The following is a 136,086-nucleotide window of genomic DNA, read 5'->3' as shown; positions in this document are numbered from 1 at the left end:
CCTCTGTCCCTCCCGGTGACTCACCCGTTCTGGGACAAACCCTCCCCTAGTGGGAGTTTCCTGCAGGCCATGGGCAGTGAGGGGCATGGAGCCCTCTGTGACTGGGCTGCTGCTCCAGGCAGGACCCGGCGTCGCCCGGTTGCGGCCCCACCCAGTGTCAGGAGCAGCGGGCACCACCGAGGCGCCGCCTGCGTCCTCTGGCCGTGGGGTCCCCCCCCCCAGCTCCAAGGGCCCCAGCCCCTCCCAACTCCCAACTGCAGCGACCTTGGGGCTTGGGGGACCATGGCCTCCCTCCTCCCTGCCCCAGGTGCTAGTGTTGTGGTTTTTGGAGTCTGTGGGTTTGCAGAGCGGGGTCTTTGGGGTCACGCTGGGGAAGGTGTCCCCAGAGCTCCCGTTTCAGCGGCTCGCGGCGAGTTCAAGGCGAGTTTCTCCACGAGACAGAGACGGTCGTTAGAGTTAAAGGGCAGGTTTATTAGGGCAAGGCACAGAAAAGGAAAGTACACTTGCGTAGACAGACGCCAGCGGGCAGGAAGCTGCTGAGAGGCCTGCAGGGTCGCAGGCGGGCGGCCTGAGGAGGGCGGCCTCCGCTGAGGGGGTCCTGGCAGGGACAGAGCACGGGCAGGCAGGAGGCTGCTGCCCTGCAGAGGAGAGTTGGAGAAAAGCACCTGCACAGGCACAGGTGGGCACAGGGAGTGCTGCCCCGGCCAGGGCGGAGACCGCCCCGCTGTAGCTGTCAGTTGGTTGCTAATTTTGTTTTTGTTTTTAAAGATTGATTTATGCATACAAGAGTAGGGTACAGGTCAGAGGTGCGGAGGGCGGGGGCAGTGGTGAGAGGCTCCACCAGAGACAGAGTGGGGAGCAGAACAGGCAGACTGACTGAAACCCACTGCTGAGGGGAGCGGCGGGGAGACAGGAGAGGTGTACCGCGCCATGTGGGTCGCTCCCTGGCCAGCGATCGCGCTGCAGTGGCTGCAGTTGTGTCTCAACCCCTTGCGCCACCAGGGAGGCCCTGCTTGCTCATTTTGGATCACTATGTAGAATCTGAGAGGGACTGGAGAGTCTACGGTGGGCTCAATCTCCGTATCTTTGCCTTTGGATGTGCAGCGCAGCTAGAATACCTGCTTGGGTGTCATGCTTTGTAATCGAGGCGTCTGAGCCCAAGGATACTAGTTTCCGCAACTGTGTGGCCTGCACCTGAGGATCTTGGTTCCCACAGCTGTGTCAATGGCTGCGCTGGTCTCTTCTACCCCCACCTCCTTGTGAGCCAGCCTTCTGGTCTTGTGGCGCCTCCTTTTCAGTTTTGTTTTTTTCTATTCTTGTCCTCCATCAATAGCAGGCCAGGTGCCCGCTGTGCCTCCTTCCTTGTCCACCGCTGTTGCTCTGGGAGGACAGCCAGGGCGCCCACCCAGCGCCCGGGGGGTGGGGTGGGGTGCTCACCTGCACCCAGAGCTGCAGGAACGGGCAGGCCCAGTCCAGCCCCAGGGCACCCTGGATGGGTCTTCTGGGACCACCCCCACCTCCCCATCCTTCGCCCCCACTGCCAGTGTCAAGCCTGGGAGGCAACAGCAGGCCAGGAGACACTTTAAGGGGTGCTGGGGTTGCTGGGTGAGGGCTGCAGTGTGGAGGGAGAGGGTGATGCTAGGAAGGGGCTGGGAATGAGGCCCCCTGCCAGCCCCTCTGTCCCTCAGCCCTTCCTGTGAGTGAACCGGCTTCTCCAGGTCCCCGTCCCTGCCCCAGGAACCCTGTCCAGACAGACATGCCGAGGACCGGGCCTTCCTGGCAGGCCATCTCCGACCCAGTGGTTCCCAGCCCTGAGCTTGGCTTTCCAAGTAGCAGAGAGGCCCGTGCACAGGGGTGAGGGGTGCTCAGCGTCCCCCAGGGCGCCCTCAGGAAGGACGCGGGCTCCCCCTCACCAGCCCCTACTTCCAGGAGAGGAAACAGGCACAGAGTGGGCAGCCCCACCGCCACAGGGCCAGGCCCCGAGCTGGACTCCAGGCCACTGCGGCCCAGCCCGCTCCCCAGAGAAACCCTTCACAGCCACTTCTGAGATCAGCTTTATGTCAGGCTAGAAAGCCCCGGGTCTCGTCCTGGGTACAACAGCAGTGCCATCAAAACCAACAACACCCATGCTCTGCAGAGGCACGAAGGCCTCCGTGCCCCATGCACACGCCGGCTCCTGGCCACAGTACCTGTGCAAGGCCCGGACCCCATCTCGGCCCTTCAGAGGCGCAGAGACTGAGTCGCACCAGGGCCTGGAGGAGCCCCTCGTGCTGAGGGTCTGGGGCCAGCAGAGACTAGGAAGGTAATGGAACCCCTGGAACAGGGCGATGCGCCCCACAGGGCAGAGGGTGGATGGAGGCAAAAGAATGACCCCCCCCATGTCCACGTCCTGGTCCTTGGGCCCCTGGCAAGGGCCGGTTCCGTGGCCAAGGGCAGTTATGCTGCCGGTGGGATGAAGGCCGCTGGTCAGTCCCGTGACAGAGGGGGGGGTACAGGCCTCCGGGTGGACACACGGCCAGAGGGTTGGAGAGCGCAGGGCCCGGTGCAGGAGGCAGGCGCAGCGTGTGCGGCCGCCGGCCAAAGGAGGGCCACCAGGCTCGGGCAGCCGTGGGAGCGGAATGGCCGGCAAGTCTTCCCGGAGCCCAGCGCAGCCTGCCTGGCCTGTGACCTGCAGGACCCGAGGGGTGACGAGCGTGGGTTGGAAATCTTTGTGGAACCCTTGAGGGTGGCCCCGGGACCACTTCCTGGCCGGGCCCCGCCTGGGGCTGAGGGAGGCTGGGGTGTGACGTGGGTCCGGGCCCCTGCCCTTCCAGGCCCTGCCTTCCCAGCAGCTCCGCCTTCCATCTGGCCGGGCAGAGTCCAGCGGTGGGCGGCGAGGCCCGGGGCTGCCCGGCGTGAAGAGGCCGCTCTGGCGCACGCGACGGCTCGGGGCCCCTCCCTCCGTCAGTGCTCTTGGGCAACCGGCGTCTGCAGCTGCTCGGGGCGCCCCGTGGGTGCCCTGTCCCCACAGGCGGATCACCGGGCCAGGGCTGTCCAAGGCCAGCTGCTCGGCCTGGGCCTCAGCAGGGCTGGGCGGCGGCGGCTCTGCCAGGCGGGTGAGGTGGGTCCAGGGCTGGGCGCACACGGCAGGCAGGCGCAGGCAGAGCTAGCCGACCTTTATCAGTGAGAACAGGGGCACGGAGGGCTCCTGCCCTCCGACGCTGACGTCCAGGATGCTCCGGATGCTCCTGGCGTCGCTGCTCGACAGGTTCCCCTTGATGGCCAAGATGGCGCTCAGGTGCCCTTTGCTGGCGAGGGGAGGTCTGGTCAGTCTGACCTGGTGCCCAGGCCCCGCAGCCACCCCTGCCCACATGGGGCCCTCGCTCCCCTGGCCGCCCATCCACCAGAGCCCGCCGAGCCCCTGCCCATGCAGGCCTTCTGCTGGTCCCTCCTCCTGGAACGCGCGAGCCCGCGCTGGTGCCGATCAGCTCCTCTGCCCTGCGGGTCTCGGCTGGGATGTCACCCCCCACGAGCCTTCCCACCCCCAAAGTCAGCAGCTTTCATCACTGCCGAGCTTCCCGGCCTGTCCTCTGGTGACTTGTCCTGCTGCTCGTGCTCAGCCCACCACAGCGGGCAGGGAGGAAGGCTGGGCGGGTCTGCCTGGTGCTTCGAGTGTCCTGTACCCCGGGCAGACCCTGGCACCCTCCAGGGACGAGAGATGGCTGCTGGGATAATGGTGGGCGGCAGGGGAACAGGTGGGGTAGATGGTGGATGTGTATGTGGGTGGGTGGTGGGTGGGAGGTTGGCTGGGTGGGTGAGGGGTACACAGGTGGGTGGTGGGTGAGCAGACGGATGGATAACTCGGTCCCTGGGAAGATGAGCAGGTTGGGGGCTGGAGTGGTGTGGGAGGGTGGGCGGCTGGGTGTGCTGGTAACGAGGTGGGGGGTAGGGGTGGAGGGGGCCGGCGGGCCTGGCCAGGCTGAAGCGGGCAATCTAACTCAAGGCTGCTCGCGCCTCCCTGCCACGTGAGGCTCAGCGCAGAGCAGCCACGTCCCTGGCTCCCCAGATAGAGGCGGCCGGGGCCCCGGAGCCCCAGGCTGAGGCCCCAACTCCACGTGGCCCTGCACAGCCGCGCAGACTCGGGACTCTGGCCCACGCCGGGTAGGGCAGTGCCCTGACACCAGAGCCGGCTGCAGGGCCGACTGCCACCTCCCTCTGAGACGGTGGGCCTGTGTCCCAGGACGTGTGGAGGTGCCCTGCGGGAGGGGCTGCCCGGCTCCACGAGGGCCGGAGTGAGCCGCAGTCGGGGGTGCTGGCGCACTGGGGCCCACGCAGGCATGGCCAGCACCCCACGCCCACGGGGCTCCAGCGGCCAAGCTGCTGCCAGGTCCGGGTCTGCTCTTACCTGAAGTCGGGATACTGCACGGCATAAGCGGCCACCGAGATCTTGATGGCGTTGGGGTCCTGCAGGCGAATGATCTCGGCCAGCGCGGGGAGGGCGTGCTGCAGCCAGCCGGCGTGGGAGCCCTGTGGGCAGAGCGGCTTGAAGGGCGTCGCCCCGATCCCATGCCCGAAGGGCCGGACCCAGAGAGGCGCAGGCAGGCACTGTGGGGTGGGCTCACGTGCTGCGTGCAGAAGTCCCAGATGGCCTCTGCGTTGGCATCGATGTGCCCGGCCAGCTGCTGCTGCTGCTCCGCTGTCCTGAGCACCAGGCGCCGCTTGCTGAGGCGGCCGATGTACTCCCGGACCAGGTGCAGGTGCACAGCCTCCATGAGCTCCTGTGGGGAGCAGCAGGCTGGGCGTGGCCCACGGGCCCTCGCCCCCACCTGTGGGCACCGCGTGCCCGGCAGCCCATGCGCGGCACGTCCCCCTCACCTCGCGGAAGCAGCCACGCAGCGCCGAGAAGCCCGGCAGCGTGGCCTGCACGGCGGCCAGGATCCCCTCCAGGGTCTGCTCCGGGGTTGCCCAGCGCGTCTGCGTCAACTGCCGGAACAGCGGCTGCGAGGGCGGGCGGGCATGTGGTCACCCGCGTGTGGACACGCACGGGCCGGGGCAGGGCGGGGCTCCAGGACCCCAGGGCCAGCACAGTTAGCGGGGCGGCCTCCGCGCCCTCCGGCAAGGTTGCCCGCTGCGGCTCAGCGCAGACCTCAGACCTGCAGGCCCTGCTGCCTTCCCCACCGCCCCCTAGTAAATAAATTCCTGCACAAACAGGGCCTGCAGCCAGGGCGTCCGGGCCGGCCCTCCACAGCGGCAGGGCGCCCCTCTTCTCTCCACGAGGCCCCGCCTCACCCTCTGCTAAAGGAACCAGGGGCTCTGAGGCTTTCCTGGCCCACAGCCCACGTGGCCGCCTCCTCCCCACAGGCTTGGGACAGGGCGGGGAGCCAGAGGAAAGTGAGGACACTCTCGGGGGGCTGGGCGCAGCATGAGTGGGGGAGGGTGCTGGGGCTTCCTCTCCTTCCCCTCAGCCCCCTGCTGCCCCTCTGAGGCCACCCCTGGCTGGGCCCCCCTCCAGGGCCCCTCACCAGGGCAGCTCCAGCCGCACCACAACTGGCCCCCAGCCTCCCCGGCCCGGTCTTGCCTGCCAGTCCTCCCTGCCCCTCCTGTGCTGCCTCAGCCCACACCCCAGGGGAGAGGCCCCCGCTACCTTCAGGGCCCCAAACAGGTCCTGGAGCAGGGCGTCCAGGCCGCGAGCCTTGAGCTCCTTCAGCGGGGCCAGCAGGTAGCTCGGGACGTCCTGGCGCATCTGCCACTTCTCCACAGACGACCTGGAGGCCGGGGCTGCGGTCACTGCCTGCCCAGCCTAGGCCGTGCCCAGGCCAGGCGACCACGGGGCATGCCCAGACAATCTCTTCGCCCCGACCCTCGATGGCTCCCACGGCGGTGGGACACGGGCCTCTCTGCGCGGGGGCTGCCTCCCGAGGCTTGCTCTCCAGGCAGCGGGAGCAGGTGCAAGCAGGGCCGCACCTCCGGGCCGGCCGCCCCCAGCCCTGTCCTCCCAGCGCGCTGCTGCGGCATCTCCCCTCCCGCCGCACCCCTGCCCAGCTACAGCGGCAGCCCCCGCCTGGTAGCCCTCACCAGAACAGCTGGCAGCTGTTGATGTTGGCCATGACGTTGGCCCTGTAGTTTGTCAGATGTTTGCTTCTCTCCAGAAATTCCTCAAAGGAGCGCTGGTAGCTGGTGAGGTGGAAGGGCATGTGGGAGCACACGCAAGATGGGGGTGGGGGGTGAGGGGTGGGGGGTGGGGTGCCAGTGAGCAGCTTCCCACCAGGCCCCAGGCCAGGCCCTGGGAGCACTAGAGTGAGAGCCGGAGGAGGGACCGAGGTTGGCGGACGCGTCCTCAGAGGAAGCAGGGGAGACCGGGGTTGCTAGAGGGGGCAGGCCTCAGCCCCCCACAAGCACCCCCTTTGCCACAGAGGCTGCTCCCAGGCCTGGCTGAATGGGGGGGTCCGCTCCCCTGGGGCTCAGCAGGAAGGTGCAGCAGGAAGGCACCCTGGGGGGCACTGACCTGATGGGATGCCCCGGCCCGCATACGCAGACACCCACCTCCTCAGGAACATGAACAGCTCGGCCTGCAGCACCGGCCTGGTCTGCGCGCCCAGCTCCAGGGTGATGCCCTCGGCCTTGGCCTGGCTCTGGGAGAGGATCTGCGGGGGGGGGGGGGGGCAGCTGAGCAGCAGCCCTAGGGCTGGCTGGGTGCTGGTGCCGGCGCCAGGCAGGGGCCCGAGGGGCAGGCTGCTACCTGGATGACGTCGATGGCCAGCTCGCTGTGGCAGTGGCCGTCCAGGCTCTGGGGGGCCTCATCCTGGGCCCAGCGCTTTGCCTCCAGCTCCAGGGCTCGGCCCATCAGCTCCCGCACGCTGGCCTGGGGCGGGCAGGGGGAGGGCAGCACTGAGCCCACCATCCTGACCACGTGCAGTGCTGGGGCGCCCCCCCCTTCTGCTGCCCCCTCCCCGCCCTCCGCCTGCCTGGGCTGGAGCCGGACTCACCGCCTCATTGGACAGGAACGTGGCCTCCAGCAGCCGGATCTGGCTGGGGGGCAAGAGGCTTCCCAGTTTGGCCCCCTGCAGCTCGGCTGCCAGCTTGGGGCTGTTGATGATGTCGCTGTGGGCAGAGGGTGGCCTGAGGGGAGTGTGCCTGGCACTGCCCCTCAGCAGGGCACTTCCTTCAGTGCCTTGTCTGGCTGCCCCAGAGTCCCGCTGGCTCCTCGCCCTCGCCCTGCCTCCCCATCTCAGGTGAGCCCCCCATCAGCTCAGCTGGGTGGAATCGTTGCGCCCGCTCTTACTCCGTCACCCCCGACTCCTGCTCCAAACAGCCCCCAAACTGACAGCCCGGGTCCTCCTACCCCCACCTGGCCACCAGCGGCTCTGCATGAGGCCTCCCCCCGACTCCTGTGTCCACCCTTGCCCCCAAGGAACCCACGTCACCCACCGCTCAAGTCTAGGCTCCTCCCTTTCAAGACCCCTCACCCCCATCATCGCGAGGGGCTCCGGGGCAGGCGGACATCCTGGGCTGACCCAGGCGGTGGTCAGGACCCCTGCCCTGGGCTCCCACCGTCCCTGGGCTCCTGGCTCATCCCTCCCCGCCATGGTCACTGTCTGCCGCCCGGGAGCACAGGAGCCGCGGTCCAGCTCTCCCGGCCTGTTTCTTCCCCGCAGAATGTGACGGGGCCTGGAAACTAGAGCCGCCCGGGGGGCATCCCCGGGGCCAGGCCTCCTCCCCGCCCCTCGGTCCTGCCGCCTAGGCCGGCGCGGGGCTCACTTGGGGTAGAGGTTCTGCACCCAGAGCAGCAGCATGTAGGTGTCGCGCTCGCACAGCTCGAACTCCGCCATGGCCCCCAGCTGGGCCGCCAGGTGCTGGTGGTAGCTCTCGGCGTAGGCGGCCACGACGCCCAGCTCGGCGGGGCACACGGGCTTCAGCCGCTCCACCACGGCCTCCAGGTCCTCCCTCATGGTGCGGCCCATGTGCAGGAAGGCGCGCTCCAGCTCCGAGCGGCCGGCGGCGGCCTCGCCGGGCGGCCGGGCCAGGCGCTCCTCCGCGGCGCGCGCCACGTCCCGCCGCCACAGGCGCAGCCAGCCCCGCGGGCGCGTGGGCGCCAGCGCCGAGGGCCCGGGCCCGGCCTCCGCCGCGCGCCGGTCCTCGCGCTCCTGCTCGGCCAGCACGGCCAGCGCCTGGCGCAGCCGCTCGGGCGCCGCCTCCAGCGGCCGCCGCAGCAGGCCCAGCACCTGGTCGCGCAGCAGCGCGTACAGCGCCTCCACCTTGCTCTGGCGCCGCACCAGCTCCTCGGCGCTCGCGCCCTCCAAGGCCGCCGCGCCCAGAGCGCGCTCCAGCGCCAGCAGCGGCCCCGCCGCCTCCAGCCGCCCCTGCTCCAGGTCCGCCTTCAGCTCCTCCACTGCGCCCAGAAACCCGCGTCAGCGCGGCGGGGGCCCCGGGGAGAGGCGCGCGCCCCCAGAGGCTGACCCGCCCGCGCGCGCCAGGCGCCCCAGCGCGTCTGCCCTGCCGGCTCTGGGCCCTCGGGGAGGGCAGCCCACCCCGGGAGCCCCACTCCGGCCAGCGTGGGCCCCAGCCCCCCAAGCCCCCAGCCTACCTGTGGGCAGCCGGCCATCCTGCCCTGCGCGCATCTCCGCCTGCGGCGGGCCCGGGGGCTCTGCCGCGCTGGGCTTTCCCTTCTTCTTCCACCGTTTGTTGAAGATGTGGAGCACGTGGGGGAGTCCTTTCGACTTCTTCTTCTTTTTCCCCTTCTCAGGGTCTTCCTCTTCCCTCTCCAGGGGGGCCGCGTCCACGGCGACCTCAGCGTCCAGCGGCAGCACCAGGTCCTCAGAGGCCTCCGACTCTGCCTCCCACGAGGACGGCAGCTTCTCTGGGCTTGCAGGGAAGTCGGGGGACCCTGGCACCGGCTGCCGGCCCGGAAGACCTTGGAAGAACATCTTCACCTTCAGCCTCATTGGCCCAGACCTGCAGGCCGGCGGGGGCCGGGACAGTGGTGGGGTCAGCGGTCACGGTGGACAGTCCCGCACACGCCCTGCAGTCAGGCACCAACAGCGCAGCCTCCCCGGCCCCAGGTTCCCAGCACCCTGAGCAACTCTTCCCCTCCCGGCATTGCCCCAGGCGGGGAGAAGCAGGGTACCAGCCCCTCAGGCAAGAGACCTGCCTCATCTTGGTTCTGGCAAGTCCTTCCTCGACAGCCCACCCTCTGGATGGCCGGAGGGACTGTAGGGCCTGAGCTCACCCTGGGTCCCACGCGGCCGTGCTGCTGCCCCTGGACAGACCCAGAAGTGAGGTCCAGCGAGATGACTGAGCACCAGGCCGGGCAGGCAGGACTCCAGCTCAGCCCCACCTTGCCAGGCGCTTCTGGTCTGGGGTGGGGTTGGGTCACCATGCAGAGACACGGCTGCTGGGCTGGGAGCACGGGGCAACCCCCTGCCTCGGGGCTCCAGTGTGCAGTAACCGTAGTGCCCCCTAAGTGCATGGGTGGGGCAGGACCTGGAGAGGCTTCCATGTGGGGGCAGAGGCCTGCGGGGCCCACGGGCTGCGGGGTCACACCATCACTCAGAACAGGAACCCAGGCTTCCTGGCTCCCACCTCATCCGCCTGTTCCCAAAAAGGGTGACATCACCACCACAAAAGCCTCCACCTGGCTGCCCGCCCCGCCCCCTCCTCGCTGCCATCCACAGTTCTTGTCCTCGTCTTGCAGCACCGACCAGGGGAATGCCGCATGTGCCTCTGGCCAACCCCTGGGCTTGGAAAGCAACTTGTCGGCTCCAGTCCCCCAGCCTCCGCGCCCCCCCCCCCTGCAAACCACATTCACAGAAACATCGCCCCTGCACCCACCGCCCCTCCCATCGTCACAGCAAGGCCGGGATGGTGGGCAGGAGCCTGGCTGCCCCAAGAGGGTGTCCGGCAGTCTGAGGATGGGGCACACTCAGGGCAGGGCCTCCCTGGCCAGTGGAGTGACCTGTCCCACAGTGCCTGCCCCACCACCCAAAGGGATTGTGCCAGTGGCTCGTGCGAGAGGCGGCTTCCCTCGGCCCCGCAGCGCCCTCCAGCCTGACAGGCAGCTGGGGTGATCATCATCCAGGGGGAGATACTGAGGCAGGGGCTGGGCTGGGTGTGGAAGGCACTGGGCAGCTGGTGTGAAGGCTCAGCTCACGCCTGCCAGATGTGCCCAAGGCCCTGCTGCTCCCCCACCAGCCCAGCCCCCCATCCCAACCCCCGGCGCGGTTGAGCCACTTGGAGGCCAGAAAGGTTGGTTCCCCCACACACACTGGATTCACCAAATGCCCTGGCAGGGTCCGTCACTGCTGGGCCTCCATTGCCACCCCGATCCATTTGGGCTCCAGGACCAAGCAGGGGGTGCTCTGGGGCACCTCAAAACCAAGACCCCAGGGACAAGGCCACTGGGCACACGGCCCTGCCTCCTCATGCCCTGACTTCCCCTCACCGGCCCTGCCCTCCGCATGGCACAGCTGCTCAGCCCCACCCTGGTGACCGGCCCCCCTCTTCTGCCCGCTCGCTGGGGTGAGGGAAAGGCCACCCCGATGGCGCAGCTGCCTACCGACCTTGCCTGTCCTCACCACCCACGCCCCCAGCCCCCACAGATGCCAGGGTGTCCCGCCCCAGCCCCTGCGGTTACCGCACGACTTGGCCACCCCCACCCTTCAGGCTGGCAGCACCGGGACCCACCAGGCAGCTCCCCAGAGGTGCCCGGCACAGTGGGAGGTACCGCTGTGGGCTCAGCCTATGGCCAGACACCTCCTTCCATCGCAGGCTCCAGTCACCCCATCTGTGAAAGGGGGTGAGGACCCCCAGTTCCCAGTACTGCCGAGAGGATGTGGCAGAACCCCACAGCCAAGGGCCGGCCCTGGCTGGGGCTCGGGGCGGGTGGGGTCTGCGCCCGGGTCTGTTGGCCCCTCATGGCCGGGGGCCGCGGCCACTTCCTTCAAGCCCAGCTCTAGGCTGGCGCCCCACGGGAAGAGGCTGCCCAGGCACTGTCGGCGCTCACCCCAGCTTCTCCAGAGGCCCACGCCTCCTCACTCTCTTTCCGAGGCCGGGGATCCGGGTGCCACCTCCTGCAGCCTCCAGCCCGGCCCCTCTTCCTGCAGCCACAGGTGGGTGCCCGTCCCTGCTGAGGACACCCGGACACCGCAGGCGGGGGACCTGGCCTTGGTCTGACAGCCACCCCGCCGCGGCCCCGGCCACCCCTGCCGGCCTGCCTTTCTCCCAGGGCTGAGCCCTGCGCCGGACCCCACCTCGGCTGCTGCGCCCGGGCTCAGTTTCCTGCGGGGGGGTCTCTGGGCGGCCGCGGGCGGGACGGGCGGGCCGCCGGGCGAGGTGTCTTCTGTGCCGCGCCGCGCGCTGCTGCCCGGCGAGCCCGGGGCGGCCTCAAATAGTCCCCGCGCCCCGCCCCGCGCGGCCGCCCCGCCCGCCCCGCCCGCCGCAAGCGCGGAAAACCCGCGGGCAGAGGCCCAGGCCCCCGCTGCGGTGCCAAGTCGGGCGCGCCCCCAGGCGCCCGGCCCCGCCGCCCCGCACGGGGCCAGGGGTGCAAGGCCGCCCGGGAGGGGTGGGCGCCCCGTCAGCCTCGCTCGGACCCACGGTCGCCTCTGATTGGCTGCCGGGCAGCCCCTTCAGCCCTGCCTTCCCGCGTCACAGAGCCCGCGCTCCCCAGGGCCCCGGCCCCCATGGGGTGCTAGGGATGCCTCCCCCCCCCCCCCCCGCCTCCCCAGAACCCAGGATCCCCCTCCTGGCAGCGCTTCCCCTCTGGGCATCAACATGGATGTTTAGAGGCAGGGGAGGGGCCTCCCTGGAGGAGGCTGCTGGGGGGCCCAGGGCTGCCGGGGGGCACTGTCCCCTCGGGAGGGGCCGAGCACCCGCCCTGGACTTGATCACCCTCAGCCCTGGGCTGTGCCCTCCCCGGGACCTTGGGCAGGCCATGCCCCTTCCGGGGCCTCAGTTTCTCCTCTGAAGACCCGTTGCTCTGGGTCTGACACGCCAAGAGCCGGTGCTGGTGAAGAGGACCCGCCAACACCCCCCTTCCCTGCCGCATACCCTGGGAGGCCAGAGCCACTCAGGAATTCCCCCTGGGCATGTCCCGGAGCACAGACCCAGGAGGGCCAGACGAGTGGGCAGGGGAAGCTGAGAACTTCCTTTTCCTCCAGGGGAGTGGTGGCCAAGTGCCAGGATGGGGGCACCATCACCTACTCTGTCCTGGGGTGCGGGGGGGCCTCAGGAGGTGGCCTTACCTGGAGCCCATCCGTCTTCCTCTCCCTGAGGCCCCGGGGGGCAGAGCCCCCCACCCCAGGCTGGGAGAGGCGTCGCCCCACCTGCTCCCCAGTGCACAGGTGGGAGACCTAGGGCCGGGCCCCCTGCAGTCAGGCCCTCCAGGCGGAGAAGGGAGGGCAGGTCTTGGCTGGCAGCCTCGCAGCCCCGCTGTGCAAGTCCCCTCACTCCTGCTGGCTCTCTGCTCACCCCAAACCGGCTGGGAATCTGCTGCAGAATCCAAGACAATGGCGGGGGGCTGTCAGCTGTGCAGGACCCACCACCCCTTCAGCAGGGGCCAGACTAACAGCTCACAGGGCAGGTTCTGGGTCCCGATCTGGTCCCCAGCTGCTCCGGGCCCCTCTCCAGAGCCCCAGCCGTCTTGCCCCTGTGGGCTGGCCTCAGCCATTTCCCCTTTCATGGGGTTCAGGGTTACAGGCCTGGAGCCCCCAACACAGGCCAGGCTGGCAGGCAGGAGCTGTTCCCACCCTCTCTGGACAGAGGAGGAAACTGCCCCCAGAGGCAGATGCTTCCCTGGGAAGCCACAGAGCAGCAAACACCCCGCAGTGGAGGCACACCTGAGGCTGGCAGGGTGCTCCTGGCCAGCTCCGGCCCCGCCCCGCCCACGGAGATGCACAGGGAGGAGAGTGGGCTCCTGGGCGGGAGGGCAGCAGCAGGCTGGCAGAAGACCCCTGTCCAGCCAGGGCCCAGCAGCTGGCTGGGAGCCACGGGCAGCTCTTCGCTGGCCCCCAGGCCTTCAGTCACAGGCCGCTCTGGACCCACTTCCCTTCCCTCGGCTGGGCAACCACAGTCGACTGTTCCAAGATGGCTGTGGCGTGCGTGGCCAGCGCACCATGGCGCCGTGCACAGGTCAGGGGCTTCAGCGCACTCACGGTCTCTGCTGCCCCCGCCCAGGACTCCCTCCTGCCCTGTGCACCCAGCCTCTGTCAGCATCACCTCCAGCCCGGCCCCGCCCTGCCGCTCCATGCCTCTAGGCTGGCCCCCCTCAGGCCTCGGGGAAGCTGACCACCGAGAGGGCCTATTTCACGCAATGCAGTGTCCTCAGTGTCCAGGCTGAGTCCGTTCAGAATTCTCTTCCTCTTTAAGACTAACTGGGGCTTGTTTATTCATTCAAATGTTGTGGGCACCACCCTGTGGCTGTGGTCAGCAGAGCTGCTGTGACTGTTCACAGCTGCCAAGGAAACTACCCAGGTGCCCCACGACAGATGGGTGGACAGAGAAGCGACGTGGACTCATGGAACACTACTCAGCCATGAAAAAGAGGAACTCTTGCCATTTGTGATGGCTTGACTGGGACGGGGGATGGAGCTGCATGAGATATGTCAGAGGAGAAAGTTGAATATGGAACGATTCCACTCATGTCAAGAAAAAAGGAAAAGGCAAACAAAACAAAGCTCTGACAACAGGCCTAGGAAATGGGTGCTTCTGCATTGCCCCTCACAGATGAGGACACTGAGGCCTGGGAGGGGCTGCCTGGCAGGGCTGGGTGGTCACTACTCCCGTGGGGACCCGCTCCCAAATCAGCTTGGTGCATGTCAGCCAGACACAGAGGACAGCCGGCCAGGGAGCTTCCATGCAGAGAGCAGAGGTGGAGTCCTCCTGGCCTCACACTGCTCCATCTTTGGGGGGAAAGACTTCTTTGCCTCCTGATGCCCTTGTTCTGGCAGGAGGGGCGGGCCCGGTGCTGGCAGCCTCTCGGCTGGAGCTGGGACCCAGGCTCAGTCCTGCGTGAGGCGAGTAGCGTGAGGCGAGTAGCGGTGGTGACACCCCCCACCCCATGAGAGCCGCAGGGGAGAGGCTGCTGGGAGAGGGGAGAAGGCAGAGGGAGGGCATTCTGTTGTCCCTGGGCCCATGGGTGCAGGTGGCTCATACACTGAGGAAAAGACCAGGCTGGGGAGGCTGCCCCAGGAGGACTAGGGTGGCGGCTCTGCTGGCGGTAGAGAGTCACAGGCAGTGCTCACCATGGGTAGCGCCCCCGGGCCTGGGAAGCCAGGGCATTCCAGGATGCACCCTTCCCCCATGGAGGTCCACTTCCCTCTGCCGGATGACTTGCACTTCCCACTGCTTTCACCCCAGCCCCTGCTGCTCCCTACTTCTCAGGGGACCCCTGACCTAGGACCCTTCCTGGGGCCTCTTGCTCCCTGGAGACACCCCCCACTCACTTGCCGGGCAGCACTGCCTGCCCAGTCCCCAGCGGTGGCCTCAGGCAAGTGGGCACAAAGTTCGGGGCCTGCACTCTGTGCTGTGGTTTCTGTTGTCACCCAGGAGGGGAAGTGACTTGCTCAGGGTCATCTGTGGCTGCACCTGACCTGGGCAGGAGTCTGCTGACCTCCCGGGATGGCCAGGACAGCTGACCTGCCAACCACCCATGGGGGGGGGGCCCAGGAAGGAGCCCCCGGGGTGCTCGCCAGGCCAGGTGTTCACCCACAGGCCCAGAAGCTGTCTGCGTCTTTTCACTAGTTGAGCAGCTCCCCCCTCCCCTCTGGTGGGAGGCCAGGCCACACACACTACTGTGCCAGGATCCACCTCCTGTGCTGGAGACGGTGAAAAGGCCTCAGGGGCAGCAGGCCTTCCCGGGAGAGCAGTGCAGGAGGGCTTCCTGGAGAAGTTGCCTCCGGGCCATCAGGAATTTCCCAGCCAGACCTATGGTCCAGCTCCTCCCCTAGCGGACTTTGCAAGGGAAACAGGCCCTTTGCGACATTCTCCCGTGATGATGAAAGATGGTCAATTTTTGCTCTTGTCCCTTTGGGCCTGCTTTTTGCTCTGCAGCGTGATTTCCAGGAAAACACCCGGGGAGGCCAGCTCCCCTCGGGCTCCACCCAGTGATGGAGGCAGGCCCCCGTGGCAGGGGCTCTGTGTGGGAGGGGCGGGGGGCAGGGAGAGGGGAGGAGCTGGGGGAGGGAAGCCTCGGCCCACATGTGTCTAGGCCTGAGGCTGATTCTGAAGCCCCAGCCAGCAGGAAAAGCTGCACTCAAGGCAGGAGGCCCAGATGACAGGACCCGCCCCCCCCCCCCCCACCAGGCATCCCATTCCGCAGATCTGTTCCCTGCAGCAGGACCCCAACACTGCCCACCCCGCACCCCACCTGCCGGCAAGCCGGCCTTTCAGTGCCTGAAAGGTCACTGCGGGGCCGGGGGTGGGGGTGCGGCAAGCTGTGCGTTCTTCAAACTCCTGTTCTGTGGGGAGCTGCTTGCTTCTGGGCTGGGGTGCAGGGGAGACAGAGCAGCCTTTCGGTACTGCTCTGATTTTGAACAATGTGACCTATCCCCCCACTGAAGTAAAAATATGAAACATCTAGCAAGTAAAAGGCACTGGAGGTTGAGGGTACGTGTGGGGACAGGAGGGCGTGCTGGATGAGGCGGCCCTCGGAAGGACTCATCGGGGCCCCGGGGCCCCAGGAACGGAGAAAGTTCCAGTTTTGCCAAGCAATTCACAAGGTGGGGGCCTAGGCTGAGACCCTGGGGGTTCTCCCCATGGGCCCCCATATGGCGTGGGGGCTGCAGAGCACCTCACAGGGCCTGACTCCCTGGCCTAGGGCTCCGAGGCACTGTAGCCTCCTCCTTCCAGCCTCAAGCCCAGCGCGACGGGGCCCGGCTGGGGAGGTGCAGAGAGGGCCTGGGGATGGACTGCGGGCAGCCAGCCCTGCTGGGGCCCAAGCCGCCGGGTCCCCAAAGAGACTTCTCTGTGGTAGCAAAGGACGGAAGTGAGATTGGGGAGCAAGGGTGGCCCTGGGAGCACTTCCCAGGCAGTGAGGGGCCCAGAGAGAGCCTCTGGAGGTGCTGCTCACACACGCGTGCACACACATACAGACACATGCACGTGCACACACACACAGGCACATGCACACACAGACACGTGCCCCCCACACACCCCGGCCATGTACAGGGTCCCTTCCAGGAAGGAAGGGGCAGGGGTCACCAGCAAGGAAGGAAGAGGGAGAGGCCGGCAGGCACGGCGGTGACACGCCGAGGGCAGCGAGGCTGCTGCCAGCGCCTGGGCGGCTCCACTCCCTGCCTCTCCCCATGCTCCTCCCGCATGCTCGGTGCCGCGCCACAGGGGAGCAGCTGCGGGTCCTCTCAGAGCAAAGGGCAAGTGACTGCCGGGGACGGCCAGAGCCGGCACCTGTCCAGCCTGCACTGCGTGGCCTCTCCTGGCCCCACCTTGTGAGGGGCGTCGGGCCCCACATCAGGGCCCAGCCGGGAGCCGTGCCCCAGAGGGCGCGGGGCAGGGGCGTGTGGGGGTGGACACTCCATCCCCGAGGGACTGTCCTCAGGCCAGCCGGCTGGGGCTCACCTACTACAGCTGCACCTCCAGCCTCCTCACTGCCCCCTGCAGGCCTGGGCGGGAGCCCCAAAAATCTCTCAGAGCTGGCCCTGTCCCGAAGACCCTCAGCTCAGAGCTCAGAGGTGGAGACCAGGGGCCGCTCTCAGCCCCCGAGAGAGCCCGGCGTGCACGCCAGCAGAGCCCAGGGAGGGAAGGAGAGCGGGGCCGGGCAGCGGGAGGAGGGGCCGGGCGGGGGTCACTGCCTGGCCGGCCCCAGGCTGCCCGGCTCCATGAGAGGCGTGTGGACAGCACATGGCCGCCCAGCCCGGGTGGCAGCACACGCCGCACACGCCCGCACAAGCTTCCTCAGCAGACAGGCTGGTTGACAGCTCCGGAAGCTGCTTCCCACCCCACCCCGGATGCCAGGATGGCCAGATATTCCAGACGCTTCGAGAGGCCTCGGGGGCCTGGCATGGCGTGGTGGGACCATCGCGAGTCTGGCAGAACCAGCCTAGGACTCCGGTCTCGGCCACCCTCTGGCCCCGGCCCCTGGACTCCAGGGCTGCCCTGCAGCCTCCTGCTCATCCCGACCTAGACTTGGGTAGCTGAGCCTCACCCCCAAACACGCTGGGCCCACGGGAACTCACGTCGGGGCCGCCTGGCCGATGGGGCTCCGGCCGGGAAAAGCGCGTCCTGTCCCCAGACCTGGAGGACGGCCTAGGAGCCGCCTGTGGGGCTCAGCCTGACTCAGTCCCTGCGCCGCCTCCAGGGCCTTCCCCACCCACCACCACAGGCGTGGCCACCCCTGAGTCCAGGGCCTCGGCTTCTCCTAGCAGCCAGGCCGGGCCAGGCCCCTGGGCACGGGCCAGAGGGGGCAGGGGCTGGCTTTATGGCCGGGAGGTGGGGGATTGCCTGCAGCCCCCCACTGGGGACCCACCCTCCCCCGCCCCCTCACCCCACCCCTCCCACCCCACCCACCCCCACCCCACCCCCACCCCCCCACCCCCGGCAGCCTGGCCCGGAAATCCAGCCCCAGGACCTCAGTGCCCAGGCAGGGCCCAGGGTAGAGGCTTCGGGGGCTCCCAGGGGAAGCCTGGCCAGGACCAGAGGGGATTAGGATCCATCCCTACCCCACCCTATCACCCCTCCCTGCCTGAGGCTCCCAGGCCAGTGTCAGCACCACCCACCCTGCCTCCCCCCAGCTCTGCAGTCTGGGAACCCCAACCTGTTTCCTCATTCCTGCCCCACCCTCCTGCCACCTAGATTCCCATCAGGGCCTCTGGGCACTCTCTTGGCCTCAGCTGCTCCCCCCTCCCCCCGCTCCCCCCCACTGCGGGGTACCCAGAAGGGTGCTCTCCTGGCAGCCGCTCTCCTTTACCGGTCCCCAAATTCACCCCAGCCAGACTCAGGCTGGCCCCGCTTCACACAGCCTCCGCGGAGGGAGTGGGGCAGGGCCGCGGGCAGCGGGCAGGCAGATCAGAGCAGCGCCCCGGTCACCACATGTCGGGAGGTGCCCAGAGGAACGAAAACACGGGCCCTCCACCCCTGGCCCACCAGCACCCTTTCAGGACCCTCGCCCTGACCTGGGGAGACGCCACTTCCTTGGGCTCTTCGAACCTTTGCTCACCTGGAGTCCCCTGGCCCCAGGCCCAGCACATCAAGGTCAGGCCCAGACCAGAGACCGGGCTCCTGGCGCTGCAGGTCGCAGCCTCCCGGCCGATCTCTGGTTCAGCCCCCGGCACAGCCCAGGCTTCGCGGGAACGTTCCCAGCAGTCTCAGCTCTGGCTTTCATGGGGGGAGGGCAGGACAGGGGTGCATAAGGGGGGTCACTGCAGTCCCACTTCCAGGTACTCAGCACCCCCAAACACACACACCATGCCTGAGCCTGCCCTGCAGCCCCACCTTCACTTCTAACCAAATATCTCAGGCTTGACTTGTCTCCCAGGGACCCAGGCCTGCCAGGCTCACCCGCCACTGAGCGTGGTGGACCCAGCACCCCAGCAGGGACGCGTCTCTGCAGCCACCAGCCTGGGCCTTCCCAGCTCTGGACCCCCTCAGTCTCCCCACTGGTGCCATGGGCAAGAAAGGGCTCCCCACTCAACAGAGCCCCTCCAGAAGCCCCCTCCCCCACCCCCAGGGCACAGGCACCGCCTACTCCCAAACAACTTGGCCCTGCCCCTCCCTAGGGAGGCACCATTTTAATTCACATTTATTTAAAAAATAAATACTGTACTTTCAAACTAGTGGTGATGCCGGGCAGCTGGGCAGGGAGGCAGTCCTGATGGGCGGCAGGAGGGGCCCTCTGCTCCGCCCCCCAGATGCCTGTCATGCCTGTCCCAGATGTTCCTTGTGGCCCAGCCAGCAGCCCTGCTGAGCTGGAGACAAAATCCCTGGACCGAGGACTTCGGGCTGGGCAGGGCAGAGAGTGCCTCAGCAGCTGGGGGCTGCGCCTTCCCAGACCCCTAGGAGAAGCCCAGGGCCAGGCGGCTAGATGCAGGTGATCAGCAGGTCCATGGAGTTGGGCACCTCGATCTCCTCGAAAAGCACGTGGCTCTCCAGGGCCTCGGCACCCCTGGACTTGGCGGCGGCCCTTAGCAGGTCCTGGGCGCGCTGCAGGAGCTCGTGGTTCCGCCGGCGGCCCAGGCGGCGCAGGGCCAGGATGGCCAGCACGTGGTCTCGCCTGCAGAGACAGAGGGATGTCACTGCCCACCCAGCCCCCTGGAGACCCCGCCAACCCGGTGAGGGAAGCCCTGGACTCAGGCTTGGGAGTCCAGCCAGCCCGGTGATTCCCAGGCCAGTCTGCAAAAGGCCAGGCCAGGAGACGGTGCACCCCAGGGGTGGCAGGTGGACCCAGGTCTGGGAAGCCATGGGAGGGGCGAGGCAAGCTGGCAGGGTCCAGCCAAAGTGGCCGCAGGCTGGGCAACAATCAGGCCGACTCCTGACACAGTGCAGGGGAGGGCCCGGTGGCGCAACCGGAGCTGAGCGACAGTCCTGCGGGGGCAGGCAACTGTCCGGGTGGGGGTGCCGTGGACCGGGCAGGGACTGGGCCTGGGGCTTTTTCCAGGAATCCCCAATTCAGGCTGGGAATTCCACAGGTTTATGACTCACCATTCCCCCCAACACACCCCCAGGGATCAAAGCCTCCTTTTTCCTGGCCGGGCCTCAAGAATCTCCGGGCTTCCAGGCGGTGGGGGGCCCCACCTCCCTGCAAACTCTGGGGGCCACCGTCACACTGGGAGGAGGCACCCGACCTCCCTCCGACTGCAGGGGTCTCTCCACCCCACCACGGGACTGACAGGACTGACCGAGGTGGCGCGGGTGCCCGGAGGAGGGCCAGTACCCTCGCGCACAGGGGCCCACTTGCTGGCCTGGCTTGAGCACCCCACCCCTCCCTCCCGTGGAGCCGGAGCAGGTAGGGTGCGGACCTGATGTCGGGGTAGTTCCCGATCAGTTTCTCCAGGTGCGTCTGGATGTTGGCTTTGTGAGTCTCGCCTAGTATGTCCGCCACGCGCGGGATGGCCTGGCCCAGCCAGGCGGCCTCAGATCCCTGCGGAGACAGGAAGGCGCTGCTGGGCTGGCAACGCCCCCAGGAGCCCCCAGACCCCAACCTGAAGCCCCTCCACTCGTGCCAGCCCTTCAGCACTCCAACCTCCCACGCCCCCACTCCAGCCACAGCACAGCGGTGCCCACCCCCCACCGCCCCCAACCCCCATCTCCCCACACCCCGACATCCCCCACGTCCCCACCTCCAGCCACAGCACGGCGGTGCCCACCCCCACCTCCCGAATATCCCCCCATCCACAGCACGGGGTGCCTACCCCCACCTCCCCCACGCCCCCGTCAGTCACAGCACCACAGCGCTCACCCCCACCTCCCTCATGCCCCCCCAGTCACAGCAAGGCGGTGCTCACCGCCCCCCATACAGCACACAGGTGTCTCCCCATCTCTGCACAGAACGAGAAACCGAGGCCGAGGGGGAGGTTCTGCCTGGAGCCAGGCAGTGGACACCACAGCCAGATGAGGCGCAGGGAGGGGCCTGGGCGGGCAGGCGGCAGGGGCAAATGGCAGAGAGGCCTCCCGGCAGGTGGGATCCTCACCCCTCCCCTACTGGCCCCACGGGCTGCATGCAGATACACACAGAGCCGCGCCCCACCTGCCTCCCGCCCAGCCCAGGGCTCTTGCAGAGGCTGAGCTGAAATGAGAATGGGGGTGCTGGTGGGTCCCCCTCCCCCAGGTCAGAGTCTGTCTCCGAGGAGGCCACTCCTGGCTCGGCCGCGCCCGCCTACCAAGCCCTGGAAGGTGTTGTGGATGGCCTGGGCCTCCTGGCCCATCTTCTGGGAGCCGGCCACTCGCGCGGGGCCTCGGAAGCGCTCGCGCGGCTTCAGCACCTGCGCCAGGTACTCGCGGACCACGTATCGGTGCGCCTCCTGCAGAATCTCCTGGGGTTCGGGTCAGGGCATGGTCAGGGTAACCACTTGGCCCTGGTGGTGCCGCCCCGGCCTCCACCCCCTCGAGATACCTGTCCCCGCGGTGGGACGACGTGCTCGAGATGGCGGGCAAAGGCCACCACCTTGTCCATGAGGGGCGTTAGTGGGTCCTGCGTCAGCCAGTCCTTGGTGCACACGGCGCTGAAGAGCGGCTGGGCAGAGGGATGGGGGGAATCTTCGGCCCGTCCTCCCCATCCACTGCAGCCCCCCTCCACGGGCCCAGACAGTCTTTAAGGCTAAGGAACATTCTGTCGCCTGGAAGATACTCTGGGGGGCGATGTGACCCCTTCTTTACCAGATGCTCTGGGGGCTTCTCATCTACCCCGAATTTTGTCTCTAGGCCTTTCCCTGGCAGGAGCTCCCTGCAGGATGTGCCTTTGGGCCTCAGGCCAGTTTGCCAAAGGTGTGGTCCCGGGGGAGCTGGGTCAGGGGCCTGGACCCACAGTGGGGGCTTGGGTCTTTCCATTGGGAGGTGGGGACCAAAGTAAGGAGGTAGGTGTTACCTGATCATCCCCGCTCGGTAGAAAACTTGCCCGGGTGGCGCACCCACCACAGCACCCCGCCCCTGAAACTGCCCCTGGGGTGTCTGTGCTGTGCCTGGGAAAGCCAGGCTCCGGGCACCGGCACCTGCTGGGCGTGGTGAGAAGGGCCCTTCCCACTCACCTGCACATCACGCTGCAAGCCCTGGAGCAGGTGCTTCTGGAAGGTGCCGGTGGCAGCCACCAGGGGCTTCTGCAGCCCCTCAAAAGTTCCTGGGAACTTGGCCGGAAGACTGGTCCTGGGGAGGGGCCAGGGCAGGTGGCAGAGTGGACAGGGGAGCAGAGAGGAGGACAAGAGCAGCGTACAGCCCACAAACTAGGCACTACACGGCCTCCACGCACTTAGACTAAAATGTGAGGCCACCCCTGGGGCTGCAATGTTTCTGAGACAAGGAGGACAGAGCACCAAGGCCAAGTGATTGTAGAGGGGCAGCTCAGCAAGTGGGGTAGCCCCACCGCCTGGCAGTTTCCCTGGGGCAAACCTTCACCCCTCTTGGTGAAGGGATGGTGCCTGGCAGGGGGGCCTCCTGGGAAGGTAACAATGTCTCCATGTCACTGTTGACAAAACTCAGGGCGAGGCTCTGTCCCATGCCCAGCTCAGGGACAAGAAGGACAAGCCAGAGTTCATGGCAGGGGCCAGGGGCTGCCTACAAGGGTCAGAAAACACTTCCCGGGGCAGAACCCCAGGGCCCCCACGCCCCGGGGGGGCCTGCACAGATCAGGGACACTGTCCAAGCAGTGGAGCCCCAAGGTGCTCACACCCATGCTCGGGTTCCAGTCCAGGCCCAGCACTGGGCTGTGTGACCTCGGACACGCGTGGGGCCTTCCCGAGCCCCTGCTTTCCCTCGCGTGAGGATGCGGCACTTGGCCGACTGTCCCCAGCGGAGGGGGCGCTCGGCCTGGCACACCACAGGTGCCACAGAGAGCAAATGTGCGCGGAGTCCTCCACGGCAGAGGGCGAGGCAGCAGGCGCCCGGGTCTGCGTGGGGCAGGTAAGGAAGGGCCCCCGGGGGACGGGGGCTGGGATCCCAGGCCAGACAGCCGGGTCTGGCTTGCTGACCGGCCCCTGCCTGCCCCCCCTTCCGCCTTTCCCTGTCCCCTCCCTCCCCTGCTTCTCCCCCTTCCCCACCTGGCCCTCTGGAGTCCCCCCTCGCCACTCCCCTCAGTCTCTGTCTCCGGTGCTGCAGGGGCCCAGGGCCCACCCACAGCCCAGCCCTAAGTCAGGGGGGCTCCCGAGAGGAGGAGGTCTCCCTAGAAGGGAAGAAGCTGGCTGGGAGGACGTGCGGGGAGAGGGACGCGGCCGGAGCGCTAGGGCCCCTGCGGCGCAACAGGCAGGGTCTGGGGCAGCTGGACATTCTCAGCCTCCGCTCAGCCTCCGACGCCCGCACCCCTTCCCGGGGCCAACGGAGGACGCCGCGCAGGCGGGGTGGGGGTGGGGGTGGGGTGGGGGCGCAGTCCCGGGAGGCCGACTGTCCGCCCTGGGGAGGCCCAGCGCCCTCCCCGCCTCCCGGACTCGCGCGCCCCCTGCTGGCCGCGGCGGGCAGCGCCCCCAGGAGCCGCCGGGCGCTCACCTGAGCTCCTCCAGGGCGTTGATGCTGGCGCCCAGGTGCGGTGCGCTCACCTCCCCCGACGCCAGAAAAGCCTTTTCGAAGCTGGGGGCGCGGTACGCAGAGGCCGTCGGGACCCTTCTGGAACGTGCTGTGACCCGGAGTCCGCCCTCCCCTCAGGGCGCCCCCAGGCGTCGGGCCTTAAGATGTGGGTCCCCTCCCCCCTGTCGCGGGATCGCAAACCCCAAGTTCCCAGACCGCCCGTGCCACCCCGTCCGCCTGGCCACGCCTCCCGCCCCACCCCGCGGCCGCCGCACCTGGGCAGGAAGAGGCCCAGTGCGCGGGCACAGATTCCCTGGGTGGTGGCCTCCAGCTCTGGGGAGATGGCCCCGGCAGCCTTCACGTGCTCCGCCACGAGCTGCCGGCAGAGCCGCAAACTGAGCGTGTGTGAGCCCCAGTGCAGGGCCCCAAGCCTCCAGCGCCCCATCTCCAGCCTGGGGCCAACCTCCCCACCCCCACGCAGAGGGCCAAGCTGGGAGATGTGCCCTGGGGGTCCTGCCTCTGCGTGCAGCTGGCTGGGGGTGTGTCCAGTCTGCCCCTGTGGGACCTCAGGTCTGAGGGGTGGGGGGTCAGGCTGGTATCTACAGCTCTGGGTGTCCACGCAGCCCTGCCTGCGGCCAGACACAGCCTGTGTGCCCTGCTCAGCGCACCATGTGAACGTCGAGGGACAGTGGCGTGTGGTAGTGGCCCTGCAGCACCTCGGGGGTCTCGGGGTCCCCCCAGCGGCTCCGCTCCAGCTCTAAGATGTTCTCGAAGCAGCTCCCGATCTTGGTCTGGAAGGGTGGGAGGGGCTGTCGCGAGAGCTCCCCAGGAAGGAGGGCAGGGGTCCCCTGCCTCCTCAGCCCCTGTGCACCCCTGGAGACAAGGGGCCGAGGTCTGCCGGAAGTCACGCCAGGTTTGAGGCACGCTCAGCTGCCCCCGGGCCCTCCGGGGCGCCAACCTACAGGCCACTGGGTGAGGAGTGGCTGAGGCCTGAACCCCGGCCAGCTTGGCCGAGGACACCCCCTGCCCCCGTCCCCACCCGCCTCACCTCAAGGAAGCTGGTGTAGTCGCTCTCCAGCCGGGCCCACACCTCAGGGGCCAGGAGTGGGGGCAGCGGCTCTGCGGGCAAAGCCAGGTCTGGGGCACCCAGGAAATCAGGACTGGAAGGCAGGGCGGGGGGCTGAAGGCCTGAATGGGGGTCTGGTGCCCTCCCCTCACCCCCAGCCAGGCTCGAAGCCAGCGCCTGGCCGCAGGCAGAACCTGGGCTTCTGCTCACACACTTGCCTCCCCCACCGCATCCTCCGTCTTCCCGGCCCACCCTGTCCCTCCCAGCAGCCTCCCCAGGCGCCTGGCTGCCAGCTGTGCCGCCCAGGATGCACAAGGACCTCAGCCTGGCTGCCTCAGTAGTGACCACTACCCTCGAGGTCGGGGCACAACCAAGCCCGGGCCCTAAGCACCCCGGAGCCACACAGCTCACTTCCCAGCCCACATCAGGAAAGCCAGGTTGGGGGTTACCTGCCTGAGGACACCCTGCAAATGCAGTAGCGAGCCCAGGGCTGTAGGCACCGCCTCCAGTCCAGAGAGGGGATCCGCCCCATCACCCAGAACAGTCGGAGGTGGAAGCTCCCGATGGGGAGACAGGTGAACCCCAACCTCACCCACTGCCAGCCCCGGGGTGCTGCCTGGAGGGGTGCTATTTCCCTTCTCTCAAGGTGGCTGGCGGACGGGCCCCTGACTGCGCTCCCTCCCTCCCCTTCACACCTTCCAGCTCTGGGAATGGAGAACGGGGACCCCTTAAAAACACCCCATCAGAGTGCACGGGGCCTGGGACTCAGGAAAGAATGTCGAAGCCTCTGCCCCCCCCCCCAGGATCTTGGGCCCCCAGTCCACAGCCTTCCCCCAGGGAGCAACGGCCCTGCCCTTGGGGGTCGCTCTGAGGTCGGTGGGCAGTGCCAGGTGAGTGGAGCAGCCCCTGGCGGGCGCTGGCCGGCCTCACCTGCTGTACACGTTGGCGGCCCAGTCCAGCAGCAGGTAGAGCTGCTCGCAGCCGCGCGCGCCCGTGGCGAGCTCCTGCAGGCGCTGGGCCACGGCGCCGTGGAAGGCGCGCAGGTAGACCTCCCAGGCGGGAAAGCCCGCGGCCGCGTAGGTCGGCTGCACCTCCAGCTGCACCTTCTGCAGGTCCCGGCGGACCACGGCGCCGAGGTCCGCCAGCAGCCGGGCCAGGTTCGAGGCGCCCTCGGCCGCCCCGGGGCTCTCCGGCGCCCCGGGGCTCTCCGGCGCGCCGGCCTGCAGGACGCGCTCCTGTGCGCTCTGGCGGACGGCTTCCTCCCAGAGCTGGCGCCAGCGGCGCGGCGTGCGCAGGAAGTCGCCGTCGGCGGGGGGCGCGGGGTGGGCCGCCTCCTCGGCGCACACCACGCGGGTCAGCTCGGCCAGCGCGGCCGCGTCCACGCCGTCGGGGCCCAGCGTCTCGCGCACGATGGCGCCAATCTGGGCAGCCAGCGCGTCGTAGTGCAGACACACGTCCATGGCCTGGCGCGCGAAGCCCGTGGGGTCCTGCTGGAAGGTGTGTGAGTTTCTGCGGGTCACCAGCTGCGACTCCACGTCCTGCAGCTGCTGGAAGGCCACCAAGAGCTGCCGCTCCGTGATGAGGTCAGCCACGGATTTGTCTTTTGCAAAGACGGGGGGAAGAAGGGTGTGAGGGGTGTAAGTAAGGTCGGTGGGGGTCTGACCCTGGGGGGGAGGGGGCAGCCTCCAAGCTCCGGCTGAGGCCCGCCCCAGGAACTGCAGCTGCAGACGCTGCCGCCGCGTCACCCCTGTGAGCCAGAAACCAAACCTGGCTGGAGGAGCCACAGGGGTCATTCCCTGCCTTCCCCTTGCCTCATCCCTGCTCCCACCCGCAGCTCTGCTGGCCGGACCTGGGGGCCCCCAGGGCAGTCCTGGCCACTCGTCCAAAGGGTCAGAGCTCAGGTATGTCCGGCTCCTGCCCCAGGGCCCACATTCAGCATGTGCTGCCGGTCCCTGCCTGCTGCCTGCCCCACGCCAGAAATCCCCTGCCTGCACCCCACCCTGGCCCTGCTCTGGGGCATCGTCCCCTGGGCAGGCTCCTCACCCCTCCGGAGAGCTCCCCGTCCCTCTGCAAGCCCAGGCCTGGCCAGCGCTCTGTCCCTCCGGGAGCAGGCTGTGGGGGAGCTCGGGCCCTGGAGCCGTGTGGATCTGGGTTCAAATCCCAGCTCTCTGCTTCCCAGAGGGGGGACCGAGGCCAGTCACCTCACCGCTGAGCCCCCCTCTGCCCCTCTGCCCGGTGGGCACTCCTTACTGGAAAGCTGGAAAAGCTTAACTGCAGGTGTGGGGTGGGGCTTGGGGGGCTTGGGGGCGCTCCGGCCCCTTTCCTTCCACATGGCGCCGCTGCTTCCACGTGGTCCTCACCTGTCTCGGGGCCTGCGTCCTCCGGCCTGGCGCCCAGGGATGACTGCCTGCTCACTCCGCCGCCGACCTTGGCGGGCACCCCGGGGCCCGGGGCCACCCCTGGTGCAGAGGCGACCTGGGTCTGGTCAGCAGTCGGCTTGCTGGTCAGGGGACGCCGGATGGACCGCATCAGGAAGCGGGAGCTGCGCCGCAGCAGGCCCACGCTGTCCTCAGGGCTCTGCGCCAGCACCTGGGGGCTCACTCGGGAGAAGGCCCGCCGCAAGGTGCCGAAGCCGGGCTTGGAGTCCTCCCGGGGGTTGCTGGGCACATCCTTGCTGTTGGACTTCCTGGACTGCCCAGGGTTCTGTGGCCCCTTGGGCTCCTCCGGACTGTGCGGCTCCGGCCCAGAGGACGCTGACCGTGATGATGGCATCTAGGCTGCGGGAGAGCTGCGGGCGACAGATGCTCAGGGGATGGGGGCCGCCTAGCCCCGGACTCCAGGCCCAGAAGCTGGAGAGAGCCCGTGGGGCTGGCAAGGCCCGGCAGCTTTTGATGAGAAGCTTGCCCCAGAAGGCGACCCTGGGCTGGCTAAGAGGAAGTGTCACCAGCAGCCTCCAGTCCGGAGCCAGGCGGCAGCTGGAGCTGAGATGCAGAGAGCAATCCCTTCCCGCGGCCTCCCTGGCTCCACCCCCGCCCCGCCCGCCCAGGACCTGTCCTCACCGGGCTGCCAGGTCAGACCCTCCCAGCAGAATAGGGCACAGGGCACGGCCCCCACAGCTCTAGCCCCAGGGCTGCCCCGACAACACAGCCAGGGCCGCCTGGATCTGAGGCCCTGATGCTGCAAATGTCCGCCAGCACCCGCCCCTGCGTCCCGCTCCCAGAGCCTGGCTCACCCCCATTCAGCTCATCAGGCCTAACTGCTTCTGCTCAGAGGGGCACTTGGGGCCGCCATGGGAGGCCACCTCCTCCCCTGAGCGTCTCAGAACCGCAGGAGGCAGGAAGGGCTGAGGGTACTGACCAAAGGCACTGGCAGGGGCTTATCAGGGCCTGCAGCCTGGGTGGGAGGGGCCAAGGGTCTATATTTAACCAGGGACGGGGGGGGGGGGGGGGGGTGTCCCTCTGCTGCTTCTCACGGTGCCTCTCCTTCCCACCCACCCCAAGGTGTGCTCTGGTCCCTTCCCTGGGGTGGGGAGGGGCCCCTGAGGCCTGGGGGTGTGGCACAGGCCCCCACCCTGGACCCCTGGGGCATAGGCCTTGTGAGTCTGGCCCAGCCAGCTGGGCTCTTTCTTCTCTGTGGGTTAAGCTGAGGGGCGGGGGCATCTTATGGGGGCCACCCTCCCACCGCCGTGCACAGGGGCGGAAAGTGGCCACGAGCTCTCACTTTGACCTTGAGAGTGTGGGCTGGAGAGAGCTGGACCGACAAAGTCAAGTTAGAGCAGAGCCCTCAGCCTTCTCCAGGGCGCCCCCACCCAGGCCAAAGGCCAGGCTGGAGCCGGCGCCTGACCCTGACCCTGGGGTGACATTGGGCAGCAGCGGCCCCTCCCCAAATCTGTTTGCCAGGGGCAGTGACACTAGAGTCCACAGAGGCCAGACCCTCACCCCACACACCCTCCAGCAAGCTGTCCAGAGGTCAGACGTGGGGGCCTCCTCTCTGTGCCGGAGGCCGCGGGCTCAGGAGGGACAGGCCAGGTGATTGATGGGGCCTTATCAGCCCCGCCCGGCCACAGGTCACCGTCCTCCCCGGGTCCAGCACTCGGGAGCCCTGCCCTCACTTGATGGGCCTGTGCTGGCAGGCGCATTGCCGCGGAGCTCCTTGTGCCTCCTGCACTCTCCCCTGGCCGGTGACCCTCAGAGCCCTGCCCTGCCAGTGTGGGAGCCGGGAGAAAGAGAACATTCCAGACTGCCTCAGGCTGTCCCGGGGGGTGCGGGGAAGGCTGAGCCCGGTCCTGTCTTGGTTGGGGCGGGCTCATGCTGAGCTAGCCCTGCTGTGTGCCCAGCCCCATGCCTGGCACACATGGGATCCCAGGACAACGAAGACCCTGGGAGTGGGGCCTGGACCTGCCAGGTCTGTCTGGAATCCTGGTAGGGGCTGGGCTGGTGCCAGGGAGCCCAGCTGGGTGATTCCCCGATGCCAGGAGTGGGCTGGTCTTGGAGGCCCTTTTCCAGGAACCTGGAGGCAGGTTCTGGGGGTGGCACCAACAGTTGGAGATGGGTCTCCAGGGAGGTTGCACAGGCAGAGACTTGGGGCCACCCAGGCGACTCAGCCACCTTTGTCCCAACCCAGGGCTGCACCAAAGGCTCAATGAGTCCCCGTGGACGCCTCGGCCTCCCGACTCTGCTCACAGCGGCTCCCCAGCTGCGCTTGACCGTCCCGAATCTCAGGTCCCACCAGGTACCCCCTCCAACCCCAGACCCATCCACGACTCCCCACAGCCTTCCATTCGCACCCCCGGCCGCCTTGCCCTGGCTTCACCACATCCAGGCCCCTCGCCAGCCTCCCCCAGCCCCACGCCCAGCCTGGCTCCGTGCTGGTGGCTGCCCCTCGAGGCCCGTCTTTGCTCTGCAAACCTAACCTGGACCTGAGGGCACACTGCGGGGCACCGTGAGAGTCCCCGGGCACCACTGACCTCCGCTAGGGCGGGGCCCGCAGGCTGGTGTGACAGGGTGTGGGCAGTGCCCGCTGGGCTGAGCTGCAGGCTCCCTGCTGTCTCTACCTTGACCCCTGTCCCACACCTGCCGCCCCACACCCACGGGCCTCTCCCTGGGGCTGTGTGTGTGTATGTGTGTGTGTGCACAGGCACGCGCACCCGGGCCTTTCTGCCCCTCCGCCGCCTTGAGTGTCCAGAGCAGCCCTGATGAGCTTCAAGGCCCGGAGACCCAGGCTCACCCTGAGTCCCAGGCCACCCTCATCCGGGGGTACCCCTCAGAAGACATAGTCATCAGGCACCCCACCTGGAGCCGCACTCTCTGGTCTGGGCTCAGCTTCTGCCCATCCTCCTAGACCTCATTCCACATCCCCCCAGGCAGCACCCAGTGCCCACCCTACCCCCAGTCTCCCCACCTCCCGGCGCCTGGGTCATCACCCCTACTCTGGTGCCCCCTCACCTCCCATCCACCATCCCCATCACAGGTCCTGACTGTGCCTTTCCCAGACCCCTTGGGTCCCACCTCCTGGGTACACTGGGGGGTCGCCAACCCTCACCCCACTCCAAACCCTTCCTGCCAGCTGGGTGTCCTCCCCGAAAACAAGGGAGGTGACAGGCGAGTGTGTTCTCACCATCCTGTCCCACATTCGCCCGGAAGGGCTAGTGAAGGCAAGAGCCAGGGAGCCCGATCACCAGGCTCGGAAGAGGTGCTGCTTCCCCGCACTGGGGCAAGCCCTTCTGGGCACCAGGCCACCCCTCAGCATTGGGCCCCTCTGGGCACCCAGCCACTCCCTCTCCCCCCCCACCTCCTGCTCACCACTCAGACGCTCTCCCTCCAAGCGCCTGCGCCTTGTTGCAAGCTGTTCTTCTGTCAATGGTGACCCGGCTCTCACCCTCTGCCATCGGCTAGGAAGTTCTGGAGAAGTGGCTCCTCCTCCAAGAAGCCTTCCCTGACCAGCTGAGCTCTGGACCCAGCCAGCACTTCCTGCTCTGGGCCTGGGCACACCTTCTCCAGTGATGGAGGAACAGTTACAGGGTCTGGGGCACTGGCCTCTTGCCCAGTGCACTTGCCCTAAGGTGGGTGTGGGCCCCACCCAGCCCCCGGCCAGGGCACATACACAGCAGGTGCCCGAGGAGAGCAGATGAGCCCGGGGGTGTGCGTGCACACCAGCACGGCGCCCACATTCATGTGCATGGGCTTTGCAAGCCAGCGTGTGGCCTGAGTGTGGCTCTATGCACGTGGGTGCCTCCCAGGGTCTGCAGGCGGCCCTCCCCCGTCCGAGTGTCTGCATGATTGTCTTTACATCTGTGTCTGTCTGTCTGCTTTTGGGCTGTGCGTGTGTGCGCGCATGTGTGTGTGTGTATGTGTATGTGCACGCATGTGTCCACTGTGGTTTCAGCTGGCTCTGGCTCAGGGTCCAAGCAGAGGCCCAGGGCCCAGGGCCACTAGCACAAGGTCTGTTGTCCTCTGTCCTCCAGGGCCCTGCCCACTTCCCTTAGGCGTCCTGCCCTCCCACCCCACCTGCAGGAACATACCTGTTGGCATGGAGATGTTGGGCCTCCGGCAGAGGGGCGCCGGGCGGGCCGGCCAGCAGTGTCCCCACAGCCAGGCCGGAGCCGAGGGAGCAGTCAGCTAGTGGCCAGCAGCTGGGACTTCCCAGCGGTGGTCAGCCTGCCAGGGTCCACCGCCCCGCCCCCAGTCCCACCCTCCTCCCTGACCTGCTTTCACTTTCAGCTCTGGTCCATCCTCCCCTTCAGAAGAGGTCCATCCTCCGCTTCAACCTTTGCCTCCTGGCAGCCTGGCTCAAGCTGGGCCAGGGCCGGGGAGGGAGGAGCAGAGGGTGGCGGTGGGGTGGGCCCTGTCCTGGGGAGACCCCTCTGGCAGCCGGTCCCTCCTGGGGCAACACTGAGGCAGACGACCAGGCGAAGGCTGTGGGGGCAGCACCCGTGCCCTCGCTTAGAGCGGGGGGGGGCTGCTTCCAGGCCTCCTGTCCACCCAGCTCGTCCTGAGGACCAGGGGAGTAGAGAGGGATCTAGAGGGGATGGCCTCAGGCCAGCAAAGGGGACAGCGAGCCCCAGGCCATCCAGAGGGCTCCGGGGGAGAGGGCTCTTAAAGGCAGGCAGGTCCCCTGGTGGCGCGGGCAGGTGAGTGCAGTGCTGTGAAGCTGTCCGCAGCCTCTGCAGCGCTGGTTTGATCCTGGCCCGCCGGCGAGGGTCCCACATGGCATGGTAGACCTCTCCTGTCTTGCCCGCTGCTCCCCTCAGCAGTGTATTTCGTCAGTCTGCCTGTTCTGCTCCCCGCTCTGTCTCTGGTGAATCTGCCTGGTCACCCTCCTGGTCAGCTGGCCTGTACCCCGGTTCTTGCATAAATAAATAAATCTTTAAAAAAAAAAAAAAAGGCAGGCAGGGCCCCACTCAGGCCAGGTGAGGGTGCTCAGAACTGGGGTCATCCTGAGGGCAAGGTGACGTGGGGCCTGGACGCCATGGATGGATTGGGCATTAAACCCCACCCCCATGGGTCAGGCTGGAGGCATTTTGGGGGAGGCTTGCTGAGACTTTGCGGCAGATGCAGCCCCACTCCTGCACAGGGGATTTGCGGCTAGCATCAGGAAGAAGCCCTGTGGGGGCCTGCAGGTGCTACTGGGGTGCTCTGCACAGGGCACGGGGGTGCAGAGAGCAGGGGTGCATGAGCTAAGCCACTGGACACAGCCTGCAGCCGAGGCGCAAACTAGATGCTAATTTTTCATAGTCCCGGGGCCAGGCCTTGCGCCTGGGCCTGCAGGCCCATCCTCCCCCGGGGCACAGGCGCTCTACGCTGCCGGTGCCCCCTCGTCACGGGGAGCCCGGTCAGGTGGGTGAGACCCAGGCGGCTGCTCTTTATGCAGTCACCTTCTTGAAGGCCCTCCCTCCAAACACAGGCTCAGCCCAAAGTGAGGGGTTTTTAAGTACAAGCATAACAGACTGTGAGGCCCCTGAGAGACCTCCACGCTGCTGCCATTTGCCCACCCAGGTGCCAGTGCCACCTCCAGGAAGGCCTCTGGCTTGCCCGCCGAGTCTTCTGTGAAGTGGGGTCACGAGAGCCCCTGACTTCTGGGCAGACGCTTCCCCCTCAGGCTGGACTCCTCGGGCAGACAAACAGGTGGGACAAGCAGACCTGGAGCGAAGGGGCAGGGCCCAAAGTGACTGCCCAGGGCTCCTGCCATGGGGCCCCTGTGAGGGAGACGCCCTCCATTGTGCTCCTTTGACGCAAAGGCACCGCACTGCCTGGCACAGCCTGGCTTTCCCCAGGGCCGGGCTCCCAGTTTGAACACCTGGTCCGCAGCTCCGGGGGCAGGTCAGGATGCTGGGCCTTCAACTGTGGGTCACTCCAGAGACTGGCCTCTGAAAAGCTGGGGTCCTCAGGGCCCGTGCCTTGCTCCTGGACCACTCCCCAACTCCCGCTGCACCCACCCAGGACCACACCCACTTTTCAGCCTGAGGAAGGGACCTTCCTTCTACTCCATTTCCACATTGTTTTCCCCCAACTTTCTCAGTAAAATTCCTGCAGGAAAGCCCCGGTCCCGGCTCCGAGGCAGCACTGGCACAGGCTGGCCTGAGGGGCCTGAGAGGGCCAGGCGGGGGCTGTGGGGGCAGGAGGCCTGCTGGGCCAGCACAGTTCAGCTCCCCACCTGGGGATGCACAGGCTGGGAGGGGCATCTCTGACCTGAGCCTCAGTTTACACCGTCATAAATGGGGGTTTTGTTGTCGGGGTCCCTCAGCTCAGAGTGGACCGTCCACCCAAAGAGCTTGGCTGTCCGGGAACATGAGGTGCGTCCCTGGGCAAGCAGCCCTGGCTCTCCTCCCCCCACCCCTTGTTTCTCAGGGGCCCAGTTCCCAAGGCCCGGCCTTCACATCTGGGGTTACGTAAAGGCCCCATGGGACCCAGCGGCTGGCTCAGAACCGCCCTCTCTGCAGACGCCTGGGCTGTCCTGGGCAGGTCCACTGCATGGCCAGGTCCACTGCGCTGTGAAGCCCCGGCCGGGCGAGCCCATGGCGGGGCCACGTGGCTGAGCCTGAGAGGGGAGACGGTGGGGGCAGCCTGCCCCGGGCCACGGTGCTGCGTCCTCCACCTCCGGGAACTAGGGGCTCCTGGGAAACCAGTGTCCCCCCCCAAAAAAGTGGATGGCCCTGGTATCAAATGCCACCCACACCGCCGCAGGGGGTGGCAGCGAGACCATGTGACCTGCGGGCCGGCGGGGCCGCCAGAGCTGTGCGGGCTGCGCAGGGACAGGCTCTGCTGAGCCTCCGTCTCTGAAGCAAATGTTGCAGTTTAGGGGGGGCGTCTGGGAAGTGCAGGGGGCCTTTCTTGGGGAGTCCAGCTCCCGCTGCTATGGAGTGGGGCTCCTGCTGGCACCACCCTCTCCACCCCACCCTTTGGTTCCTGCTGGGCCTGAGGCCTTGGGGCCCACGGGTCTTAGAGGGGTAGGGCCGCAGGCTCAGGGTCTCTCGGAGGCCAGTGAGCAGCTGGACACAGGGACACGGTGCTGTTGGCCCCACTGGGCCACCTCCCTGGGTCTGCCCACTCCCTGGGCACGTCAGGGTCCTGGGAGCTCTGATTAAGGGTCCAGGTCCTGCTACCCAAGGCCAGTCCTGTCAGATGGTGACCTCAAGCTGGGTCACAGATCCGGCCTGCTGTGGTCTCGGGTGGACCCGAGATTCCACCCCAGAGTAACTACTCGCCAGCTGGGGGACCTCAGGGAGAGCCGGGCATAAGGGGTGTCACCCTCTGTTGGAAAGATCAGGATGAAGTCTCAGTGAATGTCAGCATTGCCTGTCCCACACCGGGAACCCAGAAATCACCCCTGCTTGCTGGGGTCCCCCACCCTGCCAGCAAGTCCTGGCCAGCCTGCTGTGAAGTGCCGGCCCCTATTCCCCATCTCCCCCATCCTGGTCCCCACCTGATCCCAGCCTCTTCCTCCGGGGCCTGGTCCTGTTGCCCCTGCTCCAGAGTGCGCCGTCTGAAATCAGGTCTCAAAGCCCATGGGCTTCTGGTGCCCCCAGCATGAAGTCCAGGCCTCTGTGACCCACAGCCCCCACCCACTCTCTCCCCCGTTCCATGCCCTGTCCTGAGTGGTTCCTCTGCGCCCACAGAGCCCTGGGCTGGGGACACTGAGAAGGCCAGCCCCGGCCTGTCCCCGGGGAGTCTTCTGCCTCCCCGGTGGCCCCCCGGCCAGAGCGCCTGGGGCTGCGTGGGTGGGACGTCTGTCTTCCCAGGGACCCGGTCTGCCTCCTGCGGCCTGCCACTGTGGCTGGCACCTGAAAACACTTGTTCAACCCACTTAGAAATAATGAAAAAATGAACAAAAGCCCGAGACAGTGAATCTGTCAACTCAGAGCAGAGTGGCCCAGGCGGCCTGCGCGGGTGCGTGCCTGGACTTGGGCACTTCTGTCACCGTGGAGGGGCCACCCCCAGCCTGGGCCCTGGGGCCCCAGCGAGCTCCTTTCCGGGCAGGTGCGGGAGAGACGTTCCAGAGTGCCCGCAGCAGGAGAGGAAGGGCTGCCACCGGCGGGTGGATGGGGTGAGGCCCCCTCCAGCCTGCCAGGCCCTGTGGAACCACCAGAGAGGGCTGAGGGAGGGCGCAAGGACAAGAAGAACCTGGAAGGACAGCCACGTCTCCCAGCTGCCGACGGGGTGGGGGCTCAGGGGGACATCCTGGCCTGTGTCGGGGTCTTGGGGCCACGGGGTCAAGTGAAAGCAGCCTCCTGGGCTGCCAGGCCGACTTCCATGCTTCTGCCTCCCACCTCCCTGCCTTTGGGGCTGGGGAGCTATTTCTAAATCGAAGGTGGGTTGGAGAAAGTGCCTTATTCATCCTGGAGGCTAGTGAAGCCTCCAGAAAGAACAGAGGGACCTGTGTCCCCCTGCACCCCCCCATGTCTGCCCACCTGGGCCTGAGGGGGCTGTTCAGTGGCCAGTGCAACTCCCTCTGATGGCTGCGTCAGGCTGGCAGGGGCCAGGGGCCAGGTGGGAGGAGCAGGAGGGGGTGTGGGCTCCCCCCTGCCAGCCCCGACCAGCAACAATGTCGCTGGACCCCACAGGCACAGGACTCCCACGTGCAGGCCGGTGTCCTGGTCACGGGGCCGCTCCCCAGCCCTGCAGGGCCATGGGCACCTCACGCCATACTCGGTCGCGTGCCCCGGAGACTGGGCCTTTTGCCAGGACTGAAGGAGAGCCAGCCTGGAGTGGGCACCCACCCCACTGCTGCTCCTGTGCCTGCTGCACCCAGGCTTGAGGGCACCAGCCAGATGGCCTCCTGCCCTCAGGGTCCAGCCAGGGCTGGAGTCACCGGGGTGGGCAGAGGCCACCTGGAGAAAGTTGGCCAGCCTGGGCAGCCGGGGCAGGGACACCACAGCAGCAAGCACCGCAGGCCCCGACAGCCTCCCCAGCCCCTTCATTCCCAGTGGAGAGCCCACAAGTAGCCACTCACTTGGCACTCTGGCCTGGTCAGCCTGGGATCTGAGCCCAGGCCCTTGCCTAGGAGGTCACTGGCTGAACAAGAGTCGTCCTCAGTCCTTCAGTCCTCACCAAGCGGGCCCAGTGGCAGGAGAGCCTTTATTTGTGCTTCAGACCTCAGGAGAGGAGGGGTTGACCAGACCCCGGCAGTGGGCAGAGAGGGCAGAGGCTGCAGGCCCAGCCAGACCCGCCAGGAGGGAGGCGGTGACTCCATCTGCCCTCTGGGTCCCGGCTCAGCCCTTTCTCGTCATGCTTGACTGGTCACAGCACCTGGGGGGCCTGGTCCTCAGAGCTGCCAGCACCCCCCAGAGCCTTCCCTCGCGCTACTGGCAGACGTAGGGCAGGGGCTGCAGAGACATAAAAGCTCCAAGTCGGGGGCTGCGTTTATGGCCGCTGCTGCACCCCATCTGGGCTGGGGCTGGACCGGGCAGGAGAGGGGCTCTAGGCCAGGAAGAAAGGAGGCCAGACCCCAGGAGCAGGAGAGCCCCCTCCCCTGTGCACGGACCAGCATAAGGGGGTGGCAAGTTGGGGGCAGGTCCAGGGCAGACCTGGGCCCCCCCCCAGAACCAAACCACCAGAGGCTAGCCCAGGGGCTCCCTGGGGCTTTTCTGGACCCTCAGAAGAACCTGGCAGGCTGAGGAGGTTTGGAGCGGGGTACGGCACAAACAGGCCCCTCCTGGGCCCGGGCTGCTGCAGGGGTGGGGTGTATGGCTGACACTGAGGTGGGGAGAGGCAGGGCCCTCAGAGGCCCCAGCTCAGGCAAAATTAATCTCCTGGCATGCCCTCGGGGGACGCGCTGGCTCCTGGGTCCAGATGCTGTCTCCGTGCCCGGGCCCGGCCCCGCTCCTGCCCAAACTCCCCTCCCAGAGGCCCCCCGGACCCCGCCTCAGCAACCCTGCGGACTGTGACCCCAGCACCCACCCCGGGATGGGAGCCTGCCGCCCTCAGCCCGTCTCCCGCCGCGCTGGCCCTGGGCTGCCTAGCACCGGCCCCTCCTCCGCCATGTGGGCAGCGCCACGTCCAGGCACATACCCCAGCCCTGGGAGAGGTGGGCTGGAAGGGGGGGGGAAGGGGGTGGCGCCTGCATCATTCATCCCCAGAGGCCGACGTGCCCCCAGGACCAGCAGTGGGCAGGAGAGGAGGGTCAAGGCCAGGCAGCCCCCCACAGGGGCTGGGGCACAGAGGGTAGGGTACGAGCAGGCAGCAGGGTCAGGACCCACGGGGGTCAGGCCAGCGTCTGACCCAGGCAGCACTGGCTGCCCCTCCTCTGCCTCAGCAGCCCCCAGGCAGCCCCCCCTCACTCACCAGCAGCAGCCTGGCCTTGGGGGCACCCCTCCTCTGGCCACTTTCCGAGGGCCAGCGCAGCTCTCCGCTCTCCACAGCACCCACCTCGCTGGGCTCCACCACGCTCGAGGACAGCGCTGGCCCAGCAGGGACAGGGCAAAGGTCGGGTGAGGCCAGGCACGGGGTCCCTGCTGCCTACCCCTGTCCTGCTCTCTGCTCAAAGCGGGCCTCCCATCTAGTCTCCAGGGCAGGAGGGGGGGCCTGTTCCTCGCCCCAGCCCAGCCCTCCACCAGCAGGGGGCGCAGCCCCAGCCCATTTCACAGACAGAAGCCTGAGGCCAGACAGGCCAAGGTCACAAAGTGAGGGGGGGTGCTGTGTGCCCCTCACTGCCCTTCCTGGGGTCACCCTGCTGGGTCCTTGGCCTCCTCCCGGCTCAGAGGGACTGGCCAAGGTACTGGAGCAGCTTGCTCTCGGCCCATTGTTCAGCACCCACAGTGTGCGGGGGCACCCTACCAACCCCCTGGTGTCCTCAGCATCTTTGGCCACAGCACCCAGCAACCCCCACTTGCCTGCGCTGTCCCGTCCCTGTGCCTTTGCCCCAGGGCCCCTTGTTGGGGCTCCCCCTTGTTGGAGCCCCACCTCCGTCTGACCTACAACACTGCTTGAGGCCTGTGGGGGTGCTTCGAGGGTGCCCGGCTCACAGCTCGGCCAGGTACGCAGGCTGGGCACGCACGCACGCTCCTGGGCTACACAGACTTCCCGGGGGGAGGGGCCGGGAGCAGGTATTGTAGCAAGTGCTGCAGGTTGGCTGCCGAGTCAGAGGAACAGCAGGTCGGGATCTCCCACCACGCTGAACTCAGGACCCTCCTGGGGCCTCCTGCTGGCACTGCCAGCATGGGGCCACCCGCTCTTTTCCTTCTTGCCCTCCTCCTGGAAGCTCTGCCAGAGGCGTGCCGCTCCCCTGCACTCTGTGGGGCGGTGTCTGCAGCCCAGCCTCTGATGTGTAGCTTGGGGGGCCCCTCTGGGGCCCCACTGTCTCCCAACAGTGCTGACAATGTGGATGACCCGACTCTAGAACTTGGGACTCACCCACTAAGTCCACACCCCTTGGCTTGGGGCCTCATGTTTTAGCTGCCTCAGCGCCTCCCCAGGAAGCCGGAGTTGAGGCCGGGACCCTGGCGTGGCCCTTTGCAGCAGGGAGCCGACCATGCCTTGGGGAGCAACCCCCGAGGTCAGGGGGTGCTGAGCAAGCCAGGGCAGCTCTCCCTCCCACTCTGTCCACAACACAGTGGCCTCCCCCAGGAGGGTGCGCCCAGGAGCCCCCGAGAGAGCCGTGCTGGGGATGGCTCCTGTCCTCCAGGGCCCAGCACACAAGCTGCTATCCTTAGCGAGCATCACCCACTCATGTCCCCAGCCACACACTGCCCAGCCATACCATGCGCTCGCCCGCCATTCATTGTCCGCTCACCTCACCCACGCACGGTTATCTAGCGCCTGTCCACCCGCTCTCCAGGGACAAGCCGTCGCGACCATCCACCCACTATTTTCCCACCATCCTTCCCTACTTCCTTGCATCATCCACCCATCAAGCGTCCACTGGCCACCACCTAGTACCTGGAATTCATGCACTAGAGATTCTGTTTTCATCAATCCATCAATTTAGTGTCCACATGCATCCATCGGTCCAGCGCCCTTCAACCTAGATGACCCGCTGCCTTCCGTCTTCCATCCACCCAGCAGCTGTCACGCCATCTAGTGTGCTCCCAGCACCACGCGCATGTTCTGCACACACAGGCCCCCTACTCCGCCTCCTGACCCGTCCGTCATCCCCACCGGCCACCCACTCACTGAGTAAGCCACCCGCGGGTCATCACATGCACCAACATTGCTCTGTGCCCACCCCATCTCCCTGCCACCCACCCCATCATCGACCGCCATTCTCCTGCCCATTCACGCGTAAACTGAACACTGATTTGTTTTTCTTTTAAGATTTATTTATGCAAGCACCGGGTACAGTCAGAAGCGCAGGGGGTGAGAGAATTCACCAGAGCCAGAGCGGGGAGCAGAGCAGGCAGAAGGACCGAGGTACACTGCTGAGGGGAGCAGCGGGCGGCAGGAAAGATCTGCACATCATGTGGGACCCTTCTTGGTGGCCAGGGATCGAACTGGTGCTGCAGAGGCTGCGGGCAGCTTCGCAACCCAGCGCTCAATCGCTGTGCCACTGGGGAGGCCCCCTGATTTGTTTTTTTAAAGATTTATTTGTTCATGCATACAAGAGCTGGGGTGTAGGCCAGAGGTGTCAGGGAGTGTGTGTGTGTATGTGTGTGTGTGTGAGAGAGAGAGGACTCCCCAGAGACAGAGCGGGGAACAGAAAAGGCGGATCCACTAAAACCCACTGCTGAGGGGAGCAGCAGGGAGACAGGAGAGGTCGCTGCGCCATGTGGGCAGCTCCCTGGCCGGGGAATCGAACTTGTGCTGCAGAGGCTGCGGATAGTGTCATAGCACTGAGACTTAACCCCTGTGCCCCCAGGGAGGCAGTGCCACGCAGGGTTCTAGGACCAAGAAAAGCAAGATTGCCCCAGAGTTCCAGTTGGTGAATTCATGGTCCCAGGGAGAACAGGGTCAGATAGAGAGAAGGCGGGTGGGGTCCAAGTCGCATCACCCTCCCCGGCTATGGTGGCTGGGCCTTTGCTGGTTTCCCTGGAGGAGGCATGGGCAGGGCCTCCCCAGGGGCAGCATGGCCGGGGCCCCCAGAGGGCTGACCTGGGCCTGGGGCTGCCCCGTGGAAGATCTGGCAATAAGGGTGCAAAGTGGTGAAAGTGAAAATCAAGAGGTTGGCAGAGATCACACCAGGCCGGGGCTCCCTGGCTGAGGGGACCCCACATGCCCGCCACTCCGGAGCAGCTGAGCTGAGCAGTGCCAGAGGGGTGTCTGCAGCTGGGGTCTAGACACCTTTGTGTCTGTGCCAGCCTGCTCCCCCGCCCCACTAGCCCCCCTCTTTCCACTTGACAGGAAGTGCTCTCCCAACTTGCTAAGGAGGGTGCCAGCTGCCACCTAAGGTGCTGGGTGTCATCCAAGGTGCTAGCTGGCAAGGGCGTCGCAGCTCCTGAGGGTTGTTCCCCATGGGCCCAGGGGGAGCACTGGGGGGTGCTCAGCCATAAAGCTGTGGTGGGGGCAGCAGGCTGGGGACAGGAAGCGTCTTCAAAGACAGGCCTGGAGTCAGTCTTGGGCTCCCTCTCTGCCTCCAGCCTGATCTGGCTTCTCCCTCTCCCTCCCACACCATCGTCCCTCTTCACCCAGCCTTTGGGGGGCGTGTCCCGGAGGCCCTGCCCCTCTCTGGGCTGGAGGCCCTGCCCATGCCGGGGAGCAGTGGAGGAGATGGAGAGGAAGGACCAGGCTTTCTGGAGCTCCCCGGTCCCAGGGAGGCCTGAGCTGTCCCTCCCCGACCTTCCCACCCGCTGGGTGCTCCCAGGTTTGAATGGAGGTGCAGGCCACCGGCCCTGGTGGGGAGCTGGGGTGGAGGGATCGGCCGAGGCCGGACCGTTAGCTCTGGGCGCCCTCCTGCGGCCATGCCACCCCGGTGACTGCGGCTGAGCGGTGGGAAACATTAACTATGTCACGTGCCCACAGCTCTGGCCCCCTCCTCTGCCCTCCTGTGCTGACCCTCCGGGAGAGCGGGTGCAGCACTGAGCCCTCTGCCCTTGTGGGGGGGAGGCCGCGGCAGGGGGCCTGCATTGACCCAGGAGGAGGGAGGTCAGCAGGAGGACACCTCCTCGCCCTTCACCCAGCAGCGCGGGCCGAGGCAAGGGTTTTCAGCTGTCTGGCCCCATCCCTAAGTCCCCAGCCGACTGCGCGTCTAGACTCTTCTCTCCAGATCCACGGCCAGATCGCGGGCCGGGCGAGCAGGGTCCAGGGCCCGAGAGCCAGTGAGCACCTGGACGCCCGCGATGCCCCCACCGCCTCCCCCTGCTGAGCCCGGAGGCTGGAGACAGGTGTGACCCCCCTCCCCCGGCCACTCTGGGGGGGCCCCTCCCCGGGCCTGAAGTAGACCCGAGGGAGGAGACCCAGGCCGGCCCCCAGCCCCGACCCGCCCTCCGCGACCTGCGCTCCGCGGGTGGCTTTGGGGAGCGGGGCAGAGGCGGGGCGCTCGGGCTCCAGGCTGGGGGCTCTGGCGCCCCCCTCGGCCTCGGACACACACGCCCGCTCACCTCTTCCCCGCGGCCGCGGCGCCCCGGGACGGCGCCCTGCGCGGCCAGGAGCCCCGGCAGCCGCCGCGGGGCGCACGGAAGCCTGGGGCGCAGCCCGGAGACTGAGCCCCCAGGGGCGCAACGAGGCCAGCCGCGGGTGTGGGGTCTCCCACCGCCGGCCGTGGGGTCGTGGGCGCAGAATCCCGAGAGCCTCCCGGCCCGCCCCGCCCGCGGCCCCGGCCCCCCAACCCCGGCCCCGGCTCCCCCTTGGGCCTGGGCGGCGCGGAGTCTCCAGGATCAGTTTTTCCGAGGCCCTGCGCCCCTTCTTCCCTCGGGGGCCCGCGGGGCTTCCCAGCTACCCCAGGCAGAAAAGGGGGCGGGTTGACGCCTCGCCCACCGGGCACCCGGGAAACTGAGGCCGGGGGGGCGCCGAGAACGCGAGACGCAGCCGCCTGCGCTCAGGGCGCCCCGCGCCGACCCCCTGCGCACCCCAGGAGGACGCGGCCGCTCGCCACGTCACAGACCGGGACCTCGCGGGCTCCCCGGGGGCGAGAGGGGGATGGGGGCTCGGGCTCCGCAGGACGCGGGTCTGGGGCGCCCTCCCAGCCCTCCGGGCCCCGAAGCCCAGGAGTCTGGGGCGGGCGGGGCTTGGTGTCCGGCTCGCGCGACGGGGCCGGGGACCGGGGGCCGGGGGGCGGGGGCGGGCCGGGGGCCGGGGGCGGGCGCGACGAGGCGGGTACGCGGGCGCGGGGGGCTCCCGGGACGCCGGCCGCCCCACCCGGGCCCCGCCCGCCGGCGCAGCCGCCCGCAGCCCCGCCCCGCCCCGGCCCGCCCCCCGCGGGAGCCCCAGGGGGGAGGGGGCGCCGGGGGGCTGGGGGGCTGCCGTCGCGGCCTCAGCCCAGGCCCTTCCCGGCGCCCGAGAGACCGAGCCCCGCGGGCGGGGTCCGTGGAGCCGGCAGCGCGCACGGGCCGGCGGGGGCGGGGGGCGCCCCGGGACCCCCCCAAGCTGCGCTCCTGCTCACTGAGGGGTGCGGGCCCTGGGCGGGCCCCGCGCGTGGAGATTGTCGCAAACCGCCTTCCGGGGCAGGAGCGCAGCCCCGCGGCCAGGGCTGCCCGCGCTCGTGCTGGGGCGCCGGAGCCGCGCGAGGGCGGCGCTGTGCTCGCGTCCCAGGGCGCCCAGGCGCGCGGAGGCCGGGCGCGCACGGACGGGCGCGGCTGCCCCTGGCCTGGGCCTCGGGGGGCCGGGAGGCGCACCTTTCCCGGTGCCCTCCTCGGACTCGGGGCACCGCGCCGCGGCTGGGGCCAGTCAGCGGGCCGGGTCCTGCAGCCCCGGGGAGCGGCCCTGGCGGGGGCGTGTAACCCAGCTGGGCGCGGGCTCAGCCACCAGGACAACCCGAGGGTTGCACCGAGGGCTCGCCCCACAGAACCGGTTGTCCCGCCCCTCCAGGGCGCCCCAGGCTGGGGGGCAGGGCCGACTGTGCCCGGGACAGTCACAACTGGGAGGTGGGGCCAAGCACCCTGCTCCGGCCTGGACCCCTCACCCCACCTCCGACCTTGGGCTGGTTGGTCAGTGGCCTGGTTCCCATGGTCCCGCTGGACTCCTCTGGGCTGGGGTCCTTGGGCCAGTAGTGAATGGGGGGGGGTCAGGTCTGGTCCAGGCTGCAGACTGCACTCCAGAGAGGCCAGGGGATCCCCACCTTCTGGGTGCCATGCAGCCAGTAGGAGGCTGGCTGATGGAGAACTCTAAGCTCTGGGAGGGGCCAGGCTAGACCCCTGCCAGTACTCTGATGACCATGAGGAGGCAGGTTGTGCCCCCCCCATAGCCTCAGTCCTTCAGCCAGGCAGGTGCAGACCATTGGACCTGTGGCAGGTGAGGGGGAACCTGCTAATGGGCCCAACCCCTTCCCCAGTCCAGGAAAGCAGCAGACCAGCCACAGCTGTGTCCAGAATAGAGGACCCCTGAAGGCACCACACCCTGTGTTCTCACCAGGTGGGGGTATGGGGGGTGCCCATCAGGACCCAGAGGGAGACCCTGCGGGGCAACCTTCTGAAGCCACAGCGTGCTTCCCAGCAGGAGCCAAGGTCCAGCCCCAGGGGTTCCGGGTCAATGTGTCTGGGGTGCAGTTCTAACAAGTTCCCAGGGCTAGGCTCCCAGTGGGGCTCGGGACCGCCTTGAAGACCATGGACGGAAGGGGTGGTCAGAGACAGGAGAGTCCCCAGGGAGGACCTGTCAGCCTTCCAGCCTCTGTGCCCAGGGGTGTGACCGGCCCTGCTCTTCCTGACTGGCCCTGTGTCCCCCGGGGCCTCTGCCCACTCTCAGCGTTAGTTTCCGTTTCTGCAGGGTGGGGAGGGCCAGGTGGGCAGGGTGAAGGCTGCGTGGGAAGCACTAGGCGCCGACCGGCCTCTGGGTCAGCATTGCCCGTGGGCCAGAGGCCTCCTCCCAGCAGCCCCACACTCCCAGGAGGCCGGGCTGGCCTGAGCACGGCCACTGTGCCTGGGGCCGAGGCACGCCCTGCCATGCCCAGCATTACTTCACTTCCCCTCCTCTCAGTCTGCTGTTTTGAAAAAGGGGGTGGTTCCTGCCCCTCCCTTATGGGGGTCTCAGCAGGTCGACCTGCCAAAGGCTGGGCGCAGGACACTCGAGGGCCTGCCGGGAGATTGTGAAGTTGTGGGTGCTCTCAGGGCCCCATTAGGATGCCTCTTCCCTGGCTTCCTGGTCCAGCCTCCACACAGCCCCTTCTGGGCAGCAATTCCCTCAGTAGTCCCTAGAGGCTCTGGGAGGGGAGATCCTAGATCAGGGGCTCAGGAAGACCCCTTTATCCCCTCCTCAGGCAGTGGGGAGCCATGGAAGACCTCAGAGCCAGAGATGTGGTCAGAACCAGCCTTGAAGGATGGGTGTGGCTGCCCAGGTAGGAAGTGCAGCAGGGATGAGGTTGCCCAGGCAGAGTTGATCTTGGGTTCTAGTCTCTCACCTCATCACAACTGTCGTCAGGGGTTGACGCAGGGGAGGCCATGCTGCGTTCAGTAACATGCCCGTGTGACTGCAGGCTGTGTCCTTAGAGAGCTGCGGTCAGAGTTGCCAGACTCCTCCAACCTACTCGCCCTACCCAGCTGCAGGGCAGCTCACGTGCGCACTGGTTTCATGCTTTGAATGCAGGGAACATTCTGGTGGCAATGGGGTATTTCCTGCCAGGACCTGAGTGTGGGGATTAGGAGAGCAGGGCTGGCCAGCTGGCCAGGTCCACCCCAGCGCCAAGGGACCAAGAGGCAGTGTGCAGTGCAGGGCTATGCCACCCCCACCCCTGCCGCCTGCCTCTGGCTCCCACCTCCTTTCTTGGGGCACAAATACCACCGCTGGCCCTTTCTTTGTTTGCTCTTGGCAGGTATTGGCTTGTGCCCCTGACCTTCAAACTCTCTGTGGGAGCGCTGACAAGGAGCGAGAGGAACACCCTCAGGGAGGGCCTTGGCCCTGAGAGTCAGTAGCAGAAAAGCTGGGGAGCCACTGGTGAGGCCCGCAAGGGTGAGGGGGCTATGAGGACCCCGTTGACAAGTTCCAGGGCTCCCTGCCACCCTGCACACGTCCCCTCTACCCAGAGAGCCTCACCTGGCTGCTTCCTTCTTGCGACACCTCAGCTGAAAGTCCTGGCCAGAGGAGTCCCCTGCCCCAGGCACGGCTCCCTCTCTGTCCCACTCCTGTCACTTTTCTTGATGGCCCCACAGCAATGAAATGCTTTTTTAACCCTCTGCCCCCTGCCCTGCGGTCTGCCCTGGACTAGAGTGGCTGGCGGGCATTGTCCTGGATGTTGCTGTACCCTGGGCACTGAGATCAGAGCTGCGGGCAGGTTTTGCGAGGCCGGGTGAGCGGCTGCACAGCCCAGTGTCAGCGGACATGGAACCCCGTATTATCATCTGTCAGCTGACAGATGCCAAGGCTCCCTGATGCCCGCTGCTGGTGACCTGATGACGACGGTCACTCTAGGTGTGACAGATGGCGGGCACTCCCCACCCCCCCCACCCCCCCCCACCCCGGCCAGGCACAGAGCAGAAATTGAGGTTGGTGTAGAAAGGGGCCTGGTTCCGGGGAGTGAGCAGGCTCCAAGGCAGTGGGGCAGGGTTGGGGCAGACCCAGGACCTCGGGGTCTTCCAGGGACAGGAGGGGGGAGAGACCTGGGGACATTGGTTCAAGGACAGGGGCTGTGGCTGCAGCAACCCAGGGAGGGGGTCTGGGGAGGCCCCTATCTCTCGTACTCCAGCTACCCGTCCACAGACACAGCCTATTTGGGGACAAAACAGACAGGAGAGGGTGGACATTGGATCTGGAGGGGCAGAGGCACACCGCCCCTCCCCCGCCAGACTCTGACCCTGCCTGCTGTGTGAGGTGTGGGGGAACAGCCCTTGAGGTGTGGGGGAACAGCCCAAGGGCGCGGCCTGCTTCCCGCTCCCAGGCCACCCTGTCCCCGCCCCTCCACCGGGGCAGCTTCAGCCTAACACATCAGGCTGTGCTTCCTGATGGAAGTTTTCCTTTCTTGGACAGGGACCCAAGGTCACAGGAAGGAAAGAAAAACTTCCTCCAGCGGGCCCCGCCCACCTCCAGTGCTGGCTTCCTGGACTCCTGCCATTGGGCTGTGGGGGCAGGGCAGGGCCGCCCTGAGGAGCCCAGCGCCCCCCTGGAGAACAGCACTTTACCCCTCAGTCTGTGGGTTCCCGGTCAGCACCCTCACTAGTCTTCTGCGGACCCTTTCAACATTCTCTCCAGGCAGCTGCTTCTGAGAAACAGGGCACATGGCAAGTCCAGGGAATACTGTGCCGCCTTCCTTCACCATAGTGGAGCCCTTCAACCCAAGGCAATGTTGATTGAGTTACCATGGTGATGGATAAATAAAGCCTTCTCCCAGTCCGCAAATGGTGTGCTTGGAAAGGCAGGTCCCCACCAGATGACTGACGCAAGGGCACGTCCCTGGTCCCAGCCTTGCCCACTAAGGAAGGTCCGACATTATCAACCAGCCACCTGCCTGGTCCCACCCCCACCGGAGTGGCACCATTTGGGGCACAGTGTGGGTCCCTGCTGTTGCCCAGATGGGTCCTCAGCCCTCATGGGAGCCAAGTCAGCCTCATGAGCAAAGTCTCGGTAGCTGAGGCCCCGTGAAACCCCCACCCCCACCCCCTCCCCGCCATGGCCTCCCCTGCCACTTGACTGGGCTATTGAGCAAGGAGTGAAGAACCTGACGTTCCCATCTGGGCCACCCAACCCACAGAGCCTCCCCATCCCACTACATGCCCACTTGGAGCCAGCCTTCACTTGCCTTTGCCCCAGATTTCCTAGAAAAATGTCATTCTTTCCAAGCCTTTGGCTGGCCGGCCTGGTAGCCACTGCCCATGAATCAGTGTAGAAGCATTGACTCCTGGGGGTATTTCTCTTCACTTCCCATCACTTCCCATGAGGTCACAGCTGGGGGTTAAGAAGCACCGATACCATGGAATCTAAGTCACCTACTCGTAAAGTTGGTTTCTTCCAGGTCTGTTTGGCCCAGATTCATTTTACCAAGGAATTTCATGTATACACCAAGTTGGCTTTTTTTTTTTTAAAGATTTATTTATTCCTTTATACAAACACTAGGTACAGTCAGAAGCACGGGAGGGTGAGAGAATTCACCAGAGCCAGAGCGGGGAGCAGAACAGGCAGACTGACAAAACACACTGCTGAGGGGAGCAGCGAGCGAGGCAGGAGAGGTCTGCGCGCCATGTGGGACCGTCACCGCTGCTGGGGATGGAACCGGGCCTGCAGAGGCTGCGGGCAGCTTCGCAGCCCAGCACTCAACCGCTGCGCCACCAGGGAGGCCCCACACCGAGTTTTATGATTCAGTAGCTAACATAATGTTTAATTTGTGATGGACAGTTTGGGCTGAGGTCTCTTGGTATCCATGTCCAGCCATTAATTCTCTTCTAAGATGCAGGAGCAAGCCGAGAACAGCTTTTGAATAGGGGAAGAGTTGTTGGCAGGAAAAGGAATGCCTTTCTTCAAATGCCAGAGGCACAGTTCCTGACTGAAGACCACACTCACTCATTAGGTAATGGGTGAACTTCCTACTGGGACCTGCTCCTATTGGGACCTCTGTGTCCCACTCACATTAAGAACCACAGAGTCTGCTGGTTCTTAAGGCCCAACTGACAGGGCAGCTTGAGTTCATAGGGCTCTGGGTCCCACTCAAACTTGGCGGTCTTAGAAAGTGAACCAAAAGGGGCCTCCTCAGTGATGCAGTGGTTGAGCGCTGGGCTGCGAAGCTGCCCACAGCCTCTGCAGCGCCGGTTCGATCCCCGGCCACTGGTGAGGGTCCCACATGGCGTGCAGACCTCTCCTGCAGTGCCCGCTGCTCCCCTCAGCAGTGTACTTCGTCAGTCTTCCTGTTCTGTTCCCGGCTCTGGCTCTGGTGAATTCTCTCACCCTCCTGCGCTTCTGACTGTACCCAGTGCTTGTATAAATAAATAAATAAATCTTTAAAAAAAAAAAAGAAAGAAAATGAACCAAAACTCACCCAATTTGTGACTTTCATCTGTGAAATCTAAAGAGGCCAACCAGGCACTGCCTTCACAGTGGGCCTCTGTATGTCTGAAAATGTATTTATTCTCACCTTCATCTTTTGGAAGATATTTTTGATGGGTATAGAACTTGAGGCTGGCAATATTTTCTCTTGTGGTATTTTATTTTATTTTTTAAAGATTTATTTATTTATGCATACAAGAGATGGGATGTAGGCCAGAGGTACAGGGGATGGAGAGAGGATTCACCAGAGACAGAGTGGGGAGCAGAACAGGCAGATCTACAGGGAGACAGGAGAGATCCCTGGCCGGGGATCGAACTCAGGCCGTAGCAGTGATCGCTCTGAGACTTAATCCCTTGGCTACAAGGGAGACCCTCTCATTTACATCATTTTCAATGAGAAAGCTGATATCATCTATATCTTTGTTCCTCTGCATGTGAGATCTTTTTTTCCTCTGGTTACTCCTTTTTTTTTTTTTTTTTTTAAGATTTATTTATTTATACAAGAACCAGGGTACAGGCCAGAGGTGTGGGAGGGTGAGAGAATTCACCAGAGTCAGAGCAAGGAGCACAACAGGCAGAAGGACTGAAAATATTGCTGAGGGGAATAGGGGGCGAGACAGGAGAGGTCTGTTGCGCCATGTGGGTAGCTCCCTGGCCGGCCAGGAATTGAACCCGTACTGCAGAGGCTGTGGACAGCTTCACAGTGCTGCACTCAACCCGCAATGCCACTGGGCAAGCCCGGGTTACTCTGTTGTTTTAAGCACTGGTTTTGGGCAATTTGAATGTGGTATGCCTTAAAGTACCTTTTTTTTTTTTCTATTTCTTATGCTTGAGGTTCATCGAAACTCTGGATTTGTGAATTATGGTTTTCACAGAGGTTGGAAAATTTTCAGCCGTTATTTCTTCAAATACTTTTTTTTGTTCTTTTTCTTGTTGTTCTCCTTCAGGACCCCAGTCATCCACATATGAGTTCAGCTGTGTTCATGTTTTCGGGTTCTTTCTTTCCTCACTGTTTTATTTTGGATACATTCTATTCCTAATCTTTCAAATTAGAAAACCTTTTCTTATGTAATATGTAATCTGCCATTAATATCACTTAATTTTCATAACAAAAATTGTAGGCTTCATCTTGAATAGTTCTATTACTGTTTTGAAAATATCTTTCATCATTCTACTATCTTTTTCAGTGTTTGAAAATGCATTTCATAGATTTACTGACATGTGGCCATGCTTTTTTTTTTTACTTACTTAGGGTCCACGGTTGCTATGTTAGCATTCTTCTCTGCTAATTCTAATATCTGTTCTGGGTTGGTTTTGATAAACTGATCATTCTCTTCATTTTGACTCTGTTGTCTTGCCTGTGTGCATGCCGTCCAGTCTGTGATTGGAGGCCAGGCATGATTTTACCTTTTTGGATGCTGGGTATATTTATATTTCTGTGCATTGTCTTGAGCTTTGTTCTGGGATGCCGTTGAATTACTTGAAAACAGTTCAACACCAGGGCCATGTTTCATGCTTTTTTAGGCTGATCGGGGGCAGTGCTCAGTCTAGGTCTGATTCCCACTACTAAGGCACACACATCTTGAGAATTCTACCCAATGCCCATGATTCATGAGTTCTAGTATGCCTAGTGGGGACAACACTATTTTTAACCTATGTGATACCAGGCACTGTGTCCTCTGACTTTTGAATGGTCCTTTCCCCAGTCTGGAGTCGTTTCCTCTCACAGTATGCTGCCACGTACTTGGGGGCCCTCTGCAGACCTCCAGGGTTCTCTGTTCACATACCTGCTTGTTTAAGGGGCATCAGGAGAGGGGGGGTCAGCTTTACATTTTGCCAGACCAGAGGAGACAGCAGTGCCCCTCAGAAGCTCTGCCTTCCTCCCTGTTTGTAGCAGCCCCAGGTGGATGGGAGTGGGGGGCTAAGCTAACTGACAAGGGACTGGGCCAGGAACGTGGGAGATGCCCAGCACAGCCCTTTCCCAGCGCTCAGTTAGGTCCTGAGGGGCTCCAGTGGGCGATGTCAGGTTAAATCAACCTCAGACATTTCACTTGACAAACCTGGGCATTTTAATTTTGGGGCCAAGTCATCATTGCAGCTTGAAGTTAAGGTGTAGTATAAACCGCCGGTGCTGGGGCTAAGGTGAGGCATGGTACTGCTTGCTGGGCAGCAAAGACCAGAAACGAATGGGGCCAGCCCAAGAGAGGTAATTATAGGGATGCTGTTATGGACTAATGTTTGTGTGCCCCACATCCATACACTGAAATACTAATGCCCAATGTGATGTATTCGGGGGCGTGGGGCCTTTGGGAGGTGATGCATTCACAGGGGTGGAGCCCTCATGAATGGGATTAGTGCCATATAAGAGGCCAGGGAGTTACTTCTTTCTACCATGGGAGGGCACGGTAAAGGCAGGCCTCTGTAAAACAGGATCAGGGCACTCACACAGACCCTGGCCACACAGGCAGCCCATCGATTTCCAGCCTCCAGAGCTGTGATAAATAAATGTCTGTTGTTTGCAGCTACCCAGACTGGTGCTTTGTTATAGCAGCCAGAAGTGGCGAAGACAGATCGAGACCTGTGGGTGCCCGATAACAGCGCGAGTCTCTGGTCTGGAGCACCCAGGACTGCTCCTTCCACCAGCCAGTGCAAGGGGTCTGGTCTTTGAAATAGTACTACTAGTTTCTAGAGCACGGACACTTGTGAGCCAGGTGCTGTTCAAGATGTTCGATGGGTGTTGAAAAGCATTTAATCCTCTGGAAAACTTGCTAAAATACTAGGGTATTTCACTTTTTATACTTGAAGGATTTGAGATACAGAAAGATTTCTTGCTTCCAGACTAGTGTGCAAGAACCCTGGGCACCCACGGAGCCCTGTGCTGGGACGGAAGCTGTGGGTGACCCAGCCTAGGAGTGAGGCAAGGCAGCCCTGGGGGTAAGGTGGGGGCGCATTTGTGACCAGACAAGTGCAGGTGGCTGTAGGGGGGCACCCAGGGTGGGGACTTGGCAAATGCAAAGGCCCCGAAGCAGGAGGGAGCGAGGTCAGCAAGAACGGAGTGCGAGGCCCGAGGGCAGAGGGTAAGGGCAGGGCTGCCAGCTGGGCAGGGCCAGGCTGAACCTGCTGGGTCTGTAATGAGCAACGTGCTGCCCACAGGGGGACGCCGGGGAAGGCCGAGGTCAGGCACTGGGACAGAGACAGAAAAGGGGCGAGGCACGGGCCGATTTCCAGGGCTGGTCCCCCTACCTGAGACACCAAAGCAGAGCGTCGCCCCAGCAGGGGGAAGCCCGGGGTGCAGCCAGGCGCCCCCCAGCCCCTGCTCCCGCGGTCTCGGGCCTCTCGGCCCGGGAGGCCCCACCTCAGCGAGCGCCCTGGCGCGGCGTCTCCCCGGCTCCCCTCGCCCACGCCGGCCACGCTGCCCCAACGGGCCCCCGGCGCGGGCCTCTAAAACGAACGATTTTTTTTCTTTTCGGGAATTCGGGTTGGTCCAGCCCCGCCGGGCGCCCCGCAGACACCCCGGGGCCCGAGCGCGCGGCGGGCGGCTGGACGCGGCCCCCGGCTCAGCCCGGCGCGTCCCGCGCCCCCCGCCCGGGCGCCCCTGCAGCCGGGACGCGGTCGCCCGCTCGGGCCGGGGCTAAGGGCTCGCCCCCCGCTCCCCGACACCCCGACCAACGCGGGCGCCCGGCGGGGGCGCGGGCCCGCTCCCCGCGACAGCGCACCCCGAGGCGTCGGCGTCGGGGCGGGCCGGGGGCGGCGGCGGGCGGTGGCCTCGGCGTCGCCGGAGCTGCGGCGCGCGGCCCTCGACGCCCCGGCAGGCCCGCGAGCGCCGGGCCCGGAGCGGGCGCCCGGCGGGTCGCGGGCGGGGGGCGCCGACCCCGGGGCGCGCCGACCCCCGGGGCGCGCGCACGAGGAGGGCGGGTCCCGCAGCGCGGGCGCGCGCCGCCCGGCCGCCCTGTGCGCACGCGCCGGCGCCGCAATCTCGGCGGCGCTCTGCAGGCCCCGCCCCCGCAGGGCGGGGCTCCAGGAGGCCCCGCCCAGCCCGCCGGCCTCCCTACGGCGCGCGGCGAGGTCCGATCCCGCCGGGCGCCGGGCGCCGGGCGCCGGGAGCCGGCCGCGCAGGGGCGGGGCGGCGCGCTGAGGTCAGCGCGACGGCGGCCGGCCCCGCAGCGGTTGGCTGCGCCCGCGCCGGCCGCGCCCTGGTTGGCTGCGGGCCGCGGGCTGGGCGCGGGGCGGGGCGGGGCGGGGCGCGCGGGGCGGGGCGGGGCGGGCGGGCGCCGGCCGGGCTTGCGCAGCGCTGGGCTCCGCGCCGCTCGGGTCGGCGGCGGCGGGCGGCGGCGAGGGCGCGGCGAGGCCCGGCGGGCGCGGGCGCGGGGCGGCGCGGGGCGGGGAGCGGCCCATGGACCCGCGGGCCCCGGCGCCCCAGACGCAGCGCCGCCGCGAGCGGGCCCCCGGGGGCGGCCTAGGCCGGGGCGCGCCGGCGCGCGCGGGCGGGCGAGCGGGCGCCGCGGCCCCCGGGGGCGCGCCCTGACAGGGGCCGCCGGGCGGGTCCCGCGCGGGAGCGGCGCCGCCATGTCGGCCAAGGTGCGGCTCAAGAAGCTGGAGCAGCTGCTGCTGGACGGGCCGCGCCGCCGCGAGGGCGCCCTGAGCGTGGAGGCGCTGCTCGACGTGCTGCTCTGCCTGTGCACCGAGTGCGGCCACGCGGGCCTGCGCCGCGACAAGTACGTGGCCGACTTCCTCGAGTGGGGTGAGTGCCCGCGCCCCGCGCCCCCCGCGCCCCGCGCCCCGCGCCCCGCCCCGCCGGCCCACCCGAGGCTGGAGCGCGTTTCCTGCCGCCCTCCCGGGATATCCGCCCCCGCCCCCGCCGGCGGCCCGGCCGGCCCTGGGCGCCCCACCCGGCGGCCGGTGACAGCCCGCGCGGCCCCGCTGGGTCCGGCCCGGCCCGGCCCGGGGCTCTGGCGCCGGCGGGGCGGCTTCGAGGCCGAAGGCCTGGTCGCCGGCGGGTCGTGCGCGAGCCCGCGGCCCGGCCGCATTGTGCTCGCCCAGCGCCCGCGCTGTTGGGGGCGGCCGGGGCCGAGAGAAACTTTGCTCGTCTGACCTGCGAGCTCTGCCCCGCCGGCCGGACCGCGGTCGGCCTCTTCTGCTTCCCCGCGAAAGGCCATTAAGTCGCTTAGTGGCATTTCGGGGCTGGAGACCGAGGGCCCCGCGAGGCCCGGCGGCCGTCCGAGCCCTCGGACTCACCCGCGGAGAGGCGGTGCCCCCTCGGGCCGAGCCCGTGGACCTGCCGCGGGCGTTGGCCGCGCAGTCGTTTCTGATCTTGGGCTTGATAAGGCTGATATTTACTCGGAGAAGCAAACCGACGAGCTTGCCGGAATGGGAGCTGCAATGTGGAATTTTGTCTCCAAATTAAACCTTAAGTTGCCATGTTCTTCCCAGGGCTGCTGTGTTGCTCTTGGGTGAGGCCGGGAGAGCACCGCCCGGGTGTCCTGCAGGGTGGGACTCGGTGCGGGGGTGACGCCGCCCTCAGAAGACGCAGGGAGTTGGCTCTCTGGGGTCCTTTATCCCTGGCCGGTTTTCCGACTGAATACCCAGCCCCCTGCACAGTTGCTCACAGAGCGAGGTCTTCCTTGCCTGGGACATGGGAGGCTCCCAGGAGCTGCCTGCCCTTCTTTTCTGAGCTTTAGGTTTTGCAACCACAGACCTGAGCCACAGTCGGGTTCATCTGGGAGCGCGTCTGTGAGAGGGAGGAGGAAGCGGCAGAGGTTGGGTTAGCTGGCAAGGTGTGGCCGGCTGGCCTCTGGCCCGGGGACCGCAGCCCCTGGGTGGGGAGGAGCCTGTAGCTGGGTGCCCTGGGTGAGGGTCCCTGTGCTGCCCGCGGCCCAGCTCCGGCAGCTGGAGGGCTTAGGGGGGAAGATCTTCTTAGCATGCGTGCAGGCCTTGGTCGGTGAGATTTGACTTTCCCAAATCCAAACGGAAGCTGTGTGCTCTAATGTAGAAGTATTTTCAAAATTTTGTGTTGGCTCTTTAGAAATGATTACGAATAAATCAAGCTATCCTAAGAACTCAGTTGGCACAGAAGCATAAACTTTAAATAATGAAAGAGATTGCAGTTTTGAAGGTGGCATTTTAATGAACTCTTAATCCACTTTGGAAGTGGCATTCAGCCCCCTGGCAGTGGCGTGCACGGCGGTGGCATGGTGCCAGCGAGCTAGGGGTGCAGCCATTACTCGGTGTTAGTGGGGTGTTGGGTTATTTCCATTGGAAGGCAAAGAGTGACCTTTCAAATGGGTGATATTTGGAGCATTATCGGTACCCTGACTCCTTGAAGGAATTACTTCTGCTTGGAAAATAAATGTGAGATACAGGTGCCCACCCCGCCCACTGGGTTTGGGGTCACCCTGCAGGACCTGTTGCTGCCATATTTGCTGTGTGGCGCTGCTCACAGAGCCTGCTCAGGGTCTGGTGACAGGTGTGTGGACTCTGACTCTCCATGCAGAGAAGTAGCTGGTGCAGCTCAGTTTTTGAGACTTTCGGGGAATCTGAGAAAATTCGCTAAGTGTAGGTAATTAAGTCTTAGGTTTTGAAAGAGGACCCCTTCCACCTCTTGTTTCCTTATTGCTGTGGTGGGCACATGAACCGGCCGTCTTAGCTCTTCCTGTTGTAGGTTTTGTCTTTAATTTTCCCTTGACTGTGTTCATAGTTTGAGCTTCTGTGTAAGATCCTGTATCTTAATTAAAAGTTGGAAATTCCCTATTTTGTTTGTGTAGTTCCTTAAGCGATTTTAATATAAATTTGATACCTTTCGAGGCAGGGGGACCAAGCACTAAATTTTTCCAAGTAAATAGCAACTAAGATGGACACGAGGCCAGTTTGTGGAGTGGCTGGCGCCCCTGTGGACAGTGCTGAGTTTCGAAGCCCCAGTTTGTTGGCCTTGGGGGGATCACAGTGGCTCTGCTCTGGCCCCCTAGTCGCCTGCCTTCCCGGGAGACAGACCTGAACTGGGCAGGCCTGAACTGGGCTTCTCTCCCTGGGACCAGTATGTCCTCCTTAATGCATGGAGTTCACCTGCCAGCTCTCTGGAGGTGTCCTAGCTCGGGGCCTTTCTCACGACGAGCACTGCTGTGCCGCCTCGAGTTGTCCTTCATCCGTGTGCCCCAAAGTGGTTGCCCCGTAGCCAGGCCCTGGAGCCCAGTGGACCCAGTGCGGGCAGCCTGGTAACTCCACACTGCACAGAGGACGCCAGGGCAGCCGAACGGACGTAGCTTTTGAGTTGAATGACCAAAGAGGCCAAATCAAGGTGTTCACCTGTTTTCTTTTCCTATCGTTGAAACGGGGATAACATAAAACTAAAGAAAAATTTGAATTACCACACAACCCAAATAAAACCCCTGCGTCTCATCCTGAAGCACAGCATCTTGTCTCGAGTCTCAGGCTCTTGCGCAACAGGTGGCGCTTGCTCGGGCGGCAGCGGGACGGGAGGGCACAGGTGCTGGCGATGCGAGCGCCGTGGCGATTTGGGGAAGGCTTTGTCCGTGCTTGAGAGCTGCCAGAGAAACTTCACTTTTTTAAAACCAACACTGTCTGCAGGGTGAGTAAAGGCCACAGTTGACAGCGTGGCTTTAAGTCATTTGTGTTGCTCGGGGCTTTTGGTCGGTCTTATTGACCGGGAGGTAATTGGCGGCAAAATTGGTTTTGGATTCAATATTGCAAAGTGAGTCAATTATATAATAGGAGACTTTGGGTTTTGTATCTGCAGGCAAGAATCACATTCAGAGGGAATTTGGAGTGGAGTCACTTAGTCTCAGCCAGTCTCTGCCCTTGTCTAGCGCTTCCTGCAAACACGGGGAACTTGCTCTTGTCAGGGGGCTGCTGGGGTGGCGGGGCCTCCAGAATCACAGTCCCAGGTCTGACACCGTGGGCCGGGGATCTCACTCAGGCCTCGGCGGTGATAGTGCTGAGATTTACCCTCTAGGCCGCCAGGGAGGCAAGTCTGACGCCATTGGGATGGCGATGGCTCCAGAACTCAGCCTCGGGTACGAAACCTAGAAACGGGAATGATGGTGACCTGCCGTTCGCGCCCTCTCCACGCGCCCGTGTGCTCAGCCGGCCTGAGGGTCCCTCCGGATCACTCCTGGGCCAGCAGCCCCCCAGCCTGGGTTTTCTCTCCTCCCAAGACCAGTCAGGGACCTGTTAACACGGGGCCCCCTCGCTGGCATCGGCCTGGAAGTAGCCGGTTTTAGAGCAGCCTTTCTTTCCACGTCCATTGTCCCCGCCCTGGCCGGAGCCCTCAAGCCGCAGACCTGCGTGGGAGCCTTTCTCACGGGAAGACGTGGCTGCCCTGCCGGACCCGTCTCATGCGTGTCTCATTTCATGCTCCCCCTTCGGAAAAGTCTCCGGTGACTTCGGATTCTGTCGCCTTGAAAGACGCCCTGTGAAATCCACATCCAGGGTCAGAATTGACTCCAGAGACACACCTGATCTTAGTTTTAGGGGTTGCAAGGCGCAGCCCTTCCGACCAGACCTGCGGGGGGTTTCCTTGAGCTGTAGCGCTTCCTTTGTCAAAGTAGCGCGTTGACTTCGTTTCACAAGTCGGGTAGTCGTGGGGGCCGTGGTGGGACGCAGCAGAGTCCCCCTGCCCTGTGTGGCTCTCCCTCTGGGGGGCGGCCCCTCTCAGCCCCTCTGCTTCTGCCAGGAATGGTCTCCCTGGAAACAGCCAGAGCACAGAGGCTTAAAATAAGGCACATTAAGTGGGGTCACAGAGTCCAGGGCTGGTAAGACGGCCTCGGGCCAAGGCGCCCTGGGCGGCCCCTCCTCACCCTCAGCTCGGTGGCCGCTGCACCTCACTGGCGGCGGGTGTCTGTTGCCACGGAAGGCGGGGAAGCCAGGGTGCTGGCGGCTACTCAGCGGTTTCTGCCTCAGATTTCATTTTTTTATGTAGCAGGCTTGTTCTGCTCGTTTCTGGTTTTTCCATTTTAGATGTTTTCTGTGGATTTCCTACTGTGGAGAAGGTTCTAGAACCCTTACATCTCTTTTTCCCAAAACACTTCCCCCTCCCTTTTTCAAATATGACTGTAGAATGGTTTTTGTTTACATGGCTATGTCTGTCGGTCTCTGTTCTTGTTGTCAGGCTGATTCCTTCGCAGCTGAGCCACGTGTGTTTAAGGGACAGCTCGGCCTGCCCGCAGGGCGCGCCCAGCCTCTCCCCCTCAGACTGTGTCCAGGCCTCCCTCCAGGCCTGCGCCTCACAGTCGCCTGGCGTTCCCCAGCGGGAATTCTTTCTGTCTCCTCTGTCGAATCCCCCCTCAGAGACCTGTGTTTTTCTCCTTTTGCTGAAATACGTTTCCCGAGGCTTCCTGACAAAGCTCACCAGTGATACAGCTTGGAGGCCTGGCCTGCCTGTGTCTTCGCTTCCCTCAGCCTTCGGTGAGGTGCGCTCGGGCATCGAAGGCCTGCCACCGCCTGGCTCCTGGACGCCGGGGCGCCGCGGCCCGCCTATGAGGGGCTGGGATTTCCCGGGGCTCGTGTGTCCCTCTTCCAGGAAACTTTCCGGGGTTGCTTCTCCGTTCTCTCTCCCTGAGGAGCCTGCCCGGCCCCTCTCACCTGCTTTCCCCCTTTGCGTGTCCCCCACGTTCCTGGGCAAGGCCTCAGCTTCATCTTCTGGGCGTGTGACCTGCCAGCCTGGCTTTCGTTTCTGCGTCTTGCTCTGGGTATTCCTGCCCCTGGCATCCTGTTCTGTCTCATCCGGGCAGCCCGTCTGCCGGCATCCTCCTCGAGGGGCGCACACGCCTTTCAGTTGGAGACATTTATTGTGTCTTTGTCCTGCCCTCAGGGACCTCGTCCTCTGCCGGCCTTCACCTCAGCTGTCAGGGCCTTTGTCGGGGTGTGGGGTATCAGTGGCTGTCTTCCTTAGCAGGGCGCGCTGGGCGGGGGTGACCTGTGTGCCTGGATGCAGCAGCAACGAGGACAGACGCTTGCCGTTTGAGGGGTGCCGTCAGAAGTGGCCAGAGGGGTCTTTCTTGGCCCTGTGAGTCTCCCCAGAGTGGGGTCTCTCTGCGCCGCATGAGGAGGTGGTGGGTGAGGGTGGTGGGGAGGCGGGGTGTTGCTGCTTCTCCCGCAGGCTCGAGGCCGGCCGCGTCTGTCCATGTGGGCTCATCCTCGCCTGCCCTGCACGTACCTTCTGGTTTTCTGGCTTTGCTGACCATTTGCCTGTTCCCCGGGCAGGGTCACGCCGGCCATTCTCTGCTGTCATCTGCCATTCGTGCGACCTGGGGCTCCAGGCCCCCGCCTTGTCTGCGCTGCCCCGGCCCTGTGGTTAGAGCCCCAGCGTAGAAGGCAGAGGTGGGGCTGGGGGGGTGGTGAGGCCGGCTGTGGCAGCAGAGTGGCGCCCGCGAGGTGTGCTGAGCCACCCGGGTGCCTGTGGAGGTCCTGGAGCTCCGTGTTGTGACTCGGGGACTGTCTTTCTCCGAGTGACAGGGGCGGATTCTCTTCAGTGCCAAAGACTGAGGTTTGTGGGACAAAATTAACCAACTTAGGAGATGGTCTTGCCCCTCGCAGTCTTCTGGGGACAGAAGTCACAGCGGAAGTGGAAGGACGAGGCCCTTGCCCGGCCCAGATACGGCTCAGGCAGTCGCTCTGTGGCCCTGGGCCCTGGGTGCTGGGAGCGCTCACAGTCACTTTGTTCGAAGAGTTTAAGTTGGGGCTGAGCCTTATAGTTTTACCTGCTGAGGTGAGAGGCGGCTCTTGCACCGGCTCTCCACCGGGGCGCTGTGGCCGGCGCAGCTGACGGGCGTGCGGCAGGCCGAGGAGGCAGCTCTGTAGCTCGGTGACAGGTGGGCTTTTTATTTTCTTTTATTTTTTATTTTTTTTTTCTTCTAAGATTTATTCATTTATACAAGCACTGGGTACAGTCAGAAGCGCAGGAGGGTGAGAGAATTCACCAGAGCCAGAGCGGGGAGCAGAACCCGCAGACTGATGAAATACACTGCTGAGGGGAGCAGCGGGCACGGCAGGAGAGGTCTGCGCACCATGTGGGACCCTCGCCTGGAGGCCGGGGATCGAACCGGCGCTGCAGAGGCTGCGGGCAGCTTCGCAGCCCAGGGCTCAACCGCAGCGCCACCAGGGGAGGCCCCAGGTGGGCTTTTTAACCAAAAGTTTTTGAAATCAGATCGATTAGTGTGTTACCAGCTCCCTTTCCCGAAGCCCTGGACTGGGAGGGGTGGGAGGGGGTGGTGGACACTGCCCTGGGGTGCGGGGTGTAGCTGCCGAAAGCACCAGTGCAGGCCACAGCATCCATCCACCTGTGGGGACAGGCGTGCTGTGGCCGCGCGGATATGCCTGGTGTCTCCTGAGGCGTTTAATTTTTTAAAAAAAGAAGATTTGGCTTTATGAAGTTTTGGTAACCCTTAAGAAATAGCAGGAGAGGCCCAGAGGGCCATTGACTGAGAGCACTTGAGAGACTGAAAGTGAACGACCGGCAGGTTGGACGGACTTATTGTGGCAAGACAAAAAGGTTTGTCTGCCATTTTCAATTACCAGGTATTTTCTCTTTTTGGTGACACTTTATTGAGACCCACGCACGGATCCCAGCGTGCACGGCCACCTCGACGCTTGACCCCAGCACGGCTGCCCCAGCCCCTCCCCGCACACCAGCCTCGTCTCCCGCCTGTCTGCCTGCGCCGCCCCTTCCCCGCACCACACACGATGCTCTCGTCGTTGCCACCTCTGCCTGTCTCTTTGCCCCTGGGGTGCTGCCCTTCCCCCTCGGGTGGGCCTTGGGGCTCTTTCGGACTCTGGGCTGAGCCTTCGTCCTCTAGGTGGTGGCCGGGGCGGCTGCTGGGCCGCCTGGTGGCTGTGCGGCTTCTCTAGGCCAGGTGGTCCCCAGCTCCCCTCCGGGCCACAGCACCTGCGGCTTCGCCCCCTGCCCACGATGGCATCCCTTGGCTCAGCCGTGAGCAGGGTAGCTTGGTGACTTGCTTCTGCTGCAGGCCGAAGGTGCCTGGCATCTTCACATCTGTGCATCTTCGTGGGAGAAATGTCCACACAAGCCCATTTCTCAGCCATGCCGTCCTCTGGCCATCGTCTGGGGCGTCCTCAGGGGTGTGTGCCCCACGCAGTCTCGGTGCCTCTCATAGGCGTTATGTTGCTCTCTCCACAGATCCCTGGGAAGCACAAAGGGTTTTTTTTTTAAGATGTAATGTATTTATTTATGCATATAAGAGCTGGGGTGCAGGCCAGAGGTGCGGGGGTGAGAGGACTCCCAAGAGACAGAGTGGGGAGCAGAACAGGTGGAACCACTGAAATCGACTGCTGAGGGGGCAGCGAGGAGACAGGAGAGGTCTGCGGCGCCCTGGGGTCAGCTCCCTGGCCGGGGACTGAACTCAGGCTGCAGGGGCTGCGGACAACTTGACAGGATCCCAGCGCCCCCAGGGAGGCCCTCATTGAATTCTTGATCTCATGTTCACATTGTTCACTGCGCCATGAGCAGTCACAGTTGATCTCTACGTGGCCCTGCAGAATCGCTGAGCTTGCTCATTGATACTAATCATTTTTGAGTGGGTTTCCTGGGGTTTTATATATAAAACCATACCACCTTCCAGTAGGACTCGTGTTGCTCCTTCCTTTCCAGTTTACTTCTCTTTGTTGCCAACTATTGCTGTGTCAGTGCCGCCAGCCCCAGTACCAGGCGGCGGTGGCAAAGTGGGAGTTACCATCTTACAGCTGGCTTTAGGAGAGGGCATCGTCGTGCCCGCTCAGGTTGGGGAATCCCTTTGCTCCCGGCACGCTGAGTGCTGTTGCCAGCGACTTCTGTGTCTACGAGGTGCTCTCGTGGCTTCTGCTCTTGCTAGAGGCGTCGGGTGCTGGGTGCTCAGGGCTGCCTCGCCCGCAGGCAGGCCAACGTGGTTCCGGGCCTCTTTCTGTTGCTTCCTTGGCTCTGCTGGCACTTGGTTGAAGATTCCTGCATGTGTCCATAGTGTTTCTTAGTGATCTTTCATTTCTATAGGGCTAGTAGCGACATCCCCTTTTTCATTTCAGTTCTGGCAAGCTAAGTCCCTTTTTTGGGACCAAACTTAAAAACTGTTAAAATGGCAAATATGGCCCTCCCTGGGGGCACAGCGGTTAAGTTTGAGCACTGTCAAGCTGTCCGCGGCCACTGCGGTCTGATGCAATCCCTGGCCAGGCAGCTGACCCACAGCGCGCGGCAGACCTCTCCTGTCTCCCCTCAGCAGCGGATTCCAGTGGATCCGCCTGTTCTGCTCCCCACTCTGTCTCTGGTGAACCCTCTCACCCCACACCTCTGGCCTGTACCCCAGCTCTTGTATGCATACATAAGTAAATCTTTTAAAAGATGACAAATTTTATATAATACGTGTTTTATCGCAGTAAAAAAGTAATTGCAAGTGAGAGTCATTGAGACATGTGTATTGTGTGTGAGGGAGCTGGTTCTGCCTGGCTCCTGGGGTGTTCACTGTGCTCATGTTCCATCACCCTCAGCCACGCCAGTGACCCCTAGGCTGCCCAGTTTGGGGCTAGACACGAGTGCAGAAATTGCTCTGTTCTAAAAACTCTGCAGAGGCAATAATGATGTCTCTGGATCTAGCACACCCACCACTTCTCAGTTGTTCTTAGATGCTTTCTCTGCAGACACCTCCTAGTCATGCCTAGGCCCTGTCCTCGCTGGGGGAGCGTAGGAACGGGCCCCGCTCCCTGGTGCTTCCTCTTACCAAGTACTGAAAACATTGACGTAAACCCAGGCATTTCAGGTCACATTAGGGCAGCGCGTTGTTATTTTAAATAGTTTTTTTTTTTAATTTTTTTTTTTTTTTTTAATTTATACAAGCACTGGGTACAGTCAGAAGCACAGGAGGGTGATAGAATTCGCCAGAGCCAGAGCAGGGAGCAGAGCAGGCAGAAGGACCGAAGTACACTGCTGAGGGGAGCAGTGGGCAGGGCAGGAGAGGTCTGCGCGCCATGTGGGACCCTTGCCGGTGGCCGGGGATCGAACCGGCGCTGCAGAGGCTGCGGGCAGCTTTGCAGCCCAGTGCTCAACTGCTGCACCACCCGGGAGGCCCTAATTTTAAGTAGTTTTAAAGTTATCAGAGTCCTGTGTACTCATGACTGTAGAACTCCAGGGGCTCCCGGGGCCCCACGTCCTGAACCCAACTGTGCCACCAAGTCTTTTTCATTTTAGAGCTTACTCTGGACTTTACATTAAAATTGAATATTGCTTTAAAAACTTTTTTGATACCAAAAGATATGTTCCTAGTTGTCATCGTTTAAAAGTGTTCATGAGATGGAGTATTATTCAGCATTCAAAAAAGATAAACACATGCAATTTGCAGCAACATGGATGGCGCTGGAAGGGATCATGCTCAGCGAAATAAGCCAGAAAGAAAAAGAAAGGGCCTCCCCGGTGGCGCAGCGGTTGAGCGCTGGGTTGCAAAGCTGCCCGCGGCCTCTGCGGCGCCGGTTCGATCCCCGGCTGCTCCCCGGCCACCAGAGGAGGGTCCCACATGGTGCGCAGACCTCTCCTGCCGCCCGCTGCTCCCCTCAGCAGTGTCCTTCGGTCCTTCTGCCTGCTCTGTTCTCCGCTCTGGCTCTGGTGAATTCTCTCACCCTCCCGCGCTTCTGACTGTACCCAGTGCTTGTATAAACAAAAACAAACAAATAAAGAAAGAAAGAAAGAAAACATGCCTCTATATAAAAATAAATAAATAAATAAATAAATAAAAAATAAATAAATTAAAAAAAAAAAAAAAAAGAAAAATACCGGATGGTCTCACTCATAGCAGGAATCTAGAAAACTTAAATAAGGGACCAGGAAAATGAATAACTATAAGAAAGTGAAAATCAAAATCAACAAACAACTATGAACCAGAGACACTCTACGGGGGGTTGGGGGTGGGGAAAGGAGGGATTGGGGTCAAAATAAGGGGGTTGTAATTGTATGGGGAATATAAAAATAAAATTTAAATTAAAAAAATGTTCATGAGAAGCTAGTGGGGACCTGGCTGTTCCTCGTGTCCGAGCACTGTGACGTCTCTCCGTGGTGGGGGTTGCTTCGGGGCTGACAGGCGTCACTCCGCCCTCGGAGGGGCCCCCAGCTGGGCGCCCCTCTGTCCCCTGCCTGTGCAGTTCGGCCCGCGAGCTCACGTTCTGTTGACTTTTAATGTATATTCCCAATGGAGGGGAAACCTGTGGTTTGTCCTTTTCTGTATGTTTTTGGATTATTTTGATGTTAGACACGGTAGTGTTCTATGGACAATGTCTACAGCCTCGGCCTGTACCGAGCACTGCTCTGCAGAGTGGCGTGTTCATCCTGAGACACCCGAGGGCAGTGCTGTTCCCGGGGCCTGCCGTCCCAGGCGCCCGCGCCGCGGTGGCTGCTGCCTGTCAGTGCTGTTCCCGTGGACGCGCCCTCCGTTTCGTGGGCACTTTCTAATGGATCAACGTAAAATCATTTCATTACATTAACTTTCTTTTTGTTTGTGGCTGGGTCATGTTTATTTCCACTCGCGGTCGTGGAACTGACCAGCGTGGGCGCGTGGAGTGCGTCTGTGCTGTAGCGACGCCGGCCCGCTGGGCACGCGAGCGCGGTGAGGGGACGAGCGGCACTTACGACGACAGCGATTTCGTAACAATTGACTTGTAATATAAATAAAATTTCATTTAATAGGAAAATAAAACTTTGGAAGTCCAAGCCCTTCGTGTGACCCTCTTCGTGTTCCCATGGACATCCTTTTCCTTGCGGTTTGTTTTTTCCTCCTGCTCGTAATTCTCGTGGCTCGTGCTGCCTCAGGCATCGGTGTGAAGCCTGACATGCTGCCGGAGCAGCGCGGCCCGGCCTGGGCGTGCGACGTGGGCGTGCTCTCGTGTGCTGCTGCCGAGACTTCCTTTTTAATTAACCTTATTTAAAAAAAAAAGCAACCACCTTAAAATAACTTACAAATGTTTTTTTAAAATAAAGCTTGCTGTGGAGAAGTGGAGCGGCTGGCGGAGCAGGTGCTCCCTGGCTCGGCAGCCGCGAGGGCGCCGTCGGCACTGGGAGCGGCCCCTGCCGCGGAGGGCGTGCGGGTGCGGGCAGGGGCCCGCGCAGCCTCTGCCTGCTGCGCCGAAGCCCGGCCCTCGCCAGCCTCGCGGAGTTCGTGCAGGATTCTTCCCAGCTCGTGAAACTGTTTCATGATCCAGAAGGAACGCCAGCAACAAAACAACACGCTCCTAGCTAATTAACTGGGCTCGGGCTGCTCCCCAAGCCCGAGGTGCTTCCAGTCAGGAAAACGAGCTGCTGCATGGTTTGCAGGACTTGGCGTCAAGCTTCCTGCTTGGAGTATTTGCTCAGGAAGCTTGTTTACGAGCCCCTTCTAGCTGGTCCTGCGAGCGTCCTCAGCTGCCCCCCGGCTGTGGGGCACGGATGCCCCGGCTGAAAACGCCCTGGCCACCCCAGGGCTGGCGTCTTCAGGTCCCGGTTTTCTTTATCTTCCTCATCAGTGGTAATTAAGTCATAGCAACTGATCACATTGGCTACACGAAATTCAGTTTTCTGTCACGGGCGGGACAGTCAAACCAGATGGCAGCTCGAGCAGCCTGAGGACCGCCGGTCGCTGGCCGCGGTGGTTGTCAGACAAGGGCCGCCTCCCTCGCCCCGCTCCCCGCAGAGCGCTATTTTGAGGCCATCCCAGACACCTGCCACCTCATTTGTAGAGGTTTCCAGATGCACCTCAGAGGGGTAGGGTCGGCTTTCTCTTTTTTTTTTTTTATTTCATATATTTATTTGTTTGTTTGTTTTGTTTATACAAGCACTGGGTACAGTCAGAAGCGCGGGAGGGTGAGAGAATTCACCAGAGCCAGAGCGGGGAGCAGAGCAGGCAGAAGGACCGAAGGACACTGCTGAGGGGAGCAGCGGGCGGCAGGAGAGGTCTGCGCGCCATGTGGGACCCTCCTCCGGTGGCCGGGGAGCAGCCGGGGATCGAACCGGCGCTGCAGAGGCCGCGGGCAGCTTCGCAACCCAGCGCTCAACCGCTGCGCCACCGGGGAGGCCCAGGGTCGGCTTTCTCTTGAGAAGCCCCATCAGGCAGTGTTGTGGCCCCGGCCCTCAGGCGGCGCCGACTCCTCCTTGTCTCCAGGGTGGTTTCCCAGACGCTGGCCGAGGCCCCAACTCCCCTTGGGCCTCTGGACCCTCCCTCCTCCTGTGTGCCCAGGGGCCCTGCCCTGCCCTGCCACCGCCTCTGTTGGCACTACTAGTGTTTTCCTTGATGGACACATTTGACTTTGGACGTATCATTCCTGTGTATTTGCCCAGTGTGTTCTGTGGGGGCTAATTGATGTGAAAGCCTGGGAGTTTCTCCCTTTGCTTGAAGTGTCGCGGAGGCGTGTTCTCCAGTGGCCCGGGCTGCTTGAGCTGGGTGTGGCAGGCTGCGGGCCCTCTGTCCCCGGTGCCCGGGCTGGGCCCCCACCCCGTGTGAACACCCTGGTCTGCCCGCCCCATCTCCGCAGCATCCTGCACGGCTTCCCCTCCCTCCTTCCAGGACTCCGTTCTGGGTCTGGCCCAGCCTCACTGTGCTCGTGATGGTTTTTATTAGCTGGCGTTTCATCAGCCGCGGCTGGTGTGGTGTTCTCTGTTTACTACTGTAAGTCGAAGCCCAGGGCACCAGGCCTGAGCTCTCCAGTGTGCCCCCCTTTCTGTGCTGGAGGCCCCCACCCCATATTGCATGGTGGCAGTGAGTCTCAGTGGAGATGAAAGGGCCGCCTGGTCTCAGAGTTGGGTGGAGCTTGCTGGCTGGAGGGGTGGGCAGAGGCCTGGCTGAGTAACCAGACAGCCCCCGTGCTGGAGGGGTGGGGGCACCCTCGGGCCTGGGGAAGTCTTCCAGGCTGGCGCCGTCTTCAGAGGGGAGCCCGGAGCTCGCTTGGGAGTTGCCCCCAGGTCTTTCCTTAGTGTTCGTGGGCATGGGAGCAGGAGGTGCCCTGCAGGTCGGTACAAGCTGCCTTCCTGTCCTGTCTCCTCAAAGACGCGCTGCCCCTGTGTGCACCCTCCTGCTGTGTGCCCAGCGCCTGCTCCCACCTCTCAGCCTGGCCTGACCCTGCCCCTCCGGCGAGCCCCTTCCTTACAAAGGCCCTTCCATGGTGGCATGGGCCCTTGTCCCCGTGGCTTCCCCTGCACACAGCCCCGCAGCTCCAGAGGCTCCTGGGTGTGGTAGGGTGGGTGACTGGACCGGGCTGGGTACAGGTGGAGCAGGGATGTGCTGGCAGAGGAGGGGGCAGACCTGCCTACAGGCCCAGGGCTTGGGGTTCAGGCTGGGAGATTTGCACCCAACTGCACAGCTGGGAGCTTCTGGCTGCCCCACCCGGGAACTCCGGTGGCTGTCCCTGCTAGAGCTCGCGCCCCTCGTCCCCTGGCCCGTCTGCGGTCCTGTGCCCGACCTGGGCTTTGCTGCATGGCCCCGTCCTTGCAGCGGGTCTCAGGGATTCAGTTTGCCTTTTGAAGGGGGTTTGCCTGAGGCCTCGAGGCCAGGTTGGGGTGAGTGTGGTCAGCCCTGCAGGAAGCCTGGCCCTGGGTTAGGTGGGGGCCTGAGAGATTGGCGGGCCCAGCAGAAGTGAAAGAGGGGTGTGGCCCGTCCAGCGCTGGGCTGCAGATAGCCTCATGGCCAGCCCCTTCCTGGCCCTGCCACCACACGTGTCCACGCGCCGCCGGCCTGGGCTGTAGGAAGTGGCTTGGAGGAGACTTTGCTGACACCGTCCCCTTCCCGGCCGTCGTGCACGCGCCGTGGAGCTGTTCACTGGCTCTTGGGAGCTGCTGCGGAGCAGCCCGGCAGAGGCCGCCTCCTCCCGGAGCACTCAGGAGGGGGCAGGGGTGCGCATCCCCCCTCCCCGTGAAGACCAGGACGTGGACCTTTATGAGGCGCCGCCTGCACTTTCTCTGGCGTTTCCCTCTGGCCTATTGCCGGTGACAGGTGGCGAGAGGCCACCGCGCCCACCCATGTGATGTCTCAGCGGTGCTTCCAGACGGCAGCAGCTCTCAGTAGTTATGTTTTGGGGGAGTCAAAAGTTATTCATGGCTTTTCCATTGGGGGCTGCCCCTACTCCCCGCCTTGTGCCTACTCACGAGTCAGCGGTGAGGAGGGGCCGAGGGCATGGTTGTGGCCTGACCTAAAACGCCGCACCCCCGCCTGCCTCGCAGTAGCGTGGCGCGTTCTGGACGGCCTTTGCCGCCTGCCTGCCTCAGCCCTCATGGGAAGGGGGACACTGAGCAGGTGTCGCGGAAGCGCTGCAGAGCAACCCCAATGTAAAACGGGGGGCCTGGCTGTGGGTCCTCACCCGCGCGCTTCAAGGGGACTTGCGAATGCTGAGCTGCAGGCGCACGCGAAAGGTTGAGAGAGGGTTTCTTTCCAAGGGAGGGAAAATGAGTAACTCGGGGAGAAAAGAGGGAGATAAGTTCGTAAATGCGTCCTGTCCGTTCCACGGACCTGGACTCCCAGTGACCCGCCGAGCTGGCGAAAAGCGTCCCCGGCCACACGGCCAGTTAAATACCCAAACCGAGGGCCTCGTTGCTTAACTCCGCCCTCAGGGCCTCGCCACCTCCCTTTGGTGGTCGTGGCACTCGCGGCTCCCGGTGTCTTGATGGAGCGGGGGTGCGGGCCACAGAGCCTGCGCGGGGTTTGCTCAGGACGTCCTCCCCCCTAACAGAAGCAGCAGCTTCCTGCCTCCCTGCTCACCCGGCGCACCGTTGCGCTCGGCAGGGTAAAGACAGAGGGCGCGGCCTCCGCCGGGTCTGCTTTCTTTCCCTCTGGCGTCTCCCTGATGCCGGTGTGTTCACGTTGCTGCACACGCAAGTGCTGAGGGGCCTGCATGGAGGAGGAGGCTCAGAAGCATGTGAGTTTAGCAGGGTGCTCAGGCGTGAGGGCCGGTCCTGCCTGGCAGCCCCAGGGCCTGCGGGTGAGAGGGCTGCCGGGAGGGACGGGCGCGCTGGGAGGGAAGGCCTGTGTCCCGGGAGCGCCGCTGAGGCCTGGCCTGACCTGACCCTGCTGGGCAGCCAACGGCCGCCCCAGGTGGGTGTGTCCCTGTGAGGCCGTCGGTGGGCGCATGGGGTCCTGACTGGGACAGGACAGTTTGTATTTTAGCAGGGAAACGCCTCAGCGTGGTCGGTGGTGTCCCCTAGGCTGCCCCTTCTCTCTAGGCCCCCCTGGGGTCTCCACAGGCGAAAGCCGGTAGTTGACCCCAGTCCTCACCCCCCTGCAGGACAGAAGCCTGGCTTCTGCTCCCCGTGCTGTCCTCCGGGGCCCAGGCACGCGCGCCCCTCTTCTCCCCACGTGCCCCAGCTCAGGCCTGGACCCCTCCTTGCTCTCTGCTCACTCCCCGTGGGGCCGCCCCGCTTGAGCCTCCTCATACTTCACCGAGTCCCCCCTGGCCCCCCGCTCACTTGCTGGCCGCTGCGCTGTCCTGCTTGCCCAGGCCTGGCCAGCCTAGCTCGGCAGGAAGTCCTGCTCCACCTTCAAAAGAGAGGGAGAACCTCGCCGCCCCCGTGCCTCTGTCCAGACCCTTGTCTGCGCACGCTGCACTCGCCCCCCAGCTGTCCTCTGCTCGCTGTCCTCTGCTGCTCCTCGCTGGGCAGTGGCTGGAGGTCCGGGCGGGAGGTGGGAGCCGGTCCGGAAGGCACCGATGGGAGGGGGCGACTCGCCTCTTGCTCCACGCAGACTCTGCCCTGGGCCTGTGTGGTTCTCGCCAGCCAAACGAGGCGGAAAGAGAACTAAACCTACCTTCAAAAGTTACTGCAGAAAGTATGTGCTTTTGCGCAAGGGGCCTCCTGTTGTCCCCGGCAGCCGCACTGCTCTGGCCGTGGCTCCGCCCTGGCGCCTGGGCCCGCAGCCTGGCGGGCAGTGCGGTCTCTGCCCCAGGCGGACTCCTCAGCACCCGGTTTAGAGGAAATTCCAGAACTGGCCTTTGCGGAGGAAAGCGGCCTCCTGGGGCTGCCTCTGCCCCTCACCCCTGTGTCCCTCTCCCCCACCGCCCCCTCTGTCTGGTGCAGGACTGGGGGGGGTGTTGTGCGGGAGTGGACGTGGCGAGTACAATGTCCTTGCTTCCCCCGGCCGGCCCGCGTCCAGTACTCTGGGCAGCCCGTCTCTTTATGCTCTAATTTCCCTTTTTCTTACATCGGGAGCGTCTGTGTGCCCTCTTGCGTGCCCCACCTTCCTGGTCGCCCTTCTGGGAGGGAGCCCTTCACCCCTGTCCTTCGCACAGCAGGTGTCATGTTGCTGGCGGCTGCCCTGAGGGGCAGCAGGGAGTTGTGAAGAGGCCGGTCCCGGGCCCAGGGAGTGGGGACACAGGAGCACGGCCTCCGAGGGTGCTTGGCTCTTTCCGGCGAGGGCTTGGGTCATTGATGGGAAGATCCTGGATGCGGGTCCTGGTCCAGACAGCAGCCTGGGGTGGACACTGGCCTTCCCCACGGGCCTCTCGGGAAAGGGCCTTGCAAGGGTCGCGTGGGAGCCTGGCGGGCTGAGTGCAGCTGAGAGGCTTGGGGTGACTTGCAGTGAGCAGGGAGGAGACTGGCTGGGAGCGGGGGGTGGGGGGAGCTGTGCTTTGACGGGATCTGCGGTGAGGGGCTGACGAGGCAGTGGACCTGCAGGTAAGCGGTGGGGGCTGGACTCCGGCGCAGGGGTTCCTGTCTGTCCTGCGGGGTGGTCCTTGAATATTTGCTGACAGCAGCTTTTGGTATGTGTTGCTGGAATGTGAAAGGTAATTTCACTTTTTCTAAACGCTGGAATAGAAAAAGGGGTGAGGGAGCCCTTCACCCCTGTCCTTCGCACAGCGGGTGTCATGTTGCTGGCGACTGCCCTGAGGGGCAGCAGGGAGTTGTGTGGTGTCCTCAGTGTCCACGTGCTCACTGTGGCCAGGACCCGGCCTCTCCCCAGGGCTGGTGGCTGGGTGTTCCCAGAGTTATTGACTGTCTCCTGAGGGAAGGGGCGCTGAGACGCTGCCTGGCCTGGCCAGCTCTGGCTTCACTCGTGCCCTGAATGTCTGAGTGGGCGCCCGGCTCGGGACCAGCTCCTCTCCCACCTTGCCCCCCAACCCCGGCCGTGGGCAGCGCCCTTGCCCCCCTACTCCGGGGCCCTTTCTGGCGAGGGTGAGGAGGGCCAGCCTGCCTTGGGCTCTCCCCCGTGGCCCGGCCAGGTAGCTGTGGTGGCCAGTGTCTGGACGCCATGTCTCACGTTGTCAGGTGCATGGAGCCTCAGTGCAGCCCGGGTGCCGGCTTCCTGTGCCGCCTGGCGCTTCGCACTGCCGGCCGTGTGGCGCCCGGCACTCTGGGCCAGCTCCGAGCCCATGGCAGAGCTGGCTCTGGTGCTGGAGGGCAGCGTCCCACAGACAGCGCCAGGGCTCTGTGGGCACCACAGGCACCTGTGTCGCCCCTCTGCTCGCGCATGGGAGCTCTGCCTTCACCCCGGCCTCTGCACCCCTCTGGTACTGCAGTGTGCTTTTCTTTTCTTTCCTTTTCTTTTTTAAGATTTTTTATTTATGCATACAAGAGCTGGGCTACAGGCCAGATGTGTGGGAGGGTGAGAGGACTCACCAGAGACAGAGCGGGGAGCAGAACAGACGGACTGACTGAAACCCACTGCTGAGGGGAGCAGCGGGCGAGACAGGAGAGGTCTGCTGCGCCATGTGGGTTGCTCCCTGGCCGGCCGGGGATCGAACTTGTGCTGCAGAGGCTGAGGATTGCTTCATAGTGCGGTGATTAACAACCCTTGCACCACCAGGGATGCCCCACGACCGTGTGGTTTTCTTTCCTGTTACCCTCTCCTCTGCCTACTCACGGGAGCTGTCCTGTGTGTACCAACACTCCCCGCTGCCTCCTACCTGCTTGGGGGTCCTCACCCCAGCACCACGCCATTCGGGCCCTGGCCTTGCTCCCTGATGGACTCTGCCTAATGGGGCGCTCGGGGAGACAGCGGGACCTGAGGCGGGAGTGGAGCCAGCTGCCTGCCTGCCCCTCGTCCTGGGGTGGCGCCCCGGCAGCCCTTCCTCCTCCTTCCAGCCGGGCACAGCAGGTCCAGCCTGGCCGCGTCCCACACGTGCAGGGACCCTGGCTGGCGGGCTCCCCCAGCCTGCCATCAGCGTCTGCGTTCAGCTCTGCAGAGCCCAGGCTTCCAGAATCCCTTCCAGTGCCTCCTTTGGGCGCTGGTCCTCAGGCTCCCGAAGCTGCTGTCTCCATCGTAATGGTGTCCCCCTTTGCTTACTTTTGCTACCTAGTTAATAGTTCCTGCTGCTCGCATTTCTGTGTGCAGAGAGCTGGACCACAGCTGTGGGTCTATCTCTGAGCTCTGCTGCAGGTTCTGCGGGGACACGGAGTGACACTACCTGCCATGTCACTGCGCTCCACCAGGCGAGCTGTCGGCTCTCAGCCTCTCCTACCGTCCCGGCCTCCCCGGCCTGCTTGCCAGGCCCCTCCTCGGGAGGTCACGCTCTGGTGGTGCTTGTGCTGTGTCCCCAGAGGGCCGAGACATCGGGGCCTGGAAACAAAGTCTTTCCCTTCCGGGTCCTCTGGCGCCCTCTGCTTTTGGACGTCCGCCTTCACGCGCATAGTGGGATCCCCGCTGCCCGCGCGCTCACTGTTGTCTTCCCAGCCGCTCCCGTGGGTCTGTTTCCATAGTTCCCCGTTGATCAGACTGACCCTGACGAACCCGTGTCCGTCCACTTCCAGGGAGCGTGGACAGAACTACGTAAAATGCACAAGGAACAAAATGTTTTATCTGGACGAGTAGGAGGAAACAGGACGGAGCAGCTTCCGGATAATCGCCGTGGAATGAGAGATGGGGGTGGGGGGGTGGCGCACGGCCTGGCTGCTGCTGACGCCCGGGAGGAGCCCTTTAGCCTATTTCCTAGGGAAGAAGTTCAGCCACGGGGGGTGGAGGGCTGTCTCGGCGGGCACGACTGAGCACAGAGCCCCGGGCCTCCCGTCCCGAGCGTGGTCTCTTCTTGCCCAGTGGTGAGGAGACAGGTTAGCGGAGAGAAGGTCCCCTGTCAGCTCTTAGGGTTGATAGAAGTGGAAAGTGAGTTCGGGTTTCCTGAGCAGGGACGCTCTTGTGAGGAGGGTTATTTCCTATAACATAAAAACAGCAGCAGGGAGGGGTTTACGGCCGTTAGGTCCCACAAGCCAGAGTAAAACGCCTCTGCAGTGGCGAGTGGATGTCCCGACTGGGTGACCACAGGCCAGGCCTCAGGGACTGTCCCTCTCAAAGGAGCGGAGCTCGCCGTGGAGCAGGGAGAGGGGGGCACAGGGAGGCCGGGACCGCATGGGTGTGACCCCGGAGATGCGGTTTTGAGGACAATTTTAGGGTGTCCGTGGGAGATCCCTAGAACTTCATCCTAAAATTAATTTAAAATAGTACAAAGGCTGGGGCCTCCCCTGGTGGTGCAGGGAGTTGAGCACCGTGCTGCAGTGTGAAAGCTGTCCGCAGTCTCTGCAGCGCCGGTTCTATCCCAGCCGGCTGGGGGGGTCCCACATGGCAAGGCAGACCTCTCCCATGGCGCCCGCTGCTCCCCTCAGCAGTGTATTTCGTCAGTCTGCCTGTTCTGATCCCCGCTCTGACTCTGGTGAGTCCTCTCACCCTCCCTCCCTCGCATCTTGCCTGTACCCCAGTTCTTGTATAAATGAATAAATAAATCTTTAAAAAAAATAAATAAAATAGTACAAAGGCTGCGTGAGTGAAAATGGTCACTGCAGACTGTTCACTGTAGGAAAGTCAGGTTTAAAGTTAACCTTTTAAGCTTGGCATTCAGTAGACGCGTGCTTTGGGATGGCTGGCGTGCGTGGCGTGGCGTGGCGTGGGGCGGAGCGTGGGGGGGGAGACGTGGCGGCACCGGAGGGAAAGCAGAGCCCCCGTGGCCGGGAACCGGGAGGGTGGCCCCAGAGGGCTGTGTGGGGGCCTCCCTCCGTCGTGTGCATGCCCATTGGGCTTGCACGCCTGAGACGGTGGCCAGCAAGGTGGCGTGTCCGGGCGTTGTCAAGGGGACACTGTGAGCGGTCGGCCCAGGTCCATGTGGTTGCGGCCACGGTCAGGTCCGTCCCGACTCCTGGTGAAATGGGACAGCGCGGCTTGTTGGGACAATTTTTCTCTGTAGTAAAACAAAAAGTTCCCCCAAAAGATATCGAGAGAGCTTGGTCTTCAGTGGCTGTTTAAAGTACACATTGCCATTAGGAATTTGGGGAATGTTTATTTTTGGTGATATTTGAAACAGAGATGAACCACAGATTTCCTTTAAGCTAGCTCCAGGGTTTTCTTGAGCCTGACCTTTGTAAAAAGTACTTATTTTTGGAGCGCCTGGGCCCCGTGTGGCTGCCCACGTCTGTGCTGGTGGGTGCTTGTCGAGCGGAGGCTGCCAGTCCTCGGCTCGGGGGTCCAGCACCGGTGTCCGGAGGGAAAGTCCAGAGTGGGAGCGTCGTGCAGAGCATGGTTAGAAGCCCAGGAGAGGTCAGACTGCAGGAGTTTTTTGGAGAAAAGTGTGGAGTCCACGTCATTCACGATGTACACAGGGAGGCCCTTGTACACCTCACCCGGTTTCCTCAAAGGGGACATTTTCGCCAAACTGATGGTGGGAGGTTTGGACAAGAGCAGAGTAGAACAAATGCGGGCAAATACGAGCATATGGGTTAGGGCTGACGGTAAAACTAGAAACGGGGTACAGGGCACTGCAAGGGTGCTGGGCTCGGGCAGGTGGGCAGTGTCAGGAGAGCTGGTCGTGGCGAGCCTGGTCCTGGCCCTGCGACTGCTGCTGCGGGCCTGGAAAGGCACCAGCCCCCGCCTGCAGCAGCTTTCAGGGCTGTGCCAGCACGGTGCCAACACACTGCCCCAATGGGCCCTGGTCCAGATGGGCGCTGGGACCAGGTGCCCCCGTGGGCAGGACCATGCTTCCTCCGCCATGGCCTGCCTGGGCCCATGGCTGGACCTTGCCAGGCCAAGCCTTTGTCTCCGCAGGACATGCTCCCTGCTACGTGCTGCATCCCGGTCCTGTTGGGGTGAGCGCCTGCCCCTGTCTTGCTTGTGACCACATCTGACCTTGCTTACGTCTGCAAGGACCCCATCTCCGAGTAATGTCAGTTTCCGGGTGGACATGAATTTGGGGAACAGTGGTCAGCCAGGTACATGCTCCAGTGAGGTCACCTTTGTGAAGTATGTCTAGAAACAGGGCTGCTCTCCAGCGGGCGTGCGGAGGCTGAGCGGGATGGTGACGGGCTCAGAAACCCTGGTGGTCCGGGAGACCCCCCCCACCCCCAGCGGCCCCAGGCCCGGGCCGTGCCGGCAGCGGGCTCTGAGCCGCGTTGTGTGGCCCAGAGTCATGGGGGCAGCTGCTGCCCCATAGCTGCTCACTCAGTGGGCCAGGCTCGCACTCAAGGCGCTGCCTGGAACTTCGCGCGGGGGCGCCAAGGGCAAGCACTGAGGACCGGGCTGCGGTGCTTGGGGCGAGGGCCCACTTCTCCCCAGTGGACATTTTAAAATGAACTCGCTGAAAGAGAAAAACATTTTCCCTGACGGTAAACTCTGGAATGCCCCGGTCAGTTAAGGTTTTACACGGTGTCAATTTATCAGAGCAGAGTGTTGATTTTGCCTTTTTGTATTTGCAGCCAAGCCCTTCACGCAGCTGGTGAAGGAGATGCAGCTTCACAGAGAAGACTTCGAGATCATCAAGGTCATCGGGAGAGGCGCCTTTGGGGAGGTGAGCGCCCTCCCGCCGGTGTGCCGGGTGGGGTCAGGGCAGCCCCCGGCCTTACCCGGCTCCCTGCACCGACAGCGGGCGAGGCGGGTCTGTGCCGGGTCCTAGCCGCGCGTGGGGGTTCTTGGGCGCAGTCTGACAGGTGGAGTGGGCGGAGGAGAAGCAAAAGTTCGCTTGACGGGTGAATTAGCCTGAATTTTGCCTGGGCCAGAAGAGTTTCTCAGAGACAAAGAGGTTTCAACAGGAAATGTGTGAGTCGTTTTCTAAAACACGCAAGGAGGCGTGTAGGGTCTTTGCCCAGTCGCGGGCTGGGGTGAGCCGGCGGCCGCCTTCCTGGACTCCGCAGCGGTTTCCCACTGGTCCCTCATGAGGGCCTCCAGCCTGGGGCCCGGGGTCCTTCCTGCCCGGCAGCTCTTCAGGGAGCCGTGGCCTCTGCAGACGGCAGGCCCTCCAGAGCCCCCCAGCCGGGGCCCAGCCAGGCTCGGGTCCGCGGGAGGGCTCTGCCTCCCAGGTTTCCAGACCCACTGACTTCTGCCCTTTGGTTTTCCCTCCGACTCCTCTCAGGCTGGGGATCTGTGCGCGGCGGTTACTGTGGGGAGCCAGTGTGTAGTCCCCAGTGTGTAGAAGTGACCTGCTGGGCGGCCAGCAGCGTGCAGAGTGCGAGCCGGCTTGGTGTGCAGTGTCCAGCATCAGTGACCACAGCCGTGGTTGAGCCCGTAGCTTTGCTCTCACGTGGCTCATCTGGCCACCGAGCAGAATCATGGCCTGTCATTGTCTTAGCATACATCTGTTTCTTGGTGTTTCTTCTGCTGCCTAAGGACACCCTGTCTGTCTGTCGGGCTTTAGTAAAATGCACTAGAAGAAAACGCCCCCCTGTGGGACTGCAGAGAGAGGAGGGAGGGGGGCCCTGTGCTGCCCAGTCGAGAGTCGGGGTGCCTGCGTCCTCCTCCTTCCTGGGAGACGGCCCTGGCCTCACCAACCCCAGCCGAGTCTATGGTGGACCTGCACCTTGGTCCTCAGACCTGTCCTCTGCTCCTGCCCCGTCCTGGCATCCCCTCCTCCAGCCCTGAGAGTGACTCGCAGCACGGGGTGGGGTGTTGGTGGCAGCCTTGTCATCAGGGATGATAGCACCTCCCAGGTCACTGGGTTTGCCTCCAAACAACCCTGCACCCAGGACTCTTGAGCCAAATTCAACTTATGGTGGGCTGGGAAGGGCCAGGCCGCTCTGAGGATAACCACACACAGAGCATGGCAGCGGTGCAGCTGGGGTGACAGGTGTGTGTGTTCCTGTGTGGCCAGCACCGTGTCAGCATGGACCATTTCTGCCCCCAAGAAAGTTCCTTCCTCACGTCCAGGTGGTGGGGCTCCTGATGGCCCTCCGCCAGGAACGCTGGCTACTGTTGGCTACTGGAGATTTGCACAGAAAGAGCAGCCCTCGGGGTGGTAGCAGGACAGGATGGAGGCGCCATCTTGGCCCCGAATGAGCAGGAGGAGAGCTTCTCAGGGCCAGTCCGACTCCATTCGCATGTACTTGTGCAGGTTGCCAGCCTCCAGAACCTGGCCGGGCCTCGGGGTGACCCACCTGGCCAGCCGCAGAGCCCTGTGCCTCACATGGTGGGGGTGGGTAGCAGGAGGGAGCAAGATGGAAGAAGGTAGCCCAGGCCCCTCCCAGCTTCCTCCCAAACTGAGAGTAGCTCCTTCCAGCCCGCTGCAGCCCAGCCCCCGCCCTCTTGCCCAGGGCTCCCCCGCTTCCCCAGCTGTGCTGTGCCGTGTACTCTGCGCGTGGTGTGGCTGTGTCCCGGGTGCTCAGACCGCGGGGTTGCTACCCCTGGGCAGGTGGGTGCAGTCTGGGACTCGCTGGGCAGCAGAGCTGGACACTGTCGACAGTGAGCACTCGAACTGGCCTCCATTGCAGACTTGCCCCTGCGCAGACACAATTCTAGATGGTGACTGTGACAAAGGTCGCCCTTTATCTGGAGCACACCTGCTTTGAGGACACCATCTTCCCTGCACCGGGCCCGGCCGGTCTGCCAAGTTCCTGCCTAGATGGCCCCTCCTAGCAACTCCTGCAGCAGTGCATGTGTGGCCTGCTGTGTGTGGCAGTGGCCGGGCTCCCTGCTGGATAGCAGTGGGGTGTGCCTGGTCCCTGACCCACCTGCTGACCATCCTGCCCTGCTGGCTGTCGCTCTGGTTTCTAGAATTGCTTAAAACAAGAAACAACTTGGGCGCACTTTCAAACAAACAATGGCTGTGTGCGTGGAAGGGTTCAAAGAACACCAGCCCGACCCGCTGCCCAGCTCTGCCCAGCTGGCCTCTGACAGACAGCACGCGCTCTTCCTGCCCCCTGCCTGTGCTCTCCTGGGGGCCGCTCTGCCCTGCGTTTCCTCTGAACCAGGCCCTGCCGGGGCCTTCCCCACAGCAATGTCATGGGAGCCCTGCCTGGGCCCTTCGTCCCTTGCCCACTGCCTGAGGCCTGCCCCGTCTGTTTCCCGGCTGCTCCTCTCGCGCCACCCTCCTCCCTTCCCTGTGCTCGGTGGCCTGTCCCAGAGTTGCTTTTGACGCTTGGTGAAGTCACTGGTGTTTGTATTTCTTCACCACGAGGCCTGATTTGGGAGGTAATTGTCCCACCATAGTCTCTGAACTGAGGCTGAGTTTTTAACCAGGAGAAGGTTCTTGTAAACCAGACACGCTTTCCCGCCACCTATTTGTTTCCTGGGCTGTGCAGTGGCGAGAGTTTCTTGGCTACGCAGGGCTTGCTGGCTGTGCGTGTTACATTGAGGTTTATGCCTGCGTTTTCTTCTACGTGTTCTTGATCCATCGAGTATTTTCTTTGTATTATTTCTAGATACGTTTTTTCTTCAGACACGTTACTTGCTTTCTGGCCTTGGTCTGTACTCCAAGGGGCCGCTTCCAGAAAATCAGGCCTTAGGTCAGAGTGGGTGCAGCCAGGCCTGGTCGTGCCCGAAGAGTGTGCAGTGTTGCTTCCCCCCAGGCGTCAAGTCTGTCTTCCTCTCTGAGTTAGACCGTTTCAGTGGTAACAGCTTGGAGCCCTCCTCAGGCCCAGGGAGGACTCTGCCTGGACCATCATCATCTTGCAGTTCTTAAAAGCAGGCACCTCAAGCCCGCCGCTTCTAGGCCCGTGGCCTGACCTCTGAGCCCACACTCGCACCTCCCAGCATCGTGAGACACGGACGCCGGACCCGACGTGCAGTCTTGGCGAGGGTGGGCCAGCCTGACGCTGTTGTGTGTTGTTGGAAGGAAGGGAAATAAGAATTCATTGAGGAACTTTTGTTTCGTGTCTGCCTTTGGCAGCAAAAAGGTAGAGAAGTTAGTGTCACTGCTGACACGTAGGTTCTGGTTGTATAACGGGTGCGTGGGCCAATTAGTGATTCTATAGGGTGGATGGGGCCATGCGATGGTGCGAGCCGCACAACTGCCGCGGGAAGAGCCCGCTGGGGACCGGTAGAGAGGGCTTCCTGGAAGAGGGGTCCTTTGCATTGTACCTGAGTGCTGCCCAGGAGCCCAGCGTGGCCCAGGATCGCTTGTGTGTCGCCTTGCTCTGCCCTTCACCAGCCTCAGACGGTCCTGCTGTGAGCCCTGTGGAAACTGAGGCACAAAGGAGTGAGGTGCTCGCATCACACTGCAGAGCCCAGTCTCCGCCCCTGTGATAGGAAGAGCTGCAGGCACGGGCCGGCTGTGGCGGGGAGCACGGGCACCCGACCTGGTGTTAAGTTTGTGATGAAGCCTCTGGAGAACACCCAATGTTGAGGCAGTGAGCCCCCAGCATCCCCTTCACTTGGTAGTGAAGACTTTTGAACTGAGCAGATGAGTGTTGGCTTAATACTAAGTGTTGATACTTAAAAGGGCGAAGCTTTACCAAGCTTTACCAGGCAAGTTTTACCAGCTTGCCCTCCCCACAGGTCGTCCCCAGGCCTTCTATGATCAGGCGGCCAGCGCCAGCCTCTGCTGCCTGTGCGAGGCTTCGGCTCACCTCTCTGTGTTCTAGGTCGCCGTTGTCAGGATGAAGAACACGGAGCGGATCTATGCCATGAAAATCCTCAACAAGTGGGAGATGCTCAAACGGGCAGAGGTGAGCTGGCGCTGCTGTGTGCCCCCATGGGCAGGCTCCCCTCCGGGCAGCAGGGGGCCCTCCTGTCCACGGCCGTACTCCTCAACATCCACTGCGCCTGCTCTCTGGCGGGGCAAATCCACACCTCCCGAGCCTGCAGGCCTGTCCGCCACTGTGAGCGCCTCTTGGAGGAGAGGCCGCGGATCTGCCCTCCCAGCACTGCCAGCGAGCCCGCAGTGGTCCAGGGCAGCACTGCCCTGTGCTTTGTCTCAGGAGCAGGCGCCCTCGGCCCCCGGCCCCACTCAGCTGTCCATCCTGTGCTGGGCCGCTGGTGGTGTTTGCCCGAGAGCAGTGTCTGCGCCGCGTCCTTGTCGCGTCTGCTGGTCGTGTTGTTCACGCAGAACTGCGTGCCCTGGGTGTGTGCGTGTGAGTGATGTGAAAGTGCCTGTGTTGGCGTGTGTTCTGCGGGACAGTGACTCCTGCTTCTGTTTGAGGAGTTTGTTTAAAGTGCCTGAGCACACGGAGAGCACCAGGTGACGAGGTCGTCCGTGCTCGCTGCTCCCTGGGCCCGTCTGCACCCGTCAGACGTGCGGTCCTGCTCGAGCATGGCGTGGCGGGCATGGGCGGAGAAGGGCTGTCTGTGCCTGGTCGCAGTGGGCCAGGCTGGGCTGTTCGTTCCCACTTCTCTGCTCTTCAGAGCGCGTGCGCATGCGCTTCATGCCTAGGGGGACGGTCGCGGTCCCGGCGGCTCCTTCCTGGGGCCTATGGGCCGGGGTCAGGACACTGTGGGCTTCTCCGCAGTAGGTCAGGACACGCCCACCTCAGCCACGCAGACGTTTAGCAGGGAGTGGGGGCGCCGAGGAGGGGCCCGGTGGCCATGGGCAAAGGGCAGTGGGACTTGCATGGTGGTGGGTGTGGAGACAGACTTCTGAGGAGATGTGAACCTGCGCCCCTAAGTTGTACACATTGTGACCAATGTGAGCCCAATAAAAACACTAGAAGAGAAAGCTGGGGAGCAAACAAGTCCCAAGGTCACCGTAGGCGGAGCCAGGCCCCCAGGCCTGCCAGGCGGGTGCTGCTGTTTTTGTGGCTTGTTAGTGTCAGGCGCGAGGAGTGACAGCCTCACACCATGGGGTGAGGAGGGGTTGCACTGTGATCACGCCAGCCCACTGCAGGGTCTCTTAGCAGAGGTACCCTGGGTGCTAACACGCTTTTTTAAAAAAGGAAACAAATCTGCGCCTCCTGAAGGGAAGCCTCTCACCCTCCGTGGCTGACCACAACCCCCTGTGAGGGAGGCGGCCACTGCATGCAGGAGCACTGGTCCTGAGTGACTGCCGCCCTGCCCTCCCATGGCCCCCACAGAGAGGGAAGGCACCCCCGGGAGGGCGGCTGTGCTGGGTGGAGGGCCCTGCTTGCAAGCTGTTGCCGAAACCCAGGGCGAGCTGGGGCCACCCTGAGGAGTGGTTGCTGAGCTGGTGTGTACATTGTGTGGGGACGTGTGAGCTGAGTGTGACGTGCAGGGTGTGTTTGGGGGGTGGGGAGGGGGATGAGGCCTGCCAGAGGGAGTCCCCACAGCGTGGGGCAGCAGCGAGGCCTCTGCCTTTTGGTCGGCGCCAGCTGGGGCTGAGCTGATGCTGCGTCTGGCTGCACGTGAGGGGACGCTATGGTGGCGGGGGAGGCAAGGGTGCTACCCCAGCAGGGCCAGCTTACCCTCATCGGCCCACTGTCCTGCCCTTGCAGACAGCGTGCTTCCGGGAGGAGCGGGACGTGCTGGTGAACGGGGACAGCCAGTGGATCACCACGCTGCACTACGCCTTCCAGGACGAGAACTACCTGGTGAGTGGGGTGCGCGGGCGCTCCCGGGCTTCTGTGGGGCTGCACAGAAACGTCGTGTGTGGAGGTGACCAGGCTGGCTTTCAGGAGGCTCCACAGCAGGGCCTTCCAGGCAGATGCGTGGAATGGGCTGTTTTCCTCCCATCTTCACAGCGGCGTCAGCAGTCCCAGGTCCCCCGTGGCTCAGTCACCAGGCTCTGTCATGCTGAAACAGGGCAGGCTCCAGCACCTGCTGTCTCGAGTCGCGTGTCCGGGTGGAGGTGCTGGGGGGAGGCTTGAAGACTGCTTCTACCTGTCCCTCTGGTGGCGGCCACGACCCTGGGTGCCGCATCACCCGTGGCCAGGCTGGCCCCATGGCTGGGGTGGTTTCTGGGCGCTTTAGGCGCCCCTGGTCTTGCCACATTTTTCTCCAGACTGGAGCGGGCTTGCCCCACACGTGCAGGTGATCAGGACAGCCAGGTGGGTGTGACAGGGCCACCCCCTAATTGAGGCAGTTTCCAGTGTGGTCCCCGCTCTCCCTCTATCCAAACTGCACACCCTGGGGCCCGGGTGGACAGGGCCCGGCAGGCCCCAGAGGAGCTGTCTGCTGTGGCCACAGGGTCCAGGCCGTGGCCGAGATGTGCTTTGTGGCCACCACAGCCTCAGCAGGCAGCTGCGTCCCCTTCTCGGCCACAGCTCAGAAGCCCCGTCTCAGTACGCGGCTCCGCCTCTTCACTGCGCTTGGCGTGACTAGGACTCCCTTCCTCACCCCGAGAGTACCTCGTTCAGTGGGGAGATCCCATAACTTGCACGTCTCAGCTTAGGGGAGGTACTGCGCGTGCTATTTAGAATTTAAAAAATAGGTGTTTGGGGCCTCCCTGATGGCGCAAGGGATTGAGCACTGCACTCTGAAGCTGTCGCAGCCTCCGCAGCACGACTTCCGTCCCCAGCCAGGGAGCTGCCCACAGGGTGCCCCAGACCTCTTCTGTCTCCCTGCTGCCCCCTCAGCAGTGGGTTTCAGTAGATCTGCCTGCTCTGCTCCCTGCTTTGTCTCTGGTGAATCCTCTCACCCCCTCATCTCTGGCCTGCACCCCAACTCTTACATGCATTAAAAAAAAATAAAAATAGGTATTTGGACAGACGGGATGCTGGCGTGTGTGAGCTCGGGCCTTGGGGCCACTCTCTGCCCTCCCAGCAACCAGCAAGGTGACCTTCATGAGACCCACACTTGGTGCAGGCCTTTCAGGGGGGCCCTGCCAGGCCCGCGGCTGGCGGCAGTGTGGGGCTGGCCCAGTGGACAGCCTGCGGGCTTCCCTGTTTGGTGAGAGCTGAACAAGGCTGTCAGGCGGAGCAGGCCCGTGGGTCTGCGCGTGAGGAAAGCTGTCGTCTCCAGCATTGTTCTCAGTGTGGGTGTGACCTGTCGTCATCGTGAGCATCCTGGGGAAGCCTCTTCTTGTGGCCAGTCAAGCAGACCGGGGACGTCCACAAGAGACAGGCAGGCCCAGCTTGCGCCATGTGTCGAGTCTCAGCTGGGCTGCTTGGCACCCCAGGGGTGGGCACCCTGTCTGCCCGCCATGAATGGTGCGTTCAGGCAAGTCCCTCATTCCTCAGGAGAGTGACCGCAGCTGCCATGCCTGGGAAGGAGGAAGGTCACCGGCCCAGTGCGAGGGTGGCCGCGTGGTTGCCCTGCAGAGTCTCAGGGCCTGTGTCCTGTTGATGTGCTCTGACCACGGCACCTGTCCCTGCCCAGAGATGGTCAGTGCCATGCCCCTGGCTCACCACCCTCGGGTGCGCCTCCCGGGCTCCTCAGCCTGCCCAGGGCACCCTGCAGATCACTGTGCATTCCCGGTGGACGTGGGAATGTGCTGGGTCGGAGGACACAGAGCTTGACTCATTTTTGCTGATTCTTTAGGGCCCATGAGCTTGACGACTCGGTGGGCCCCTCCCCCCGCCCCTCTGATATCTGCCCACCGTCTGCCACACTCTTGTCCCCTGGCCACTGCATCTGGACCCACATGCTGCTCCCAGCACACCTCCCTGGCTCCGCGGGGCTGGGGGCATCTGAACCCCCTCCAGGCCATTTCCCATTTCCCCAGCTGGTCACCTGAGCCTCTCTGCTTGTGTCCCTTTGTCCGGGATGCCACCCCTGACCCGGGCCCAGTGTCTCTGCCGTCAGTACCTCGGAGGTTGCTATGGTCACTCTCCCCCCACCCAGGATCAGCTGCACCAAGGAGGGACAGTCGGGGTCCAGAGAAGTCGTCTTCTCTGGTGCAGCGTCCTCTGGTGGCGTGAGGGCCAGAGGGTTCGCCCCTCTGTGGCTGCCCATCGTGCTCCCCCACGCACCCTCTCTGATGTCAGGCCATCCTCTGTCTCTTCCGCCGGTGACAGGTTCTATTTATTGCTGGGGGCATAGGGCACCGTCTGTGGGTGTCAAGGGCTGTCCAGGTGCCTGCTCTGAGGGCGACAGCCCGGAGCCTCACGGCTGCAGTCGAAGCGCCTCGAGGAGGTGGGCTGCTGAGCGGTGTTGTCCCCCTCCATCTGTAGTACCTGGTCATGGATTACTATGTGGGAGGCGACTTACTGACGCTGCTCAGCAAATTTGAAGACAAGCTCCCAGAGGACATGGCGAGATTCTACATTGGCGAGATGGTGCTGGCCATCGACTCCATCCATCAGCTTCACTACGTGCACAGGTAACCGCTGCCCCCTGCCACACGGAAGCCACATGTCCCTTGTTGGAGGGTCCTTTGGGGTCCCCTGGGGTCTGCCCAGACGCTGCTGCTGAAGAGGCCCTGCGCCTGGGTGGGTGCCCTGCCCCACATCCTGCCTCCACACCCACCCTGTCCTCCTGCTGGCTGAGGCTACCTGGTCTCTGATGCTGGCTCACCCTCCCCTGCCCACACCCCCCAGAAGCCTGCCTGCCCCCACCCCCTTGTCTCTGCTCCACGCAACACCATCAGGCCACGGCCTCAATTGTCCCACAAAACACCACAGAAGGAAGGGTGCGTTGAGAAGAGGGGCTCAGTTTTAGCAACACCAGGGCCTGGAACTGGTGAGCATGGCCATGTGAGGGGCAGGAGACCAGCCTGCCTGCCTGCCTAGCCCTGGCGCTTGCCCTCGAGGTGTGAGGCGGCCCTGTGGGGCTGTGGCTTCGAGGAGTTTGTCTACTGACGTGAGTCCATGGTCCTAGCTTCACATCTTCAGTTGGCGCTCGCCGTCTGGCCCTGGCCCTAGGGGCCGCGTGTCTGTCTGTGCCTTCCTCTTTCATCGTGGTCGTGTTCCTGGGTGACGGGCCTCTGCGGGGGAGAGGGGTCTACATCGTGCCCCTCAGCGTGGAGACCTTGGGCCCCGCCCCCTGCCCTGTGCGGGCCCCCTCCCCTCCCCAGCCGCGGCGGTGACACCTGTGGCCGTGTCGCTGTTTGTGTGCATGGGGGCGACCATGTGTGTCCCTTGCGCCTGGCCTCCGGCAGCAGGGGCTTCCCGTGTAGACGTCTTTCTCCCGGAGTTAATCGTCGCCTTGGTTTCTATTAGCAAACTCTTCTAAATAGTCGCCACGGAGGGCCCCAGATACAGCACTGGATCGGAAGGTCTGGACGCCCAGGGTTAGGGCAGCGTCCGTCCGCTGTCCTCACCGCCGCCCCCCACCTCCCGTTGCTTCTGCCACGGTGGTTCCGGGGCTCTCTGCGCTGCCCTCCTGCCGGGGCCTCCTTGCAGGTGGAGGGGGCCTTCCCTCCCCGGGACTGGGCCCTTTATTATCTGAGTCACGTGTCTTCCTCTATTTTTTCGGCGTGTTCTTTTGATTCGGTAGCGGTAACCGCCACGGTTCCAGAAAGGGAGGCGCGTGAGGGAATTCTCTTGGATCAGAGCCCGCACCACCCACCTGCTTAGTGAAGGTTGTCCGGACCGGAGCAAAGGTTGTCTGGCCTGGACGTGGAGCGTAGGCTGGAAGCCGCCCTCTCAGGCATGGGGGCGTCACCACCCTGCACTCCTGCTTTGGCACAGGCCGGCGGCCTGAGCGCCGTGCAGACCCTGTGTGGGGAGCGAGCCCTGCTCCTCCAGCGCTTTTCCAGCCGGGCCCGAGCTGCCTCGCTGCTCAGGGAGGACACGGAGGCCCCGGGGCAGAGCTTGCCCTGCTTTGCCCAGGGCCCCAGGCACACCAGGGAGCTGCCCAAAGGGACACTGTCCACCTTTGTAACAATTACTGTAGTTTGTGGCATTTCTCTTCCATACTGTCTTCCTGACCCATTCACAGTGGAGCCGCCCACCTCCTCTGTTGCAGGTCTTTCGGGACCTTGGTGTGATCACCCTTGGAGCAGTTTATGCTTTCCCTGCTTCTCCTGGTCAGAAAGCTCTCCCTCGTGCTCTGAATTGGCCGTGTGGAGATACCTGTCGTTCGGCCTCTAAGCACAGCAGGAAGTACCAAAGTACATAGTTCTCAGCCTTTTCTCCCCAGGTGACATCATTGTGCGGGTGAGGTGCTTGAATGTCCCCGTCCAAAACAGAGAGCTTTGAGGTTTTTGAGGCAGCTCAGTCGGGTTTTCTAGCAGGCCAGACCCAGCTCAGGTGGGTGCGGCCTGGTGAACTGAAGGGACACCAGGCACCAGGCTGATGCCACATAGATGCCACGTCCCTGTTGCATTGGCCAGCGTGGCCCGGGCCATCAGTGGGCCCCACCCAGCGCCCGGGTGGGACTTTACCTGCTGGAGCCTCAGGAGCTCCTGAGCACCGGGCCAGGGGAGATGCCAGGGCCAGGGCGCCTCCTCCTGAGCATCAGCCCAGGCCGCTCGCAGCAAGGCAGGTGCAGGCTGCGGTGGGGACTGCCCGGCCCAGGAGCAAGAACCCACAGGGCCTACCTACCTTTAGGGGAAGGACTAAAGAGAACAAAAGAGTTACAGAAAAGAAAAACTCAAAAACCAGAAAATGGAGTAGAAGATAAAGTGGAGGGAACGTGACCATAGAAGACCCGGTGAAAGCAGGCAGTTGGGGCACTAGGGCAGGTCCTCAGGCTGTGTGCAGACGCACACGCACTCGAGCACGTCCTGGGCGCCGGCTGCCTCAGCTGAGAGGGGCTGGCTGTGGTCCTGCAGCAGGAGGCCCAGGAGGACAGGCTGCTGGTGAGCACCGACATGTCTCTGCCGGGACCAGGCCACAGGCCTCCCTGCTCCAGAAGAGCAGGAGGGGCTGGCAGCTCGCCTGTGGTTGTAAACTCGTCCCCCGAATCTGCTCCACAGCCAGTCACTGCAGCTGAGACTGGGGGTGACTGAAACTGCCACTCAGCGCATGCCTGGCTCCCTAAAGCATGGTCCCCATGGGGGCGTGCCAAGACACGTGATGATGGGCGCCCTGGCCACAGGGCCTTCCTCTGCCACCTCGCTGCGCGGGTCATGCTGTTGGTGCACACGGCTGGCTTTACCCGCTGCCACAAATGAGGAATAGGGCACAGTGGCAGCACTTGAGTGCCTGGCACTGGCTGGCCTGGAGGACACGAACCACCTTCCTCAGGAGCCCCCACCGTCTTTTCAGTACCCCAGTGTTTCCCCCTTCCCTCCAATCCAATCCCGGGAACCCCACCTCATGCCCTTCCTGATGTGTGCGCGCACCCGCCTCCCAGACCCTGCGGGAGGGTGTGAGAAAGCGCGCTGTTGTTTCGCGTGTTTCTGCATCTGATCACCTTTCCATGTCCCTTCATTGTCCTGCCTTCGTGCCAAGCAGAGTCCAAGCCTGAAGCAGAGACTGGGCGGGAGAAAGGCCTGTGGGCTCTCGCCTAGCGCTGCCACCTTATACTCCTGCTCTGCCCGCTGCTTCCTGCAGTCAGGTGTGGAGCTTGCTTGGGCACGGCCAGCTTCCCTGCTGCGGACACTGGGCCTGGGGGCCCGAGTGTGCACTTCGGTTTTCCTCAACCACTGTGGAGAATCAGCGAGGTGGCTCTTGTTGCTCTGGTGCCGGTAGCCTCGGGCGGGGCCTCACCTCCAGTGTGTGAGTGGTGTGAGCACTGCCGCCCGTGGTGTTGTTCAGAGGCCCCACGTCTCAGGGCCTGGCCACACTCGGCCTGTGTGAGGACATCCATCAGGGCTGCTGGGCCGCGGCGCTCGCAGTGAGGCTGGCCAGTGCCTGACCGTCGTGAGCACGGGCCTCCTATGTGTTTGTTTCGTTTTTAAATCTTTTAAATAACTTTAAACTTAAAGAAGCTGCAAGAACAGTTCAAAGCACATCACATCCCTTTATCCAGATTCACCTGTTGCTGAGATTGTTCCTGTTTTGCCCGGTCTCTGCTCCTCCACACATGCACACATGCGCGCACACATGTGCACACACATGCATGCACACATGTCCTCCCTGAGCATGAACACACGGGCCCTGCGCCTTGCTCCCGCCTCCTGAGGTGTAGACACTCTCTCCTGTGGCCGCAGCTGGCCGCAGGACATCAGGCTGCCTCCTCCTGCCCAGCCGCCTGTCAGTGGCCTGTGGCCTCTCCTGAGGGTCTTCCCCATGGGGGACTCGTCTCCCATCCTGTCTCCCCTCTCTCCATCTGGAACGCATGATGGGGGTCATGCTCAGCCTTTCTTCTCTTTCATGGAGCTGGTATTGGAAGATACCCCCGCCCCACCCTCCCGCTGCCCCCTGGCCGCCACTGCTCACGGGACAGCAAGGGGTCAGACCTGGCCTTGTGGGGCCGGCTTACCACCGGCTGCTGTGCCCCGGACGGATTCCTAGGGACTCCTGAGGCTCGGTGTCTGTAAAGTAGTCTGGGGGCACCTGGTCGGGAGTCCTGCAGCGGCCTTGGCCTGAGTCTTCCCCCGCCCTGCCACCAGCTCTCTGCTCAAGGCTGGGGGCCGCCTGCTGGCTGCTGGCTTCCACACTGCCCCTCGCCCCTTTCCTGTCTGTGTGCAGCTGTGCTACACGTGTGCTTGGGCCACGCCCTCACCTCCCCTCCTCGCAGGCCTGGGGCTCTGAGGCGGGGCAGCGGCGGGGTCAGGAGCTGTGCCTGGCGCCGTGGATGTGCTTCCAGCTCAAGCTGGCACAGCTGGGCCCCCTGGTAATCTGGGGTCGACTGTGCTCGTTGGGAAGCCCTGCCACTGCATCCCCACGTCCTCCCGGGAGGCGGCTGGGTTAACAGCTGAGAGGACGTCGCGTCTCTATTCCTGCTCCCCGGCTGGCTCAGGGCTTTGGCCGCTGCGTGTGATGCTGGGAATGGTCAATCCGTGTCTTTATTTCACCAACAGAGACATCAAACCCGACAACGTGCTCTTGGACGTGAACGGCCACATCCGCCTGGCTGACTTTGGGTCGTGCTTGAAGATGAATGATGACGGAACTGTAGGTATTTCCCTTGGAGATGTTCCGTTTGGATTTGGGTGCTGCTTACAACTAGAAGGGGTGTACGTCTTCAATTTAAGATACAGTTAAACTAAGTTTATTATTTGAATTAAGAAAATGGACCTATTTAGGAAACAGTTGAAATAGCCTATTTAAGTTAAAAACTTCTCGTGTGTGTGTGTGTGTGTGCGCACGCGTGGGCTTACAGAAGTAGTAATCCGCATGTCTTCTACAACGGGAGGGGGTATCTGGTCTCCTCATTCCCAGCCACCTAGGAGCCAACACTGCCGTGGACGAGGTGGCCCTTGGGTCTGTGTGCCTGGCCCAGGCTGGCCAGGTGATGGACCTTAGCCCAGTTACCTGTCCCACCTGCACGGCACTCCAGGCATGAGACACGCCAGCCTTCCCGCTGCCTGCAGTCCCACTGGACTGCAAGCGGGTGCTGCCTTGCACCTTGTGCTTCCTTCTCAGAGGTGACCCAAAGGGACAGGCCATCTTGATGTTGCCATGTCCTGCCTGCCCCCCGGGCCCCCAGTCTTGTAGCCACAGACACCTCAGGCGACCCGAGCTCGCCGTGTGCCTGAGACCTGTCTGTGACGGGGTGAGTGTGTCCCGACTGGTCACAGCTTTCCGTCGAGGTGTCCCTGTGTTCAGGCCCAAGCCGGGGGACTGCTCCTTCCCTTCCAGGGTGTTAACGTCCCTGTCTAGACCCCACTCGTGCCTGGGCCTCCTCCCAGTTCCTCTCGTTGGAGAGATCGGAGCGTGAGCAGCCGCAGCTGCTGGGCCACCCTCCAGGGCCAGGTGGCGTCCGTGTGTGAAAGTCTGGGAGGGGCCTGGATACGCAGCAGTTACCGTGGGGATAGGCCCCCGTAGGGACCTCTGTCCTGTGGGGCTGGGGTGGACATGTGGGCATTGAGACCCCTGCGCCTGGGCCTCCCATTCTGGGCTCTGCTCCGTGTGTACTGCGGCGAAGGGCACCGTTCGCGTCCGTTTTCAGGCCTCAGTGTTTAGCTCACGTGCGCGGGCCAGCTTCACTTCGCATGCACGTTGTTCCTCTTCTAGAGAAAATAGAAACGTCCGGTTTGAGGCGTCTTGGGGCTCCCACCCACCGCGCCCTCTCCCCCAGGTCCAGTCCTCCGTGGCCGTGGGCACCCCCGACTACATCTCCCCGGAGATCCTGCAGGCCATGGAGGACGGCAGGGGCAGGTACGGCCCCGAGTGCGACTGGTGGTCGCTGGGCGTGTGCATGTACGAGATGCTGTACGGGGAGACGCCCTTCTACGCCGAGTCCCTCGTGGAGACCTACGGGAAGATCATGAACCACGAGGTGAGGCGTAGGGTGGGGCAGCCTGGGCTGCGGGGCCAGGAGGGATGCGGCTGGGCCGGCCGGTGTCCATGGGGGCCAGTGGCGGTCATGGCCTCCCATCCCGGGAGAGATGAGGATCTGGGGCCTGTGGGCGGACCCATGTGCTCTCTGACCGTGAGCCGGCAGCTCTGTTGTCCGAGTGCTGTCCCGCAGAGGCCACGCTTCGCACTGGACGGCCCCACACCTCTCGCTGTGTCTCCGACCCCTCCCCCATCCCTGGCGCCCATGCGCCACGCTCGCTGCCTTCCCTTCGTTTTCTCCTCCTCGTTTCCTTTTCCAGCTGACGTTTTGGCCGTCTGCTTCCCCTTTATCCTCCTCAGTCAGTAAGTCTCCTGGGCCAGGCCTGCTCTCTGCCCGGGGGCCAGCACTGCCCGGCGGCCAGCACTGCCCGGCCCTCCGCGGGTACTGGCTCCAGCTGCTGCTCAGGCCGGGAGCGAGTGACCTCCTGCTTAATGCCAAACCAGAGCAGGCTGAATTTTTGGCAAGCACTTTTCCCAAAGTAGAAATAGATTTTCCACCTATAAATTAAAATACACTCGCCACAGAAACTGACAGGGCTGGAGTGCTTGCCGGGGGTGTGGAGACCACCCACCCCCTTCTCCGTGCCGAGTGCTGTCGCGGCCTTGGGGGCGCCTTGGCGAGGGCCTGGCTGACAGGGGCCGAGGTCAGCTCTGTGAAGTCGCTGCTGACGGGAGGCTGGGCGGTGTGGTGGTCAGTGCTCAGCCTGCTCCCAGCGCCATGTGGGCTTGCTGGCCGAGGCGTGGGGGCTGAGGGGAGCAGGCACACGCATGGCGTCACAGCAGCTCGTCAGCATATTCCTGGCATCTCTTTCCAGTGCCAGAGGCGGCCCCTTCTCTGTGTGTGCCGCCTTTCTCAGACGAGCCCCTTTTGGTTGGAATGCAGTTACTGCGGTCTTCCGGGTCAGAATGCCTGACGCCCTGTGGAGCTCTGGAGTGGAGCTCTGTGGGCTGCGGCAGCATGCTCCCGAGAGGGCTGTGCCTGCCCATCCCACCCGCCAGCATCTGCGTCCCTCGCCGCTTTGCTGGAGAAGCCGTGCCGTAGGCGGACAGCCGGGAGCGGGACCCGCGGGGCTCGGCTTTCCTTCCTCGCCTCCGGGGCCCGGGCTCACGGCCTTGGCTGGCATCTGTCACCAGAAAGATGAAGGGGCTGGGCTGCTGCTGCCAGTGACTTCCGGCGATGCCTGTGACCTTTGCCTTTTTTTCATCTCCACCCCTGCCCTAGGAGCGGTTTCAGTTCCCTGCCCACATCACTGATGTGTCTGAGGAAGCGAAGGACCTCATCCAGCGGCTCATCTGCAGCCGGGAGCACCGGCTGGGCCAGAATGGGATCGAAGACTTCAAAAAGCACGCCTTCTTCCAAGGTCTGAACTGGGAGGACATCCGCAACCTCGAGGCGCCTTACATCCCCGACGTGAGCAGCCCTTCCGACACGTCCAACTTCGACGTGGATGACGACGTTCTGAGAAACGCCGTGAGTGCCCCGCCCCCAGCGAGAGCCCCAAGCCACCCCCCCCCCCGCCCCTCCCCAAGCGAGCGTGGGCTTAGTCAGGTGACCAGAGTGAGGACTCTTGGAGAGACTGGGCTGCTGTCTGAGGAAGACACCACCAGCCTTTAGCTCAGCCCTTCAGGTCCTTCTCAGCATGGTGGACAGGTTAGCAGATTGAGGAAAATCAAGTCAAGTGGCCCTTTTGTTTGGGGACTCCTCAGAAATGCTTTTGCTGTCACTTTTGTGCATTTATGCCTTTCCACAGTGGGGTGCCTCGGTCGTCAGGTGGTGCTTAGCCTGACACCGCTGGGGCTGCGGGTTGGGAGGAGCCTGCGTGCAGCCAGGCGGCCTGTGGGCCTGGTCTCCTGCCCTGCTGGCTGTGTCCCTGGTGGGGCCATGTGTCCTTCAGCTGGGGCCCTCTGTGTCAGTCTTGGTCATGGGGCCCCAGTGAGCGCCTCTGACCCCAAAGCTGGCTCCATGTTAGATTGTTCTGGTCTCATCAGACCCAGCTTCTTACCCACACACACGATGTGTTCGGGAATAAAAAAACTGAGGTTTGAACAAGTGGGAAATGACCTTGTGCTAAATGCTCCTAAATGACCTAAATGCTCCTTAGTGTAGAGAAGGACTGTGCTTTAGGGGGAGAAACGATAGGAAACTATCACCATGGAGAGGACTTCTCCCGGTTTCCCCACACCGAGGTCCCAGGTTGTCGAGCTCTGCTTTTTTTTTTTTTTTTTTTTTTAAGATTTATTTATTTATACAAGAACCGGGGTATAGGTCAGAGGCGCGGGAGGGTGAAAGGATTCACCCAAGACAGAGCCGGAAGCAGAACAGGCGGAGTGACTCAAATACACTGCCAAGGGGAGCAGCGGGGAGACAGAAGAGGTCTACCGCGCCATGTGGGACTCTCCCTGGCCAGCCGGGAATCGAACCCGTGCTGCAGAGGCTGCAGACAGCTTCACAGCGCGGCGCTCAACCCGCTACGCCACCCGGGAGGCCTTCTGCTTTTGTTTTGAATAAGGATGACAGGCTGAGCGGAGGTTATAACAAACGGACCTAAAGGAGTTTTTCTTTGGGCTCAACCCTCCTTCCTGCCCAAGCACCTGCGCGCTGTGGTTCTGCCCATGCCCCCGCTGGGTGCCGTGGCCATGGTGGACAGTTCGTGCAGGGGCGGGGCTCGGTGCCCTCCTAGGGAGGGGGTGGTCTGTCCTCCGTGCTTGCCTGACCGTGGCTTTGTGCCTGCACAGGAGATGCTGCCCCCTGGCTCTCACGCAGGCTTTTCCGGGTTGCATCTGCCCTTCGTCGGCTTTACGTTCACCACAGAGAGGTACGTCTGTGGCCTTGCCCTGCAGTGCTCCTTGCCTGCTGGGTGCAGGAGGGTCTCTGTGCGCCGGGCCTGGGGTGGGGGCTGGCTGTGGGATGCCCCATGGGCAGGCTCCCCCGAAGGGCCGACAGCATGGTCTCTGTCTTGCCTTCTTTTTTTTAAACAAAGCTTTAGATAACGTAAAATCCATTCTTGGTTCGTGGATGGTACAGAGTCCGACTTTGGGGACTTGGCCACGGCCATGCACAGCCCTGGCCTCTCCTGGGAACCGCCTGCTGCCCCGAGGGTGCCGTCAAGGGCTGGTGTGAGCAGGCGTCTGGGGGCCAGCATCAGGCCCACACATGCTCTCAGCCTCACCACTACCTGTTGTGCGTGCGTGTCCGGCCCTGTCCTCGTGGACCTCAGTGAGGTGGCGTTGTCCGCAGCTCTCCACCTTGCTTTCCAGGGGACACAGGTCAGGGAGAGGGCTAGGAGGAAAGGCGGGTGAATGACACAAGTGCAGCTCCTTGGGGCCTGCAGGAAGGTCCCGCTACAGCTGTGTGTCTCCCAGAGTGGCTTCCCACGTTGATGGACCCTGGCCTGTGCCAGCAGTGGTGGGTGTCCCAACATCTGGATGCCTGGTGTGCTGCTGCCCACTGGGCACTGGTCACACTTGCAGGCCCCTGGTCTCCTGGAACAGACCCCACAGTGCTGGGTGGCAGGGCCGGGCTCTGCACACGCGTATGTGGAGGGCTCATCATTTCCCCCAACATCACTGCCCTGTGAAAAGCAGGAGGGACAAAGTAACTCGTGAAATGGTCCAAGAAAAAGCTCTGAATGAGCTTGGCCATGACCCATGGGTGGCAGGGCCTGGTCGAGAGGTGCATGTGGAATGGCCAAAGTGGCGGCTGTGAGTGTGCTGCTTGGCTGTGCCAAGATGTGGGGCCTGGAGGGGAACCTCGTGGTTGTTCAGTTTCAGGGAAAGTGAACCCCAATGTCTGAAGGCTCTGCCCCCACCACTGCCCCAAAGGTTCAGCCAGTGGGTGTGGAGCTGTGGACGGGCCAGTTGTCCTGGCCATGCTGCAGCTGTCCGAGCCCTTGGGTGGGGCCTCTGCCAGCAGCCCAGTGGGGCCTGAGCTCCCAGCTTCTCGTGTGAGATGCCTCCCGTTGTCGCAGCCCCTGCCCGGGTAAGCGGCTCTGTAGAAATGGCGTTCACCCACCTCTGCAGAGCCGGTTTCTGTGACCACCTCTGAGCCGGTCCTTGGCCGCTGTTGTTCAGCCGGTCATTTGCAGTAAGAAGACTCTTGTGTAATTTTGGCTCCATAAACAGTAGTTTCTGCACAGGTATTTTAGTTTGCCAGTTTACAAAGACTTCTCTGTTGCCTTAAGAGGTTTTAAGCGCTAGTGAAGCCACTGCAGCTTCAGCAGACCAGAAAGCCCTGTCGCCTTGCTTGCAGCTGCTTTTCCGATCGTGGCTCTCTGAAGAGTGTCACACAGGCCAGCACCCTGGCCAAGGACGAGGGCGTGCAGCGGGACCTGGAAAACAGCCTACAGGCTGAAGCGTATGAGCGGAGGATCCGGAGGCTGGAACAGGAGAAACTGGAGCTGAGCAGGAAGCTGCAAGGTGCGTGCGGCAACCTCTGTGGCCTCGCTCCGCTGCCCAGCGCAGCCTGCAGGTCGCACTCATGCTGTCCCCGTCCCCAGAGTCCACCCAGACTGTGCAGTCCCTTCATGGCGCCTCTCGGGCCCAGGGCAGCGCCGCCCGGGATGGAGAGATCAGAAGGCTGAATGAGGAGATTGAGCACTTGAAGAACAGGATAGCAGGTAAGAGCTGTGAAGTATGGCTGCACAGTCCATTCTTGGGCAGTAATCATTTCAAAGGAAACTTTCAGAGCCCTTTTCATGAGGCTAAAAGCATCACCAAGCTCTGTAGAGCACAGGTTTGGGGTGCCAACCCCTCGCACAGTCTGCGCATGACTTTCAGCTCTTCAGAACCCTGATTATTAAAAACCTGCTGCTGACGGCACTTCTCACCCACAACATATACGGTCAATTAAGAAGTTTTCTGTGTTGTGTGCATTCTATGCGGTAGTCTTACACACAGCAAGCTAGGGCAGAAACCACAAGGAGGAGGTGCTTCGCGGGGCTAGGCCGTGGCTAGCAGTACTGTAAGTTTGTGTCTTTCTGCCACAAGAGTGTGTCCATGGACCCCTTGTGGCGTGAGCCTGTGCTGTTCAGGAGCAGCTGTGTAATGTATAGTCACAGCCAGGATGGGTTCCTGACACTCTCCACGCTCCATGCTGCAGGTGCATGGAGAATCCCAGTTCTTTGGGGCAGGGCGCCAGCCGCAGGTCTCTGCAGAGCCTTCCCGGGAAGGCCTTGCCACAGCCTCTCAGGTGCTTGATCTGCACTCACCATGTGGCCCCTGTGGCGCTGGGTCAGCAGCTCTTGCACAGATGCAGCCCCTGGTGTCCTGGCCTGGCGTCCGGCACTGGGGCTGCAATTGGCTCTCGCCTCCACATCAGCCCTCGGGTCAGTCACCTGCTCCAGCCATCTGGGGCCCTGGAGAAAGGCTTCCATGGAGTCCATGTTCGCAGAGACCTTGTGCCCAGGGGGACACGCCTGAGCTCGGGCAGGTCAGTGAGGCTGGGCTGGACCAGTAGCGCCCCCCAGTCGCCCCAAGAGCATTGACACCGCTAAGGCGCGGGAGTCCGTGGGGACACGTGGCTGAGCATGTGTGAGAAGGCCTAGCTCCTCGTGGCACAGAGCGAGGGTCTTCAAGGCAGCACCTCCAGCAGGTCGGCGAGGCTTCACCCGCGAAGAGACCGTGTTTTCTGCTAGATTCAAACAGGCCCGAGCGACAGCATGAGGACGTGGCGACGCTGCGCCAGGAGCGGGAGGATGCCGTGCTCCGCCTGAGGGGCCTGGAGAAGCAGTGCCGTGTGGCACGGCAGGAGCGGGAGGACTTCCACAAGGTGTGGCCAGCGCCTCGCGTCTCAGGTGTGGGTGGGGGTGCGGCCACCACAGCCTCCCAGGGCGTCCTGGCCTTGTCTGTGTGCCCGGGGGCAGCGCTCAGGATCTGCTAGGCCATTGGGCACCTTGCGCCTTGCAGGCGTCAGCATTCGTCTCCATTACAGGCCTGCTGAGCTGCCATCTCTCCTGGGCGATGGGGTGTCAGGGGCTCCTCAGCTCCACGTCTATGGAACTGAGCACATGCGTTCCCCAGGCTTCAGGCTGCCTCTGAGTGGCCTTGGCCCCTCTGCACGTCAGAAGGCAGAGCCTAGGTCCCCACAGGTGCTCCCCGCCAGCCCATCCAAGTTCTTTCAGGACTGATTGACAGTGAGCCGTGCCCGGCTGAGCTGGACGCTCGGTTGCACGGGCTGCAGTCTGGCTTGTGCTTCCCCAGTGCGCCATCTGCACCTACCTGGTGGTGTGGGTGCTTGCACCCTGTCCTCCAGAAATGGCAGGATTTTCAGTCTCAGTGGTCAGGCCATGGTGTCAGGCCATATGCACAGCAAGGATCCTGGAGGCCCCTGCATCATGGGGCTCCCCCTGGGTGGGCTGAGGGCCTGGCCAAGGCACCCTGTTGTGGGGAGCGGGACTGCCCATGTGGTCAGTGCAGCTCTGTACCCACTGACAGCCTTGAGCATCTCCTGTCAGGGTGGGGTATGGGTTCCTGGAGGGGCCAGTCTCGGGCTTTGTCCCCATTCGTGGCTGGGGGGGGGGGTCGCTGGGCCAGACCTGCTGGTGTGCTGACTCCTGGCCTGGCGGCAGGGCCTTTCCTCACAGGCCACATGGGCGCTGGGCAGGGCCAGGGCTTTCCAGGAAGGGGTTTCCTGGATCTGCGGCCATAAGGGAGCAAGCTGACTGTCACGGGCCTGCAGTGCTGGGACACAGCGGCACATCTGCCTGCAGGCCTTTGATAAGCCAACTTCAAACAGCCAGAATTCTCATTATGCAGCAACTGGTTGAGGCTTCAGAGAGACTGAAATCCCAGGCCAGAGAGCTCAAAGATGCCCACCAGCAGCGAAAGCTGGCCCTGCAGGAGCTCTCGGAACTTGGCGAGCGCATGGCGGAGCTCCGCTCCCAGAAGCAGAAGGTGTCCCGGCAGCTCCGGGACCGCGAGGAGGAGGTGGAGGTGGCCGTGCAGAAAGTCGACTCGATGCGCCAGGAAATGCGGAAGGCCGAGAAGTTCAGGAAAGAGGTGACCTTTTAGGTGTCTTGGGGATTGACCGGTTAGACTTCTTATGATCTTAATTAAACGCCTTTGATACTGTGGGCTACTTTGAGTAAGTGAAATCGGAGGTTATTTATGTGAAGCCAAGGAAGTTGATCTGCAGGCATTTATGTTGTGGTCTCAGCCTCCATATCTATTGTGAAATTTTTACAAGAGACTCTGGTAGGACTGAATTTTTATTTTTTAATTTTTTTTAGAGATCTATTTATTTGTGCATACAAGAACTGGGGTATAAGCCAGAGGTGGCTAGGGTGAGAGGATTCACCAGAGACAGTGCGGAACAGAACAGGTGGAATGACTGAAATACACTGCTGAGGGGAGCAGCGGGCAAGACTGGAGGAGGGGTCTGCTGGTGCCCTGTGGGCAGCTCCCTGGCTGGGGATCGAACTTGTGCTGCAGATGCTGGGGACAGCCTCACAGGCCTGTGCTTAACCCCTTGCGCCACCAGGGAGGCCCAGAACTAATTTTTTAAAATTCCCTTTTAAAGCAAAAGGCATTCAGGCCCAACAGGTAGTATAAATGCCACAGTGTGGCAGGGCTGCCTCGGGATGTGGGTGCCTGACCCCTCAGTAAGGGCAGGTGGCACTGCCCAGCGCTCAGGCTCTCCCCACTCCTGTGCCTCCCCCACCTCCCTTCCCCCTCTGCCACCCATGCCTCCCCTTCAACCCTCTGTGCCTCTATGGCTCTCTGGTCTACACCTCCTTTGTCAAAACTGAAAGACTTTTCAATGTGGAAGTGAGTCCATTACATGTTAACGGAACATTTTCCATGAAAAGTAACTTCTTCAAAACAAGAAAGTGACTTTTTACACTTTGTACTTTTCTTTAATAACTTGATTAATAGAGAATACTTGAGATTCTTATATCTAGCTCTGCATTCAATCTATGGTGGTAATAATGCTGTTTTGAGTAAGGAGTATAAGAAACCCAGCTCCCGCAGGTAGGTGACCAAAGCAGGGAGGGCCTCGGGCCCATGCGGGGACTCCACCCTAGATATGCCAAGTGTGCTGCGGCTGCCCAGAAGCACGTTTCTCCAGCACCCGTGGGACGCTGTTAACAGCAACCAGGTGTTTGCCTGTCGGGGCCTGGAAGGGGGTGCTCGTGACCCTCCACAATCACACTCTGTCCTCGGACCTCAGAATGGCCATTTTTCTTAGTTTGCTCACAGTCCAGCTGCACGTGTGATTGGGGCCGAGTGTGACTCGAGAGAGCAGGGCCCTTGCTGAGCCCTGTGGGTCCAGCACCACACGCCTCTTGCGCCTGCCTGGCATCAGCAGGGCGTTGCCCAGACCCTCCCGTGTCCTCACGCCTCTGCCTTCTGTGTGTTTTGAGATTGTCCATTTAAAAAACCTGAATCCGGGCCTCCCTGGTGGTGCGAGGGGTTAAGACGCAACCTACGAAGCTAACCGCAGCCTCTGCAGCACGAGTTTGATCCCCAGCCAGCCAGGGAGCTGCCCACATGGTGCAGCAGACCTCTCCTGACTCGCCCGCTGCTCTCCCAAAGGTGTACTTCTGTCAATCTGCCTGTTCTGTGCCCCGCTCTGTCTCTGGTGAATCCTCTCACCCCCCACACCACTGGCCTGTACCCCAGCTCTTGTATGTATAAATAAATAAATCTTTTAAAAAACAAACAAAAAACCTGAATCCGTGTTCTAAAGCCAGAGATGCCTAAATCAGTCTTTTTCTTGACGTTTAATCTGACGTCATCAATTTAAATCTGCATTTCAACATGCTTCATTACGAATTAGGCCTGGAGTATATTTCTCAGCCTTTAGCTTGTGATAAAATCTGGCGACGAGGGGAGGGTGACGAACATTTTTCAAGACTGTGCTGGCCTGGGGTTCCTTTAGAGTAAAGAGTGAAGGGTGCGACTGGGCCTTCTTTGGGTAACGATGGATGTACCCTTGTAGCTGGAAGCCCAGCTTGAGGATGCCGTGGCCGAGGCCTCCAGGGAGCGCAAGCTTCGTGAGCACAGCGAGAACTTCTCCAAGCAAATGGAAAGTGAGCTTGAGGCCCTCAAGGTAGTGCATGGTCAGGGTCTGTGTTCTTACCAAGGGTGCCCGTTCGTGCTTGGCAAGGATCTCGTGCAGCCATGTGAGCCTGGGCCTGTGGCGGGCGCCCCCAGAAGAGACACTCAGGGCCCCGGGGGTGTGGCTCCACCCTGTCTCGTGGTGCTCTTCACCTTTGACACCTTCTTTCCTCACACAGAGGTGTTGGGCCTTTCTAGAAGGCCCCATAAACTGACACCTAAGGCTCCCATAAACCTGGTTTCTAGAGTGAGTGGAGTCCAGTTCTGGGAAAGCTCATTAGAGCTTGTGCCCTGCTGCCGCCAGGCGAGGCAAGCTGGTTGTTGTGGCGAGGCGGCGTGAGAACTCCCCTTGGTGGCTGGGTTTCCTGCCCGCGGTGGAGACAGCTGGAGTGCTGCTCCCTGCGTTGGCGCAGGCTTCCTGTCCTGTGCTGGTGGCCACCTCGCGTGGCCCTTTGCTTCACCCTTCTCAAACACAGCAAGCTTGTTAAACCACAGTCTACCCTACCATGCCCTTAGTCAGGGCCTCCCTGCTCCCTCCTGGCCCCTGCTTCTGCCCTTAACAGCCTCCCGGCTCAGGGGTCTCCCCTGCCCCCCACCTCACCCTGCTGCCCAGCCCCTGCTGGCGTCTCACTGGGAACTGCCCAGTGATGCCATCCTCATTTCTTTGGTGGGGGTCCTGCCCTGCCTGCCTGGTGATGGCCCCGCTGCTCATTTGCCAGCCTCGCCCCTGTCCCATGCAAGCAGAGAACAGAAGAGCTCCTGGCAGCGGGCAGCCCTCAGAAGAACACTGCTCCGCATGAGGGCAGGGCTGGTGGCCTGGAGGACTGCTCGTGTCTAGCTGTCTAGCGTGAGATGGAGCCTCTGGGCGCCGAGCACGTCCTCTCAGTGAGGCAGACGCTGTTGCCCCACCTTACCCCACTGTACCATGGGCCTGCGCCTGCACGAGGTGTTGGGTGCCGGACAGCCTGGGCCTGCAGGGCGGTCGCAGAGGCGGTTAATTCCCTCACCCTTTCTCTTCAGGTGAAGCAAGGAGGCCGGGGACCAGGCGCCACCTTAGAACATCAGCAGGAGATTTCCAAAATAAAGTCTGAACTGGAGAAGAAAGTCTTATTTTATGAAGAAGAACTGGTCCGGCGTGAGGCCTCCCACGCACTGGAGGTGAAAAATGTGAAAAAGGAGGCACAGGACTCTGAGAGCCAGCAGCTGGGCCTGCAGAGGGAGGTCCTGATGTTGACGGACAAGCTGGAGAAGTGCAGGCGGGAGCGGTGAGTCCGGTGCGCCTCGTGGGCTGCTGCCAGGTGGGGACGGTGGTGAAGCCGCGGTCCTCAGACCCCTGTCCCCTCCCCAGGCACAGTGAGGTGGAGGAGGCTGTGGGCACAGTGAGAGAGAAGTACGAGCGGGAACGTACGATGCTGTTTGAGGAGAACAGGAAGCTGACGGCTGAGAACGAAAGGGTGATTGGAGATCCCGCTGCGGGGGGCTGAGTTGTTCTCATGATCAAGTCTTGAAAGTTTTGTATTTTAACTTTGAAAGTGAAGTAAGGTGTTTGAGCTTCACTTTTAAATTTTAAATGGGATGCTTGTCGTTCAGAGAAAATTCCAGTCAAAATGTCCACATCAGAAACCAGTGTGAACAAATCTCACAGTGTTGGATTAAAACCTTTAACATCTTTGCAAGAGCGCATGCTCCTGGTAGCACTAACGTCTTGCCAGGGCTCATGGGGGGCTCTGTTGTTTGATCGCAGCTTTGTTCCTTTGTGGATAAACTCACGGCCCAGAACAGACAGCTGGAGGACGAGCTGCAGGACCTGGCTGCCAAGAAGGAGTCGGTTGCCCACTGGGAGGCCCAGATCGCTGAAATCATCCAGTGGTGCGTGCTGTCCTGTGCCCTGGGGGCACAGGGCGCCCCTCCTGCTTCTGTTTCCTCCACCTGGAGCCAGTTTTCTGAGGCCCGGTCTCCAGGACCAACCTGCTGGACCGTAGGTGTCTCTGGAGGGGCGTCAGACTGCAGCCCCCCATCCTTGGGGACAGAGGCAGATCCCGCCAATTGCTGCTGGGGACAGATGCCCCACAAGTGGGTGGGGACCAGCCTCTGCTAATAACAGGTGGGAGAACCAGGCCGGCGGTGTGTGGGTGTCTCAGAAGGCACCTCCCTCCCACTCCTCTGCTTCTCCCCAGGGTGAGTGACGAGAAGGACGCCCGGGGCTACCTTCAGGCTCTTGCTTCCAAGATGACAGAAGAGCTGGAGACGCTGCGGAGCTCCAGCCTGGGCGCCAGGACGCTGGTGGGTGGGCTTTCGGGCTGGGGCGGCCTGGGCAGGTGGGGCGCGGGCTGGGACTCAGGCCTTGGGAGGGTTTGGTGAACGTGGTGGCCGTTCAGCCGGGTGTCTGCTCAGCTTTGTCCGGAGTGTGATGAGCCCAGGCTGGGGCTGCCCGCGGCATGTTCCGGGCGGCGGCCACAGCCTCCCTCCATTCCTCTGGGTCCAGTGGACCCTTTTAAAAATGCCCATGTAAGTTCTTTCGTGACAACACGAGGAAGTGAGAGAGAAGACCCCCTGCAGCAACCGGACTCGGGTTTTACTCAGAACTTAAACTCCGCAAACCCGAATTCTTGGTCTACGTTTTCCTGATGTGAGGGAACAGCACCTTCGAATGTGGTTGACTGCTCCTCCCGGTCCCCCAAGGCCGGATGCACCCGCCCTGCCCTGCCGACTCTGGTCCCATTCGTACCACAGAACAGACACCGCAGGTGTCAGTGGCCTGTAGTTTCACGGAACGAAAGAGCACAGCCGTGGCCTTAGCTGCGTGATTGGAAAACATTTTCAGTTTTAGATTTTAGGTTTATAAATACCAGTTAGAAAGACCGATGACCTTTTTCAATTCAGCATTGTCTCTTCTCACCATCACCGTTTTGCATGTTGCACTGGCACTTAGGAGCTGCGGGAAGTAAGTTTCGTCCAAACCTCCTAAGAGATCACGCCATGTTTTAATGGTTCCTTTCAGCCAGCCAAGCAGGCCGGGGTCTCGTGGCCAGCCTCGTGGCAAAGGGCCGAGTGCCGGGATGCACCTCCATCCTGTGCCCGGGGTGTGGGCATGTGAACCCACCTGGATTTCCTCTTGGGGTCATTTCATGCATTCATTGGCATCTAGTGAGAGCGTGCTCTGCCCTCTGTGCCCACTTCTGATTAGCCGCTGACTGTCAGGCACCCCTAAGGCCCACTCTTATTTACTGTTAAGCGAGGACAATGGGAAAATCTTGGCTGTGTTCAAGGAATTAACCTTTTAAAAAGCATCTGTGAAGACAGCACCTCCAGATTCCTTTCATGCCTCACAGAAGTGGACGGTTCCCGGGCACACCACAGGAAGAAGGGTGACAATGTTGTCACCTGTTTTCTCAGCCCCCCGCTTTGCCCTCCCCGCCCTACATCCCTCTCTCCTTACCACGCCAGTCCTTGGGCCCAGGCAGGAGTTGCATGATGACACGACTCCGAGGGCGGTGACCTGGCCAAACACTCCTCAACCTGTGTTGACCGGGGCCCCCAGGGTTTGTGAGTCTAGCAACCCACGTGCAGTTATGCTTAGCATCAGCTTTGCAGTTGGAAAAGTAAGCTTGATTCTTGGGAAGACCTCCGGGGACGCTAAAATCAGCTCAGTGGGCTTGAATAGCATCTGAGGACTGATACTCAAACATAAAAGCTTAAGATTGGAAAGAGCTGAATTTCTTATTTCTTAGCATGGATTTCATTAAATACCTTTAAAATTTTGTTTTAACACCTGAACCTCTGTCAACAGGATCCCCTTTGGAAAGTTCGCCGTAGCCAGAAGCTGGACATGTCTGCCCGGCTGGAGCTGCAGTCTGCTCTCGAGGCCGAGATCCGGGCCAAGCAGGTGGTTCAGGAGGAGCTGAGGAAAGTCAAAGATGTCAACCTCTCCTTCGAAAGGTACAGGCGCTGTGCAGTGAGGGCGCCAAGAGGGTGACGTGTCTGCAGCTTGTAGGTGCCCGGTGAGCCTGGCTGGCGACCAGCCTTGCTGTGGTGATGAGAACGGGGTCTCTGGCCTGTAGCCCCCTTTGTGTGCTTGTCACCCACTCTGCACACCTCCTGCTAAAGTGCGGGTGTCAGCTGAGGGCTTTTTCTTCTCTGGAGAGAGGCTGAAGTTGGCGCACCTATTTGAAAACAAGGATGCCATTTTCGCCAGGGGTAAATTAACCACCTTTCAAGATGTGGCTGCTGTCTGTGGATGGGTTCTCACACACTCAGGCCCAGCGACGACGCAGCCCCATAGAAACGGGGCCTGCCCGCCTGCACAGGCAGCTGGGGAGTGGAAGCCAAGGGCAAGTCCTGGCACCTGCCTGGAAGGAGGTGGGCCCCCAGCTGGGCTGCTGTGTCCCAGTCCTGTTGGTCTGAACTAAGGGCGTGATGACAACGGTGTCTGCGTTTAGACAGACACCTTCTGTGTCAGGAGCTGCTGTGCATGTGTTCTTCAAACGGTGTGACCCTCAGCAGCTCCGTGAGGTGGGCGCCCCCACTGTTCCCGTCCCACAGACATGGCCTGCCTGCTCGCCCCAGCTCCGGTGCAGCCTGGCTGGACTCTGGCCCTGCATGAGTGCGCGGGACGCTGCTTTGGGTGGCTGTGGCTCTGCTTCACCATGTGGGTCGTGGGAGAGACGCTTGCAGGCCTGACAGCTGAGTGACCAGGCTGTGTCCTTGAGGACAGATGATTAGCTCAGAGGGGGTTAAGAATGTCATCAGCGCCACTGGGGCGTCGTGCAGACACCTCCAGAAAGCACAACTGCAAATTGTGTTTGTTTCCAACTGCAAAGTGCCTTCACGGGGGCTCAAGTAGAGGCCAGGCTGCGTGGTCCAATAGCGTGTGGGGTGTCTGCCTGGCGCTAGGTGCCGCCAGCACTGAGCTCTGCCGCCCTCGGGCCTCACACACCTGAGCCAGCGCATGCAGGGCTGGTCTTAGTGCATTTACTTCTCTTTTCAGTAAACTAAAGGATTCTGAAGCCAGAAATAGAGAATTATTAGAAGAAATGGAAATTTTGAAGAAAAAGATGGAGGAAAAATTTCGAGCAGATACAGGTAAATTAAAATCATAAACTTCTGGACTATGGAAATGTTTCTTAAGAAAATGGTTAATTTTCTACTAGATTTAATAGTTTTTATATATAAAAGTACTTACATAATGCAAAGCTAAAATCCCCAAATTGGCATGTTCGATGATCTCTCCGGTAAGCAGCTTTTAGTTAATTCTTCCTTTGATGCATCTTGAAAACACAAGGAAGGCAGGCCCCCTGCGGCGCCCAGGTGGGCACAGCCCTGCTCTGCGGGATGCTCCTGCACCGCCAGGGAACATCTCTTGGCGCGGCTCCTGGCCCTGTCCTGGTGCGCTGCACGGGCGTCTCTCCGGGTGTCTAAGTGCTATGATTTCTCACTCTGTGATTTCTATATTTGTGCTTTTTGACATTTTTAAAAAACCCTAGTTGAGCCGTCGTCTTTTCTTTTAGAAACTGCGTGTCAGCTCCTTTGGTTTAGTGTAGCTGAAAGGGCTTTTCCTGACTTGTTTTCTTCCTATTTGGCTTGTGATTTTTGGTTTGCTTTGTTTTCTTGGCAAGCATAATGCTTTTTGAAAGGTTTTGTGTGTCATATTTATTAGTCTTTTCTCCTGTTTTTAAGCCATAGAGGAACAGCCTGGCGCCGTGACCGCCCCGGCAGTCCTCATGCATTTCTCTGGGGCCTGTGCAGCCCGTTCCTTAGACTCAGGCACCCTGGGGCCCTGCGTACGCCTGGTGGGTGGGGTGGGGTCTGGGTCTGTTCCTGCAGTGGGTGCTGGTGTCAGAGCTCCTCTCCCTGCTGGTTTCCTGTCACTCCTTCCTGCGTGACACGCCACAGGCTCGTGCTCTGTGTCTGGGATTTCTGCCCAGCCCTGTGCCCATGGTTGAGCCCACACGGCTCTGTCATGGGGGCAGTAGCGGGTGTGTGGGTGCCCGGCCCGACCTCTCATGCAGAGATTTCGTAGAGTCCTGTTACTCTCTGGAGTGAGCTTCCTCTTCACCTTGCTGTACTGGGGTCCCCTCAGCCCGACCAATTCATGAAGGCGGCAGTGACACCTGGGGAGTGCCGCCCGCCTGTGCCCAGCAGTGTCCAGACCCACCCTAACGGCCTCTGTTCTCTCCCAGGGCTCAAGCTCCCCGGCTTCCAGGACTCTATTTTTGAATATTTCAACTCTGCGCCTCTTGCACATGACCTGCCTTTCAGGGTAAGTGACGTCTTCCTCACCGTAAGCCCCCAACGCCAGCCAGTGAGTTGCGTGTCCCTCAGCCTTTCTCAGTCACACTGGCCCAGGACTGACCAGAGGTTAGATGCAGAGGCGGAAGGAATGTGCACTGTCTTCAAGAAGCGGCTTAAGTTCAGGGAAGTTCATGCAGAAAGGGCCTGGGTCCTTGGGCAGGGGCTTCCGGCACGTCCTCACAGGTGAACAGGCCGGTCATGCTGCCACTCGGGGACGTCTGTGACCCCAGTGGGCTCCGGCGATTGTCCGGGGGCAGCACCATGGTGGCCCTGGTGCTGGAGTTCAGGCGGCAGCCTGGGCTAGCGCTGACCCTAGCCCCCACCCAAAAGAGCCCCACCGTCGGGGAAGCCCCATCCACAGCCTGGACCAGGCTCCTTGCCCTCCCGCGCCACTTAGGCAGCAGAAAGGCCTATGCTCAAGGGTGGGGCGTCTGAGGGGCTGGTCCGTGTTTTTCTTGGTTCCAACTTGTTCCTCAGAAGGTCTTAAGCCTGCCAGGCAGCTGAGGGGTGGTGCTGAGGCCTGGCGCGTCACGCAGATGCCTTTGCCCTGAGCTATTCGAAAGAAGTCGCAGGTGGCGGTGGCCCCTGAGTACTAGAGCGTTGGTTCTCTCCTGGGCTCCAGTAGCCACCGTGTCGCTGTCACACAAGTGTGCACGGGCTGAGGCACCTGGCCAGCCCCCGCGGACCTCCAGGCCAGAGCAGGGCCCCTCCTTGCCCCCTTATTCCAACAGCATTGGTGCTTTCGTAGCTAGGGCCGTTGTCCTGTGGAACATCTATCGTTGCTCTCGATGGGACACGCGCATCCCCCCACAGGGGCCCATTTGCCGCCTGCTCGCGCCAGGTTCACCGTGAGGTTGAGCAGGCATCTGCCAGACCCCATCCTTGAAAGGGCCTTCCTGCCCAGTAGCCAGCACCCAGACAGGGGCCGTTGGCTGTCTGTCCACCAGCAACCGTCCATCCGTGGGCTGTCGGCCCTTGGTGGCCGCGCTGGGTGAGCCACCACAAGCCCCAGTGGCCCCGGTGTTGGGGGCACACCTGAGTCTGACCCCTGTTGGCGTCCTCCAGGGAAGAGCTCGTCCTCCCTGGAGCCCTGCTTTGAGAAGCAGGTGTCAGAACTGTCGCCCACAGGCCGGTTCCTCCTCGAGTCTGAAGCTGCACAAGAGCCGCCTGTGGTTGTAGCCGTGCTGGAGGCTTGGGCGCTGGAACCAGACGGGAGGGAGCCAGGAGAGCAAGGCTTTGTTCTGCTGTGGATAGAGCATCCACCCAGCAGCAGGCTCCCAGTGGGGCCTCTGCTCGCTCTGAGGCAGGGGGTGTCTGCGGGCCCCTGCCTTCTTAGTGTTTCGCTCTCGCCCCTGCCCCCACCCAGTGCCTCTGGGCACTGGGAAGGACGTCTGCTGGTGGACAGAAAAGAATCCGCGGTCAGAACCTGTGTCTGTTAGCCTTTCCAGACGTACTCTGCATCTTCTAGAAGCTTCGCTACCTTGTCCCATGTTAAACGCGGCGGCTGAAGCAGTGTTTTCATGCTCGCTGTTACTGGGCAGGAAGTGACGGTTTCTGTCCTCTGTCTGTCACACCAAGGACTCTGTCTCCTCCACCTCCTCTCTGCTAACCTCTGGGGAAGAAGTAAGTCCTGTGGTGCCCGCTGCCCGCCTCCCACTCTGCCGGAGCCCTAACCCTGGCCGTCCCTGCCTTAATCGCATCCTTTTATTAATTAACCAACTAAACAAAACTAGAGGGGCTGTTCCGTGGCTAAATTTAAGTGACTTAGTAACCTCTTGCACCTCACTCACCTATCACCTAAAGGCGGGTTCTAACTCATGGGCCCATCTCCACGAGGGTGGGCTTAGGCCGCGGCCTGAGTCCCGGTCCTGCCGCCCCCTGTAGGCCGCTCCCTGCACCGCGGCCCGATGGCCTGAGCTGCCACTTCTTTTCTTTTATTTTTTTAAAGATTTATTTATTTATATAAGAACCGGGGTACAGGCCAGAAGTTGCGGGAGGGTGAGAGAATTCAGCAGAGCCAGAGCAGGGAACAGAACAGGCAGACTGATGAAATACGCTGCTGAGGGGAGCAGCGGGCGGGGCAGGAGAGGTCTGTCGCGCCATGTGGGACCCTCGCCAGACGGCCGGGATCGAACCTGCGCTGCAGAGGCTGAGGGCAGCTTCACAGTGCGGTGCTCAACCACCTGCGCCACCAGGGAGGCCCTGAACTGTCAGCTTCTGCTTTGTCGGGTCAGTGGGGTTTTGATGTGGACACAAGCTCCGCTACAAGCTCCGTGCGGGAGGCGCGGCCTTGACTGGCTGGACCCTCATGAAGACCCGGCCCTTTTCAGGTGGTTTTGGGAGCGGCTTGAGCCACAAACTAGCCTGAGAGCTTTAGCCTGTTTCAGATGGTGAGGTTGACTTGGGAACCACAAGCGGTTAGAACATTGCTTCCCTGTGCGGTGAAACTTTCAGGGAAGTGCGCCTTTGTGGTCACAGGCCACAGACCTTTCGATGTCAGACTTTCTTCTTGGTCTCTGAAATGGGGCTAAGCAGCATTTGGCCACCCCAGGTGTAGATGAAATGGCTTCTGACACATTTGATTCCTGCCCCATTGTCAGGCTGCGGGTGGGAGAGCGTGTATCAGGCTACCCCTAAGAGGCGGGGTGGCCCCTCTGCTGCTTACCGGGATGCCAGTGCCCGGGGAAGTCACTCTCAGCCTCAGGGAAGCAGGACAGCTGCGTGTGAAGTGGGTCCGTGACAGGATATCTCGGGGGAGGGGGTTCCCGGTGGCCTGGCTGTGTGGACCCAGTGCACGCCTTGCAGCGCCCAGGTCTCGTGGACCACGCTCATCTGTTTCTCTGCCCTTGTTTTCACAGACCAGCTCAGCCAGTGAGCAGGACACACAAGCCTCAAAACCGGAAGTGTCCCCTGCTGTGGCTGCAAGCACAGGACAGCAAGAGGTAAGGCCTGTCACCCTGTTGACACCCTGGGCCTGCAGGGACGTCCCGTCTGCTGTCCTGGGTGTGCAGAGCTAGCCGCTGCCTGCCCCAGCCTGCTCCCGGCCAGCTGGGAGGCCTCTTTCCAGGCTCAGACCTGGCTGGTATTCTAGAGTTGCTGTCGGTGCATGGGCTCGCTGGGTGAGCACCGCTTCGACAGGTGTCTCAACAATGCAGGCATTTAAGAGTGCAGAACCGCCCACTATCAGCCAGTCCTGGAGGGAAGCGAATGGTGAGCAGGGCCTGACACCGGAGCAGTGCTGGGCCAGGGCCGTGCTCACATGTCCCTGCTTACCTCCCAGGACGGGACTCAGCACCCCCAGAGGCCGCCTGCCGGGTCGCATCCCACCACCCAGGCCCTCACTCTGGCCGGACCAAAGGTGAGAACTCCAGCGCTGCCCGCTCAGAAGGTGGCTGGTATTAGGGCTGCACTGCTGGCCTGCATCATGGGAGCCGGGCGCGTTGGGCCCTGCTGTGCGTAAGCACTGCTCCCTGGGGCAGGGGCTCAAGTCCCGCCCCAGTCCTGCCCTCGCCTCCTGTGGTGGCCTGTGACAGCCCCTCCGCAGTCTCCTCTGTGTCCTGTCTGCCAGGCGGGTGGAGGCGGCACCTCCCAGCGTGATGGGGCTGGTTGACATGCAGCTGCGCGGCCTGTGTCCCAGACGGTGTCTGGCGAGCTGCGGTTCAGCCCAGGCGGCCCGGCCCTGTGTGTGCCAGCTCATGACTCTCAGGCAGCGCCTGTCGGTTTGTTTTCTGGCTCAGGCTCTGATGGTGCTTGGTGCTACAGGGAGGGTGCGTGCCTCCCAGAGAGGCGGCGGGCACACAGGCCGCCCATCCCTTACAGCCTGTGGCCTCCTGTGTCCCACCTGCAGCCCAAGGCCCACCAGCTGAGCGTCAAGTCCTTCTCCAGCCCCACGCAATGCAGCCACTGCACCTCCCTGATGGTGGGGCTCATCCGGCAGGGCTACGCCTGCGAGGGTGAGTGTGGGCCCGGCCCGCACAGGGCCTGAGGGGCAGGTTCTCTGTGCTCAGGCAGGCCTGGGAGTGGACCCCGTGACCCCTACTGTGTTGGGAGAGTCCCGGCTGTGGGCTGAGCTGGTTGAATTTTGAGAGTCAGTCCCCCAGGACTTGGCCACTCAAGGGGCCGCGTCAGCCAGTGCCCACTGGCTGCTCACCCTAGGCTGCACGCACGGCAGTCTCAGGTTCCCAGTGGCTGCTCTGGCCTGTCCTCATGCCCCCTGAGGCAGAAGCCGCTCCCTTTCGCTGGTTAGCCAGGACCTCCCATCAGGAGAAGGCGTGGGGTGCCTGTGGTGGGCAAAGCGGCTTCAGGAGCGCAGGAAGCATGGTACTGCGGCCACTCGCTCCACCCGCGGGGCCCCCACAGTGCCCCAGCAGTGTCAGCCACCTTCCTGCACTGCCCGGGAGCCGTATCTGGAGACCTTGTGGGCTGCCAGCGAGTACCCGGCAGCTTCTGCTCTGCTGACCTGCCCTTGCTTTCCAGTGTGCTCCTTCGCCTGCCACTCCTCCTGCCGGGACAGCGCCCCCCAGGTGTGCCCCATCCCCGCCGAGCAGGCCAAGCGGCCCCTGGGCGTGGACGTGCAGCGGGGCATAGGCACCGCCTATAAGGGCTACGTCAAGGTAGGTGTCTTATAGGTCCTGCTGCATGCGGGGGCCTCCCACCCCAGGAGACGGGGCGCCGGGAAGCAGGCTCCCAGAAACAGAACCGTCCTGCCCCCATCCTGGCCCAAGCGTGGAGCATGGGACTCCACACCCAGCGTGGTGACACCCCCCTCACCTGCTGGGCCACTGAGGGCCTGACCACCACCCACTGAGGCCCCGGCTCCTCGTCCCTGGCACAAGCTCTGTCATGTGCCAGACCCACCCCCACAGGTGCCCTGGCCCAGCTCTGGTCCTGCCTGGCCAGGGTTGTGATAGGCTGTGCCTGCCGAGGGGGCCGTGGGCACAGGTCTCTGAGAGGCCTCTGAGAGGCCTCCCAGAACCCGCAGCCACTAGGTCCTGCTGGCCGGTGGGACACAGCTGCTGTCGCCTACAGGTTCCGAAGCCCACCGGGGTGAAGAAAGGGTGGCAGCGGGCGTACGCGGTGGTCTGCGACTGCAAGCTCTTCCTGTACGACCTGCCGGAGGGGAAGTCCACACAGCCCGGCGTGGTAGCCAGCCAGGTCCTGGACCTCAGGTCTGCGTCTTCCTTTCCTCTCGTGCCCTGAGGTGTCCCATTACATGTGCCTGCAGGCCCATGAGCCCCGCTGTGCTCGGACTCCGCAGCCTGTGGGCGCTGGTCATCGCCAGCATGAGGCGGTCTTGAGCGCCGGCACCTGAGTGTGGTGACAACATTCACAGGGTCGGGTGTGGTGAGGGTGCGGGACAGGCAGGATGCTCCGCCTCACAGCCCCTCCTTGGCGCCTGGGGCCCGGCCCCCACCATAGCACCATGCGCTGCGCCTGCCCCACGGGGCTGGCCCGGGGCCCCACATCCCCAGCCAGCACTGGCGCGGGCAGGGCCGGGGCTGCAGCGGGTGCCCTTGCCGTTGGCCTCATCTCCACCTGGTCCCCTGGCGTCCCCAGCCCCTGGCCCCACATCAACTGAGCCGGCCCCTGGCCGCCTCAGCACAGTGGTCCCTGACTTAAAGTGACACCAGGGGACAGCCTGGGGGCAGCCAAGTTGGTGCGCTGGTGCCTGTAGGGCAGGGTGTGCGCCAGGTGTGGGGGCTTCCTCCCGCCCTCTGGGGTACGCAGTGGGTCTCCAGCTGCCCGCGGGCTTGTTGGTGCCGCGTGTTCTCGTCACGTGGAGGCAAGGGGCCTGCAAGACGTCCTAGACGGCAGACTCAAGCAAGTGCTGTCCTTGTGAGACCGCGTGGAAAAGGGTGCACATGTCGCCCCGATGTTCTGACTCTTGCGTGTCTCCCCAGAGACAACGCGTTCTCGGTGAGCTCCGTCCTGTCTTCAGACGTCATACACGCCACACGCCGAGACATCCCGTGCATATTCAAGGTCTGCTTTTAGGGACGTTTACTCAGTCACTTAAAATCCCACGGTTAAGATAAAACGGTTCCTGTGCCATGTGCACCTGCTCCCTGCCCCAGTGTGGGCCACACGTCGTGTGCCCTGCAAGCTCCTGTCAGCGCTGGGCTGCGGTACTGGCCCGGCCTGGTGCTGCCCCTCGGGTGCCCGACTGTCTCCTGCACCAGACAGGAGGAAACAAGGGCTTGCTCAGCAGTAGCAGCAGCATGTGGGGCAACTGGGTGGAGGGCCCGAGCCCAGCACAGGGTTAGGAAGCTTCTGGAAAGTCAGGCCACCCACTCCATCCCACTGGGAATTGTGTACAGCAGGGGCGACACAAAGTGAGCCTGGGCCCTCCCGCAAATTCTCTCTCCATGTGACAGGGCGAGTGGCCCGTGGCGGGTTGGTGCCCTGGGCTCCTGGGGCGGGGCTCGGTCACCCCGTGCTGTTGAGCCTGTTATCCCGGGACATGGGCTGAGAATCTTTTAGTGAGGGCGTTGGAGCAAGTGGCTTTAGCGTGGGCTAAAGTATGGGCAAGGTCAGGGCTGGCCGAGCTCCAGCAGCAAGGGGCTGTGGCTCCGGGAGCCGGGACCCAGACCTGATGGCCGCCACTGCCCACCTGCCTGCACTGCGCGGCAGGCGGCCTCTCGGGGCGCGGTGCTGCCCGCCGGGGCCTGCATCTAATGGCTCTTGTTTCTGTCTGTCCTGTTCTGTCCTGAAGGTGACAGCCTCTCTCTTAGGTAGCCCTTCTAAGACCAGCTCACTGCTCATTCTGACGGAGAATGAGAACGAGAAGAGGAAGTGGGTGGGCATCCTAGAGGGGCTGCAGTCCATCCTACACAAGAACCAGCTGCGTGGCCAGGTGGTGCATGTGCCGCAGGAGGCCTACGACAGCTCGTTGCCCCTCATCAAGGCTGTGGTGGCAGCCGCCGTCCTGGGTACGCAGCCAGGGGCGGGACTTCCAGGCATTGGGGGCCGCCTGCTGGAGCCATCAGCTGCCCACTGCCCTGACACGCTCACACCCATTCTGCCCTGTAGATGGGGACAGGATCGCGCTGGGCTTGGAAGAAGGGCTGTACGTCATCGAGCTGACCCACGACGGTAAGCGGGAGTAGCAGCGGGAGCCCAGCGGGGTGCAGTTCAGCGCCCGCCCCAGGACGTAGGCGAGGGTAGCACACACTGAGAGCGCAGCAAGGCACACGAGGCACGCCCTCGGATGCTCTGAGTCTGGCCACTTCGGCAATCAGTGGCCGGGAGGCCTGCACTCCATGCTGCCCTCCAGGAGGGGTCTGGAAGGCCGGGAAGGGGGTGGCCCGGGCAGAGCTGTGCATCTCTACTCCTGCATCTGCTGAGGCTACGCTTCCAGCCAGTGTAGGCGACCGACCTCCATGTGGCCTCCCATCCTGGCTGCCTCTGAAAATGGAAAGGACTCTCGGCGTGGCCCTAGGCCCTGCGCCTCCCTGGCTGACGGGCCCGTGTGTCAGAGCCCCATGGAGGCGGGGGGGGGGGGCGCCAGTGAGGGTGGACATTGTCCTTTTCCCCAAATGCAACCCAAGGGTGGTTGGGGTAAAGGATGAGCCACGAGGGGTCCACACCCACCCCACAGAGCCTCACCGGCCTGGGCAGTGCCGGGGGTAGTTGCTGAGCAAGGCCCTGCCTGTGCGTCCCAGGCTGGGAGGCTGGTGGTCGGGGCCTGCTCAGAGGAGGCTGGGGAGGGAGCCGCGGGCTGGCCAGCTAGCTGCTGGGCGAGGCTGACGCACCCCTCTCTGTCCTGCAGTAATCATCCGCGCTGCTGACTACAAGAAAGTGTCCCAGATCGAGCTCGCACCCAAAGAGAAAGTCGCCATCCTCCGCTGCGGTCGCAACCACCACGTCCACCTCTGCCCATGGTCTTGCTTTGACGGGATAGAGAGCAACGTTGATGTCAAGCTTCCAGAGACCAAGGGCTGCCAGCTCATCACCACTGCCACCCTGAAGCAGAGCCCGTCCACCTGCCTGTTCGTGGCCGTGAAGCGGCTGATCCTGTGCTATGAGCTGCAGAGAACTAGGCCTTTCCACCGCAAGTTCAACGAGCTCATGGCCCCCGGCAATGTGCAGTGGATGGCTGCGGTGCAGGACAAGCTCTGTGTCGGCTACCCCTCTGGGTTCTCACTCTTGAGCCCCCAGGGCGATGGGCAGGCCCTGAGCCTGGTGAATGCCACCGACCCCTCGCTCAGCTTCCTCGCACAGCAGCCCTTTGATGCCCTCTGTGCCGTGCCTCTCCACAGTGACGAGTTCCTGCTGTGCTTCAGCCACATGGGGCTGTATGTGGACCCACAGGGCCGCAGGGCGCGCGTGCAGGAGCTCATGTGGCCCGCGGTGCCCGTCGCCTGCAGTATGTATCGTTGCGCTGCCGCCCCACGTCCACTGCGACCTGCTGCACTGGGGTGGCCTCCGTCCCTGCCACGTCCTCAGGGCGGGCTCCCTGGCTTTCTGTGGGAGGTGTGGGGTCAGCCCGCCGGTGGCCGGGCCATGGTGGCGGTGGCCACGGGCAGGCCCAGGTACCCAGGTACCCCAGCCTCCCTGGGCAGAGGGCACAGCCGGAGAGACCCCCGCCTCATCTGTACATTCCCACTTATAGAAACCCATCTCGAGGTTTCAGTGGCCGGAAAAACCGGGCTCTGAAGTCCAGGTCAGTCCTTAGAGCTCAGTGAGCAAGGCCCAGGCGGCGGCTCCCGGTGGCTCGCAGTAGACCCCGGTCCTCAAAGCCCACCCGCTGGCAGGCGGATGGGCCGCACAGGGCGGGGGCACAGGTGGGCCGAGGGCGGTCTGTGAGGGGCACACAGGTGAGGTGGCAGGGGCACAGGGTGCCCACCCTGCACTCCTCCATGTGTCCTGCCGGCACGGGGCAGCTTCGGAGCCACAGCATCCCCGTGTGCCGGGCATCGCCCCCGTGACGAGGATACAGGTCGTGAGTGCGAGGTGTTGCTGGCCGTGGCCAGGTTGGTGGCCGCTGTCCGTGCACTGAGCCCAGCTCCTGCCCTTACCCCAAGCATCACGAGCCGTTCAAGCTGCTGGGAGGCAGCTGCTGCCCAGTGAAGTTGGAGCCGCAGAGCCCCTGGAGCCTGCGTGTGGGCGGTGGGTCCGCAGCCCTCCTGGGCCCTCCAGGGCACCAGGCGGTTGCGGGCAGAGCTGCACCCGGGCTCCCACCACCCCGCAGTGGACACCCGCCTGCCCTGCCAGCCGGTTTCCCAGCTTTGCCCACATGCCCAAGGGAGCCCCAGCTGAGGCACCCTGCGTTCACACAAGCCTGCTGGGCAGGGGCGGCATTCCCACAGGGCGCCTCCCGCACGTCACTTTCAGGCGTCTGGTGACTGGGTCGGCACTTGCTGTCTACTTCCTGGACCCTGTTTTGTTTTTTATTCAAAAGCAAGGGCTGGCCGTGCGGTCAGCAGTCTGAACCTCCCTGGGAACGAGGGTGCACCTTGGGCCCGGGAGGGTGGGGCCACCCAGAGCCAGGCTGAGCCGCTCGCATCTGCGCCCTGTGATGCAGCCCCGCCCGCTCAGGAGGATCAGCCTAGGCCAGGGGCACGCAGGGTCTTCCCACTGAGGCCTGGAGCTTCCAGCTCCCGCGGCCACGGCCTGGCCTGAGGTCTTGAAGGTGGGCCGGCTGCTACGCCCCAATGGCTGTTCCAACCAGAGGCGCAGACCCAGCCTCCCTGCACGTGTGGTCACCGAGGGCTGAGGGCACCAGCGAGGGCCAGCTCGAGCAGGCGCGGGTGTCTGCCTGCTGCGGGGTGGGCGGAGCCGCGCCCAGTTTGTGTTGGGGTTTTAAGTGTTTGCGGAGACCAGATGCTGTCCCCGAGTTTGCCTGGGCAGCAGCGCCTGTGATCATGCGCTCCCGCGTCTGGTCTCGAAAACCTGCCCCACCCGTCCAGCTGCTCCCCAGAACGGCCTTCAGCAGCCGCGCGGCGACCCCACCCCGCGCCTGGGCCGCTGACACTCCGCCCGCCGCCAGGTTGCAGCCCCTCACACGTCACGGTGTACAGCGAGTATGGCGTGGACGTCTTCGACGCCTGCACCGCCGAGTGGGTGCAGACCATCGGCCTGCGTAGGGTAAGGCCGGGCCGGGTGGCGCCCACCCCCCCGCCAGTGCCGCGGGTGCTCAGCGACGTGCGCCCCGGCTCCCCACAGATCCGCCCGCTGAACGCGGAAGGCACCCTCAACCTGCTGGGCTGTGAGCCCCCGCGCCTCATCTACTTTCGGAGCACGTTCTCCGGTGAGCCGGGGGGCTGGGTCCGCGGCGGGGCCTGCGCTGCCACCCCGGGCTGCGTCACTGGCTGCCCGTCCCCGCAGGAGTGGCGCTCAACGTGCCCGACACCTCGGACAACAGCAAGAAGCAGATGCTGCGGACCCGGAGCAAGCGGCGCTTCGTCTTCAAGGTGCCGGAGGAGGAGAGGCTGCAGCAGCGGCGGTGAGCGGGGCGGGGCGGGGGCGGGCTGCGTGGGGCAGGGCCTGGGCCATGCCGGGTGACCTCGGTGTCTTCTCTCCCCAGGGAGATGCTTAGAGACCCGGAACTGAGGTCCAAGATGATCTCCAACCCCACCAACTTCAACCACGTGGCCCACATGGGCCCGGGCGACGGGATGCAGGTGCTCATGGACCTGCCGCTGGTGAGCGCGCTGTCCCCGCTGCCGCCACCCTGCGGGCCAGCTGCCCCTGGGCCTGCGCCTCCCGGGCTGCTCCGCCCGCGCCACTTCTCCTGGGCTCCTCACATCCGCTGTCGGCAGCCATGTCCCACTAGCTCGTTCCTAAGAGCAGGCGACAGTTTCTTCCTGTTCGCCCAGAGAGCGCTTGCCGTGGGATTCCAGTAGGGCTGAAATTGCTCGTGCTGACTCTTAGCTCAAAACTGGCCGGGGACTGCTGCCCAGACGGGGGCCCGGGGTGCAGACTGGGGTCTGCCTGCCCTCCTAGCCGGGTGCCCGAGCTGCTCACTTGTGGGTCTCCCCCAGAGCGCCGCGCCCCCCGCCCAGGAGGAGAGGCCCGGCCCCGCCCCCACCAGCCTGTCCCGCCAGCCCCCATCCCGGAGCAAGCCCTACATCTCCTGGCCCTCTGCAGGTATGTGGGCGCCAGGGTGGGGCCTGGGGTGCTGGGCCCCCCTTTCATTCAGCTCCCTGAGACGACGGCCGTCTGCTTCCCTAGGTGGGCCGGAGCCCGGTGTGGCCATGCCTCTGAGAAGCATGTCGGACCCCGACCAGGACCTGGACAAAGAGGTATGACCTGCTGCCGGGCACCCGCCTGGCCACCGGTGGCCCCGCGCCACACGCCTGGGGGTCCTCTGCCCTGTAGCGCCCCCAGGACCCTGTGGGGTATGCAGAGGGGGACGATGCGATGGGCTCTCGGACCCCGACCCCGCAGGAGGAAGGTGAGGGGCCCCACCCTGGGGCCTCCTTGCAGCTCCCCCTCCCCGCCAGGTGCTGCTGAGGGGCGTGGACTGGGCAGGGAAGGCCTTCCTGTGACATGCAGCCCACTTCTAGACCTTGCCCCTCGCTGTACGAACACGTAGCTGTGGTCTTTGTCTGGCACAGCCGGCCTCGGCTGTCATGGGGAGCCGCTGGCCCCACTGGCCCCCCTCCCTGTCCTCTGCCCACCATTTGGGTTCAGAGACGTGGGCGGCTGCCCCCTGCTCGGGCTGTTCTTAGCCTGTTCCAGGCCCTGCTCCAGTTCACCACGTCCTTATGCACTTGGGGGTGTGCCCCTCTGTGCCTCGGTTTCCCCTCTGAGGTGGGGTGAGCCTGCTTCGTTCTCGGTGGGGGCAGGCACCCTCTGCCCACCCGGACTGCAGCCTGCAGCCAGGTCAATGCCCTGGGCCATCTCTCCAGGCCGGCGGCCGCCCCTGCCCAAGTCACCGGTCTGCGGGCCACCCCTGCCTTCTTGCTGCTTGCGGGAATCCCCGAGCTGCTCTTGCAGGTACCTTCCCGGTGTCCGCCTCGCCGTCTCGTCCTCCACCTGGAAGGGCGTCTGCCACACTGAGCTGGCTCCGCAGGCGCTCGCTCGGCCGTGCAGGGCGAGGGCCACCCATGCTTGCGGGTGGAGCAGGGTCCCCCTTCGGCAGTTTCTTTGCAGTGTTTCCTTTTCTTCTTCTAATCAGTCCCGCAGCCAGCTTGGGCAGCGTGACGGAGGAGTAGACGCAGGGCTTGTATTTCACCAAGGTTACGTGAGCTCGGAGGTGATGTCAGGGTGTCCGCCACCGTGACCTTTCCTGGGAGGACATTGGGCCTCTCCCTGCTTGACGGGCCCCTCCTGGGTCACGTGGGGCTCATGCGCTGCCGTGTGTCTGGGACGCGCTTCTTTTACATTTCCGGCGGCTGCGGCTGGTGCCCCCGTAGCTGGTGTTGGAATGTTCTGGGTCCAGCCCCCCCGCGCTCCGCTTGGTTCTGGTGTTCAGTGGCTGGCTTTGTGCTTGTTTGATCCTGGTGTATGGGTGGCATGTCTGGGGCGTCACCCCCGCACGTGGTGGGGCTCCCTTTGTGACGTCACAGCCCTGCCACCGGCCGGGATCGTGAGACGGACGTGGTCCTTTCTGCGGGCACCTCTCACCTGGCTGAAGAGGCGCTTCTCTACCCGGCCCCTCTCACGCCCACGGGTGGATCCCACGGACGGCGCCGCCTCCGTGTCTGGGGCTGGCCTGTGCCCTCACGCCTCACCCCAGCCCGCGAGTTGGTTGGCGGCTGCCTGGTGCAGGGCTTCCTTTTCTGGAAGGTCCCGAGACCCGTCCTGTGACCGCTGAGGTCATGCTTTTGAAGGTCTTTGTTCTCCCTCTTTGCTTTCTTCTCCTCACCGGTCTGTTCTGAAATTTTTCAAGCCCCAGCAGTCGCACGAGTGGTGGCGTGGAAGCGCCCCACTTCCTCTGACACCTGTGGGCACAGCTAGGGGACAGCGAGCCACGGTCCACGGCCCCCGGTGCCCTGCGGTTCCCCAAGCCGCGTGCCCAGGGCGCGTCCTCAGTCAGCGCAGCTTTCAACCCCCGGCGCTGGTGATGCCGCGGGGGGCGCCCCGGGTCGGGAAGCCGTGACGGGCGCCGAGTCCGCCCGCCCCCGGGAGCAGGTTGCGCTCGTCTCCATGTGGCGCCGTCTGAGCTGGCTGCCCTGTCCTCGCCTGCGGCTCGCGTGGGGTGCCCGTCCGTGTGCGCTGGCATGGGGGGGGCCGGCACCTCGGGCCGCTCTTTAGGGGAAGCCCCACGGGCCTTTCCCAGGTGCTCTGCGGCCCGGGGTCCCCCCCCCCGTTTCTGCTTTACCACGACGTCACCTCGGTGGCGACTGCCGGGCGCTGCCGCCGTCGGCCCCCAGGAGGGGGCGGGGCTCTCCCCAGCCGGCGCGGGCGCAGACGTGTGCAGACGTGTGCAGACTCGTGCAGAGCGTGACCGGTCTCGTGCCGAGAAAGGCGCGAGCGGCGCCCCCTGCCCCGCGCCGACACGGTGGCCGGCCCGGGGCAGCGGTGCTCACGCGGCCTTCTTGTGTTGACAGCCTGACTCCGACTCCACCAAACACTCGACCCCCTCCAACAGCTCCAACCCCAGCGGCCCGCCCAGCCCCAACTCCCCCCACCGGAGCCAGCTCCCCCTCGAAGGCCTGGAGCCACCAGCGTACGACGCCTGAAGCCTGGCCGCCCGCCGTGGGCCGGGAGCAGCACGGTCGGTCCCACGTCAGTGCCAAGACCGAGCTCTCTTCCAGCGTGGTCCGAGGAAATGTAGAATCGATTTGTAGATATGAAGACAAAGAAAAATCTTTTATTATTATAATGATGGGTCTTATGCCGCAGACAGTCACTCATTTGCACATGAAGGGCCCCCACTCGCTCAGGGAGTGACACCCGGCATGGCCTCAGCACATGGGCCCCAGCGCCAGGGCCTTGGGAGGGTGGTGGGGAGTCGTGGGTCATTCCCAGGGTCGCTGGAGTCTTGTAGACAAGAAAGTGGGGGTTAGTTTGTGGTCTTCCTGTCCATGCAGCCACCCCCGTCAGCTGCAGGCAGCCTGCCAGTCCTCGTGTGTCGTCCCAGCCACAGCCGGGGCGCCGCTGCCGCTACCTTGAAGTCAGCAGCGCCCACTCGCACCCAGGGTCCTCTGTAGCCTTCCGAGGCCCGCCGGTTGACGAGGCTGGAGCCCCAGGACGCTGCACCCGCCTCACTCTGCGTGGAGCCTGGCTGGGCCCCGTACCCCACATCCAGCCCATCACGCCAAAAGCTTGTATGACTGGCCGGGGGACGGAGCATGCCCTTGGCCCAGGGCAGCTGCGCCGCCTCCCTGCCAGCGCCCTGGCTGCACTGCTGAGGCCAGGCCTTCCGCGGGGCCCTGGGTTTCACTTTCTACTGTCAGTCTGAGTCTGTAATTACTGAGGCGTGAGGACATGTGAGCCACTTCCCTGTCAGTAAAGCGGAGAGAGCAGCCTGAGGGTCTCGGTGGCTTGTCTGAACGTGGTGCCCATCCTGGGAACCCCCGTGGGCGCAGACGGCCGTCTGCATGCAGGCTGCTCCCACTGTGACGTCCATACCGCGTCGGGGGCCGAGCAGAAGGGCCCGTGTCCACGAGGCCGGAGCCAGTCTGCACAGCAGAGACCTCACTGCCCAGGCGGCCCGGCACCGTGGGGTGGGGGGTCAGTGTGGGCAGGGGGTCTGTGCCCCATCCGCCCCCCAGGAGCAGTGGGGCTCAGCCTCGGTTGGGAGCAGGGTGCCTGCCTGGGTGCCCAGCGCTGGGTGGGAGAGGGTGGAAGAGGCGGGGGCGGCCGGTTGGACACCCACATTCTCCGTCCTGTGACTGTCCTGAGGGCCGCGCTCGAGAAGCCAGGAGGCCGCCCGCAGACAGGAGCTGCTGTCTGGGTGCTGCTTCGGGGCCGCCTGCCCGGGCGTACCCCCTCCTCCCTCTCAGCGAGACGTCTGGAAGGGCGGCCAACAGGCCCCACCACCCATCGCCACAACACGGCCTCAGCCCTCGAGGCCGCGTCCGCCCAATGAGACGCGTGCCGTCCCGGCCGCAGGACAGCAGTGCGGGGGCGCGTCTGTAGAGACCGTGCCGTGCGGGGAGCCGCATCGAGGCCGCTGAGCCGCAGGGGAGTTTTCACTGGGCCATCAGGAGTCATTAGGGTTGTGGCCGCGTGGGCGCTTGTCCGGCTGACGTGCCGAGGAGGCCCAAAGACGAAGGTGGGTCTCAGCCAGGCTGTGGAAAGCGACACCTAAGCCAAGTACCGCCAGCCTGCCTGACCACATACTAGCTGCGACCCCAAAACGCCGCTGGCTTGGCCCGCACCCCAAAGGGCCGGCACAGCCTCACTCCCCCAGCGCTCCGCGGGCTGACGCTAGAGGGCCTGGTGGCGTGGTTCCCCTAGAGGAACCTGTTCCCTGCCGCCCCCAGGGGCCCTGCACCCAGAACACGGCCCAGGCGTGGCTGTGGGGCACACGGTGACTCTGCCCGTCGTAGGAGCACTTGGCACCCCCTGAAGGTCTATAAAGCGAAGAAGGGAAGCTCAGCCGGGGTGTGGGGAAGAGCCGGTGCACCCGGTGGTGCACCCACAGCCAGCCCCGCAGGGACCGCCACCCCAGGGCAGCCCTCCCACGAGTTGACCCCCACGGCTGAGAGTGGGCGGGACCCCTGGCACTGCCCACTGTCGCCTCACAGGTAGGAAGCTTGACCCCCATCAGGCACCTGACCCTTGGGAGCTGCACCCTAGAGACCAAGAACCCCAAACGCCCTGAGTCAGCGGGGCTTGTGGCCAGGAGGCTCCCGAGGCGGCGCATCTGCTGGGGCTGTGCGGGCCAAGCCTCTTTCCTGCCAGAGCGCGGCCCCCAGCCCCGGCAGCACCCCTGCCCATCTCCCCAGAGGGCACCGCAGCTGTTCCGGGCACACATCAGCACTCAAGGCTGCACCCTCAGCACCATGCTGCTGGTTTAAAAGCCACTACCTGATCCCTGCGCCCCAGCAGCCTGAAGTGAGGTGCTGACAGGGACCATCCCCCGCAGGGCCAGCCGCACACCCCCCATGCGGCCCAGGGACACAGGCTGCCAGGGGCCAGTGAGGCTCCATGGGGGCAGACATGCCCTCAAACCCCCATGGAAGCAGGCCCGGCCCACACCTGGCGCCACACCAGAGTGGGAAGGCAGGGCTGCACCCTGACCGGGGATGCCCGTGGGTACTGTCCGGGGGTGGAGACGGTCGCCACCATGGGACCACTTTGCAGGGCTGAAGGGCTCACGCATTCGGGGACTTCTAGCTGCCAGCCTGTGTGGGGTTGGGGCAGAGCCAGACATGGGAAATGGACTCGAATGGGACGGACAGTGAAGCCCCACAGGGTGACTGTCCACTGAGGCCAAGGCCCAGATGGGCTGAGCAAGGAACTGGATGGTGGGGGCCCTGTGTCTCCACACTAGGGAGCTTTCTCCACTGGCTGTGGTGTCGGGACAGCCCCTGTCGGCCCCGCCCAGGGCACTGCCGGGACAACCTCCACCCGCGCCTGCTGCCTCTGGTCAGAGCGTCAGGGGCCTGAGCCCTGGGAACAAGCTTGCGCTGCGCGGGAGGCTTGAGGTGTGGAAGCCCCCGCGCACAGGCCCGTCCAAGCGCTATCCCAGCCGAGGCCCCTTCCCAGGGCCACCGCCCCGAGGGCGGGCAGCAGGGAGGCCGAGTGCCAAGAAACAGCTGCCCCTCCTCCGCTGTGATTGCCGTCAGGCCGAGGCCTCTCTGTGCGAGCCCGCGGCTCCGGGTCACTTTTCTCCGGCCCCACCCTGAAAACCAGGGTGAGCCCCTGCTGTGGGGCCGTCCGAGGCCTGGGGGAAGCTCAGCCTGAGGAGCCGTTCTGGGCGCAGACCCCCTCCGCTAAAGCCCCGCAGCTCGATAAGGGCCCCGCAGCCGTCCCACCCCGGCCCCAGCCGCTGCCCCAGCACTGGCGCCCCCCAGTCAGCACAGCGCGCAGACACCAGGGCCCCGGCAGGCCAGACGCCGTCTCGGCGCAAAACCAGGCACCAAGAGGAGGAAAGAGCCTTCGCGTCTAGCCACGAACCTCGAAAACGAAGGGGGAGGGAGGCCACAGGGGGTGGGATGAAAAACCTTGGAAAAGATCAGGATGCAGCGCGACGATGCCCTTTACCGGAGGGAGCCCGCGACGGCAGCCACGGCTGTGCCTCTGGAGATACGGAAAGCGACTGACCCGCAAGGTGGCGCCGAGCACGGACCGCGGCGCACAGGAGCCCTGCCGCCTGGCTGACACGCAGGGCCGGCCGCGAGGGCTGAGACGCGCGCAGGCCACGCGTGAGAAAACAAAAATGGCTCTTCTGGGACGACGGGGAGAGCTGTCCGCGCCCCAGAGGTCCCTGAAGGGGATGGAAAGAGAAAGGGGTAAAAAAAATGATGGAAATAAATAATAGCCAAGAATTTCTCTCACCTTTGGGAAAAGGACACAGATACTTGATTCCAGAGGCCCGAGAGCCCTGAGCAAACAAATCCAGATGCGCAGCCCAAGACCTCACTGCGCTGCCGACACCTGCTGACACAGGAAAGGCTCCAAAGCAGAGTGGGCGCCCGGGAGGCTGCGGGGCCTCTCGTGGGGCCGCAGGGAGAGCGACGCCCCCCGGGGAGGGTTTCCTGCCGAAACACTCGCTCAGGCCTGAGGCGGAAACGCCTCGCGGGAAAACCAAGACTCACCGCCGCCGAGTGGGAAGAGACACTGGCGGGCCCGGTGTAAGAGCGAGAAGTCCCACTGGACGTGGCGGACGCCACATCACGACCAGGCGGCCGAGGGCCTCGAGCAGTTGACCCGGAAAGCAAGCCAGGCCCGCCGCCCCACCGCAGCCTGGGTGACCCCAACACACCCACAGAACAGCAGCACCTGACAGCAGGAAGGCCCCGGAAAGCCAGTCATCAACCCAAGTGGGGGCACGTCATAAAAGCGCCGCAAACCAAGTGGCAACACACACCCCGTCTTGCCTCTTGGATGTTTCCCCTAAAGACAGTGTCCCCCTCGACCTCCAGGGCTGAAACCAGGCGAGCCAGGGCCTGTGGACAGGGGGGTGACCGGGAGCCAGTCTAGGACCAGCCTGGGCACCGTGGGCGTGGGGACGCCGCCATGGCCCAGAGCAGCAGCTAAGACGGTTCCGGCTGGAACGAGCCGGAACCCCAGAGTGGGTCAGTCCGCTCCCTCCGGAAGCGTGTGCGTAACAGGTAACAAGAGCTTCTTGAGTAAGCGCAGGGCGGGGCGAACAGCCACTGCCAGTCTTGGAACACGTTTGGCCTAGTAATTAGCATCGACTGCTAACAGGAGGCGCCCGGGCAGGCCCAGGAGCGCCCGCTAGACAGACTCTGAGGACCCTGGCCCATGCTCCAGCTGTGTGCCCCTCAGGGCCGGCGAAGGGGCAGGGGGGAGGGGGTGTCCCCGACCACCAGCCAGTGCAGGAAACGCCTTTATTTATTGGGTTCCACGGCTCCCCTCCCTGACAGGGAGGAGCAGGGGCGGGTGGGTTGGTCACACTGCTAGGCCTCTGCCTCTGTGCCCTCGAATAACGGGTTAACGAAGCAGCTCTGGCTGGTGCTCCTGGTGTCCACCGGCTCCGGGGGCTGTGGGATGCAGAGTCCCGGGGTCACGCACCTGCCCTGCCCCGGAAAGGCCCCAGCACCCCCACTCCTGCTGCCCACTCACCAGTCCCCGGGAGCTGGCCACCTCGAACACGGGGTTGTGGAACCCCAGGGGTGGGTCTGGGCTGGCCTCATCCCGCCTCCACCTGGGGGCAGCCAGGTGCGTGAAGGCCATGGGGCTTGCTCGGCGCCCAGGCGTCTGGGCGCCTGCACACCACGACCCCCTCCCATTCGCGTCACCGAGCCCCGCACACCGAGTCCCAGCGCGCACCTGCAATGCCCCTACATGCCCCCAGCGCACGGCATCCCCGAGCCCCCTCGTACCTGAGCCCCCCCGCGCGGCGCAGCAGCAGCAGCAGCAGCAGCGCCCCGGCCGGCAGCGCTAGTAGCAGCGCCGCCGCCAGGCCGCCCACGAGCGCGGCGCTCGGCCCCCGCCCGTCCAGTCCCGCCGCGGAGCCGCCCCCGACGGGCGCGCCCGACTCCCGGGCGGCGGCCGACAGCAGCCCGAGGGCCCGGCCTGCAACGAGGGCGCGGGGTCAGCGGGGGCTGCGCGGGGCGCGGGGCGCGGGGGCGGCGCGGGGGCGGGCGGCGGTACCCTGCTCCGCGACGTCCGCCAGCAGCGCCCGGGCCAGGCGCCCCGCGCCGCCCGCCGCGGGCCGGGTCTCCAGCAGCACCACCTGGATCTCCGTGGCGGGCTCCGGGCCGGCGGGCTCGCGGGCCCCCGGCGAGCGCGGCACCTTGGACACGGCCACCTGCAGCCCCTGGTACTGGGGCTGGGGGGAGGCAGGTGAGCGGCGGCCGCGGGGGCCGGGGGCGGGCGGCGGGCGGGGCGGGGGGGCGGCGGCACCTGGGCCAGGAAGTCGCGCCGCAGCCGCGCCCGGTACCGCTCCAGGTCGAAGGTGGCGTCGTGCGTCAGCGACACGATGGCCCCTGCGGAGAGCCGGTCAGCGCGCGCCGGCCCCGGGCCCCGGCCGGCCGGGCGGGCGCTCACCGCAGAGGTCGCAGCACTGGCCCGCGGGCCGCAGGGCGTCGCGGCAGGCGGCGGCGGGGCAGCGGCCGCCGCGGGGCCGGAGCAGGGCCGCGCAGATCCAGGGCAGCGCCTGCGGGGGCAGCGGGTCACGCGGGCCGCGGCGCCCCCCCCCCCGCGGCGCGCCCCCGCCCCGCCCGGCTCACCTGGGCGTTGCCGCAGACGCAGCCCGACGGGTCCGCGCAGGCCTCGGGGACCACGCGCAGCGCGCCCGGGCCGTGGAAGCGCAGGCGGCCGGCGCGGGACGCCAGGAAAGCCGCCAGGTCGTCCTCGCGCTCGAAGGTCTGTGGCGGCAGCGCCCGGGACAGCCCGAGCAGCAGGTGAGCAGGTGAGCAGGTGAGCAGGTGAGCGCGTGCCGGAGCCCCAGGGCCCGCCCGCCCAACCAGGGCCCGCCCCGCCCGCCCCTCCCGCCCCGCCCACCCCACCGCCCAGCCAGGGCCCGCCCCGCCCACCCCGCCGCCCAACCAGGGCCCGCCCCGCCCTTCCAACCAGGGCCCGCCCCGCCCACCCCACCGCCCAGCCAGGGCCCGCCCCGCCTAACCCGCCGCCCAACCAGGGCCCGCCCCGCCCTTCCAACCAGGGCCCGCCCCGCCCACCCCGCCCGCCCAACCAGGGCCCGTCCCCACAACCAGGGCCCGCCCCGCCCACCCCGCCGCCCAACCAGGGCCCGCCCCGCCCTTCCAACCAGGGCCCGTCCCGCCCACCCCGCCGCCCAACCAGGGCCCGCCCCGCCCTTCCAACCAGGGCCCGCCCCGCCCACCCCACCGCCCAACCAGGGCCCGCCCCGCCCTTCCAACCAGGGCCCGCCCTGCCCTCCCCGCCGCCCAACCAGGGCCCGCCCCGCGGCTCACCTGGCCCAGCGCCGTGACGCTGCGCACGCGCACTGCGCTCGCGCCCGGGCCCAGCCCCACCCGGAAGGAGGCGTCGGGCGGGAAGACCACGTGGTCGTGGCGGCAGGGCACGCGCTCGGCGTCCACGGAGAAGAGCCCGGGCGCCGCGGCCCCGGCGCGCCACAGGCGCGGGTCGTGCCACGAGAAGCGGTCGGGGTCGAGGAAGAGCGCGGGCGCACCTAGGCGGGCGGGGCTTGGTGTCCGGCCCCGCCCGCCCGCCCGCCGGCCCGCCCGCCCGGGCCCCCCTCACCTGCGCGGCAGTCGGGGTGCGAGCCGGCGTCCGCGGCGCTGAACCCCGCGCCCGGGGCCAGCACGAGCTCCGCGTCCAGGGGCAGGCGCTGCGGGAAGGCGGGCGGGACGTGAGGCCGCACCCCGGGAGCGGCGAGGACGCGGCCCGGCCCCGCGCGCAGCCCTGGCCGGGGGGCGCCTCGGGAGCGGGGGGGGGGGCACAGCCCTGGCCGGGGGGCGCCTCAGGAGCGGGGGGGGTCACAGCCCTGGCCGGGGGGCGCCTCAAGAACCGGGGGGCACAGCCCTGGCAGGAGGGCGCCTCGTGAGCCGGGAGGGGGGGGTCACAGCCCTGGCCGGGGGGCGCCTCGTGAGCCAGGGGGAGTCACAGCCCTGGCCGGGGGGCGCCTCAGGAGCGGGGGGGGGCACAGCCCTGGCGGGGGGCGCCTCAGGAGCCGGGGGGGGCACAGCCCTGGCGGGGGGCGCCTCAGGAGCCGGGGGGCACAGCCCGGGAGCCGGGGGGCGCCTCAGGAGCCGGGGGGCACAGCCCGGGAGCCGGGGGGCGCCTCAGGAGCCGGGGGGCACAGCCCGGGAGCCGGGGGGCGCCTCAGGAGCCGGGGGGCACAGCCCGGGAGCCGGGGGGCGCCTCAGGAGCCGGGGGGCACAGCCCGGGAGCCGGGGGGCGCCTCAGGAACCGGGGGGCACAGCCCTGGCCGGGGGGCGCCTCAGGAGGGGGGGGCACAGCCCTGGCGGGGGCACAGCCCGGCAGGCCGCGGTCCCGGGACGGAGCCGAAGGGAAGAGCACGGGCGGCGGCGGCGGGCGGGCGTGTCCAGGGGAACGTTCTGGCCGGGAAGTTACGCCCCAGGCGCCGCCCCCAGACGCCCAGGGCGGTGACGGAAATGCCCCCCTCAAGCCGGAGAGCCCGGGAGGATCTGCACCCCAGGCCTGCGCCGCGCCTCGCGGGGGGGCGGTGGGGTCGGGGATCCCGAGCGGCGCGGGCTGAGGGCGTCGGTGTCCTCCTGGCGCAGAGACTCGGGGACAGCCCGGCCGTGGCGCACCCCGAGGCCCGCGGCCCGAGCGAGGACGCGGGGAGCAGGACCCGGCGCCCATCGCGAAGCCGGAAACCCTGGTGCACTCCTGGTTCCCTGGAAAGTTTAAAATGTCGAAATGGACACAAGCAGCAGCAGAAAGTTTGAATAGACCGACAGGCAACAAGTCATTGCAAAGGCCAGCGTCCTGTTTCCCAGTCCCCGGGCCAAGGGCTGTACCGGGGAGGCCGCGGCGCTCCCGGACACTGTTCCCGCGGTCACTGGGCTGGAAAACAGAACACGGCGCAAGTCCGGGCCCTCCCGCTTGGCCAGCCCGAACCTCAGGCGCTGCCAGGCTGTCGCAGCCCCTGCGGCCAGGGGCCATCCCCGCCCGGAGCTGCCCACAGGGCGCGGCAGACCTTCCCGGCCCCCGCGGCTCCCCTCAGCAGTGGGTTTCGGTGGACCCGCCTGTTCTGCTCCCCGCTCTTTCTGGTGAAGCGTCACCCCTGCACCTCATCTCTGGCCTGCACCCCAGCTCTTGTGTGCATCAATAAATCCTTTTGTAAAAAGTGAGACTCCAGCCCATTTTACGAGGCCAGTAAAATCTTGAATCCCAGAATCAGATGAAGCACGAGATGAAAAGTTCAGGTTTCTCTTACTCATAAGCGCGGAAGCAAATATCCTAAACAAAACACGAGCCGACCGGAGCCAATGGTGTCTCGGAACAATTCACGGCGAGCTCGTGAATGCAGGCGGGAAGGAGGGGCCGGCCACCCGCAGGCCGGGAGGGGTGTGTGCCGGCTTCCAGGAGAAGGCAGTGGAGGGTCTGGTGCCCAGAACCAGAATGTGGTGACGGGGAGCCCCGCGCCCTGCTATAGTGGGGTGATGGGGAGCCCCGCACCCTGCCATTGTGGGGTCCCACCTCTCCTGCAGGGGGCGGGGGCCGGGCCTGCAGGTTTGGCTCAGACTCAGAAAACCTCATGGTCTGTCCAGGCGGGAGGGGAGGAACTGCGTCGTGCCACGCAGGAGGAAACAGCACCTGCTCCTGATTTCCCGGAGCGCTGCGGCCAGTGGGCCACAGGCCAGGCCAGGAGCAGAGGACGAGCTTCCCCCAGCGGGGAGCGGCGCTGCCTGTTTAACAGACGTGCCCGGAGGCAAGAGAAAGAAAGAAAACCTGCCAGGACTGACAGGAGGGGAACCGCTCTTGGCCGAACACCCGCTGACGTCGCCCCCACCGGGGCACACCCACAGGGCCAGGGCCGGCTGCACCCACTTGCCGCCTGGCGACTCTGGGGCGCTCGGCAGTGCCGGGAGGGGAGGCCGCGCTCCCGACGCGCCAGCCCAGAATGGCCGCTCCCGGTGGAAGCCCCGGTCTTGGTGCTGCCCCCTGGCAGACCGCCCTCCGCACTGTGGGCAGCCGGCCAGAGCCTGTGTCCTTGTCAGCGGAGAGCGAGGGGCCCGGAACGCCCCGGCAGCCAGTGACAGAGCAGAGGGACAGGGGTGCTTGAGACTCCCCCATGCACCCCATCCACCGCGCTGGCAGCACCCACAAACTGGGAGGCACGGCTGGGGGTTCCAAGGAGGATGTGGGCGACGGGGGTGCTGGCTGGGCCGGGCCAAGGGGGAGGGCGGGACACGCCGGGTCGTGAGCAGGAGGCAGGTGGCAGGGCCTGCGGCCAGGGCGCTCAGCCGCGTTCCCGCCAGGACAACCGTGGCCTCTCAGGACAAGGCCAGGCTGATGGAGGGAACCCCCAAACAGGGAAACCAGGCAGAGGCCGACAGAGCAGGGAGGGGAGCTGGGAGAGCAGCATCCCGAGGAGACCCTGCACCCCTGGGAGACGCTGACTCAAACAAGCTGCCACTGCCCCCCACCGGGGCCCCCACCAGGCCCGCTCTGTCCCGGCTGCAGGTCCATGCTCCGCTGGGGCTGGTGGAGGAAAGGACCCCGTGTAGCTGTGGTTAGGGGGGCAAAACCGGGGGGGGGGCCAGGACCCCAGACCCCTTCCAGTCCCTGGGCACCCAACAGCTCCCACTTGGGCTCTCAGGGGTTGCAGAGCAGAGGACGGTGAGGTGTGGAGGACGGCCCTGAGTCAAGCCCCCTTGGCGGCGGGCCCGGGGTGCGGGGAGAGTGGGCAAGGACTGCTGTCCATTGCAAGAGCTAGAGCTTGTGCCAAAGAGAAGATCACCAGGGTAGGGAAGTTGGGGGGGAGCGGCCCTGCCCGACCCCCTCCCTGTGCCACCTCTGCCCGCCAGACCTGCCAGCAATCAGGCTCCCTGCGGGCTCCTGCCAAGGCCTGGTTGCCAAGGTTAGGCCTAAGCTGTGGGGGCAGGGCGCCTCCTCCCTGTCCCCCAATCCGCCCCCCATCTTCGTCTTTGGGCTGTACAGATGCTGGGAGGGCATCCCAGCCTCTGCCCGATGCCCCCGGCCCCAAGATGGGGAGTCCCGGGTCACAGGTGAGGACCGGGACCCCCTGGATGCCCAGCCCTGCCAGCCTGGGGGCTCCCAGAATTAACTGCTTTGAAGCCATCGATTACCCAGCTGCCTCCAGGTGGAAGTAAGACCCCGGGTCCCACACCCCATGTCTGGGCGAGAGGCTGGGCAGGGGGCACCCCCTGGGCACCCCCACGAATCCCAGGGGTGAGTCCCCTGACCCCGGAACCAGTGCTGGCCTGGAACCCACAGGGGCCACACCGAGACCCGCGCCCGCCCTCCCGCGCCGCAGCCGGGCCTACCGCGTCCGAAAGGCTGTGACCTCCTCGCACCAGGACGGACACCGCCTGCAGGAAGAGCAGCGTAGCAGGCAGCGGCCCCGGCCCCGGCCCCGGCCCCGGCCCCACCGGCCGCCCCAGCCCTGCCCCAGGGCCCGCACCTTGTCAGCAGGGAAGGCCACGGCGGCTCCTGGGCACGGGGTCCGATTCTGGCTCCAGTTGGCCGCGGTGTCGAAGTCGGTGTTGGGGACCCAGAGCTTATAATCGGCCCCGGCCAGCGCTGGGAGGGGGCAACGCAGGCCTATGGGGCCTCGGCCCCCGCGCCCGGCGCAGGGGGCGCGCAGCGTCCAGGCCCCGCTCCGGGCTGTGGGATGGCCCGCGGGCCTGCGGAGCTGCTCACGTGCCTCCCGGGGCCGGGCCGGGCACAGACCGTGGCGCAGGGCCGCGGTGAAGGGGGCGGCGAGGCCCTGCCGGGTGAGGGGGCAGCAGGCACGGCCAGGTGGTGCTGCAGGGAGGGTCGTGCGGGAGCTGAGGGGCTCTGGAGAGGGGGCGCCTGCAGTTCCGAGCGCCGGCCACGGTGGGCGGCCTCTGAGGACACGCACCGGCCACGGCGTGATGGGGAGGTCAGCAGTGCCCTGGGGGAGGCCCGGGCAGGCTGGGCGCGGACCTGGGGCGTAGGGGGCCCTGGCTGCTCCGCTGGGCGCCCGAGGGGCTGGAGCCGGGCCTGGGCTCGCAGCCACCCCAGCTCTCACGGGCCTCCGGGACCGGACCCCTGGGCCGCGGTGGGGCCCCACCCCGCCTCACTTACCGCACAGCTGCAGCCACAGCAGGCCCCGGCCCAGCGCCCCCATCCTGCCTGCGCCCCGGTCTCTTGCAGACTTTGCCCGGCCCCGGCGCAGGCCAGAGGGGCGCGGGCCTGGAGGTTACACATTAGCCCAGACCCGGGGCGGCCCCGCCCGCAGCGCCGGCCCTTGTGCCCGGGGAGGGGCGCGCACCAGCCTGCCCCATACATGGGAGTGTTGGGGGGCCAGCGACCTCTGGGTGGGGTGCCCCAGGCTGGCGCAGCCCGTGGGAGGGCGGCCGTGTGCGTGGGAGGGTCTCTGTGGGGGTCGCCGGGCGGCGAGCGGGCAGGGAAGGAGGCACGGGGCGGGCGGGCCCCAGCAGGTATGTGGACAGCGGAGGGCAGGGGCGGGGCAGGAGGCGGAGGAGGCCGTGGAGCAGGCGGAGCTGGGCGAGGGCGGGAGGGAAGGGACGAGGGGCTGCCCGGCGGGCATGGGAAGCCTGTGGGCACGGGCGCTGGGCGCCCCTCGGGCTGTGGTGTCCTTGGGGACCGGTCGGGCGGGGCAGAGGGCGGGCCTGGGGTGTGGCTTGGTTGAATCAGAGAGGGGTGCTTGGCGCAGGCGGGGACGATGGTGGGGAGCAGGGGGGTGGGCCGGTGGTCAATGAGGTGCCTGAAGGGGCTCGGGCGGGCGGTGGGCGCGTCTTCCGCCAGTGCAGACACAGCAGGGCGTGCGGGTGGTGAGTGTCTGCGTGGTGAGTGTCTGCGGGGTCTGGCTGGAGGGGAGCGTGGTGAAAAGGGAGTTAGGGGGACCGGGATTGGAGGGGTGCATGGGGGGCTGTGGCAGGGACCCCACCTTGGGGGCTCCCTGGGCTCCTCTCTGCCTCTGGCCTCCGCGCCGCGCCCTGCGCCTGCCGCATCTCCGCCCCTGCACTTGCAGCTCTTGACCAGGTCTCCTTGGAGCTCCCCAGGGGTCTGCTCTGCTCCCCGCCACCACCCACCGCCCGCTCTGTCAATGCAGACAGCTGGGGGCGCAGCCAGCTTCACCGGGGGCGCTGACCGTCAGTGCCACCCGGGCAGTCAGAGGCTCCTGGGAAGAGGCCGGTGAGAGCTGGAGCCGGTGGGTGGGGTCACCGCCGCGGCAGGCCAGGCTGCACTGCAGCGGCAGGAGGGGAGCTGGCCGGTGGCTGTGGGGTGTTGGCATCCATCCGCCCCCCTGAAAGGGGCATCCTTGAGCAGAGCCTGCAGGGCTCGAGCGGAGCACGCCCAGCGGGTGGTGGGCGCCCGCCCGGGTCCAGAGCAGCCGGCGTGTCCCCTGAATGGCCCAAGGCAAAGGCGTGAGGCAGCGAATGGCCAGGCCGGTGTTCCTGCGGGCACAGGTGCCTGGGACGCCAGGGGCACACACCTCTGTAACCAGCAGGACCTCAGTGGGCGGTGGGAGAGGCGTCTCCTCGGGCAGAGGAAATGGCCGGAGCTGCTGCATCAGGCGCGGCGGCCTCCGTCTCCCTCTGTGAGCGGACGTGTGTGCAGGCCCCAAGCAGCCCGGGCCCTGGGAACGAGGCCCAGGCTCGCACAGCGGCCGTGCTGCCCAGGCCTCTGGCCCTCTGCTGCTGGGGCTGGGGCCAGCTCTCGGGATTTGGGCCACACAGCTGTCCGGGTCCAGAGACCGGATCCCTGCCGCCCACGCTTCCCAGCAAGAGCACAGCCTGGCCGGGCCCGTAGCAGCTGGGCGCTGCTGGACCTGGAGCCCAGTTCAGTGCCGTGGGCTGCAGGCCCGGCCCAGGCCCCGTGAACTCGGCCTTCTGGAGGCACCGCCGCAGCCACCCGGGGCAAGTCTCTGCCCGGCTGGTGGGGACCTGAGCAAGTGCCTGCGCCTTGCTCCACAGTGGGCCCAGCACCTGGCCCCAGCAGCGGGCCCGAGGCACCTGGCTGGGCTTGGAGGCACCTCCCTGTGGCTGCCCGCCCCGGGCCCAGCCGGCAGACCCTGTGCTCCCGCCCCCTGGCAGAGCCGCGCCCGAGGGCCTGGGGTGCTGTGGGGTGCCGGCCCATCTCACTTGCTGCCGGGGGACGGCCATGCGGCTGGGGCAGGTCTGGCTGCTCTGGGGGTGCCCGTCGGCCGGGCAGGTCAGCATGCTCTCCTGTGCCCCCGGGCCACTTCCTGTCCCACACAACTCCGGAAAAGACTCCAAAACGCAGAAGGGACCAGCTCTTGGGACTGGCTGCGCGGCCCTGGGTGGTGGGGGCTCCCCATGTGCACACGGTGCCAGCGAACAGGCCGGAGAACTGTGCCAGGACTCAGGGACCCTGCAGGGGCCAGCATGGGTGGAGCTTGTTCTGGGCCTGTCCCTTCCTGCTGCCCTGCAGCCACCTACGGTGGGTGGCCATGAGGCCGCAGTGACCTGGGGCAAGTCTCTGCCCGGCCGGTGGGGGCCTGAGCAAGCGCCTGTGCCATGGCCACCCACCCATGGCCCCTCCTCTCAGGCCTGGTCAGAGCTGTGATTGAAGGGGCACAGGTGGGCAGCGGGACAGGGGCAGGTGCGGTGGGGCTGAGCAGAGCCCTGGGGGCCTCCCACTCCCGGCCTAACGTCCCGGAAACCTGAGACCAGACCCAGGCCCCGCCAGCACCACCTGCCCAAGCCCAGGCCAGCGCCGCCCGGTGAGGAAAGGCAGGCGGGCCATTCCCCCATCTGAGCCGTGAGCCAAGGGGCCCCACCACTGACCCAGGAGGGCTGGTGGGGCCTGCTGGGGGCCACCTGTCTTGCTCCCCGGAGCCGCCATGGCCGGTCTCGGCAGGAGGAGGTGGCCACGTGGTGGGGCCAGCACAGCACAGGGCCCAGGGGACAGCAAGCAGGCAGGTGCCACTTGACAAAAACTCAGGCTTCCATGGCAGCGACAGAGGCCGAGCCAGGCCTGGTCTTTGGGGTGTGGCCCACCTGGGGCACTCAGCAGGGAGGGCCCCCCGGGGCACAGGCCACTGCCAGGCCATCCCCAGCCCCTGAGACAGCGCGATAAAGAAACCAAGACTCCTTAATCAGATTTATTCCCTCTGCTAGGACAGGTGAGCGTTTCAAAGCTTGCATTCTACACTCTTACAAACTCAGTTATTAGCATCAGAACACAAAACATCGCAAGACCTCAAAACACAAATAAATACCAAATAAAACCACACAATGCACAGTAAACAAAATATGAAACAGGGCGAGGCTGTCAGGAAACTACGCGTGTTGTTGGCGCCTATGAACAACGTGATTATTGCTGAGCAATAACTTACACTGTCTTTGCTGTTTTTCTTAGAAGAGCAGAGAAACACAGGACACATCACTGGTGACGGCCACCTGCACAGTCGGGATGGGTCCTCACGGCCAGCGGCCACCACAGACGGCGAGTTTGAAAACAGGCGATTAAAAATACAGTCAAATGAGAGATTGGCCTTCTTTGGTCTTTGTTTTTTGGGTAATAGAACTGAACAGAGAAGGGACGGGATTCTAGAAAGGTCACGAATTGTCTACGTGGGCTCACGCTTCCGTCATCACAGACACCGCTCTAGGATGCGTGCGGGCCCTGGCCGGGCTCCGGTGAGGGCGACCTGCTGTCTGTGGGGCGGGGTGGAGCGTCTGCCCGTGGGGCAGCTACGGCGGGTGAGACGTGAGCCTGCTCTTGCCCCGGCCCCTGCCGCCCCACGGCGCCTTGGCCGCCACATCCACGCCGCGGCGCTTCCCGGCCTCCCTCCTGCCCCACCCACGGGTGACAACCAGCAGCGGCTGGACAGATGGGCCGAGGCCTAAGTTCCCGGCTGCCCTGGCGCCTGTCTGCTCTGGAGGACGCGGAACCCCCAGGCCTGCAAACTGAAGACAGGGCCGCGTCCTCGGTCTGGGACCAAGCAGCAGATTCAGGCGGCAGACCCCTCCCTCACCTCAGGGCCTCATGCACGCAAAGGCCCCAGGCCCCCTCCCCTGCGGCCCAAGTGAAGATCAGGCCCGGGGCTGCCAGACCAGAGGGGGTGACTTGGAGGCGAGCCCCGCGGGAGCCTGGCTCCCGGCCCGGCTGTGGGGGTCTCGGCAGTGCTGGGGGCTGGAAGCACCTGTGAGGGGCCACAGGGCAGCAGCGCCGCCCCTGCTTGTGCGGGGGGCAGGGCGGGGGTCGGCCGCGCAGGGCTGCTGCTCTGGGAGCTGGGTCCTGCCTCTCGGGCTGCCAAGGACCCGCCTTGGGACCCCACGGCCGTTCCAGGGGCCTTCCGGGGCCCCTCACCTCTGCCTCTGCTGCAGGGTGCCGGCCCGCCTGGTGACCACCCATCGTCGGGGTGAAGGGTGCTGATGACCGCAAAGGCCCCTGGGTCGCCTGGCCCCAGACCTGGGGCAGAGGGCCCTGAGGACAGGGGCCGTGTGGGAGGCTGTCCCGTCTTCCAGGGGTCACAGTGATCTCGGGCAGCCTCAGGGAGACGCCAGTCAGCTCCGGGCGCAGGGCTGAGGGGCCTGGGGAGGCCCAGGGGGCCTGGGACATGGGCCTTCGCATGGCCGTCCTCATGCCCCCGCCTGTCCACGCACCCGACGTGCGGGGCCCGACCCTCATCTGACACGTGACGACGACACGTGGGCTGAGAGGACCCTGGTCTGACCCCGGCCGCCTGCGGACCAGGCTGGTTCCAGGCCCCAGGCCCCCACTGGCCCCCGCCCTGTGGGAAGGCCCTGACTCATGCTCCCGGCCGTTGGGACGTCTGGGTGGGAGGGGCGGGGGGGGGGCGGGCTCCCCAGCGGAGCCCAGGCCCAGCCCGCCCGCCGCCCCCACAGCAACTGGGCCCTGGGCAGGATGCAGGCGACGTCGGGAGCCGTTTCCAGCATGAGGCGGACGAGGAAGAGGCCGGCCTCATCCTGCAAGAGGCTGGGTCCCGTTTCTTTAAAGTTCTGGACAGCTCTGTCCTGTGGGGAGTCGCGTCTCTTTTCTACCAGCAGGAAAGGGCCCCGCACACGCAGCTGCCCCTCCACGGCCACCGGGGCCCCGCGGAGGGACCAGCCTAGCACCAAGCAAGGCGGCGTTGCGCCCGCCTCCCCGAGGCCAGGCCAGGGCAGTGTAGCTGCAGCGGCCGTCGGCAGGCGCCCCCCCACCCCCGCCCACCGGACTCGCAGAACTGCCCTGCAAGGGACGGGTGCATCCTCGGGGCCACCACTGTGACCCCGCCCCAGGTGGGGACGAGCCCCACTTCCCTGGACCAAGCAGTTGCTCATCCTGGACAAACCGTCAGTTCCTTTGCTGAAGGGGCAGGAGGCCGCAGGGACGTCCCTGGAGGTGACGGGTTTCAGGGAGCTGCCGGGTCAGAAGCCCCTTCTCCGAGCGGGGACACTCACCTGTCCTGGGCCCTCAGAGCACCGCCGGGGAGCAAAGGGAGGGAGCGAGATGAAGACAATGGAGCCTCAGAACTGGGCGCCTGGCACGTGGTCACAATGGAAGCTGGGGATGGGGTGCGGGGAGGGCACTGCCAGGAGGCACTGGGGCGAAGGCACACCCAGGGCAGATGGAGCACCAGACACACGTGGACCACCGGCGCCGCCCAGTGCAGCCAAAGGCAGCAGTCGGCGGTCGCGGCCCGCTGGCCGGTCGTGGGCGGTCTTTTGGGGGGTGGCACAGATGCGGTGGTTCACACGCATTGGTTGAGCCAAGGAAGCACCCGTCACGTGTAGCACCCATCGGTGGAAAGAGCACCCAGGGAGCGCGGTGCATAGCAGGGCACGGGAGGCAGCTCCGAATCACAGCTGGGCCACGGCGAAGGTAAACAGTGAGTTGAGAACTACGCTGGGCCCCAGCCGAGCGCCCTTCCAGGGAGGGGCGGGCCTGGAGGCCAGCGGCTGGGGCCCGAGCGTGTCTCTGGAATGCTCGGAGGGTTCTGCTTGGGGGCAGGCCTGCGCCCGGGTGGGGGTGGGTGGCTGGAGCTCCTGTCCACACCTACCTTGGGGCGGGCGCAGGACCCAGCCCGGCCTCTGGGGCCCCCGGGCCGTGAGGGCCGTGACGTGGTGACAACCGGGGCCCAGCAGCTGGCAATGGGCCCTGCCCTCAGCGGGCCCAGAGCTGGCTGAGGCCCTCGGTGAGACAAAGGTCTGGGGGTCGGGAGCAGAGTCTGGTCAAGCTACCTGGAAGCACAGTGAACACAAAGCAAGGCTGAGAAGCAGCGTCCCGAGGGCCCGGAAGGCCGCGGCCTGCAGCGCCGCTCACGCTCGCGGCCAGACAGGTCCCCGCCGCCTGGGCCCGAGGCCAGAGGCCGGGTTGTCACTGTCTGGACACGGGGCAGAATCCTAGGGACCTACAGGGTTTTGTTTAGAACTCCAAAGTTCAACTAATGCCCTATTTTAGGGTGAAAACAATTATAATCTGAGCTGATGCACAGCATCGAAGAGCGTCCCTCCCAGCGGCCGTGGGGCAGTGTCGTCGACGGCGGCGGGTGCCGAAGGTTACATTTCTAACGAGAAATAACAACAGATTGAATATTTTCTTTCCTATCACAAGTGATAACCAGTGTTTGATATTTTACATTTTCTTCCAAGAAATAT

At 64.1% G+C, this 136,086-nt stretch overlaps 4 protein-coding genes across 5 annotated transcripts; 1 reads left to right on the top strand and 3 right to left on the bottom strand.

Moving 5' to 3' along the window:
* Nucleotides 1-3,145: 3,145 nt before the first annotated feature.
* TNFAIP2 (TNF alpha induced protein 2) lies at nucleotides 3,146-8,921 on the bottom strand (the record flags this gene model as incomplete). The annotated part of the gene is made up of 11 exons (XM_084240340.1): nucleotides 3,146-3,287; nucleotides 4,385-4,506; nucleotides 4,602-4,757; nucleotides 4,855-4,977; nucleotides 5,624-5,744; nucleotides 6,055-6,153; nucleotides 6,523-6,623; nucleotides 6,719-6,841; nucleotides 6,966-7,080; nucleotides 7,738-8,368; nucleotides 8,564-8,921. 11 exons carry the CDS (start codon nucleotides 8,919-8,921, stop codon nucleotides 3,146-3,148), a joined length of 2,091 nt encoding a protein of 696 aa, XP_084096466.1.
* A 10,081-nt stretch (nucleotides 8,922-19,002) lies between these two features.
* On the bottom strand, nucleotides 19,003-30,083 carry EXOC3L4 (exocyst complex component 3 like 4; the record flags this gene model as incomplete). The annotated part of the gene is given in 13 exon segments (XM_084240339.1): nucleotides 19,003-19,195; nucleotides 19,941-20,062; nucleotides 20,802-20,954; nucleotides 21,035-21,154; nucleotides 21,666-21,780; nucleotides 23,113-23,193; nucleotides 23,406-23,506; nucleotides 23,799-23,921; nucleotides 24,179-24,290; nucleotides 25,127-25,860; nucleotides 26,447-26,968; nucleotides 26,972-26,984; nucleotides 29,998-30,083. Coding segments are annotated over 13 exon segments (2,475 nt in total).
* A 22,165-nt stretch (nucleotides 30,084-52,248) lies between these two features.
* Nucleotides 52,249-117,987, top strand: CDC42BPB (CDC42 binding protein kinase beta; the record flags this gene model as incomplete). Of its 2 annotated transcripts, XM_084241219.1 has the most annotated exons (37): nucleotides 52,249-52,423; nucleotides 74,285-74,376; nucleotides 78,380-78,463; nucleotides 80,183-80,278; nucleotides 82,799-82,947; nucleotides 87,478-87,571; nucleotides 88,698-88,898; nucleotides 90,180-90,428; nucleotides 91,694-91,773; nucleotides 93,207-93,373; nucleotides 93,454-93,573; nucleotides 94,591-94,724; nucleotides 95,711-95,953; nucleotides 97,896-98,006; nucleotides 99,035-99,279; nucleotides 99,363-99,468; nucleotides 99,759-99,883; nucleotides 100,192-100,297; nucleotides 101,805-101,953; nucleotides 103,002-103,096; nucleotides 104,194-104,273; nucleotides 107,164-107,247; nucleotides 107,586-107,663; nucleotides 108,153-108,258; nucleotides 108,782-108,918; nucleotides 109,334-109,473; nucleotides 110,206-110,287; nucleotides 111,018-111,234; nucleotides 111,335-111,397; nucleotides 112,074-112,670; nucleotides 114,294-114,391; nucleotides 114,470-114,554; nucleotides 114,632-114,749; nucleotides 114,831-114,948; nucleotides 115,288-115,393; nucleotides 115,478-115,548; nucleotides 117,802-117,987. In XM_084241219.1, 37 exons carry the CDS (start codon nucleotides 52,249-52,251, stop codon nucleotides 117,931-117,933), a joined length of 5,133 nt encoding a protein of 1,710 aa, XP_084097345.1. In that variant the 3' UTR covers nucleotides 117,934-117,987. The 2 variants fall into 2 exon arrangements, with proteins under 2 accessions (XP_084097345.1, XP_084097346.1); XM_084241220.1 differs by lacking the exon at nucleotides 107,586-107,663.
* A 4,589-nt stretch (nucleotides 117,988-122,576) lies between these two features.
* Nucleotides 122,577-129,620, bottom strand: AMN (amnion associated transmembrane protein; the record flags this gene model as incomplete). Its single annotated transcript, XM_084240594.1, has 12 exons — nucleotides 122,577-122,871; nucleotides 122,954-123,035; nucleotides 123,214-123,406; nucleotides 123,485-123,662; nucleotides 123,737-123,819; nucleotides 123,881-123,989; nucleotides 124,063-124,200; nucleotides 124,768-124,985; nucleotides 125,057-125,144; nucleotides 128,794-128,838; nucleotides 128,931-129,049; nucleotides 129,578-129,620. 12 exons carry the CDS (start codon nucleotides 129,618-129,620, stop codon nucleotides 122,788-122,790), a joined length of 1,380 nt encoding a protein of 459 aa, XP_084096720.1. The 3' UTR covers nucleotides 122,577-122,787.
* Between the last annotated feature and the right edge of the window lie 6,466 nt (nucleotides 129,621-136,086).

This window comes from Talpa europaea, assembly GCF_964194135.1.
Source record: "Talpa europaea genome assembly, chromosome: 8".
NCBI lineage: Eukaryota > Metazoa > Chordata > Mammalia > Eulipotyphla > Talpidae > Talpa > Talpa europaea.
Note: the sequence above shows the minus strand (reverse complement) of the source record. Positions and strands in the feature narration are given on the sequence as shown.